This window comes from Python bivittatus, unplaced genomic scaffold (genome assembly GCF_059951505.1).
Source record: "Python bivittatus isolate LINGU-HERP-01145 unplaced genomic scaffold, Pbiv_v1 ctg000020_np1212, whole genome shotgun sequence".
Classification (NCBI taxonomy): domain Eukaryota; kingdom Metazoa; phylum Chordata; class Lepidosauria; order Squamata; family Pythonidae; genus Python; species Python bivittatus.
The window spans coordinates 127,071,012-127,190,326 of record NW_028277030.1 but is presented as its reverse complement, the minus strand read 5'-3'; the positions used below and the strand labels follow the sequence as shown (position 1 = coordinate 127,190,326).

The 119,315-nt window shown below is 37.1% G+C and overlaps 1 protein-coding gene across 6 annotated transcripts; it reads left to right on the top strand.

Annotated features, from left to right (window-relative positions):
- The first annotated feature begins 16,273 nt into the window (after positions 1–16,273).
- PSME4 (proteasome activator subunit 4) lies at positions 16,274–117,710 on the top strand. 6 transcript variants are annotated; one of them, XR_015797630.1, is made up of 49 exons: positions 16,473–16,777; positions 28,840–28,980; positions 29,866–29,982; positions 31,467–31,526; positions 42,460–42,504; positions 45,507–45,656; positions 50,506–50,569; positions 52,247–52,321; positions 53,587–53,709; positions 55,662–55,754; positions 57,973–58,238; positions 59,852–60,038; positions 61,349–61,438; positions 61,816–61,880; positions 62,592–62,742; positions 64,911–65,009; positions 65,284–65,353; positions 66,957–67,024; positions 68,800–69,015; positions 71,318–71,475; positions 75,666–75,761; positions 76,242–76,297; positions 76,937–76,993; positions 77,454–77,509; positions 77,596–77,694; positions 78,538–78,600; positions 78,710–78,805; positions 79,412–79,543; positions 81,241–81,450; positions 82,476–82,612; positions 82,929–82,982; positions 85,203–85,332; positions 86,126–86,207; positions 87,531–87,684; positions 88,022–88,091; positions 89,096–89,221; positions 90,134–90,286; positions 91,310–91,414; positions 92,840–92,931; positions 95,056–95,187; positions 95,365–95,573; positions 95,736–95,821; positions 96,612–96,740; positions 103,902–104,057; positions 109,753–109,915; positions 111,067–111,200; positions 112,099–112,237; positions 115,754–115,863; positions 116,693–117,705. XR_015797630.1 is itself a non-coding variant. In XM_088149349.1 (48 exons), the coding sequence occupies exons 1-47, from the start codon at positions 16,551–16,553 to the stop codon at positions 112,231–112,233; spliced, it is 5,577 nt and encodes a 1,858-aa protein (XP_088005475.1). In that variant the 5' UTR covers positions 16,473–16,550; the 3' UTR covers positions 112,234–112,237; positions 115,754–117,710. The 6 variants fall into 6 exon arrangements, 5 of the variants coding, with proteins under 5 accessions (XP_088005497.1, XP_088005504.1, XP_088005475.1 ...); XM_088149349.1 differs by having other exon boundaries at positions 115,754–117,710; XM_088149340.1 differs by having other exon boundaries at positions 114,383–117,707.
- The last annotated feature ends 1,605 nt before the right edge of the window (positions 117,711–119,315 follow it).

The following is a 119,315-nucleotide window of genomic DNA, read 5'->3' as shown; positions in this document are numbered from 1 at the left end:
GTAGGCCTTGCTGTGTTAAGATCTAAAACATTCATGGGAAAAGTTCTGTTTCTTCTTTCATACCATCAAATCACTAGGACCATGAAGAAGTACACTCTCTCATAGTGCTGTGCTGGGAGTTACCTGTAAACTACACATGTTTTAGCTGTTGTGCATAGGGCTTTGATTGGTGATAAAAAGAGATTTTAGCAAACAAAATTAACAGTAATTTTTAAAAAGTTTCCAGTTGCCTTACAGTATTACTACTCTAAGCAGTATCTCTTGACCCCCAAAATATTTAACTCAAACAAGCGATGATTAGCTTGTTTATTTAGAGGAAACTTAATTTTCATAAAGAACAACCTTCATTTTTATCTTCACTTATACTCAGTGAAACTTGCCTCACTCGGCAAGGATGGAAATTAAAAATGGAACTGTAATGTTTTATTAATCCATTTTAAATTCTTGAGATTAATTAACTTAAGATGCCTCCAATTAATTGGAAAGATTTGAAACTTTTAATAAACTTTATAAAATAGGGCAGCAAGTACAGTTTATAAGAATATTTCCTATGATCTCACTCAAGAAATGCCTTTTCCAAGGGGGCACATATTATAATCAAACAACAATCCTCTAAAAATGAAATATGCCATTTTAAAAATGCTAAATATACAAATGATATATATGCAAATGTATGCACTTTGAAAAATTAAGAAATAATTATAACTTACATTTCTTTAATCAGATTATATGCCCAGCTAAATGAACATCTAGACAATGTTTCAAAGAGGACAAAGTGATATGTTGAGAAGAAACAGAAGGCCTCAGATAAAATTAGAAGCAAAGCAGAACAAATAACTGACATGCAAAGAGTATTTTAGGCATCCTGGTGTCTCAAAGGCACTTAGAAGATTGTGTTTTGCATACTTTACTGAATATCCAACCAATGTCAGGTTTCTTCTTCAAAACTCTCTTCTATCTTCCTGAGTAGAAAATAATACCCTGCAGGAAGCCTCCTACCCTACAGAGCTGAAGTATGGGAGAATGCTCAGAGATGTACTGTATGTTAACAGATCTCACCCAAACCTCCTTGTTCTGTTCAATTTCTGGATGGAGGTCTGTTCTGTATTCTTTAAAGTCTGGTGGGGCTGAAGAGGCAGCAGTCCTCCAAGGAACAGCAAGTGGTGGGGGAAAGCAATTACTTTCAATAATATTCTACAGCAAGAACTGAAATAAATCACCATTAGCATGATTGGCACTTGAAATACTGGGTTTGGGCCAGTTCAGTAGTGGTTTTTGATAGGAAGTCAAAATTCCAGATGCCGATGTAATTTCTGATAATGATAGGGATTTTGTGGCTATTGTGGACCCTTTTCAGTTGGGGTTCAGGCCCGGATATGGGTCAGAAACAGCATTGGTTGCGCTTTTTGATGATCTCTGGCGGGAGCAAGATGGAGGTAGTGTGTCCATCCTTGCTCCACTTGACCTCTTGGCAGCTTTCAATACATTTTGATCATTTACAACTCTTACTGATAAGAGTTCAGTGTTAGGCAGTTGTCAGCAAAAGTTACCAATCATTCAAGTGAACATGTACTGTAGTGCTCAGGAGCAGAACACACAGAAACATACCAGAACCAGCAAGTCTCTTTTCCCAGGCCAGGCCCATACAGGTAGTCTTGAATAGCCTTTAAATTTAGGAGGGCTGCATTGTCAATCTCATGACCAGAACCAATCCAAAGACTGAACTTACCTTTTTACCCTAGGTCAGTTTTTCTCTCTTGCTGGCTGGAGAATTCCGGGAGTTGAAATCCACATATCTTGAAGTTGCTAAGGTTGAGAAACACTGCCCTAGAAGATACCCATATCAGCTTTACTGGCTTACTACACAGGACAGTTACATATAGAAACAAGACATTCCATCTCTAGTTCTAGCCCTTCCTGTTACAGATGGCATGTGGTGCTTTTCTGAAGTTTGATGCTATTCTATAATTTTATTCCCTTTCATCTCTCCATTCTTTCCACTTGGTTTAGTCTTATTCATTTATAAAATTTATAAAGCTGCCTGACTCCATTGCAACTCTGGGCAGCATACAATGTTAAAATAATTCAAAAATACAAACAAAAGAACAGGCATCAACACCCCCCCACACACACAAACTGCCATATAACATAAGAGGGGACCACAACCATTCTAGATTTTGTGGTTTAATTATTTAATTATAAATGAGGTTTTATTATTGGAGCCTATGTATATTTGGTTTTTAAAATATTTTTAAAGCCATTTCAAATGTGTCTAATAGAAATTAAGGGCTTTAAAAATAAATAGGCATAATGTCTCCTTCTTCCTGATTTTAATCCTCCATTTGGGTCATTGGAAAATTCTTATTTTTGACCAAGAAAAGAACTAAAAAATTAGGGGAAAATTGTAAATGCTCTGCTGTAGATTATATCGCCCCAGACTCAACATGAGTTATTTAAAATCGCTTCAGTTGGTACTTTGTAGAATTGTTTCTTAGGAAATGGGGGAATTAATTCTTGCCCTTTTCATCCAATAATGGCAACCATGTGGCTGCCCTGGCCCACATGAAAGAATTTAAGCAACAGGGAAGTGTGTGGGTTGTCCTTGACCTGGGTTTAAATGTGGTGGTTTGCCATCAATTACATCTTCCAGAACTGTGAATCAGTTTAATGCATTTTCAGAAACAACCCACTGTTTCTGCAACAAAGAAGCTGTCATTAACAATTCAGGATTGTGAGATATTTCTTTTTAAGCAGACTTTTCAGTCAAATCTTGCTGAATAGATTCACATCACAACCAAGTTTCATTTAATACATTCATTTCCATTGGACAATGACTCCAAAAGTTGAAAGAGCATGTGCTGTATTTAACTTTGTAGGAACAAAGGAAAATTTCTCCAGGATTTTTTTTTTTCTAAAACTGCCAACACATACACACATACTTTTTAGTGCAAATTCTCCTCCAGCAACTTATAATACATATTTATAAGTAGTATAATAATGAAATGACATGTTTTTTATCTTTTTCAACACATCTACATTTGTGCTTTTGTTTAATTCTTATTGTCCAGGTACATATTAGGCCATCCCTCGCTGGACAGGAGTAGTTATAAGATCATTTCAAATGATTCAGTATGCCAGTCTGAATTCTAATTGTCACTGTAGAGATGTTCCCCAAGACAGCATATTTGCTTCTTTTCATTTCTTCTTTGAATGTGGAAATTACTACTCATGTCTAACGTGCAACTGAATTTATGCATCAAACCAAGACATGGCATATTTAAGAAGACATAATGGCTGGTTCATATTTAATGCTATGCCATAAATTATAATTTATAAACCACAATACAATAAACTAAAAACAAGCAAATCATGTTATGATTTAGTGTTCTCTCAGACCACTTTATATAATCTTGGTTGGTCTCAGGCAAAAAACTTCATTGCCCATTTATTTATTTATTTATTTACATATATTTATATTTCTCTTTTTTTAAATAAATGTTATTTTTTTTTTAAAAAAAGTTAAAATACATAAAAATCAACAAAAAGGAAAAAAAGCCATAGAAAAGAAAGAGTAGCTTCTGACTTTCCTTGGAACAGGTATAAATGTAGAATATGTTCACCTCTTACTCTAGTATCTAAAAGTTTACATAATAAAAATAGTTTTTAATCTAATATTGAAGAAAGTCTTAAAATCAATCTATTTCAATACATATGATTTGTACAAGATATTTCTATAACATCAATAATCAAATCCCAGAATCAAAATTGCATTTTTCTGAGTGTTAAGCAAAAACTCTAAGAGTGGTTTCCAATTAGAAACAAAGCTAGACAGTGCCCTGTCTTTGAGCAAAGTAGTCAGTTTCACCATCTTCGCCAATTCCATTAATTTCAATTCTTCAGCTGTAGGTATTTGTGAGTCCTTCCATTTCTACGCATATAAATGTCTCGCCGCAGTTATCATATAAAGGAATAAATTTCCATGTTGTCTTTCCATTTGTTTATCCATCATACCTAAAAGAAAGGTCTCTGGTTTCAATTGCAGGTCTAATTTCAAAATCTTTTGAATCAAAATACATATCATATTCCAATATTTCTTAGCCTTTTCACAAGTCCACCATAGGTGATAGAATGTACATTGACACTGATTACATTTCCAACAAACATTTGAAATTCTTTTATACATCTTTGACAATTTATCTGGTGTCAAATACCAACAGTACCTCATTTTATAAAAAAATTTTTTTAACATATAATTAAGAGTGAACTTTAAGCCTTTATTCCACATATTTTCCCACTGGTCTAACATTATGTTATATCCAAAGTTTTTTGCCCGTTTAAGCATACAATCTTTAACATAATCATCTTCCAGATTCATCTTTAACAAAAGTTTATACATTTTAGCAATAAGATGTTCATCATTAGTGCACAAAGCATATTCAAACTCAATTTTCTCAGTGGTAAATTCATAACTTCTTTTATCTATTTATGTATATTTATATTTCAAATTTAGTCACTGCCCATCTCACTCAAAGAGCGACTCTGGGCGGTTTACAATAAAAATGAGAATAAATACTAATTAAAATACAATAAAACAGTGTTCTTAAATAAAATGCATTTCAAGGAATAGATGGTAAATGAAAAGTTATTAGTCTATGGGAGCCACTTCAGGGTGCTAATCACCCCCAGGGTTGGTTACCCTTCCTCCCACCCCACCCGAGTTGGCAGAGCCAGGTCTTCATCCCTTTCCGGAAGGCTGGGAGAGTGGGGGGAGAGTGTTCCATAGGGTGGGGGCAATGGCAGAGAAGGCTGTCTTCCTAGGCCCCATCAGTCGACAGTTTACTTGAAATTGAGTTGCAGTATAATTTAAACCAACTGCCCAGCTTTTGCAGGATACCAAAAATAATTAATTGGAGAGGCATGGCTGTCTATCTTTATCCTCTGACTCACTCAAACTATGGGTGGGCCTTTACTAGGGCTCACTGTAACACCCTTCCATCCACATTGTTACAAGGCAATTGTTGTAGTTCCCTGTGGCTCATAATTTCTGCCCATTTGGCACACAAGAGGTAGAATTTATTACCCTTTTTTACCCTTTTGATACTCTCTTTTACCCTTTTGTATGATATTGAGCTCAAATCTTATTTCTCCCCTTTTAGCAGCAATCTATGGTCAATCAGGTATTTTCTATGTTGATTTTCTTTCTGATAAGGTCTATCACACAACATATAATGTTATGAAGTATTTAGCATCAGGGGTCCAGCAAGGGGTCAGTTGTGAGAAATTAGATGAATTGCTGTATACACTTATTTGTTGTTTAGCTCTTTTTTTTCTTTTGCTTTATTTGCTGGCTAAAGTCCATAATAACATTAAATTGGAAAAGTGTTGTCTCAGCTAATTTGAACTTGGAAATGCCAACATGCCTATGGACAGCTCATGTTATTTATTATTATTAATTTTATTTTTTCCATTTTCCTGCTCTTTACCTTTTTACATTTTTTTAAGAATGGGAAGCTGGCATGCTGCAAAGCAAAGCAGAAGTTTTTACCATCATCTTTAGTTTCAAGAATGCCTTTGGACTTAGCCTTCCTAAAAAATAAAATGGATAGCTGCACCCCAATACGTAATTGTGAAATATATCCTGCACATAAAAAGAAAAAAAGATTAAGGAAAGTACAATGTGTTCTTCATAAGAATTGGGAGGGGATAGCAGGTAGCATTCAGAAGGACTGATGCTTTGTAATTGCTTATATAAATATATATGACAGTACATATTTGCTTTGCAATATTTATATTAATATATTATAATTTATCTGTTGTGAATGGGCAAGCCTCTGCCTCCAGTAACTATTTTGCAAGAGCAAAATGATCTAAAAATTCCAGTGTAATAGCCAACCAAGATGTTTCTGTACCCCTCATTTTGTGTGATATCTGAATCCAGAATGCAGCCTATGTTTGGTTATTGAATAAAATGGACTGATTGCCATATGTATTTTGAAGCAAATTCATTCAGATACAGTTTTAATTCTATCTAGCAAGGTGCTTTTGTGATATTAAATATTGCTTTTCTTTCTTGAGGCTAGAGAAAATAACTGGATTTACATAGCATCCTAAATCATAATATGTTTTAGTTCTGGTTTAAAGTGATGTGTGAATACACCCATTGTGGCTTTTAGCAATATGCTTTTATTCAATGAATCATGGTTAAATCTGTTTTAGTGTAAGGTGTGAATACAGCTTAAACTCTTCTGAACACATTGGCTAAGTCAAAAATTTCCTGAACAGAAGAAAGCGTTGAGGATGCTGGTGTTAGCTGATTAAAAACAGCAGGCTGTCGGGTGCAGAAGTGTGTCAGCAGTTTGCAGAGCTGATAACCACAGCAGTGGCAATTCTCTTCAATGGAGCAAGTGCATTTCTTTCAGTTTTAAAACTTGGATCTCTTCATTTGTTCTCCAGCTGAATACCAGGAAATGACAGGTGGTGCTGATACTGTTTTGAATACTATCAGTCAGTATTCCTCCCACTTAACAAGAAAGAAAAAGTTAGTGTTGCAAGCTGTGCAGATAGAATTTTAGGGTCAGGATATTAAAGTACCCATTATATGAGTCAGGAACCGACTGTGCCTTTTTCATGTTCGATGGAACTAAAATGTTGCAAAAACTGAACAGATGGATTTACGCTGATTCATAGCCTATCAAATATTTATTATAGAAGTATTGTCTTTTTCTGGCTCATTTAAAAAAGCACGTCAGGAAGGAGGAAAAATGTTCAATTATTTCCTTTTTTAGAAACAAAAATGCAGTGCTCACATCAATGATAGGCTGTTGAAACAGCCATTTTAATCATTGTGGAAACTCCTCAGTTTTCCTATTCAAAACTCTATAGGTGAAAATCAGCACTCTGAATTGTACAGCAACCAATGCAGCACCTGCAACATTTGTGGTATATGTGAGAAGTGGCTTTTACCCACTAGCATTTGGGCTGTTACATTTTATACAAACTGCAGTTTCTGAGTAGACTTCAAAGGTCACCCATGTAATGTGCACTTTAGTACAGGCAGTCCCTGGGTTAAGAATGTCTGACTTACAGACAACTTGTACTTACAAATGGACTGCCATAAAGCCTTTGAGTTAAATACAATGGTTTGTAATAACAAACACACACACAACTTTGTAACACTCATGAAAACATTGCAGAGTTACAGCAGTTTGTCAGCTCGAGGAAGGAGAATGCCGTCTGCCATTTTATATACTATATACTAAGACAAACATTTGACTAACTGATGCTAAATAAGAACTGAATGTACCTGTTCTGACTTACCTACAAATTTGACTTAAAGACAGACTTAGGAACGGATCTTGTTTGTATCCCAGGGACTGCCTGTAATCTAATAAGGAGGTAATAAGAGTGTGAGTCACTGTAACCAGGGCCCCCTTCTCCAAAGACCACAAATGGCACACCAACCAAACCTGGACAAAGACCCCCATAGCAATATTCTTCGCTTGCCTATCCAGTAGTTGCTGCAAGTCTAGAAGGGCCCCCCTCCACATCCACACATTTGCTTTTTAACTGCTACTCCATCTAGAATAACCACTAGAGCGGGGCGGGGGCGGGGAGAGAAGCTTTTTAGGCAAATAACAATTTGGTTTTGCTGGGATTCCACTTCAGTATGTTTCTCCCAATCTAGATCCTTATAGCCTCTGGACATTGTCAGGACTTAGGGTTAGGGCCAGGACAGTGATGTGGTGAATGAACAATGTATGTTAATCATGGGTAGTTCATGTAGAGCAGATACTTGGAAACTTATGGCTCTCTTGATCATTTTGTATCTCAACGCACTGAGATTCCCTGTTCAGACTCTGGAACTCCTGATAACTTAACCCAACTTTTTAATGAATAACTACAAAAGAATTTCTTTAGTCCTGATGACTAGGCAGCAGAACGGTGTGTATAATTCAGTGATGGTTGTATGATTTTGCCGACATAATGGTGATGAAAATTAACTGCATCACCTCCACAGAGTAGGCATTTAGTGCTTTTGGATAATAGTCCATCTATATAATTTACACTGTCATCTCCCTATTTAATCATTCTCCTGGTCATTTAAAAACTAAGAGAATTTTTGGCTCTGCTCAGTGTGAGGAGGTAATCAGGTGTGATATTTTCAAGCAACCTGGGCATTTTCCCATTCTAGAAAGCCAGGGAGTTTAACAGAATTGGTTACTGAGGTGACAGGAAAATCTTGAAGAACCACTGGAAGGTGCTTTTGACCCATTAGTCTACTGAGATTGCCCATTCCTATAGATGCTCTGAACTGCAGTAAGTCAAAATCGCACCAGAAACTGAGAATCAGATTTGTATTTTCACATATGTCAACCAAGTCAGTAACAGGCATTGGAAATATGTATTGTGGAAAACAATAGATTTTACAGGATCGCATTCAAATGCCCTCTGTGAAAAAAACTACTGAAAGATCTTTTTTTTATTTCACTTGTCATCCAAAGCATTTTTTCATTTCAAACAACAGCAGTTTATGTCATGAAAAAACACTTTTCTAAGTAGAACTGCATCAGGAATTTGAATTTGCTTCTTGCTGTTACTTTACAATAAAACTAGGCTGCAGCTGTTGCCTGATTACTAGGTGATTTTGGAAGAGAATTTCAGTTAATGATATTTAGGAGATAGCTGGAGATAACATCCATCACTATTATCAACAGTTATCGATGTTAAGGGATAATTTTGCTTAGTTTTATAGAATGTATTTTTATTGGTCAATGACCAAAATAAAATTTCTGTCCTTCTGTCTATCATAATATATGCTATACTGGCATTTTACTGAAGAAGTTGGTGTTCCAAATAGGTATCTTTCAAAAGAAGAAATTTCACCCAATTTAGTTACAATGGTTTGGATTCATATATAATCATACTTAGAAAGGAAACACTGAAATCAATGAGACAAATTAATTGGACTAAGGCTATGTTCACACATTGTGCTAAACCATACTGTAATGTGGTTTATTTGATTTTGGATTAGCATGTTATATGAAGCCAGCTATTGTAAACTATGGCTTATGGATTATCACTGGCGGCCCCATGTATGGCCTTCAACCCCATTTTTGTGACTTACAAGAATTCTCCAATATTGTACTATCAACCTCTGGCAACAAATTGTCAAAACACAGCAGCATTATTTTCTGCCTTTTCAAAAATAAATGCCAAGTAAAATAGGTGTGTTAAGCCTGCCATATGTTTAACACATCTATACTTTTTAAAAACATCAAATCCAAAAAATGTAAAAAAAGGGGGGGTATATCCCACTCTTCTGACAGCCATCATGCCTTTTTGGAGGTAAAAAAATGGACTAGATTTCATTTTGCAATTGCAAGTGTTATGTCTATTGAAGGAGAAGGTTCATAAATTAGCATCCCAATCTCTACCTCCATTAGTTGAAAAAGACCCTCATCTGCAACTCTGGAACTGCTGTCAGACATCTGCTTAATTCAGACAATATGCTAAGCAAACTAGAACTATGCTTGCATATCAGCATATATCAAATAAACTACAACAGGAACCAAATCAATACAATATGGAAAACACAGTATGTGATTTTATGTGTTTTAATTCACTGTGATCTTTAATGTTCTTTTGCTCACCCACATTATTAGAAAAAAGCCTTATCTGAAAACACTACATTGCAAATAGCAAGCTGCAAGACTGCCCTTCACAGCTGGCTACCTTACATTCCAGACTGATGTAGACATAAAATCCTATCTTCACAAGGGAAAGATATCTCAGTTCCTCCTCCTATTCAGGGGACAGAAAGTTTAAAACCAAGGCAGAAATTGCTGGGCTGAGGAAAGAGGAAAAATATGATTCTTAGAGTCTCATATTAAAGTTTGGAATTTCCAGGAAAAAGGGATGTCCAGGAAAATTAAAGCAGAGAAACTTTAGCAAAGAGGCTTCAGGTACTGTTACTAGAAGAATAGGTTAACAGATGTAGGAAAGAATTTGCATAGTTATTTCTCTTTATTGTGTCTATTAATAAATACTCTGCTCAAGCTCAGTAACTGTGGGTATTTCAGGTTTTTAAATATATCTCAGATTTTATATGAGGAAATAATTTCTTTTTAGGATCTTTTGAGATTTGGAATAATAATTTTTAAAATCTGCTCCAATCTCTTTGCAATTAGTTTTTTTTTTAATTGTAGCAGGGAAGCACGTTCTTGTGGTCTACTTGGAGCACTGTATTTTCTACTGCACTGTAATTCCCTTTTCAAGTTGCCTTGTCCCCATTATTTGAAGAGATCTGTCTTAACTTTTTTCAACAGGGAATGTTGGCATTTTATCATCTCAAATTTAAAAGAGGTGCTACAGTTTATCTCTTCATTTAAAAAAAAATGAATATTGTGTATCTCTTGCAAGATTGGTCAATCCTCCAAGAAAGATCTGAATCTACCTCACAATGCTACCTCACAATGCTATACAGACCAAAAGTGACACCATAAGAACTGTTTCTCCCTGCTTCCTCCATTTTTTCCGTTTTAATCATCAAAAAGGCAGCAGAAGTCTGAGAACTCTGTCTCTCGTACACAAAGGGTAATGGAGTAGACACCAGTTGAGATGCCACCTAGAAAATAGATGACAGCAAGAGTCACCAAATTGCTACCCAAACAGGATGCAGGGCCAGAATATGAAGACCCAGAGGGCCTCTGGGAGAAGAGTTTTGAGACTCCAACCTTCTACCATACATGTTCAACCAGTTTCCACTATACCCCATAATAAAGATATCAACCAATGAAATGTATTTAAAGTAGTCAAAATGATTTTAATGTGTAATTCATATTTTGCAAAGTCTTGCAAAACTACTCTCTCCAAGCAGATTTACAATTTTCTAGTGAAAGATATGAAAATTCTCTGCCTGTGAAAATTAGCCCATTTGCTTACCATGCAGATAATCTATTTCGGACATCACAAAGGCATATGAAATTAATGAGTAGAAGCATAATAGCAGAGTAAATAGTTCATATCCAGCTATAAGTGACTACAGAGCAGCTCTTAACTGGAAGTTAATAAGACTATAGTAATTGCAAGAACTTGAAGCTGAAAGACTAAGGTACATTCATTTATTTCAATTAATTTCTTCCTTTCTTGTCCTCAAGGCACAGTAATGATTACAATTTATTGCAATATATTTGATTCTTATTTTAGATTAAAAGTGTGGGGAGGAACCTGCTCAAGGCCACATATCATACAGCAAGTTGAGTCTTGGCTTTTCTGAGCACAGTATATTTATAAACAGAATCATCCATAGTGGTGGTCAAATAAGGGCAAATGATGAGAGCAACTTTGTGCCTTTATAACCCCACCTCCATCCCTTTTGTATGATTCCAGTTTGGGAGATTTACAAGGCATCTTATTCATACAATGTGGATGACATTTCTCTAAATTATCACTGAAATTACATTTGTAAGTGATCCAAGAGAAAGAAAGTGTGTTTGTGGACCCTTCTGCTGCTTAAAAAACAATTATTGTGCATCAGACTTGCACACTACTTGGAAGTAAGTCACATTATTCAACAGAACTTATTCCAAAAAATCTTTACACTTTACAGATTAATTAATATATAAATGTAATAGTTTTTGGTTCTTTTGAACAGGATACAAACATCCCAAAGAACAATTTATCTAGACACTGCTGATTCAAATTAAATCTTCTCCCATAACTAAAGGCAAATCTATTTGTTAATGTGAGGTGTAACTATAGAATTACAGTGGGCTAAATCCAAATTAAAATATTCTTAGATTAATTTGGTTAGATTTACATAGCATGCAAAGTTTGGGTTTAACGGTAGGTAATTAAGCCATTTGGTTGATACCTCACAATATGCCATAAACCATTATGCACTAGCTCATGCAATTCAGGGTGCTAGTACTCCCCTTTAAAGTCCTGAATGGCATGGGACCAGGTCATTTGCGGGACCTCTCCTTGTGGATATCTGCCCATCCCACCAGTTTAGATAGATGGGCTGCTCCGGATCCCTTCTCTTAAATGTTGTCTTCTAGTGGGACCTTGGAGGTGTGCCTTCTCTGTAACTGCCCTGACCCTTTTATTGCTGTTTTGTTGTAAGTTACCTAGGATTATTGCATATAAGATAGGCAGCCATATAAGTTTTAAAATAAATAAATAAATAAAAATTTTAACGCCATAATTATATAGTGAACCATAAGCCATCTGGCTGGGTGACTTTGGGCCAGTCACTCTCTCTCAGCTCAACCCATCTCACAGGATTGTTGTGGAGAAAGTAGGAGCCAGGAGTATTAGGTATGTTTGCCGCCTTGAGTTGACTAAAATATATTAAAAAAGGTGGGATAAAAATGTAATAATAGTAGTGTCTGTTAACATTATCATTGTGTCATGCAAATATTGTCATGGGCTAAATGTTTTTTTTTCCTACAGCACAGGTCAAGTGATGGTAGCAATAGAGTTATTTCTGGAAAGGAGATGAAAAAAAATTCTGCTATTGATCTTTGTGTTCACTGGTAAGTGGGGAAGGCAGTTCTTTTTGCTAGGAAGGAAGAAATGTAATTTCTTGGCAGCCCATTTTTAAATCAATGATTTAACAAGTATTCTTCTTTTTCAATAGCCACAGGCAAACTACTGATATTAGCTAATATGGTTTTACCTCTTGGGATGGAGAACAGCCAGCTGCAGAACAAAGGAACAGACAGTCCCCTAGGTATGAACTTTCAAGTTGCGAACTTCCACTGATACAAACAAGATGGACCCGGAAGTCAGAGCTGGAAGTTGGGAGAAGGCGCGCCACAAACTAACCCTTTCCCACCATCTCCTGATTTCCAATTCCAACTTCCGGTCCTGACTTCTCGCATGGCCAGTTCTGTTTGGTGTGTGGTGACTGCAAATTGCAGACTGCAAATGTCTGCAATTAAGCACAAGAGTGCTGATGGGGAGGGGGGTAGAATGAAGAAACAGCAATCTATTATGATTGTCATGAAGATGGAGATATTGAAGAAAACAGAGAGGGGGAGAAGATGGTGAATGTGGCACGTTCCTATTGCATGAAACATTCCACAGTTGGAACGATCATTAAGAACAAAGACAAGATCATGGAACATATCAAAAGTTCAGCACCTATGCAATCCACAATAATAAGCAAGAGGAGAGGAAAAGTGATAGAAGAGATGGAGGTGCTGCTTGGCACGTGGATTGAAGACCAGCATCAGAGGCATGTGCCACTTAGCCTAATGCTGATCCAGGAGAAGGCTAAGAGCTTATTCCATGACTTACAACAGAAGGCTGGTGAAGGTGCTGCTGAAGAGGTGTTTGCTGCAAGCCATGGGTGGTTCCACTGCTTTAAGGCTTGTATGAATCTTCATAATGTGAAAGTCAGTGGCGAGGCAGCAAATGCAGATGAGGCTGCAGCCAAGGAGTTCCTGGAAACCTTCAAGGAGATCATCGAGTAAGATGGTTATTTGCCCCAGCAAATATTCAATGTAGATGAAACGGGGCTTTATTGGAAGAAAATGCCAGACAGAACGTACATCAGCAAGGAGAAGACCATGCCAGGCTTCAAAGCTGTGAAGGATAGGCTAACTGTGCTGCTAGGTGGCAACACTTCTGGTGACCTGAGCTTAAACCACTGCTAGTCTACAACTCTGAAAACCCACTCTGGTTTTTCTACCATTTCATCCCAGAAGTGGAGAGGTACTGCTGTGTGAAAAAGATTGACTTTAAAATTCTGCTTGTGTTGGATAATGCCCCAGCTCATCCACCTTACCTGGATGATTTCCATCCAAATGTGAAGGTTGTGTATCTGACTCCCAACACCACCTCCCTCCTGCAGCCAATGGACCATGGAATGATAGCAACCTTAAAAAATACTATCTTCGGTGCATGTTTAGGCAGGCAGTCCAGGCAACTGAAGCAGACTCCCAGATGACCTTGCACCAGTTTTGGAAGTTGTACAACATCTACAAGGCCATCAAGAACATTGATGCAGACTGGCACAAGATTACCCCTGCGAACATGAACAGGGTGTGGAAACATCTGTGCTCTCAGTTCATTCATGACTCTCGTGGGCTTGAGGTGGCAGAAAGGGAGTCGCAGGCTGTTATCAGCAACTTGGTTCCCCTCAGCAAGGAGCTTCAACTTGACCTGGAGGAGCAGGACTTTCATGAGCTGCTAGCTGCACAGACAGAGGACCTCTCCAGTGAAGACCTCATGGAGTTGGAGGAGCAGCAAAAACAAGAGGAAGAGATTGAACCATTGAAGCGGTTCCAGACCAAGCTGATGCCAGAGGGATTCAGCTTAATTGAGAAAGCGCTATCATGGTTTGAGATGCAGGACCCTAATGTGGACTGCTTCACCAAGGTGTCTGCAGCTGTCCATGATGCAATCCAGTGCTACAGTGTCATTTATGAGAAGACCAACACTCAAAATTCACTGGACTGCTTCTTCAGGAAGGTGGAAAAAAGTGCTGTTTCAGTTACAGAGGACAAGCCTAGGCCATCTCCGCAAGCGCCTACACCATCACCACAAGTGCCTACGCCATCACTGCAAGCACCCATGCCATCACAAGTGCCTACATTGATGCTGCCGCTTATGTAAGGTATGAACTGTGCATATTTTTATGCTTGTTGGACTTGCAAACAAAACGGACTTATGAACAGCCTCTCAGAATGTAAGTAGGGGACTCTCTAATGCAGGAAGAACTGTGGTCTGACTAGACCTTCACCTTCTATTCTAATGGATCACAAACTCTTATTGTCCATACAATTTATAGCATCTATGCAGCATGTTTACCACTTATAAATTCATAGTGCTGAACTTTTGCCTTTATTCTTCTGACAGTAAAAAAAGAACTTTTGAAAACAATAGGATTTCCCATTGTAAGAATGAATCTCAGTGGTCTAACTACTAGAAATGATGTACCACTGTTCTTGCATTTTATGAGTTTTCTAGTGACTAGAAGGAACAGGTGGGGACAGATCATCCTGGAAAAAATCTATCTATACAGTCGCTAACAGTGAACACAAACTTGATGGCACATAATCAGGTGACTGGGTTCCAGTAATAACCAATTCAGTAAACCCAACTAGTAAGATAGCATCTTTTATAAGTCAGTTAGATTCAATGGAAGCAAAAGAAAAAAATATTTATGTTTTATGCTCAGTGTAGTATCGATTGGCTTAGTATGATACTAACTCATGGTTCATCTCTTAATGTGTGGTGTGAACCTGACCAAGTGTCTTATTCAACAAATCATGGTTTAGTATTAATAACTAGTTTGACAGCTTCTAAAACGATATCCTGCTTAAACAGAGTTTACTGAATAAACCTGAATTTGCTAGATTCACAAACCACCTTAAGCAAAAATCAAATCATATTATGGACTAGCACAATGTGTGAATCACACTGCATACTCACAAAGGCTCCTCATCCTACAAGATATGAAGGCTATGCAGCGCTTTAATTCAAAGCGAAAAAGGTGTTTCAAAGCACGTAGGATCTGCCTGCAGCTCCTCAAACCGAATGTGCCTTTTCCGGGGTTTGCGCTGCAGCTGCAGAAGACAGTCCCACGATCTTGGGGAAAGAAGCAGATGCCTTAAAGAACGGCAAGCTGGTGCTACCTGGGCGAGAGAGCCCCCACCCATTTCAAAGCACGTTTCTCCTTTCAAATCCCTACAAGTTACTCTTTCTTTTCTTCATTATCGCTAATCCAGGTTAAACATCCTGCTTGAAGTTTCCCAGTTCCCCATCGGCTGCTCGCATTCCCCCCCCCCCCCCGATTCAATCCACCCTCCTTTCTCTTTCCTTTCCCTGCCTTTCGGGTTCATTAATTTGCCAGCTGCACTCGAAGGAAATTTGGCTGACTCGCTTTTGAAGTGTCACCTCAGGCACCTAATTTTCTCTCGCCTCTCCCTTCGCGAGTCATATCTATAATCTCGGTAGCAGCCAGGTTCTTCCTGCCTGTTATTTTGGCACACGCATTTCCACAGTTGAGAGACGTTTTAAAAAAATCATCCTCGCAGTCGGGGAGGATATGCCGGGACCGCTAGGTCCGTTGGAGTGGGGAGCTCGAGCTCCTTCCTCCCCGACGAGCGCGCTGGAGGGCCGCCGCCGCCGCCACTCAGCTTCAGGCCGGCGGCCGCTTTGGGTTCGCGCCCCCGCCTCTCTCTTCAGCCTCGCGGCTCGTCAGTCTCGCGTTCTCCTTCCAGGGAACTCATCCTCGTCTCCTCCCCCTCCCCCGCAGCGGAAGTGACCTCCGCGTTGCCCGCCTGCTCTGCCAGCAGTGCTGGGCGGCAGCCGCGGGAGACGGCGACAGCAAGGTCGGCGCTAGTTGGTTCGTTCGCTCTGTTGCTTCGTCACCAGGCGCCGCTGTGTGACAGACGCCCGAGGCAGTCGGGTTCGGTGGCCGGGCTGCCAACAGCCGGGCCGAGCCGGCGGGCGACGCAAAGAAGCCGTAGCGGCAGCAGCGGAGCCTTCGGGGCGGCGGGAGGCAGGCGGTTATCCAACAGGGCAGGAAGGAGGCGGCGATGGCCATGGCCGGCGTCGGTGCCGAGCCTCCGCCGCCGCCGCCGCCGCCCCTACCGCCTCCAGCCGTACAGAAGGAGCTGGTGTACAATAAGCTGCTGCCCTACGGCGACAAGCTGGAAGTCGAGGCCGGCTACCTCCTTGCCCAGATCAAACTGAACCTCAGCCGGGCCGTTCAGCTTCAGGAGCTTTGGCCCGGCGGCCTCTTCTGGACGAGAAAGCTTTCCACGTGAGTGTAGCCGGAGATGGGGTGGGACGGGCTGCTTTTTGGGTAGAGACGGACGGGTGATCATAGGACGGAGCCCTTCCCTTCCCTTCCCTTCTGACTCGGAGTGTAATATTCGGTGTTGACACACTCCTTCTGTTACTAAGGCTTGGGGCCAATACTTTCATCAGCCCCGAAAAGTCCAGCCTGGCTGGAAGTCCACCCTTACCCTCCAACCAGCACTTCCCACCCCTCTGAGTCTGGATGTTTGCATCAAAGCAATATTTTCTTTCCTTTTTTCTCCCCTCTTGTCAGTGAGTCTTCCATTCACAGTAAAAATAAAGAGAGGAGGGAAACAGGAATTTAGGACATGTGCATTAAGTAATTAATACTCTGCTAAAAGTAATAAGAAGCTAACAAAAGGTCATGAGCATGTTTTCTTGAGAATATCTCAATTTCTGTTGAAGTAGGTTTAGGATTTAAGACTAAGAATCTGAGGGGACTCTCCTTTGGTAGGCATTTGCCCCTAGAAAGATTTTTGTTCTGTGTGTGTGCTGGTGTGTGAAATATATATTTATTTCTCTTTGGAGATAAATTGTATGAATGTCTTCATTATCATTGTTTTTTAAAAAGAGGGTAATAGAGGTTGGTCTGGTACATATTGAATGATTGTACTGTACAGCTATACCATTCCATCTTTGTCGATGTTCTGTCAGATCTATTTAAATTTTAAACTGCTTTCTCCTGAGAGCTTGGGATGGATAACTTTATTTTTTAAAAAAGAAGTAGTTATAATCCATTCTACAAACAAAAGTGTATTTCACAGACATTTGGAAAACTGTAGTTAAATAATTATAAAAGCAGCTCATATGAGCAACTGAAAAGAAACAGAGCTGTGTGAGTGGCCAAGCCTGGAAACAATAACTTTCTGTTGAAGATGGGTCAAAGGATGCTTGATCCTCCCTTTCCAGAAGCTCTGTTTAGCTTTTGGTTCCTACTGACAACTTATAACTTAAAATAAATATCACCTCGTCCAGAAGATTACTATTTTAAGCAAAAAGGAATAGTACGTGAAACATTGCCTTTGCCGTATTTTCTGATCGCAAAGCTTTACTTCTGTGAATTGAACAAAAATGCAGTTTGTTCCAAATTTAGCATCTAAAGCAGTGGGCAGTATATTTTTAATTAGATCAAAATTGTATAACACCCATATTCTGGAGTTCCTTGTACTAAGAATTACATTTTGCTACTCTCTTTAAGAAGCAAGCTGAGTTCTATGCCACATGTCTTCCCATTGTCTGCATTACTCCAGCTTCTTCAGAGTTTTGTTTGGTGGTGTTTATGCAAGTGACATGATCAACTGGGGGAGGAGTCGTAAGTAGTTGTAAGGTTGCAACTTGGCTCTTGAAATAACCTTTTGACTGGAGCATGTGCTGGAACCTTTTCATGGGAATAAACTGCCATCACTTCAGCGTGTGCAACAACTTGGGTGGGCTAATGTTTTGTCATCTAAAGCCTCATTTGGACTTTAGAAGAAAATGTTTGTGTTAGCTTACAGTATTAATGGTAATAGTTTATTTTACTTTCTAGTATGCAGCTAGTAAATCATACACTACTCATTGTTCCTAAAAATAGTTTATTCTTGTCAAGACTAGGATACGGGTTTTGTTCAGTGACTTCAGAAGATTCATGCTGCTTTTTGAAGCTGAATTATAATATGACAATACTTCTAGGTCCAAAACAGACATTTCATTTCAGTACACAGAACAAATCTAAGAAATTCTGCTATTTGTGGTAGTAGCAAATGTTTTATTTATAAACAATTTACTCAAACTTCTGTAAGGGAAAAAGCAGTTCTTCAAATTAAAAACTTCTTTGTCTTTTGGAGAATGATAAAATACTTTTGACCTGTATCCTTCCTAGGACTATAAAAGAGATTAGTTTATAGTTGTTACCTGCTGTTTATGAAGAAAGTTAACATTATTCCATGATTTATTTATTATTTACTAGGCTTGCATACTGCTCCAGTCATGACTGGCTCTTCCTATAACAGGTTTCTGTACTAAATTAATAAAATATATTTATTTACAAAAGCTAGTACTTAGACAAGCCAATTAATTATCAAGGTAGTAATGTTTATTATGCATCCAAGCAACAACTTGGAAATATAGCCAAACATTTATAATCTATTGAAAGTCCCACTATACTTTTGGGCATCTCGTTATATTTAATCCCCTTCTAATAATTTTTGAATAGTCAAGCCCTTTTATATAAACCAGCGAAATACTTACATTACATTACTGTCTCCAAATTCCGAAGGGCACTAACTCTAGCACGTTGCAATGCTCTTCCCACAGCAGTTTTGGAGGGCCAATACAAAAAAGTCCCATATGAGCTGAGATTGTGCTCCTGTGGACAAGGAGTTATTGAATCTACAGCTCATGTCCTGCTATACAGTACCATCTATAAGGACTCATGGACCCATTTTATAACTCCCTATTTGGTAAAATACCTGGGAAGTTCTGATCTTTTTTATGTACAGTTGTTGCTATCTGATCAGTATGATTCAGTTTCTTTGAACATAGCTAAATTTTGTTACACTGTCTTTAAAATTAGGCAAACTTTGATTGCCCACCGTTAACTGTAATATATTATCATGTTTTATTTAATTTTTAATGCATTTTTATTTGTAATTGTGGTCTGTGACCATAATAAAATATTGATTGATTGATAAATAGAAGAATTGGTGTTATTCATGTTTCATGGGCCTAACCATAAATGGTAGATAGGTTGTGTGTAATAGATTGCCACTTTGGATTTTGTTTAATAGTGCTACAATGATATTTTTCAAAAAAGAAGGAAAATACAGGCATGGACAAAAGACTGAATTTATCTGTGAAACTCATATCATACGATCAAAAGTATAAAGCTGATGTCTTTAACTGAATATGTTCACATATCACACCATATCATTGGTTAATCAAAATTTACTGAATAAACAAAAATTGGCTGGTATTACAAAATGGAAGGGGGAACAATTTGAAACCTCACTGAAAGACCCCTTTTCCCAAGGATTCCTCAGTTAAAAGATAATTATGATAGGTAGGAGCGCCGCTAACCTGTAAGGCACCTTTGTGTGTCACATGGCAGTTGCGGCTTCCCAGTGGTTCATTCTCCCTTTTCTTCTACAGCACATTCACAGACACATGGAGTAGTAACTGGATGAGCTTCTTATCCTACCATTCCCATCATATGGCACCTTTGTTCAGTGTGCAACTTGTATACGTGTTTGTGGCAACCTTGATAATAGGCTGTTCCTAGTTAGGCTAAACTTCCTGATACTTCCTAATTTGTCTAGATGAAAAGATTTTAGCCCTTATACCAAGGGCTTCTGCCCAGGTTTAGGAATACAGAAAGAAAGATTTTATTTTATTTACTTACGTACGTACTTATATTTATTTATTTATCATTTTATTTATTTATTTATTTATCATTTTATTTATTTATTTATTTATTATTAAATTTATATGCCACCCATCTCCTCCATGCTTTGGATCTTCCTGGCCAAAGCCCAGAAATATGAAATTGAAAGAATGTTATGGAAATCCTAAAACATAAGGGATGGCTGTATAACTTTATAGCTTTGCATGTGCGGAAGTTTTAAATGAGAACTAGTCAACCCTGTGACTTGTTGGGTCATCCTTTGAGAGAAAAGTAGTGTTGTCTGATGTGACCAGAATGAATGTTAAATTTTAGGCTGACCATATTTTTTCACCCCAATGCTGGAGGGTCCCGTGATCATCTAAGAAGAGTATAAATCATAAATAGAAAAATAATTGTATAGGCAAACAAACTTCAATAATAAATCAATATTTACTTTCCTAAACAGATAAACCATGGGCAGGCAAAAAAGCAGTGGGAGTGGGAGTCACTTCTGACTTCCTGCTGGCTTCCCCATTGACTTCACTTTTGGGAAACTGGTCGGGAGCATCGGAAATCACAATCACATGACTGCAGGGATGCTGCAACCGCCACAACTTCGTGAATAAAACTGGTGCAAACATTGTGGAAATTTCAGTTCTACAGGAGTAATGGGTCTCAGATTTTTTACATATTCTTTAAGTTAGCGGATTTTAGATACTTTGATTCAAAACTTGTGGTATAATGCATTGTTTGGGCTAACTTGAGAGTACAAACAGATAAACACAATGGGCGTTTTAGCAGTAGATTCCCTTCTGAAACCAATGAAGTCAAATCTCTAGCTATAGCATGGATTTATTTTTGGAAAAATCAAATTGAGGGAAGCCAATAATCTCATACAGAATTCCAAGTAAAGTCAGTACAATCAGCCTAGCTAAACGTATTACCTGACAGAATAAGATCTTGGGTTTCAATAGATATTCAGGGTTCATAGCAGAGAAGATGATTAGGCCCTCTGCTTGAATGCTGATAGATAGGCTCACCTCAATATTGCTTTCTTTTTCTTCCTTCCTTTTGAACACTATCTTCAGTTTTATAGAATAGAAATAATAAGTGCAAATCTTTGGAGTTACTGACTGTTGCTTGGCCCAATCAAGAAAATGCTCATTCTTGGGTATTCTAGATCTGGCAGCAAATCAGAAATTATTGGGTAACTAAATCCATCTTTCTAATAATTTTTCATGGAATGATAAATGTGTAGTCTAGTTTTCAGTTGTGCCATTGTAAAAATAAGATTAGCTGGAAGAGCCTTTCTGGAGAAATGAAAACTGAATTCCGTTTATTTTGACTTTGCAGCATGCCACTTTACCAGATAATTCAGTGATATTCCGTCAGACTAAAAAGTGGGAGTTGGTTACAACTGGGTTCATACAAAATGCTAAACCATAAAGCACACAGTACAACCAAACAGTGTGATTTACAAATCAAATCTGCAGGTCACTTGCTGGTACTTAGATTGTTGAGACTGATAAATCTCTGAGTAAGTGATTTCTGATTTTGGTTTTTACTTTTAATAACAAATGTTTTCTTTTTCCAGTTCTATTTATTATGCTGTTAATCCGCTTTACCAATTTAAAACATCCAGAGCATCTTGGAGGAGGCTGTTGGCATTCTCCCCTCAAGGCACCGATTGGGTCAATGTCTATTGAGTTTTCACAGTGTTGGAATACTGAATTGCTTGTTTCTTTATAACTCATCACTTAACATATATACTGATTATTTTTAGTGTTTTAACAGAGAATTATGCATGAAATACTAAAAAATGAGCAGAACTATTTGTTATTACACAGTCAGTGCTAGAGAAAGGCTGAGAAAGGCTGAAAACATAGTTTTCCTGATATTTATTGGTATTCCAATAAAAATATAGACTCTTTAGAAATGTGTCTACACAGCAGATACATATAGATACTTTGTTACTTGAAAAAAGGAGATGAAATACAGCTTATTTGGTTATTAACAATAACTATTGTCCTTTAGGGTTTGATGTGACTGCATAAACATCAATCTTGGAAAATATTCTTAATACTCAGTATTCTTGGACAATTGCATATAATAAAGATGAACATATTTCTGACAGATCAAATTCTTGTTTAAAAGCAACTAATACCATGCCTGTCATTATAATAATCAAGGTGTGTACAACAAGAAGGGATTTGTTTCTCACGGCATCTTGGTTACTTTCTAGTCCATTGCTCTCTCAGCAATGGTAGAAAAAGGATAGGGTATGCTGGAGAAGTTAATATTCTGTATAAATCTTGAATGTGTCACTGTAAGTGACTTTGTTTACAAGAAAGATTCTTAGAGTTACATTGATAAATATAAAATTACTCACATGGTTGCCTTACTAAGATGTTTTGAACTTGAGTAGATGTAGCGTGACATTTCTTCTCCAGTAACCATCTGGTTCTATCTCACTGTGTTTACAGCAAGATGTGTTTTCATTCTAATAGGAGTTATGTACTAATGCTGTCACAACGTGCTGAAGCAGTGCCCAAAAATTTGATTTGGCTTTTGAAAAGTCCTGTGACTGTAGAAGATAACCATATTGACACTTCATAGTATGTTGTAATTGTATTTTAATTGTCATTCTGTTATTTATTAAATTTTTATTTATGTTTCTAAGATGAAGTAATGGAATTATTGAATTTTCAGTGTTTGAAAAAATAGATTTACTAGATTACCTGAATACCAATTTCAGTTTCCAATGTCAATTTGTGGTCAGATATTTGAAATTTTGCAATGTAAGATTTATGAACTCTGTGTTATGATGATAAAAGCCTTGACTGGTACGCAGGCAGTAGAGAACAGCCTGCGGTCAGCAAAGATGAAGCACTTGTTACAATTAGCTGGGCAAGGTGAAGTCATGATGCATAGCAAGGAGTTATAAGGCCAAGAAAATGGCTTTGTCTGGGTATTTGAATGTTAGGGCCTCGGAATATAGGAGCAGATTAATGAGAGCTCTAAAATGAGCTCTAATCCATAGCAAGCAGAGTTCTTAAAACCAATTCTTACAGGACATGCAACTTTTACTTCAGTTGCTGGCTGCATTGAGAATGGAAATGATAAAGTATTGTCTCATTCTCTGCTTCTGAGGCTAATGATAGCATTTGGTGCTATAGAGATCTCCCATATGGCTTTCCTGACCTGAGCTGTTCTTAATTTCCAATACTGTAGTAAAGCATCAGAGTCAAAATTCATGATGCTTTTAATAGTTGTTTAAAATCTAAGATAAGGTTGCACTTGTCTTCCTTATTTCAGTGTAGATACTACAAATGTTGCAGCTACTTCTTAAGGTTATTTATTATTATATAGTACTTTACAATATGAATGAGGGTAAAATGATAGATTAATTTGTGTGTCCCCTATGATAAAACTAATAAGATCCTCCTTGGTAGTACTGAGTGTACCAACTTATCAATTTAACAACAAATAGTTACCCTATCCTGTTCTTTATATCCTTTGTGCACAGAGTCAGAGCCTTGTTAATAGTTGGTTCCACAGCTGGTTTATCCATGCAGAGCAGGATTGAGTTCTTGTAGGGCTGATAGAATGCTACATGAAGCTTTGGGGTGCCCTGTCCCCAAGAGGCAGGACAAGATATGCATGGCCTGGCTTAAAGAGTGTGTGCAGTCAGGAAGCATGGCTGGGTTTGGAGAAAAAGAGACTAGAGGAGGGAATCCCAGTTCTTGGCAACCTATACGTAAGTAGGAGAAGTTGGTGACCTGACCCACCTGACCCCCCCCGACCCCCGAAAAAAATTTCTGATGTCCCCTGGCCAAAGTCAGATCATTGTAGGAACTCAGTCTCACTTTGCCTGGTCAAACTAGCAGCCACACAGTTAGGCTTCTTCTCCTTACAACTGCCAGGTTTCTCCCAAGCTGGAAGAGAGTAGCCCGCCCAGATGGGCTATAAAACTTGAAAGGAAACCACAGGCCAGCAAGGCATCTGGTAGTTCCAGCACTTCTGCAAGACCAGGTCCTGTGGACTTTCTGCTTAGCCATTCTCTATCCAGATCGTATACCACCCTACTATCACACCCAGGCCTCACTGTTGCTGCTTGTCTTTAGCCCAGCTCTACAACATTCCTAGATCCCTTGTCCTGTGGCCCTGCAACCTGTATGACCTCCTGTTTCCCTCATGGACCAGCCACTTCCAGAATCTCCCTGCTATGAGATCATCTATTCCGCTCAGAGATAACCTTTAACCCTATTCCCAAGCCCTACTGCTGACCTTGAATCTGGCTTTACAATGGCCCTGCCAGCTTGCCTCCAGCTCTGCAACCTGCATAGCCCCCTGCTAACTTTGATCTGGCTTTGTGACCCCAATTGGCTCATGACCCTCATAGATTCTTAACCAACAATTAGAAAACCCTTGCTGTAGTATATAACAAAGGTGAAGACTTCCTTGGGAAGGGAGGTAAACGCTCAAGTCCTGGTTACTATATGGACACATCCATGTAGTGTTCTTGGCAACATACGGAAATAGTTTACTGTTGCCTCCTTCAAGCATATTATAAATCACTTTAGATATCTCTTGATTATTAATTCTCACGCACATAGGCTAAATTGGCAGTACTTAAGGGCAGAGAATCTGTCTAAATAGAAAAATACATTTAAGGTATCTTTATTTTTAGTTACTTTCTAAATAATTTTTTAAAAAGACTTAATGTATCACAACACATTCTCCTTGGTGGTTAACAATTCTTGTTGGAATAAGAATTCCCTTAAGTTAAAAACAAACATAGCTAGGAATAGGAACTGATGTGCAATGCTTCATGAATGTTGAAATTGTATTTAGAAACTACTCAGTCTTGCTCCTCCCATTCACTTTTTGATGTGACAAAATGAAAAACAAGAAATCATTCTGCCTGACGGGAACAGCAATTTGACAGCATATTTGAATGCTGACTTTCCTGTTCAACGCTCTCGTATAAGGGTTCACTGCTTGTTTAATATGATGATCCCTGAAGGAAAATATTTGCTGGAGAGCATGCATATAAGAGCATTTTATCAACACATAAATACTAAGAAAGTAAAAGCTGAGCCAAATAACAGGTCTAGCATATATGAACTGCAAATAACAAGTATTAAAAACAAAGAAAAGGATGTTTCAAATAGCAGTTCTGTTCCATTATCATTTCTGGAATTAATGCTTCTAATCCCTCTATATTTTGGTGGAGGTCATAATTGTCTCCACAGATATACAAAAATGAACACATTAATCAGACTTGCTTGTTGAAATAGCATGTTTCTTATGCTAAAAGGGTCAGTTGTATTTCATTTTCTTCCTCTGTTGTATGTTTAATTCCAATCATGCTTTAATGAATAAAATATATAAACGGTGGCAAAGATTTTTTGATGAGAACCCCATAAAATATTAATTAGACACACAAATATTCTGATATTAGAAAACATTGCAGATGAATGCAGAGCCAGCTTTTGTTGTCTCATGGATCACAGTTGTGATTTGCAAACCTAAGTGGTACAAGAATATTTGCTGCTTTACAAATTTGCTGACAATAAAAAGTTGGTTTCCCATTTTCTGACTTTTAAAAAATGTCCTTCAAAATGAATTCACATATTTAGGATAAGCTCTAAGCTGTTAACGCATGTTTTGAAATAGTTAATTTCCAGTGAATATAACAGTTCAATTAAATTTTTTAGACAAGAATGCTCAGTGCATATAATAACTGCTTAATCATTATTCATTATCTAGGATTTTTCAATACGTTCTCTTTTGCCTTAGATGACTGGGGGAAAAGCCACCTTTTCTGTGGTAGCACCCTCAAAGGTTCATTTGGTGTCCTTTCTTTCTGTCACTTGATGAAGATCTTATTTGCTTGGTCCTATTGCATGAGCCACTGAAGCAATGAGCATGAGCATGAAACTGAGCAAACTCAGGGAGGCAGTGAAGGACAGGAAGGCCTGGCACGATATGGTTCATGGGGTCACAAAGAGTCGGACACGACTTAATGACTCAACAACAACAACAACAATACATTACCATATACCTCCCAATTGATAGGATGTGGACAACAGTATTTTGTTTTCAAGGTAGTTTCTAAACTGGAGATCTTAGGTTGCATAGAATAGTGTGACCATCCTTGGAGCAAATGTAGGCTTCTGTTTTGTTTGGGGAATACTGACCAAAATGTGCTGAAACTGATTGGTATTATATCCTTACCATTAGCAAGGAGAACTGCCTGTGGCATGGGTATTCCCAAAGCTGGTAACCAGTCCACACCTTTCTATTTTACTAAAGAGTGGTGTGTGAAAGCCTTCATTGACAAAGCCAAAATGGATGGTGGAGGTTCAATATCTGTGAGTCCCTCTGGTGATGACGATGACACATGAAATAATGCATTTGGAATGTAAGAGGAGTATATGATAATAATAATGAATTAATGAATGAAATGAAAGAAAAAAATAGGTGTATCATGTGCCTGTGAAACTTAAAGAAAGAGGAAAGATGTAATAGACCTGGATGAAGGTAGCCTAATCTTGAGGAATGGGATTGATTAATACATTCAGGGAAGTTAAATACATGATAGAATGTATGACTTGGTGTCATCAAGATTGCTGTGGCTGCATATGGAAGTAGGAGTTCATAAGCTGGTGATAGTAGGCTGTTATTATTTATTGAATGGTGATACTGAAAGAACCAGGGATGAGTTGTTGGAAATACTATGCAGTATTCTGAATTAATGCATTGCAGGGTTTGGGAGTTTGGTTTTGGTTTTGATTAAGTGACATGCATGGATAAATAGGAGTGAGACAAGAAAGTACAGAAAATGACTGGGCTATTGAGAGACTCAAGTATGAATGAATGGTGATCATCTGCTTAGAAAAAGTCTGTTCATTTTAAGTATATGACTTAAGTGTGTGTATCCATGAGTACAAATGGAAAAGGAATTAATCAAAAATGTGACTGAATGATTATGTATAATAACAGAGAATGAATGAAAAATCATGTAAGAGGTTCTGGTTGTTATTTATTTATTTAGGGGGGAACATGCTTTGGTAGTGTCAGGAGTGGATTTGGGGAAGAAAATGGACAAGGAAGAAATGGAAAGAACTGAAAGGAACTAGAGTGAAAGAACTATTACAAGACAAGGAAGTATGATTCCTGTGTGAGAAAGTATTAGAAGAGACACCATTTCCCAACAGAATGAACTTCTTTTGTGTATATTGCATGTATTGTTAGTTTTGCTATTGCTGCATATTCTCCAAGTTTAAGTTCCCAATCAGTTATTGTCAGGATTGTCTTTCTTCCAGTGTTGAGCAAAGTTTATTCTCGCTGCTGTAAGCATATATTTGATTAAATTATGATGCCAATTTTTTTCTAAGATTATACCTAATAAGAACAATTGTGGTTTCATTTCAAATTTAAATTTCAAGATTTTATGTATTATTCTATGTTTGTCTTTCCAGTACTTTTGAGTTCTTTTACATGTCCACCATATGTGATAAAATGTTCCTTCTGTTTCATGGCATTTCCAACATTTATTACTGTATGATTTGTCCATCTTAGATATTATTGATGGAGTTCTATGCCGTCTGTAAAACATTTTGTTCCAATTTTCCTTTAAGTTATAACATAGTATGAATTTTATAGATTTAGTCCATATTTTTTCCCATTGTTGTATTGCAATTGTTTCTTTGAAATTTAGCATCCATTTTGTCATACAGTTTTTTGTTTGTTCTGTCTCTGTATCATATCTAAGTAAGAGTTTATATATATCCCCTAATAGGTGTTACTGATTCTGCTGATAGATGGTATTGTTTAATTGCTCATGAAGCAGAGATGTTACATGGGCATACCAAGGCATGCCCATCACTACCCACACCACTGAATTCTGGATCAGTTAAAGTTTCTGGGTGGTCACCAAGGAACGCCCCATGTGGAACATGTTGCAGTAATCAAGCTGTGAGGTGACCAAGGCCTGAGTAACTCTCTGAAGGCCTCCCCAATCTAGGAAAGGGCATAACTAGTGCACCAGATGGTTTTTATTAGCTCTTCAAGGTAGTCCAGATCAGGAAACCAAAACCAAGAATACTAATACTGGTGGTGGTGTGTCCTGGGTGTGGGTGCAGCTGTGGTGTGGGTGCAGCTGGTGTGGGTAGTGGTGGTGTGCAGCTGGTGTGGGTCTTCCGGGTTGTGTGGCCGTGTTCTTGAAGTTTTGTTCCTAACGTTTCGCCAGCAACTGTGACCGGCATCTTCAGAGTGCAAGAGCACAGACAGGAGCATGAATAGTACGATGTTCAGAGGAATAATGAATGACAAAATAAACTAGATATAGCTATATTTTCCTCTTTTCTCCTTTTTAATTCTTTTGCCTTACTATTTCTTATCCTTTTTCTGTAGTTTGCATATTGCATAACCCCAAAGGGAATACACTAATAGGTCTGTATATAGATATGTATGCATGTTGTCTTGACCTGAATTCATTATGAATTATTTTATTACTCCCAGTGTTTGTTTTTTCTGCTTTGCTATTTATTTTGATTATATTAACTTTTTTATTTTTTGCATTATATGCACTACCATGGGGACAATAATAAAAATAAATATCTTACCTACAGTATTTTAAATTTTCTTTCTTGCAGGTATCTCCGGCTCTATGGGAGAAAGTTTAGTAAAGAAGATCATGTTCTTTTCATCAAGCTGTTGTATGAACTAGTAACTATTCCAAAATTGGAGATCAGCATGATGCAAGGTTTTGCTCGACTTTTAATAAACTTGCTGAAGTAAGTTTTGCTTTACTTCATTCTTCTATATCAGTAATGATCCATGGCTGAAGATATGGATAATTAGCGTTAACTAAGTGACAAAAACAAATGTCAGGTTTGGTTGATATTTTGTTTCTGACCTCATGATGTTCTTACAAAGGCAATCAGAACTAGCTAAAACCTAGCCAGGCTAAAGCAGTAAGTATCCTTGCTTTTCTCCTAAATTTAGGAAAAGATTAGAGACTTAGTCATAGCTGTACAGCCTTGCAATTTCAAAAGGCATTTAAAACCAACTGCTGTATACCTCTAATTTTTACACTTACAATCCTTAGATATATATCCACATGGTATTTCTGTTTCCCAAAATTACACTGATTTAGGAAGTAAGTGTAGAAAAGGGTTTTGCTAAGCAAGAATCTAGATCAATGAACATGTAAGTGCCAGTTTTGATATAACATTGATGATATCTCAACCAGAAATGATGGAGATGGACTGTTGCGGTTTTCTAGCTTTACATTTATCCTTCTTTTTCCCTGTTAGTTATCCAACAATCTAGATGGTAATTAACTTGTTTGAAAGTTTGATTAACAGGTAATTCTGATTAAAATCTGGTTTAGCTGACACCATTGTAAGAGTTAGATCTGGATCTACAATTTTAAACAGTTATTCAGAGAGGCTTTCTTAAAATATTTTAGGTTGTCAGCTTACTGACAACCTAAAATATTCTAAGAAAGCTTCTCCGTGTAACTGTTTAATTCTCTGTGTAACTATGTAAATCTTCTGTGTAGAAGAGCTGATGTCATAATTTGTTTTTTTTGTTCATACCCTTTGAAGGTTATGAAATGGGATGTCAGTAATGATTCAACTTCAATTTCTGTATGTATGTGTATTTTTTTAACTTAGAAAAAAAGAACTTCTGTCAAGGGATGATTTAGAATTGCCCTGGAGACCACTTTATGAAATGCTGGAACGTATATTGTATTCTAAGACAGAACATCTTGGATTAAATTGGTTTCCAAAGTAAGTTTTTAAAGGTTTTGTTTTATCTTCACAGTATCTTCAAACTATTCTTAGGTTGAATTGTGTTGCTTGTAATGTACACGTTTTCTTTCACTGATCTGAATCCAAAATAAATTTTAAATAATTTCATTTTTCTTTTATTGCAGGCTTTCACTTCTCTTCTGTTTTTTTTTTTTTCATTTGCTCTTTGTGGCTCACAAATAAGCAACATGGTTATATTTCATTAGGTATACTCTAGCTAGTAAAAAAATTTTGGTAGTGCTCTCGGATCTGAGCTACAAAAATCCAAGCAGCCATTAAATGGTAGCAAAAACCTAAAGAAAGCTCTTTGTGGATTTTTATAGTCCAGACCTGATAGCCCTATTTTCGGAAAATATTATTCAATGTTTATAAGATGTGAATGAAAACTGACCATTCACAAATAGAAAAGTACATAAGCCCTATGCAAACACTTTGTAGGTTCACCGGAGGGTCTAATGTGATAGGGAATGTGGGTATGTAAGTATTATCACAGCAAATAAAAACCTCTTTTGTGCTTTTTACTCAGCGTGGATAGGTCATAGATTTGAGGAATGAGAATCTTGGGAGTTGGGAATGAATTTGCCCATATCCTTCCCTGCTTTTAGCCCTGCCTGCACAAAACTATATCCACTTTTGGAAACTAGCACTTGTAGTAGAGAGGAGGCATATCTTAGATGCGCTTTGCATGTGTGATGACCATGTTTTAATCCATTGCATCTTTAGGTAACAGCATTATGGATTGTAAGGCTAGAAAAGTCCTTTACTCTAAGCCCTAGATAGCTGACGCCAGTCAAAGCAGATGTTACTGATTTAGGTTTATCTGATTTAAAATGTAACATTGCTTCTATCTACCTCTATGAGGAAAATTCCTTTCTCAACTTTGAATGGCAGGGATTTATCTCAATAGTAATTCTGCTCCTAGAATATTTAGCTGGTCAATGTAAGGTGCAGTGTTTCAAACAAATACATTTCTAGCCTTGCTACTGCTTGCAATCTTTTAAACAGAGATGCTAATAATTGCATCTTGAACTTATTTTGCAAGGCATGTGCTTACTTCCAAGTTATGTTCTAAGTTAATAGTTCAGGCTTCAGTCGGGCAAACTGAATTAAGAAGTGCTTACAAAATTTTCTGCACTTAGTCTACCTTTGAACAACAGATTACCAGATAAAAAACTGAAAAGAGACCGAAAAAACAGCAATAAGTCTCAAAGCAACATTTCCATTTTTAAGGCAGGCTAGTTTAGAAATTAAATGGTGCAGTGCGACCTTTTCTCTCATGGTGTTCTGACAACATTGCTTACATTTTATATTTCACTTCGGGTGAATTTGGAAGAATGAATTAAAAATAAAAGGAATATGAATAATATCACTGATTTTTTTGTGGCTTTAAAATTATTTTGTTTAAAATGCTACAATTGCCTTTTTCATTATTTTGTTTTAAAATCTTTTTTCTTTATGTTCAGTTCATGTCGACCAGGCTTGTCTTCACCTAAAACATTTGTGCTTAATGTTTTACATAGGTGGTAAGGACAATTATTTTGCTTTTATTTAGCTCTGGCCTATGTGTTTTCTTTGTGCATGGCCTGTTCAGTTGTAACATTTGTCACGTACATGTAACTTCCTGCATATAAAACTGAAAATCCAATGTTAACATTACACCACAATTTATGGGAATGTCGCACTGTATTTAAACTTAATTACAATAAAATATATTTTGTGTGAAGTGGCTGAAAATTATAGATATTTGCTAATGTCTGTTAACAAATAAATTATAGTTAAGGTGCCTAAAATAAATTATACTTTATTTTAGGCATAATTTGCACAAAGTTTTAGAAATGCATGAATATAGTTTAATACATAGGTTGGTAGAATGACTAAAGATATAAGAGAAGAAAGAGTTATTTGAATTTAAAGTTAGTTTATACTTGCAGTGCATTTGTGTTAACAAGTATAATATATGCTAACTTCAATAGGATGTACATACTAGTAAGTATTTTTAGGATTGCAGCCTTAAAATATAATTATTTGCCATTGTACAACAGATTCTTGGTGTGAAAAAAATTAATAGTTTAGACAAGTGCTCACTCACTGCATTCACTCAGCTTGCTTAACCTAGTCAGCCACTAACTTAGTCATATCTTCTTACCACTGAAATGTGTATACCATAATCACATCACCTGAATCAGGGATTCAGGGATTATGACCACTGCCTGGTATTCAGGAGAGTATTGGCAAGGCTTCACTACATCAGTGGCTTCTTCACTATTCAGCAGGCAGTACTGGACATGGCTTGGGTGCTGTAGTCGATCACTTTTTGAAGCTTGGCAGCAGGTTTTGTAATGGAGTGCCTTGCATTTTCAGCCGAGTACACTCCCCCCACCCCACCATCTTTCCTTGGAAGATTAAGTAGGCGGGTCTTGAACACAGCCCCTTGATTAATTAGGTTTTTGGAGCTGCACAATGATAGACTTGGGGAAAAATAGTGGGATTTACAATTCCCATAGGAAAGCAACATGGCTTATTTATCATATACAGGTAGTCCTCACTTAATGACTGCCCTGTTTAGCAACCGTTCGAAGTTACACCTCTGAAAAAGTAACTTTATGACCAGTCCTCGCACTTACAATCATTGCAGTGTCCATGTGGTCACATGATCAAAACTTAGGCACTTCACAACCAGCGGGTATTTATGACCATCACAGCATCTGCAGTCATGTGATTGCCATTTGCATTCTTCACAGCCAACTTCCAACAAGCAGAGTCAATGGAGAAGCCGGCAGTGAAATTGCAAGTCATGGTCATGTGATGTCTCACTTAACAACCCATGGTGACTCACTTAATGACCACAGCAGAAGTCAGATCGTAAATCCGTCATGGTCACATGATGTCTTGCTTAACAACCGCATCCCTTAGTGATGGAGTTGCTGGTCCCAATTGTGGTTGTTAAGTGAAGACTACCTGTAATCTCTCAGGATTGCTTCAGATGCTTTTTAAGCAGTGTGGAAACTATTGCATTCTGATCCTGTATTGTGCCACTTTGGGCCATTTGTGAAGGAATACTGTCTGGTGCAAGAGTGGGTGATATGATTCTTTCTCATATTTCTCTCACCTTTTTCAGTTGGAAATGATGCTGAGATATGAAGAAACTATGTCATCTCTTTGCCATCTCACACATTTATTTCTTAAATAATGTAGCTGTGATATGGCAAAAAACATTTGAATTGTAGACTAGTAATATGGATTGCAGATCAAAATTGTTATCAATATATGGTAGATGGGAAATTCTGGGTTAGGAGTGAAACAAAACCACTAGAAGCTTTGTCTGAGATAAGAGCTAAAATGAGCAATTCACAAATAATATAACAATTATGGTTTTCTTGAAAACTTCTAGAGATATCTTAAAATTTAAGCTCAAAACTTCAGCCAAACCTTACCATTTTTTTTCAAGAAAAGATCCAAATTATTTTTCCAGAATTACTTATTTTCATTCTTAATAAGAAACAAGCCTATAGAATTAACTTATGATAAAACCACTATTATTGCAAGTCCTTCTTCTTACTCTTCCTTTCCAGAAGCCTGGGTGAAGTAAACAAATGTTGTCACTAGGGTTTGGGTTGAGCAAAGATTTTTAAAAATAATTTTGTTGTTTTAATATACAAAAATTAAGGGAAGGAAGAGATAGAAAATGAAAATAAAAAGCAAAAGCATGTTACAATACATATTTTTAGAGCCAGTTTGGTGTAGTGGTTAAGGCACCAGGCTAGAAACCAGGAAACTCTGAGTTCTAGTCCCACCTTAGGCACAAAGCCAGCTGGGTGATCTTGGGCCAGTCACTCTCTCTCAGCCCTAGGAAGGAGGAAATGACAAACCACTTCTGATATCTTGCCAAGAAAACTGCAGGAACTCTTCCAGGCAATCGCCAGGAGTCAACAATGACTCGAAGGCACAAAAAATCCCAAAACAAAGTAGATTTTTTTTTAGAAATACCATTAAACCTTGATTGCATGGAATACTACGTAACATTATATATAACAATATTATATCAATATATTACAATAATATTATATTGATAAAGAGCCAGTTTAGAACTAGAGGATAAACACGTATACTGTAATCAGCCCAAGATTGTAAACCCAGAGTGACATTGTCTTTCTATCATTAAAAAAAAATACATTTTTTTTGCTACATCCCATGCTTGGTAAATCCATAATTTTTCATATAGTGATAAACTCCAAATTTCAGGTATATAATTCAATTTCACATCTTAAATCATATTGTTTTTCCAAAGACCATATTAACAAACACATGGATATCAAACCAAAACAGGAGGATAGTGGGACAAACCCATATCCTATGCATTAATTTCCCTGCATTATTTTACATTTCCAGCTTAATGTAGTTAGTTGGCAGCCAGTCATTTTAACTCATTCTTCACAATATCCAATAAACATGAACAAAATCTTTTGGTGAATTAATCTTATTTTAAAGTCCTAGAAAGCATAATATTCTTTACAACCTTAACCATTGATATAATATGGGGTATTCTAAGTCTTTATTTCAAACCTTTTGCAAAAAACTTGTTTAAAAGAAAAAAGTAGATTTGAAATGATCTAGAACATATAACTGGACTGAATTGTGAAATTAAAAGATGTCTTAATTGAATATGCTGCTACACTGTAATTTTAGACAATCCAAATTCCTCTTGCAGCAACTCATGTGATTTAAAAACTTGATTAGCAATTGATATAAATTGTTAACATCTCTATTATTTCATGAATTCTGAACGAAAATAATTACCTGCAGTTTTCTAATGAGGAGTATAATTTTGGCCTTCAGGAAAGTTGCAAATACCTCACTTTTCCCCCAGGCACTGGGGCCAGGATGTTAATGGAGTTCTGTATGGATGTAGGTGTGTCAGTAATGTCAGTAATTAGATTTTTCAGGAGCCTCAATTTAGGGTCTTTTTTTCTTTAATTGATTTTTAATTTGGATCATGTTTTTATTTATACTTACCGCCCAGAGTTCCACTGATAGATGAGTGGCTATATAAGTTTGTTAAATAAATAAATAATAAATAAATAAATAAATGTAATTTATTAAGTAAACAAGGGTCAACTCATTTATTTTATTTGTTTCAATTTATATAGCCTCCCATCTCAACCTTGGTGCTCTGGGCTGCAAATGACAGTTTAAAAAAAATCACAATAAATACAAATTGGCAACTATGATAAAAACTATCATAGCCATCCCATGGGCTCTGTCATATACAGTATTCTGACTCCAATATTTCTGTCCCAACATCTTCCAGATATGCCTTGTGATATTCAGTAAGTACCTGTCAAGATAATAGAGGTGTCACATAACACCTCTCTGATTGTGTCCATGGTGGTTTTTGGCCTTGGTCACTAGGATTCCATAAAAAAATAAAACTCAAAACATATGTCCAGTGATAAAGCTGAACACTAGGAAAGTTAAACTCTCTGTCACATGATTGCCAAAATTTGGATTAAAAAATTAAGGGGTTTGTCTTTCTCATATGAACTTTCTTATTCATTTGTCAATCTGTTTAAAATAACGGTACTAACATGGGAAGACCTCTAAGTACATATACCGCCTTTGAAGTAATATTTTTATAAATTTTATCTTTCTGCATAAACTTATTGGGATTTTTACCTATATGTATTTTAAGTATATATTTTAATTATATAACTATATGTTAAATAAAGATATTTAACTATAAAACTATAGATTTGAGAATAAAAAATGATATGTTTACACTGACAAATAAAGACGTTTTTGGGAGAATTGCACTAAGATATTTAAAAGAATTCAAACACCAAGTAAAAGCCCAATTTTTACAAATTTCCATAGATACATTAGTGCCTATAGAAAATGTATGATACCTGCATCAGCTAATTAAGTAACCTAATAATTTACCAAACTCTTATACTATAGCAGTAAATTTTGGCATAGTTATCAATAATACATAACTTTTATAATGACTTTTATGTCCAGAATGTCCTTTGATTGCTTGATAAGATAGGCCATTGATTCCAATATCAAACAAAATATAAAAGAATATTCTTGAAAAGTTCCACATGATGTAGAAATAATTTCTTTTAATACCTGGTTGAAAGATAAATACCACATTTTAATCCAGTTACTTAAAAAAAAAAAAAGGAAATTTGGTCAGAAGTTGTACCAAAAATTTCCAATTACTATATCAAAGGCCTTTACTTGTCCAACATAAACACCACCGCAGTTTTAAATTTTTGTGAATATATATTTACAATAAGAATACAGGTAAACCTCGCTTACCAAAGTTGATGGTTCAAAGTTACGATGGTGCTGAAAAAAATAACTTTACCACCAATGACTGCATTTGTGACCTTCACAGCGTCCCTCAGTCATGTGATCATCATTACAGGCAGTACACTGTGCTTGACCTGTTGTTTTTCTCCCCCCCCCCCGCAGAGCAGAGAGATTGGAGAGGAAGGGATTACAAGAGAGTAAGCAGGCATACAGTGGGGAATACACTGGGCTGTTTGTGTAGCGCATTTGCAGCTACCAGTGCCATCGCATTCCTTTCTATGTGTATTCCCCACTGTGTACTTGCTTACTGTTTTGTAATCCCTTCCTCACCAATGAATGTAATTTTTTTTTTTACTCAAAAGAGCATCATTATAAGCCTCCAGCAATATTGCAACCGTAAGCGCAAAAAAAGCAAATATATGTTTCATACCACTCAATAGGATAGCTGTAGTACTGTGGACTTTTCCTGTTTTCATAGATTTAATAATAACTGTTATTTCCTGAAGAGATAAACATACAGCTAGAAAAACCTCTTGATTATGTATAATCTTTGGAAGAATTATGTTATTTAATAAATGATTAATCTCATCTCATTGATCTTTGACTCACTATGACAAAGTGTGAAAATAAAAAATTGAGATTTTATTAGTTTACAATAATTATATATTTTACTTGGAGCTTCCTTGATAATATGAATAATATTTTGTTGCTGTTTCAGTTGAGAGGTCAGTAATTTACCAGCTCTTTCCTCTCATTTCCACTATCTTTGCTTTATATGATTCAATAAATATTCTGTATCCAGTACATAGAGTGAATTAAGTTCCAATATAGCAGATACAGTGGGGCAAAAAAGTATTTAGTCAGCCACCAATTGTGCAGGTTCTCCCGCTTAAAAAGATGAGAGAGGCCTGTAATTTTCATCATAGGTATACCTCAACTATGAGAGACAAAATGAGAAAAAAAATCCAGAAAATCACATTGTCTGATTTTTAAAGAATTTATTTGCAAATCATGGTGGAAAATAAGTATTTGGTCACCTACAAACAAGCAAGATGTCTGGCTCTCACAGACCTGTAACTACTTCTTTAAGAGGCTCCTCTGTCCTCCACTTGTTACCTGTAGTAATGGCACCTGTTTGACCTTGTTATCAGTATAAAAGACACCTGTCCACAACCTCAAACAGTCACACTCCAAACTCCACTATGGCCAAGACCAAAGAGCTGTTGAAGGACACCAGAAACAAAATTGTAGACCTGCACCAGGCTGGGAAGACTGAATCTGCAATAGGCAATAGCAGCTTGGTGTGAAGAAATCAACTGTGGGAGCAATAATTAGAAAATGGAAGACATACAAGGCCACTGATAATCTCCCTTGATCTGGGGCTCCATGCAAGATCTCACCCTGTGGGGTCAAAATGATCACAAGAATGGTGAGCAAAAATCCCAGAACCACACAGGGGGACCTAGTGAATGACCTGCAGAGAGCTGGGACCAAAGTAACAAAGGCTACCATCAGTAACACACTATGCTGCCAGGGACTCAAATCCTGCAGTGCCAGACTTGTCCCCCTGCTTAAGCCAGTACATGTCTGGGCCCGTCTGAAGTTTGCTAGAGAGCATTTGGATGATCCAGAAGAGGATTGGGAGAATGTCATATGGTCAGATGAAACCAAAGTAGAATGTTTTGGTCTAAACTCAACTTGTTGTGTTTGGAGGAGAGAGAATGCTGAGTTGCATCCAAAGAACACCATACCTACTGTGAAGCATGGGGGTGGAAACATCATGCTTTGGGGCTGTTTTTCTGCAAAGGGACCAGGACGACTGATCCGTGTAAAGGAAAGAATGAAGAAAATAAGTATTTGATCACCTATAAACAAGCAAGATGTGTGGCTCTCACAGACCTGTAACTACTTCTTTAAATGGCCATGTATCGTGAGATTTTGAGTGAATACCTCCTTCCATCAGCAAGGGCATTGAAGATGAAACGTGGCTGGGTCTTTCAGCATGACAATGATCCCAAACATACCGCCCGGGCAATGAAGGAGTGGCTTCGTAAGAAGCATTTCAAGGTCCTGGAGTGGCCTAGCCAGTCTCCAGATCTCAATCCCATGGAAAACCTTTGGAGGGAGTTGAAAGTCCGTGTTGCCCAGCGACAGCCCTAAAACATCACTGCTCTAGAGGAGATCTGCATGGAGGAATGGGCCAAAATACCAGCAACAGTGTGTGAAAACCCTGTGAAGACTTACAGAAAACGTTTGACCTCTGTCATTGCCAACAAACGATATATAACAAAGTATTGAGATGAACTTTTGATATTGACCAAATACTTATTTTCCACCATGATTTGCAAGTAAATTCTTTAAAAATCAGACAGTGTGATTTTCTGGATTGTTTTCCCCATTTTGTCTCTCATAGTTGAGGTATACCTATGATGAAAATTACAGGCCTCTCTCATCTTTTTAAGTGGGAGAACTTGCACAATTGGTGGCTGACTAAATACTTTTTTGCCCCACTGTATACTGTAAAAGTTTTATATAGTTCTGGTGTAGGTTGTCTTCCATACATACTCAAAAGGTTTCTTTATTGTCCAAATTTTGTTGTTTAGATTTTTTACTTTTATTCCATGAAGTGTATGCAGTAATACCACCAGCTAAATATGAAAGATATTCAAGCCACCTATGTATAATGTTTAAATGGTCCTAGATGGTAATTAGCAAATTTGAAAAGTATTTGATCAGCTGTATTGCAATAATGAAAGCCACTTTGGAGTACTAGTTAAGGCACCAGGCTAGAAACAAGGAGACTCTGAGTTCTAGTCCCGCCTTAGGCACAAAGCTAGCTGGGTGACCTTGGGCCAGTCACTCTCTCTCAGCCCTAGGAAGTAGGCAGTGGCAAACCACTTCTGAAATCTTGCCAAGAAAACTGCAGGGACCAGTCCAGGCAGTCACTAGGAGTCAACACTGACACAAAGGTACCGCCCCCTGCCCCCAAATTGCAATAATCTTCTTCTGGATCATTTATTTCTTGTTAATTGAAGTTAAACCCCTTTTCCAGGCCCTCAATTTCTGCCTCCTATTTCCCACTGTGAGCTGGAGCAGAAAGGTGAGAGGCAAAACAGTGTGGATTTCCTTTTCTCCTGGAAAAGTAGGCTTGGAATAAGCATCTGGCAGAGTTACAACAAGCTCTTGCTGTTTTGATTTCTGACCTTTTAGATAGTATGGTTTGGTGCTTTTGCCTCCCTACTGTCTACAGGCTTAGAGTAAAACATAAAAAGAGGAAATTTCCTCTTCTTGTACTCTGTTTTTGCAATGTTCCATGACTTCAAAGGCAGGACTGCCTCTTGATGTATCACATATTTATGATTTTTTAAAAAATGTGACAGTAAGAGTTTCCATCTATATCTTTTGTTTAGCTTCTTGCTTCTACACTTTTGCCTCTTAGGTGATTCAACTCCCAGAATCTATTTTCAAGTTGTAAGTCTGAAGAATGCTATTGAATTTCCATCTTAGCCAAAGTTATGTTTCTTTTTCAGACAACCTAGGCTGAAAATGGCTTGTATGCTAGACAGAATGTAATACTGCTGGAAGCTTCACTGTCCTGAGTGCAGTGCAATAAAGATTTGAATATTAATGCTTATTGTGGCAGGAGAATATTACTTATTTTTGTACTGTTATTTAACTCTAGTAGGTCATAGGTGTCATTCAGGACTAAAACTGCATTTTTAAAGTAAAGAAGGAAATAGCATGCTTATGATTTTTGAAAATAAAGAACAATCTTCTTCAGTATGTCAGTATTCCTGCTTAAAAACCTTAGAGAAGTGAGTTCATGAAGATTTTTAAAAAATTCAACAAAGAATATTTTTGTATTGTCGAAGGCTTTCACGGCCGGCGTATGATGGCTGGTGTGGGTCTTCCGGGCTGTGTGGCCGTGGTCTTGAAGTTTTGTTTCCTAACGTTTCGCCAGCACCTGTGACCGGCATCTTCAGAGTGCAGGAGCACAGACAGGAGCAGTTCTCTCTGTGCCCAGGGTGATGTGACCCTTCAAGCAGCCACTCAGTAACTCAACCCCCCCACACACACCCCCAATCCCCCCTTCCCCTCCCCCTCAGATCTCTATAAATACCAACAGAAGGGTCACATCACCCTGGGCACAGAGAGAACTGCTCCTGTCTGTGCTCCTGCACTCTGAAGATGCCGGTCACAGGTGCTGGCGAAACGTTAGGAAACAAAACTTCAAGAACACGGCCACACAGCCCGGAAGACCCACACCAGCCAAAGAATATCTTTATTTATTGTTTTTCTTATTTTTAAACATTTCTACTGATGCTATTCTAGTTTAATAATTAAAAAATAAATTCAATATCAGAAGCTAATAGAGGTGAATATGTGTAGCTCAGGGTTGAACTGTGGAGTCCTTGGGGTTCTCTGAGCTTGGTTCTTTTCTTGCAAACGTTTGCAAGGAAAGAACCAAGCTCAGAGAACCCCAAGGACTCCACAATATCAGAAGCTCCCAAATAACTCTGAAACATAGTAAGATTAAACGAGAAAGCAGTAGCAACTATTAGACGCAGCCAGAGAGAGAAGAGTATCTAAGGAAAAATACTTTTTTAAATGATAGCTGTGGCGGTACTGTCTACATCAACACAGTGAACTTTATTTATGAAGATAGAAACCTATCTTAATTATCTTATGAAATGGGCAGGTTAATAAAGGAAGAATGTGTTCTTAAGATACTTTGATCCTAAACCATTTAGAACTTTAAAAGTCAGATTGAGATACTTGCTGATAAAGGGGATGGTGGTGGTTTGTTTAGTATTGACTAATGTAATGTGATCTAGGGAACATGTCTTGTGAATGATACCACTTTAGCTGAAGATTTCACATAGATGAAGGTGTCACCTTTGCAGAGGTAGACCTATGGTTAACACACTGAAGTAATATAACCATAATTTTTCAGAAGCATGAATTGCTTTGGCAAAGTCATTCTTACCTTAAGATTTATGCTACTGACACCTCAAAAGACTTGATGGGAGACACTTTGAACTACACATACCATTTTAATATCCTGGACAAATTTATACTCAAGCTGGTTGGGTGACTTTGGGCCAGTCCCTCTCTCTCAGCCCAACTCACCTCACAGGGTTGTTGTTGTGGGGAAAATAGGAGGAGGGAGGAGTACTAGGTTTGTTCACTGCCTTGAGTTATTTATAAAAATAATATAGGCGGGATAAAAAATAATAATGTGATGTGCAACACCATATAGTATAATTGAGTTGTCATGTCTGAATTAGGGAGTAAAAAAACCTATTGCTACTAGGATATTAATAACCCTATACCCCAAATTTCTAGACTTATTTTTCTGATTGGTTTCATGTAGGATGTTAGAATTCATAGAAAACAAAACAAAGCAATGTGGAACTCTGTAGCAAAACTGTTTTGTGGAAAAGTGGGATTAGTTCCCCAATACTCTTTTTTGAAACATATGCATCAGATGAGGCCAGAATCATGTAGACTATTTACCTCAACGTAGGTAGCCAGTCCAGAAGACTGTTTGCCAAACTGCTAAGAAGTTTCAGTGGCAAAAATGCACCAGAAAACAGCTTGAAATAAGTCTAGATAATCCGTATTATAGAGCATTTGGAAATAAGCCACTGCTTGAGCGCCCTTGAATGCTCTTGTCAATAAATACAGCAGTTGTCCAGGGATAGTTCCTTTGTACATAGTAAGGTATACCTTTTGAAAACATGTGGCATCTCAAAACATTTATACTAACGGGAAAAAACTGGCAAGTAGGTTTGCAGGTGTGATGCAGTTTACTCAATTATATTTCTAAACTTTATTATTATGTGACTTTTTGTTTTTAAAAACTGAAACACACTCTGTTGAGTATTTGGGATATAAGGAAAAACATGATCCTATATGTGGCCCAAGCAGTACTCTAGGAGAAATAGAAGCAAAGTAAAAAATCAGGCAAATCAATCGTAATACTTGTAACTAAATCTGTATCATTAAGTAAAATTAACTGCTGCATGTACATAGACAATGTATCATTGAATCAATATCATCTTAGACTTTGCATAATTATGTAACTATATTTTTATAAGGTAGAATACTATAATTTTTTTTCATTTTTTGCTCTCCTTTTAGCTCAGTAGAAAGTGTTTTGAAAACCCTTGTGAAAAATTGTCGACTGTAAGTACCTTAGCCATTTTCAATCTTTTATGTACTTTTTAAAGTCTTAGATATTGAGATACCCTTGTATGTATATGTAGCTTTCCTCTTGGTCCTTTATGAAGTTGAAAAAGCTATATGTGTTCATAGGGCTTTGTTGCCAGTAACAGGAATCCTCTGATTAGTTCTACCTTTTTTCCACTTCAGCAGTGAAGTATGTGATCATTTGTGTCAAGCAAATACGTTGGTTATAATGCCATCAAAGTTTATCTAAAATTGTTTGGAATCTCCCATTACTGAAAATTGCCCCTACTTTATGTATGAGGGACAAGCAGTAGCTGTATAAAATGACTATTTGGCTCTTACATTTCCATGATTATATTTCAAGATATAATATCTTAATATATAATATTTATAATTATAATTATATAATTATAATATATTATAATATATTATATAATTATGTGGAGCCCACCAGCATTGAGTCCCTGATTATCAGAGCCTGGATATGATGAAGGGACATGTCATCTGGATGGAGGATCACTATATGCCTTGCTATTTGCTCTATAGCAGTGATGGCAAACCTTTTGGGCTTGGTGTGTCAAAAATTCGGAAAATGCCTAACTTGACTCTGCTGGCATGTCACCCCCACCTGAACAAAAGAGAAACAATTCTTTACATATTCATTTATTTAAAAAAAATACAGTCCAATCATGTATGATGCTATGTATTATACTGTATAAAGAAACATCAAATAATTACAAAAATGAAATGCGAGTAAAACAAACTCAGTTTCTTTGGTAACTCAAACAGGGAGACTAGTTGTTGTCGGGTATTGGTGAATGCTGGTGTGTCAGCTGTGACACCCGTGTCATAGGTTAGCCATCACTGCTCTATAGTGTACTGGAGTCTGGGAAGAGACCTCGAGGTCAACTGCTCAAGTGCTACAAAGATGCTGTGAAAGAAACCCTATGCCACTTGACATCCAGCCAAGAGAAGTAGATGCTGCAGCTGCTGACAGAACCCGCTGGCAAGCCTGTGCTATGAAGCCTCCACTGGCTTTGAAGACAGGCACCGCCAAAAACTGATAGAAAACCATGAGCGGTGTCCCAGAACAACACTCAAAGTTATTACAACAATGGACTTCCAGTGCCCCCATTGTGCTAGACTCTGTGCTTCCAGACTGGGACTGCAGAGCCACCTCCATGTCCGCAGATGAATTGCACAACAGCATGTCTTCTTCAAACCTGAAGGACTCCCATATTATTTCAAGATATCTCTTGCATTATTTTAAAATGTTTTAAAATCTGCAGGATTGCAAAATTACAATGCATATAACTTAAATAATGATGCCTGTGTTAGATCATCTTTAGATGAGAGTCTTTCAGTGATTTCAGTGCTTTTATTTGAACTGGACAAATTCTAACTCCGGGCAATTACCTTGAGATTCTATTAACTTTGTAGCTGGATTGCAAGTTCTTTCAGAGGATTGTGCAAAAGGCAATGAGAAAGTTTCTTTTAAGAAATTAGAGTTCAGAGATATGCAATGCTTAAGATTTGATTTTGAAAAACTGCTCAGAGGGTTAGGAGCATGAGTGTAAGACATATTGTGACTCATTAAAATAGTAACAGGCCTGTTTGAATCAAGTCCAAAGTATTGCAGAGTCTTGAACTCTTAAGTTTAACAGCTTGTCCCAAATAAAGAGAATTCTGTCAGTTTGGTTTCTGTATTTTGGAGACAGTGTAGTATGGTATAATGGTTCAGATGGTTATAGTGGTTGAAGTGTTGTCCTGCTTCAAATACCTTTTCAATCTTGGAGCTTCCTGGATTGCTTTGAGCTACTTTCTGTAAGTCCAAGCTCTCAGAGCTTTTATAAATATACAGTAACATGAAAGGAAACTGTATTGTGCATTGTCTTGCGCTCCCAATGGAAAGATAGCATATAAAAGTAGTAATAAAATAATTGTTTGAGCATTGTAATATATCTGGCATATTATCAGTAGAATAAACACTAATCTGAAATTGTCACTAACAATTAGCCCCTTCATTAATCTTTTATAGTTAGAGGGGAAAATGTGAACAAGATCAAGATAAAGAGAGTGAATTCTCTGTCTTCTCCCATTTTTATTGATCCCATTAAAGATAGTCACATTTGCTAATGGGGAAGTGGAGTTGCATCCAGTAGCCATGATCTCTTTATGTTCAGTGTAGATAAGAAGGGGGACCCTACTAGTCTTTGATGTACTGCTGTCAAGTTCCTTAAAATGGACTTTTGTGAAGGAGCCTGATGTACATATACTGATAATTACATAGGGTCCTTTTTGTGAGTGCTGGGCCAGTGGGGAGGGATAACTGAGGTGTTCTTTCAGTGTATGAGAGGCTTCATCCACAACTTCCAAGTATAATCAAAACATAAAACCTTTCTTCCTATGTTAGTGGCTTTCTCCAGTTGTTTGCCACAGTTTCTGTTCTTCATGGCATACTATCCCTGTTCACATAAATGCCATTTAGTTATTTTGGCTAACCATTTATTTATGTCTATCCTTCATGCTTTTGTCTAATACTTTTCAAAAACATTGGCACTAGCACTCGTTATCATTTCTTGTAACAGAGAATTTCATACATTTAATTATTGCTGAAATGTTATTACTTGAATATTTAACAGAATGTTTTCCCTACAGTCACCTGAGTATTAAAATTTGCTAAATGGATCCTTGTCTGTTTCCCAGTTGGGATTACTGCATTTTGAGAAAATATGGGAGAGGATCTTCTTGGATATAGAATTCTAATTAAGAAATGCCCTACTGCATGAGATAAAGCTGGCAACTACAGTGATTTTATTTCCATGCTGTGAAAATCTAGCTATTCAAATCTTTGGTCTCAGAAACATGTTTAGTTTGTACTTTTGTATTTTTATGATTTTATTCATGTTTTTAATGGATTATATTTCAGAAGTATTGATAGGACAGATTATAAATAAATAAGTAGTACATGTTGATGCAAAAATCCCTCTTCTTGTTAGTTATTTCCCAGAAAATGCCACAGCAGAGATGTTAGATGAATGGCGGCCATTAATGTGCCCTTTTGATGTTACCATGCAAAAAGCTATCACTTATTTTGAATTGTTTCTGCCTACCACTCTTCCTCCAGATTTCCACCACAAAGGTTTTAGGTGAGTTGATCTTACTACTTTGCAGCATTTTCGTATAATGATCTATTTCATATAAAGCTGATGTTTGTGAATTTGAGCTTAACTAACACATGTAATAACTACCATTGTACTGCCTTGATACTTCTATTTTGAATGCTAAATTTTAAGGGGTAACATCTTTCTAGTTCGCCTAAAAGTTCAGAATTCAGCAGTCATATAACTGATAGTGGTTTTTTTTTCATTTAAAATTATTTATTGAATGAAAAGCAGTATCATTCTACCAAATCATTGCTTAGTTCAGTTCTTGATACAGTTCTGGTGCTAGAAATTCTGAAATGTTATTAGTTTGATGTACCAACCATAATAAATATTTGAGTCTGAAACAAAATTATATTGAAGTTCTGAGCCTTAACAGACTAGTCCTCTCAGTGTTTTACCTTTGGTTCAAGCTCCTGGACCTCTCTCCAGGTGAGGTGAGGCTGCTCATTTGCCAGAATCTCAAGAAGAGGGAAATGCTCATTACACCAATAATGCCTTGTCTTTTACAAAAATCAAAGTAAGCTTGAAATGCCTTCTAAGCTTAAATGGCCTTTTGGAATGCTTTGCACGAGTGTGCAGCAGTCTGCCTAATTAAGTTCCCGTCGCTGACATGGTTGAATAAGTTTGGCATCTTTGGCACACTCAGTGTAATGTGTAGCTTGTCAGTAATATTAAACTTCAAAGATTTAAAAAATAATATGGTGAATTCAGGTTTTTTAAATCTCCTTGTGACGTCCACATTCGGCCAAGGCTTCCTGCTGGTAGTTCACATATCCATACAGACACCCCAACAAACACTTTGTTTTAGTAAGCAGTTAAGTAGAAGGTGAGAATAACTAAGATAGTTTAATTTCCCATAAGAAAATGTCTCTGTAGGAGCTGGATTCCTTTTTTCAGAATGGAAAGGAAGAAGTAGGAGAACTTTGATGGAGCAGGCATAATGACTGGCATCTAATATGGATCTAGACAGCAGTGGCTTTTGAAAATGGGTTATTTTAATGAAGAGTAATGTTGGCTGGTTGTCCTAAATTAGACTGGATGGTATATCATGTTGGATGACACACTGCTGAAGACTTGTTGGCTTGAGTGCAAGTCCAGAGAAGATTGCTAAAGAAAGTAATTGGGTGAGATTCAGAAGAAGACTCACTGAAGACAAGAAGAGGAGGCTGTGCTGTGGGCCTGCTACTCAATGCAGATGAATGTCCAAGAAGTGTAGGTAGATGAAAGAGGTCATGTTCTGCCAACCAGAGTCAAGAACAGTAGCCTGTGCCAGTCTGCGACAGAAAGAATACTGCCATGTCTTTAAAGTAGGATATAAGTCTGGTGTTAGAAACAGCCTGGTGAGATTAACATAACTTGAAAATGCAGCTAGAGGAAATTTAGGCTGCAATCTTGAGTACAGAAAAATTATGTTGCAATGCCTTCTTAATCTCAAGCCATTCCAATGAGTTGGAGCAGAGATGATCTTGCCTTGTCTACTAATAAATAATCTTTGCTAACTTGCTAAAGAATATGGTGAAATCAAAAGTAGCTTGACTACTTTGATGTGTTTTCTAAATAAATGGAAAAAAGTCCCAAAGAGGTGATTTTGGCACTGCGTTATTCACCAAATACTGGGAACTTACAAAAGCCCCCGTGACACTCCTTTTGTTACTAAAGCATGCTTACAGAAACTGGACTGGACTATATGAGAAGTGCCCAAGAAACTTTGGGCTTAGAATTTCTCAGACACTAGCAATATGTCAAATACTGTGGGACCTATTGCTTATTATGGGAAGTGGGAATTTTAAAAAGGCAAGCTCAACAATAAGGATTTCCAGCCCCTTTGGGCTGCTAAGTACATTTTAAATCTTAAAAAAGTAAACTGGGATCTGGGCTACTCAACAAATTTCTTTAGAAGTACATAGCCAATAATGAAAAGTGATGATCCACCTCCCTTTCTCTGTGTGCAGTTTGCATATATGTGTGCACTTAATGTCTCTAAGTATTCTCTTTTTGGGTTTTCCCCCTGACATTGTCCTGTTGATACGGCCTCTTTCTTTAGTTTTGCACTTCTCTCTAGATTTGTTTTCTTCTCTGCACATTATCTTTTCTAAATCCTATTTCATATTTTTCTACTGCCTCTGCTAGTCCCCATGCACTTTGCTGCTATATTCTTTATCGCCTTTCCCAGGTCCCATGCAATTTCCCCACTTCTTAAGGTTCCTTAGCTTACTTGGTGTCATAGACCATTCTTCTATCTTGCTATCTTGCCCTCCCCTCCCCCACCCCCAGTTCCTTGATGGATGTGCATGCTGTATGAAGAAGCCCCAACCACTAACATACTTTTTTTTGCTTTGGAATGTTTCTGGATCTGTTTGAGAGCATGAATAATTGAAGATTGGGAGAAGAGGAGGTTTAAAAAAAAAAAAGTTTGAAGGGGTTGCCTACTTAATAAGTGCACTGCATTGCCAGTCTCCTTTCAAAATATTATTAATATTTATAGACACTCTTTGAATTTCAGTCATGATTTCAGGACTAAGTGGTATCTTTCATACCTAAAACTTACTTTCCTTTGGCTTTCAAATTCTTACAGAAAATTAGACAGGAATTAAATTACTGAAAGGTGGCATGTGAATGGAGTAGATATATACTAGAGGAAGCTCCTCACAATGTACAGAGGTTTCCACCCCAAGTCCAACAGCCAGAGACTGTACACCAGCCAGAAAGAGGGCAGGCGGGGTCTGGTGAGTGTCAGAGCCACTGTCCTGGATGAAACCCAGAGCATCCAGGAGTACATCAGTAAGATGGCACCCAAAGATGAAATGCTGAGAGAATGCCTGAAACAGCAGCAGACATGGGAGGAAGTGCCATGGCAAGACAAGTCCCTGCATGGGATGTACCATCGACAGATAGCTGAGGTGGCTGACATTGGGAAATCCTACCAGTGGCTGGAGAGGGCTGGACTAAAAGACAGCACGGAGGTACTGATCATAGCAGCACAAGAACAGGCACTAAGCACCAGATTCATAGAAGCAAGATCCAAGGTGCAGACTGTGCAGAGAGGTCTCAGAAGCAGTCCAACACATAGTTGCAAGGTGTAAGATGCAGGCAGGAACAGCATACACTGAACAGGACAACCAAGTAGCTGAATTGTGTACAGGAACATCTGCACAATGTATGGACTAGACCCTGCCAAGTCCAGATGGGAGATTCCACAAAAGTCGTTGAGAATAACTGGGCTAAGATCCTCCGGGACTTCCAGATCCAGACAGACAGGCAGGTACTGGCCAATCAACCAGACATCGTGGTAGTAGACAAGGACCAGAAGACAGCAGTGGTGATAGATGTAGCAGTGCCAAGTGACAGCAACATCAGGAAGAAGGAGCATGAGAAGCTGGAGAAGTACCAGGGCCTGAAGGAAGAACTAGAGAGGATGTGGAAAGTAAAGGTCAAAGTGGTCTCAGTGGTGGTAGGAGCACTTGGAGCTCTGACTCCTAAGCTGGGAGAGTGGCTCCAACTCTCTGTCCAAAAGACTGCAATGCTAGTAAAAGCTAAGATACTGCACAGAACCCTCAAACTCCCAGGCCTCTGGTAAAGAACCCAAGATTGAGAAGGACGCATACCACCCATAGGGGTGAGAGGGGAATTTTTACATGTATCCTGCTTTTTGTCTGTGGAGGTTTTAACAGTATTCTTCTAAAAGAAGGTTGAAATCACATGCAGAGCCTTTGCAGAGATTTGGTCTTTCCATAGGAACAATAATCTTTAATAGCAAAGTCTGTCTTCATAATTAATCGACAGGGAATAGAGAAAAGGCAACATTTTGTGCCTCCAACTCCCCCCCCCAATCTCCCCCTCCATCTCTACATTTCTGGCTGCCCTGCACCCTGCCCTGCATTCAAAACCACACAGCTCTGGGGCTGCTTGCCATGCCCTGGGAAGCTGCAGCTGCCCCAGCCCAATCCCAGCTGCGGTCGCCCTTGCCGCCCTACGCTCCGCCGCTGTTAGCTGACCTTTGCCGTCTTCTTGCTCTAAAACCCCCCTTTGCCAAAAAGCTACTGGGAGGGGTTGGGCTGGGCTTCTGCTTTGTGCTGCCAAAACCAAAAAAAGCCAGCAGCCCCGCCCCGCCCAGGAGCTTTTTGCAAAGAGGTGTTTTGGCACACGGCTGCTCAGGTGCTGCTCCTGGTGTTTGTTTTTTGGTGGTGTGCTAAAAAGCTTTAGCTCTGGAGGGCTAAGGCTGGCCTGGTTGCCCTCTCTTCCTGAGAAGGGAGACCGGTCTACCTGCGGAAAATGGAAGGGAGAGACTTGAAGGGGGCTGCAAGGGCCCAGTTTTCCTGTCTGTCTCAGCCAGAGGACACTCCCACGAGCAAACCGGTCTACCTATGGTGGAAGGGGAAAAAAAAAAAGGAGAAGAAGGGAAGAAGGGGGTGCTGCTTTTTTTTTTTTTTTTTTGGCAGTGTGAAGCAAAAGCCCAGCCCAGGAGCTTTTTGCCAAGGGGCTTTTTTATAGTTTATAAAAACTATAAAAAAGGAAGTCTGTGCTGTAAAGATTATTTCAATAATTATTTCATTTCTCAAAATCTACAGCCAGCAATATGAATGGAGGCTTGTCAGGTGGAAGGAAGACTGCTCTGTATGGCCTGAAGTGGGCTAATTTTGAACATTCTTTTTTTGCCCTATGCCTAATAAAAATCACTAATACTGGGTTTATTGAGATAAGATATATGTCACACGCACACACATACACCGGTTTTGAAATCTATAATGTACTAAGTATGTATTATTCGATATTGGGAACAAATTGTTTTAATGTATTAAAAATGTTTTGGTGGGATTTCATTGTCTTGCAGGCTCTGGTTTGATGAATTCCTAGGCCTTTGGGTTTCAGTTCAAAATCTTCCACAATGGGAAGGGGTAAGTATAGTGTCCCACCTACCTCCCCACCTCCTGTTACTACAGAGATGGTATATAGATAATTGGACTAGAAATAACAGTGCCTTGAAAGATTGTCATAATTTTAAAGTTTTTACTCTTTTACGAGTTGAACAATTATAGTTTTTGGATATTATTTGTCATGCTGTGTGGGGTTGTTTGTTTGTTTTGAATGCTAGTGTTTCTTTAGGCTGAAAATCCAAGCCTGAACTCATGTAATTGCTATAACTTCTAAAACTCTCAAATCGCATCAATGTATATGATATCTCTATGCATATTGTGCAGATACAATATGATTTACCATTAGCATTACAGTGGTAATGATAAATAATATATTCAGCTATCTAAATGTAAATCCCACAAATGGGCTGAAAGTAACAGAATGAAATGTAATTAAGATTTAATGTGATGTATAAATCCAGATAGTGAACAAGTTTAACCAGAACTAGCGAGCCAGTTTCTAACTGTGGTTTATAGCTAGCTTCGTTACTGCTAGAGGAGAAATACTATTCTGCGATAACTAGCCCTGGAAAGAGACGAGTGATGGAACTGCACAAAAAAGAACCTATGCCTAAAATATTTTTGAAATTCTGAAATATTACGACAGTGCTGTATATCCACTGCTCTTTATAACCAACATTTGCTACCCAGCTCACTGTCTGTGAAAATTGTAACATGTATCAGAAATATTCTTTCTCAAGATCTTTCTCCATTTGTTGAGGAGGTTAGGTCTATGTAAACCTTGGCCTTGCTGAACCTGTTTTTTCCTCTGAATAATGGGACAGCCGTGCAGCATAAAACTCTAATCAGGGCCTAATTGAAACTTATCTACTGCAAATGTGTAGCTAACCTTATTAAAACATCTGATGGAAATCTGGTTAGTAGAAGTCATTGTTATTATTTTCTGGTTGTTTTCTAGTTTCTGTGAGAAATCTGTGGCATTCCTGATGTTGCAGCATAATAGCTCCCCACAGCTTCAGTCGGGATTCAGCAACACCTGGAAGGCCACAGGTTCATCATCTCCGCTATATTACCTCAGTCCCAGGATCTACTACTTTACCTCCTAACAAACCAAAAGCCCCTCTCAGTCCTGTTTCTGCATCTCAGTATCATAATTATTCCTTTTCTAAACATTCTGTATGCTTATATTTCTCTTCTTGTTAACTCACTTTCTACCTGTTATGCTTTTCAATATCTCTGGGTAATTATCTGGTTTTTTTGGCTCCATTTCTTCTCTGCAGGAAACCAGTTTTCTCTGCCAATTTTATGGGAATGTCTGTTGTTCTTCAGACACCCGCTTTACTTTTTTGAGCCTGAATGTGGACAAAGTGCTGTTTCCTGCAGGCAGTTCTGTGAATATGAAATACCTCCTCAATTAACAGTACTGTTTACTTGTGAAACTTTAGTGTCAGTTCTGTGCATCTATTCAGTGTTCAAACACCCCTCACAACTTTTGTTGCTATTAAAGTAATTTTCTTCTGGTCACTGATTTGCAACTTTTCAGCTGCTTTATGATTCCATGTTGCATGATGCTGAATATTCCAAAATGTGATCCTACTTCTTGAGGAAGCTACAGAAAAGAGCAGAAATAAACCTTAACACTGTGCTGAATGTCTGTGTTGTATCATGAAAATGTGGTCTGTGCTTTTTTCTTTCTAGCATTTAGTCAACCTTTTTGCACGTTTGGCAACTGATAACATAGGCTACATCAACTGGGATCCCTATATTCCAAAGGTAATATTTAATATGAAAATAATAAAAATACTAACATGAAGATCTGCCAAGTGCTTTCTCTGCTGATAAAACATGCAGTTTTAATACAAAAGAGATACATGTTCTATGTTAATTATTTTAGTTCTGAAGATAAAACTTGTGTACCCTGTCCTAAGCATATTTATTACTTTTAAAAGCATTTATCTTGTCAACATAGTTGGAAAGCTGTAATGTATCAATTTTTGTGATTGATCTTGAACTTTTTATTGGAAGGGCAGAATATTTTTTATTCTCTCTCTCTTTCTCCCCCCCCTTCATATTAAACTTCTCTCTTTTTAAAAGTCTAAACTATATTTTAAAGATTTTTGTTGATGTAAAAGAAAAAATGTGAGTAAGAGTGTTATTTCTACTGTTCTATTCCTTTTAAAGTATGGTAAACAACATTACCATACTGGGGTCTTAAATTATAAACTACTATCATGATATTTGCTGGGATTCCTGTTTCCAAATGTAAAGTATAAAACTTTTGAAGACTTATATGATTCCCAATTGCAGGAATGTGATAGTAATAGGGAAAACAGTGATCTGCTATTTTTATAGATTTTAGCAGCCACAGCAACTGTCGTATTTTATAATTTAACTTCTGTGAACTGAAGCCAATTCAAGCCTTAATTACAATATTTTGTTGCACAGTTTTAAAATTCATTTGGGCTATGATTAGCTATTGCCAGGCTTCTCTGTATGGCCAGTAACACTGAGAGCTGAGTCATCAGATTTAGTGCTCAGAGCAGAATTCGGTTTTGCAGTACTTGATACTTTATTCATTTAAAAGAAAATATCTAGTGGGGTGATTGTATTTCTTTAGCAAGTTATGTAGATGCTTTCCAGATGCTTCTGGCATGCATGGATGCATGCCGACATCTATCCTCCCTCCCTCCCTCTCTCTCTCGAGCTTTAATCAATTTGTCAAGATATGGAAGTGTCTGCTGTGCAATAGGAAATGTGCATTAACAGAGAAAGATCTCAGTATAGATTACTAAACAGGAATTGCAGTTTTCTACCATATGAAATTATTCCAAGAATTTAATTTGGAAAATGTCCCAAAAGTTCTGTGCCAACAGCAATGCCATCCCCTTTAATCAAGCTTTTGTTTGCAAATAGAGTATTTTGGAGGCTAGGTTTTGAACTTAGAATGTCTTGATAGTCTGATTACATTTTATAACAAAATTCAAATATTATTCTTGACACAGTTTTGTTATTTAATTCTCAAATGTCTTTTACTGCAGATATTTACTAGAATACTGCGTAGCTTGAATCTTCCAGTGGGAAGCAATCAAGTGTTGGTTCCACGATTCCTAACAAATGCTTATGACATAGGGCATGCAGTTATGTGGATCACAGCTATGATGGTACTATCTTTTTTCTTTTTCATAAGGATCTTTAAGAGGCTGTATGGTTATGTAGACATGTAAATAAGTCAAGTTTTAAATTAATTACTACTTTAACATCAGATTCATGAAAATAACCAAGAGCTAAGATGGCTAGTTTCTTAAAGAAATCTGTGTTCAGACAGAATTATTGTCTTTGGAACTATCTTGGTATACAAAATAGCAGTAACTGCTTTATACAAAGCATATGTCCTCAGGTATGGCTAGGACAGTTCATAAAAAACACCCAAGAGAATTGATGGAATGTCTCTGTCCCTTGCAATATTCAAAAGGGAGCATTATAAGAAATGGTCAGCACACCTTTAATCACATCTTGGCTATAATTTAGTAGAATGTGCTGGGCAGATAAATTGTTTATTCTGACCAAATAACACGTTGGTCAAATAACATTATCAGATAACTAAATTCTAGCTTCTCAGCTAGGTGATTATTGTTCTCTACTGTAGATAATTGTGAGACCACAACTTGTATCCCCTTATGTGCATATGTACAGTATTTAAAACATACAGGTAGTCCTCACTTACCGACCATTCATTCAGTGACCAAAGTTACAACAGTGCTGAAAAAAAAAACTTTACAGCCCATTTATGACCTTGTCTGACACACACACACTCATACACACATACACACCCCAGAGCGAAGAGATTGGAGAGGAAGAGATTTCAAGAGAGTAAGCTGTTTGCTGTTCTACACATCGAAAGCAATGTGATCATGCCGGCAGCAGGAAAGGGTCAGGCAAAGGAGAGATTGCCTACAGAAATCACTTGCTTTTTTTCTCACCCCCTGCCCCTAGAGTGGAGAGATTGGAGGCGACAAGTTTTCAAGAGAGTAAGCTGTTTGCATAGTGTGCCTGTGTCTCTCAGCCCTGAGGTGCTGGTGCAATTGCATTGTTTTCTATGTGTACAAGACAGTAAGCTGGCAGACAAGAATTCCAAGGGTGGGGGAGTAGTTAGGAGGCCAACAAAAGCCAAAGGTGTGAAACTGAGTAGTCTTGTCTCTTTTGGGCCAGAAAGCACAGTCATGGTCACATGATTTCCCACTTAGCAACTGCTTTGCTTAGTGGCAGAGTTGCCAGTCCCAATTAGGGTCATTTAGTGAGGACTACCTGTAATGGCGATCATGTGACTGAGGGATGCTGTGAAGGTTGTAAATACAGGCATTGGTCTTAAAAGTTATTTTTTCAGCACTGTTGTAACTTTGAACGGTTGCTGAACAAGGTAGTCAGTAAGAAAGGTCTACGTTGCGTTTATTGTACAAGTTTTTTCCTACAGTGAGAACAGGACCACCAATGCACCCAAGCAATAAAAAAAAGAAGGAGGAGGGATACTTAATCAGAGAAGCCATCAGTATTTATAATCCTTCTCTCATATTCCTGCCTCTTTAAATTTTGTTTATCTGAACTTTCTATATGACTTGTGCTTCAAAAACTGGAGAAGAGAGATTTCTCTTCCCGAAGGAACTGATGTAAGAAGACTTTCTAGCCTGTGAGTAGGAGAGAAGTATACTCTTCAGACTACCTGTCTCAATTGTAGGGAAAATATCTTCACAGTAATTCTAATGTCCCATTTAGAGAATCTGTGAATTGTCAGCAGACATTAAAGTGGTATATTTTAAATAATGTCAATGAAAGAGAACAACCACTTATTTCTAGGAATGGATTAAGAGGAAAAATTATATGCATTGTATATTGTAGGGGTTCTGATACCTTGTGATAGCTATTCCATGATTAACTTAAATTCCAGCTTTGCCTTTCTGGAGGTAGAACATCCATCATTCACATATATGCATATGTTGGAATGTGGAGGCCATAACTTTGATATCTGAAAAAGGTGGGCATGCTGAAACTGAATTTAAAATTACATTACGGACTTGGAGTTGTATCAAATAGCTTTGTTATTTCTGTGTTTGGACAGGGTGGACCAAGCAAGCTTGTACAAAAACATTTGGCTGGGTTATTCAAAAGTATTGCATCTTTCTACCATCCCTCAAATAATGGCCGTTGGTTGGTAAGGATATATCTGTTTTTTCTTTTAATCTTGACACACAACTTTAAATATTGTGTTGATGTAGAATTTTGACAGTATCCATTTTCTTCAGCCGCTAATTTCAACAAAACAATGCTGAATATGATTTTAAAACATATTTTAAGAGCAGCAGCAACTCCTCCTCCTCCTTCATAGTGCCATCAATATACATAATGCTTATAGGAAACAGAGTTAATCCATTTGTTTTTCTAGAGACGTCATGATCTAAAAACAGATGCAGGACTACAGTAAAGAAGCTGGTACAATTAGGGCAAGAATATGCACCTATTTTTATAAAATTAAATAGGGTCCTACATACTCTTCAGAAAAGATGACTATTGAAGAGGCCCTGGAAGGGAAAAAGAGGTGTCATCACAATAGTATTCTGGCAGAATTTCCAGATACGAGCAATAGCAAGGATGAAAGGACCAAAAAAGCCAGAAATTTAATTTAAAAAGTAAATTACAGACTTGACTTTAAAAATATAACTGTCAAAATCAGTGTTCCATTCTACTACTGCCCCCTGAGTAATGGATTATTTATTTATTTATTTATTTGTTATTAAATTTATATGCCGCCCATCTCCCCCACAGGGTGACTCTGGGCGGCTTACAATTAAAAACCAAGACAATAAAAACAATAAAAATATAAATACCCCCCAAATAAAATCACAAATAACAACTCTATAAAAGCCAGTATACAATTCAAGAAGATGGGGGAAGCAGTATCAATCATCCCACCAGCCAGTTCCAGCAATGCAAGCTAATAATAATGGCTGGATGAGAATATATAAGACGTATTATGTGAAAGGTTAGTGATGACAAAATACAGTTCTTTACTGAGCCTGAAGCATCAGTATTAGCAGTACTGAACAGTACTAATGAGGATTTCCTTTCAATATAGCTCGAAACTATGTATGAACCAAACATAGTAAAGTTCCATAGGTAATGGGAGATTGAAGGGAATTACCTTATGGCTTCTTTCTGGTGGTAGTGACTGCATTAAGAGCTGAATAACATTATGCCTGATCCAAAGTTATTTAATTTCAAAACCAGTACAATGTCCAATTAAGTGAATTTTGCAGTTGGTGATAAACTAATCAATGAAGTTGTTAAACGAATAAAAATTAGATGAGTTAAATCTATTTTCTTTCTACAGAAATCACCTTGGAATTTATATTTATAAATAGTAGTAAGGTACAAGGAACCAAACAAATAAGGCTAGTATTTTCATGAGATGCATCATTCATTAAAGTTCAAGACACAAGAGTAGTCCCTACGTTAGAAGTTGTCATGCTGTTTCAGCTGCTGACGTCATGTAGGCTCAGAGAGATTATCTGTGGACGAAGTGCATGTGTTGCTCTGCTTCTAAATAGGAAGTAGAACTGCCTTGGTGCTTGATACCAATCTAACTGCTTGCCATAATGCCAAGATATTGAAGTATTGAATTGAAGTAGGGATTATGTAAGATAAAAGCTACTTCAAGATGCAACAAAGCATCAGCTCTGCCTTTGCTCCTATTGAGAAGCACCACTGCCTGCCAGCTGCAGTTTGCCCATCTCTTATTCATCCTAATGAGCTTTTCCACTAAATCCCATTGTTTTTCAGTGGAAAACAGTTCAACACTATGCATCTCCCATCTGTTGTGTTAGATTGGATTAGACTTCTGTATCCTGGTATCCTTCAGTTGTACTTAGACTAGAACTATTAGAATCCTGGAACATGGTAGCTGGAGCTGAATGCCCGCTTAGCATCCATTCAGAATTGCTGTGGCTTCAGCAGAGGAATTTTATTTAGTGAATGAGTTTTGGGGGACGGACAATGAGTATCATGGGGCTGAGGAAGTAAGAGAAGGCCAGCTGCTTTTCCCAAGAGATGGGGTGGAGGAAGCACTATCTGCCACAATAGCACCAGGAAGTGAATGGAAGAATATTGTTACTCTGCAGTGATACCAGGGGAATAGTACTGCACTCAAAACCTCCCTGACATCAAATCCCAACTCTGTACTGAAGGTTCTGGTCCATCTCTCATTCTGCCCAATACATAAAGTATCTTTCAAAACAGACAGACATAGTTGACTGCTGATTAGAGGGTCTAGATTTACTTTTTCTTAATGCCCAGAATGTAGAGGTCAAAATAGCTTTGGCTCTTTTCCTTGCTTCTAATTAACTGAAATGGATTTTGTTGCCTTTCTCTGGTAGAATAAGCTAATGAAGCTACTTCAGCGTCTACCCAGTAGTATAGTCAGAAGACTGCATCGTGAGCGCTATAAGAAGATGAGCTGGCTAACTCCTGTGCCTGATAGCCATAAGCTTACTGACCAGGACATAACAGAATTTGTAGAATGCATTATACAACCTGTCTTGCTGGCAATGTTTAGCAAAACTGGAAGTCTAGAGGCAGCCCAAGCTCTGCAGAATCTTGCACTAATGCGTCCTGAGTTGGTAATCCCACCAGTACTTGAAAAGTGAGTACTATCTGGAAGCCCGAAAAAGAAATTTAGTATCTAATTTTTAGATAACCAAGAAAAGTTATTCTAAATCAGCATTTTCCCAGTGTATGGACTTTAGCTTCCAAAATTGTTAGCGATGGCCATATTGGCTGGGGAATTCTGGGAGTTGAAGTCCCCGTACCTCAAAGTTCTCCAGTTTGGGAAACACTGTTTTAAATCATTGTGGGGTTTTTTGGAAAATTTAAAGCTCAGGTTGACTAGAGAATCTAGAGTTACTGGTTTTTTTTCATGTTTACCTTTTCAGATGTATGCTATATTATCCTTTTCCTTGCTTTAGTTTACGTTGCAATCCTGCATCACTTATTTTATGAGTTTATTTTTTAAAAATGTTCATGCTGCCATTTCTGTTAAAACACAATTTAAAACCTTTAACAACAAGATTAAAGTTTAGCTACAAATTCCCTCACTTTGAAACTTCCACCTTTCCATTTTTACTGGCTTAAACAAGAGCAAATATCATTTAAGAGGTGCAAAAAGTGTGGCTTTGCCAGCATCTCTTCTCTGCGCCCTAGAGTTCCTCAGGAATGTATAGGGTCAAACATTTTGGACTCTTTTTGAAGTTGACATGTTAAATTAAAAATGGGTTTCTTCAGCCTTGCAGATCCTTAAACACCCATTTTTTATCTTAAAACTCCTGAAATTCCTTCCCCAAATGCTCCCTTTTTTTAGAATGGAGCCTTCCACATGTCCCACAAAGCCTGTTGTAGTCCTTGAGTAAACAGAAGTTAAAGGTATCTACAGTGTAATTTAATTTTGTTGCTATTTAATGTTGCATTGTAGATGTAGTAGAAAATGTATTTGAAATCCACTCTCTATTGTTTTTTTTATTTCCTAAAGTTGAGTCATCAAAACATACATCTAGTTAGAATTTCTGCAAGCAGAGTGCTGTAATGTTAATGCCTTTTTTTTAATTCAGAGTGCCAAAATATTTAAGAGTGTGCGTGATGCCGTAGTCTTGAAACAGACTCTGTTGTTTACCTGTCCATCTCCCTATTCATGCTTTGTGCAATATGAATATATCTTGTTCTGAATCTGCCAGAATTCTGTAGGTTCTAGTACAAGAGCCTCCCCTGTGTTATCTACTAAAGAAAACACTGCCATAATGCTGTGAAGAACAGATTTTGATTATTCTGGGTATGGACCAAGAGGAGGTAATACATAATACAGAAGCAGTATGTAACCATAGAATCATTTTAACAAAGCCTGAAAACCCAATTACAATTTTAGGAGCTTCCAAGAACATATTATATATCCACATAAGAAGGCTGACCTCAAGTGGACAATCTTTTTTGGCCTGAAAACCATACTTTCTGTCCGGCCTGAGGGCTGTAGGAATGTTGCTGGTAATATTAAGCAAGCATCCATTTTTTCTTTAAATTTCCTCCCAGGAAAAAAAATAGAGTGGTGTTTCTGGTGGGTTTAGGGCACCCATTTTACCCTGTAAATCTGGGAAAGTTAGAAAAAAGGTCTGGAGTGGCCTGAGCATTGCCTATGTCTGGCTTATCTTATTAGCAATTGCAAGTAAGACACTATAAATGATACAAGTCTTTTGTTTTTTTCTTTCATAGAACATATCCTGCATTAGAGACATTAACAGAACCTCATCAGCTCACAGCTACGTTAAGTTGTGTAATTGGTGTAGCTCGTAGCCTGGTATCTGGGGGCAAGTCATTTCCTGAAGGTCCAACACACATGTTGCCTCTGTTGATGAGGGCATTGCCTGGTGTGGATCCAAATGACTTTAGCAAATGCATGGTGAGTGTAATAATTTCACACGGTGTTATGTTGCAATCAGATCTATCTTAAGACTACAGATTTCCACAGGTTTCTTGCTTCTATATTTCAGCTTCTTCCTTATTGTATACTGTCTGCACATCTGTTTGGCTACCACTGTTTCTTCCTCCTTTTGATTGCATGGGTAGAGCATACAGCAGAAGGAGCAAATAAGACAAAGGCTGACTGCAGTCTTTTCCAGCTTATGCGTTTTATGCTAAATCACAGTTTAAAATGAGATTCCTCAACATAATTTACATCTCCCTTGGCACCACCTGGATTCAGTGCTACCCCTGAAGTTTAAAATAATTTTTAAACTATGACATGCTACACAGTAAAGTATCATTTTTATTTTCAGTAATAATTGTGGACCTTATATGAGGCCAAAAGACATTCCAATACAATCAAACATGTTTCATGGCTAAAAATTCAGCGTTTTGAAGCATGCTCAGCTGCCAGAATAAAAGAAAATAGTAAGCTGACAGTAACAGAGAATTTACTGGGAGTTTAGAGAAGATGATGGCAAGCATCTGTGTGAGCCTCTAGTGGCTTGTAGGGATTGATGTTTCCCCCCCCCCCCCCCGTGGTGTGAATGTGTTTTGCCTTTCAGAGTGTTAGCATGTTTAGCTGTGGTGTCTTTTGCCTGGTGAGCTGTTCATTGGATTTAAGCTTTGTTAAGGTGGATTCATGGTTAGCAGTTAGAATACAAATCCCATCTCCATTGTGGGGAGATGGGTGGGGACAAGTTTACTAAATAAAATAAATAAATAAATCTCTTGTTTTGTTTTTGGTTCTTGCCCAGGTCAGTTTGCTTATAGATAGGAATAAACAGTGGAACATAAAACCATAGTTTCAGAACTGTTTAGACATCACCTTTGCTCTATATCTGTGGTTATTAGATAGGGTTTTTTTTTAAACACTGCCAATTTGCTTTCTGGGAAATGAGTATTTATAACAAGCTATGCCGGCCATGACAACTGTTTTATGAGTGGGGAATCTCCTTCCAACAGCTGTCAATTGATGAAAACATCACATTTTCTCAAAATTCTACTCACCTAAAGTGCCTGGTAACCTCTGCTTTAGTGTATATGGAAATATGAATAGTAGAAACTAACTTCAGTTTTGTACTAGGTGTAGTCTGGGTACCTGAGATGTGGGAATATCAGTTTTCCCCACCTATAGATACAGATTTGCCATACAGCGTTTCAGACATTTGAACTGACTGTTCCTTTTTAAATTAAAATATATACTTACTGCACACTGAAACTTTTTTTTTTTGCATACTTTATTAGATCACATTCCAGTTTATTGCAACGTTTTCTACTCTCGTGCCTTTAGTGGATTGTTCATCAGTACTACAAGAGAGAAATGATCTCACAGAGGTATAAGTTTTAAAAGTTTAGCAAATAACTTTTAGTATAGATATGAGAATATAGAACGTAAAAGAACATTAAAATCATATATTTTGCTGCTTGTTATTTGTAACTACAAAATTAAGGTTTTCAGTAGGAAAAAAACAAATTATATGGTCTAAATTTACAAACAATTTTGTTTTGTTTATTTATGTTCCCTTGATTTTAACTTTTTATTTATGTTCCCTTGATTTTGATCTTGGTATTTTGAATATTTGTAGAAACTGAGATTTGTATGTTTTTGTGTAATACAAGGATTGTGTCAAGAATTAACTAAATTTTGGAAATTACATCTTAATTTATAGGCAGTAGAAAAACTTTTTTTTCCTTGTGTTTTGAAATTGTAGGTGGAGAGAGAACTGTGCTCTGCTACTGCTGAATTTGAAGATTTTGTACTGCAGTTTATGGACAGGCAAGTAGTAATGGGAAACAGCATGCTGGTGATGTGACAACCCTATGCAATGCTTTGGACACTGCAAGTCTGTGTTTCATAGTCATCTATGTTTCTAGTTTGAAGCTATTCTGAGGGAAAATGTTAAGCGTAAGAGTCAGAAAATGACAGAGAGCTGGATAAGTAGTTTGGCTGATAGCTTTCAAGAAGCAAAGTTTATAGGGGGCAGTATTTTTGGATAGGGTATCTAGTGATTGTCATGTGGCTGTTGTTGTTTTTTAGCCAAATACAACTACTTTTCCTCCTTCTCACTTTTGTGATATAGAAGACCACATTTGAGATGTTTGTACATCTTAAGGGTGAAGAAATTTCTCTCCTCTCTTTATGCAGTTCTATAATTTGATTGTTTTGTTTTGGTTCCTTGATTTTTTGATAATCAATTGAAACACTAATTGTCAGTCTGTCAAATAAATTAATAGCCCACAAACTTTTTTTTTATTAGGCTGCAAGCTCCTATGCTTATGGGTTAGTAGAGTAGAGAAAATAAAAGAAAATGAAAAATTTATCTCTGGTCTTCCGGAGTTAGTTGCCAGAAATGACTGTGAGAATATATTATGCAAATTTTATAGCATAACATTAAAAATAACATTCTACTTCAGCCCATACAAACAACAGAAAAGCTTGCAGTGATCTTTTTACTAATTCTGTTACTTGATTTTTTTTCCTATATAGATGTTTTGGACTCATAGAAAGCAGCACATTGGAACAAACAAGAGAAGAGACTGAAACAGAAAAGATGACTCATTTAGAGAGCTTAGTGGAACTAGGCCTATCTTCTACATTCAGCACAATCCTTACACAGTGCTCAAAAGAGATATTTAAGGTATTTTTCATCAAGGGGAATGATTACAGAAATCATATTATTTTCTTAATTTTTATAGGACCAAAGCTTCTGAAACTTTTAATTTTTTCATGTTGTTTTGAGTTTGAACAAAGAAATATAGTTGTTTGAACTGCATTTGTGGTGTAAAAAAATAAATAATGCACAGTGAAAATAAGTATAGTGACCTGGGATTTGAAGAACATTTTCAGTAATACACAAAGACTTGGGTATGCCTAATGGACTTCTTTATTTTATTTTGTTTAGAATGTCCCTAAGCCAACATTAATTGATCTTGAAAAATTCAGTAAGGTTAATATTTGGATGAGAGGCTGTCAGGAGATCTCAAGGTTATAGGCTAGACTGGGAAGTAAAAAAAGAACAGATTCTGGAAGAAGACAGTAGCAAACAATTTCCATTTTTTTTTTTGCAAGAAAATAATCCAGCTATGCCTATATAGTTACCAAACTCAGTAAAAGGACTCCTCACCTTTATTTTGCTTAAAATAACATGCCATGTCACAATCTCTGAATTCTCCCAGGATTAGTACAGAGTTGGAAAATAGCATAGCTGAGTTGGTACTAAGGCCAAAATCTCCTGCAGAACACTAAGTTATGCACGTAGCTTTTTAGGTTTAGGCAGTTGTTTTTTGCAATCAGTACTAGATCTTCTGACTTTTGTAATGGAAAATCTGTATCTGGACTGGTGGTAGAACTTTTTTTCTGCTATGCTTGCATTGTATACGGAGGGTTTTATTTTTGTTTTTTGGGGGAGGAACATTCAACTAGCTTAGTCCTCACCAGCATTTTGATACTGCAGCCCAGATACAGATATCTTGCTGGGATAAGAAAATGCCAACTTACTAGTCACTGATCCAGAATATATTAAAAAATTATACTGTAGTATAAAATAGACCCTAATGTTGTAGTGCTTAGGGGTAGCTGCACTCTTAGAGGACCCTGTGGTTTACAGGTGGTCCTTGTTCAGCAACCACACATTCAGCAAACATTTGAAGTTATGATGGTGCTGAATGAGGAGACTTATGACCAGTCCTTGTCATTGTGGCTGTTGCAGTGTCCCTGCAGCCAAGTGATTGCCATTTGCGACCTTCACTGCCAGCTTCCAACAAGCAAAGTTAATGGGTAGCCAGCAGGAGGTTGCAAATGCGATCATGTGACATCACGCCTAACAACTGTGCAGGATTCACCTAATGATGGCAGCTGGAACTGCTGTTGTAAGTGCAGTGTCCCTGCAGTCACATGACATCTTGCTTTACAACCGCATCACTTAGCGACGGAGTTCACGGTCCCAATTACCATCCTTAACCGAGGACTACCTGTATCAAGATTAATGTATGTTAACTTATCAAAATACATGGCAAATTAGCAAAGTTTAGTAGTAATATTTTTCTGTTTTCCCATAAGCTTAGCTTGGATGTACTTTTTAAACAGTTGATTAAAATGTAACTGACTTCTGTGTTCTGCTATAGAAAAGAACACAGTTCAGAGCCAATCCTTTTTCATCTTAGCTTGTCCATTAATGCAGTAATACAGTGTGCTGCATAATATTTTGAAAGATGGATGTGAGGAAGGGATAGGACAGACTCAGCCTGAATCCAGCCAAAGAGATGCTTAGTAGGCGTCTTTAAACTGTTGCCACACACCTGAATGATTCATAGGTCACAAACTAGATCATTTGCTTATATCTTGGGTATAATGAATGGTATCAAAGGCTGCTGAGAAATCTAGCAGGATCAAATTGGACCTGGATAACCTCACAAGCCTCTGTCACTTCCCCAGCCTGCATCCAGCATTCAGCTCTGAATAAATATGAATGATTTTATCCTCCAGATGTTTTGCAAATTCATCATAGCAGCCTCATAACTGATCTTCCACCTCATTCTTCCCTACAAGGTCCAGGTCACCTTAAACAAGGCTGCTGAGATGACTATCCACAGATAAATACAGAAGAGCAATGACGTTTCACTGCTCTTATCCCCATGATGTAAGCTCAAAGTGAGCTCATACCAACCTTTGGTCATATTCATGCTTCATAGTTTGCCAGCATTGTTCCAGGTGTTTCTTTTGCTGTTTTAGTATACCAAAGAGTTCCTTCTGATCAGCAGATCTGTTTGGTCTTGTACACATTATCCCTTTTGTTTTTTTGTTTAGGTTGCTTTGGAGAAGGTTTTCAATTTTGCTGTTTCAAATATTTTTGAGACAAGAGTGGCTGGTCGAATGGTGGCTGATATGTGCCGAGCTGCTGTGAAAGTAAGACTGTTTCTTCTCCTCCCCTTCTTTTCAGTTAAGATCTAACAATAACAACTCTGTTTTGTTGAAACTAGAATGTTTTGCCAATTCATCAGCGCTCTCCCCCTCCCATACAGACCTAAGATAGAATATTCTTTATCTAGTCCTTAGTACTTTTTTCTTTGCAGAATCAAGGCCATTTAGTAGAAGAGGTAAGTTCTGAATTTTTGCTGTGGAATGCTCATTATTTTGTCAGAATATCTTAATGTACATTTGGTTCTTTCTGACATTTCAGTGCTGTCCTGAGAAGTCTTTGAAGCTTTTTGTACCCCATTGCTGCAGTGTTATAACACATCTTACTCTCAGTAAGTTTCAATAATCTAATGTTGTAACTTGTTTATATGTGTAAGTGTATATTGCCTGTTGAAGATTTGAAGTATTTTGTTTGTAATTGTGTGTAAAAAGTTCTGTTCTGGAGAAGGAATATTTGGGAGATTCTAGAACTTACTGCTCTTCCTTCAGACCACACCAACCCAGCTTTTCTACCAAGGGCCAGAAGTTTTCTGGAAGTAAAACTTCTAGAACCGGAAGTCGTTTCTAGCATTCTGAGCATGTACTTCCAACAGCTAGAGAGAGTATATACAACATTCTGTCCTCTGATTTTATTCTCAAGAGATGGAGACTAGTTGAAGCCACCTAGTAAACTTCCATGGCTCAGTATGTGTTTGAACCTGAATCTCCCTGGTCCTTTCACCATGGCTAACTACTATATCACAGTAACTTTGATGGGTTAGCATGAGAGAAAAGATTGGCATGGGATCATCCAGTTACTGATTCAGTTATTCAGTAGTGTCCCTAATCCCAACTCTCTCTATTATATTACACTAATATAATGCATCAGTAGAATAGACATGATAGACTATAGCTGAAGGCACAAAGTGTATCCATGTCTCTTGAAGTTAGGAGAATATTAGAGATGTAAGGTCCTGAATGCTGATTTGGAAACAATCATAGGTGGGTTCAATGCTGGTAGGCTTCCTTCATTAGAAACTTGAAGCAGTATCTTCGCAGAAGGGAACTCTGCTGCTTGAACAGTTTACCTTTTCTTCACAATTGGAAACATTTAATATACTGTAAGAAATTAATGGGTAAAATAGCCCCTATTCTCTGATTTAAAAAATTCTCTTTCTCTCCTGTGTCACATGTTGGAGAAGAACAGGAGAGAACCTGTGATCCATCTATGAGGCCTGAAGTATATCTTATGTCTATAGTTTGAAAGATAATCTGCAATATAAAAAAAAATAAGCCATTCACATGTCTATTAGTTGAAACAAATACATAATGTTCACTTCACATGTTAATTTGAAGGCCTAAACTGCTGTGTGTGGATGGCACAAAGACATCTGTAAACATATACAAGCAACCACATATTTCATCTAAGCTCCTTTTATGTCTTTTGCTTAAATAATAAGATTTCTCAGAAATCAAAATGGGAAACAGCTGAAGGTAGAAAAGGATGTTAGTTATTCAAGAACATTTAACTTGGTTTTTAGGAATATGCTAATTTGGGAAGGGAAACATATCTTCTGAATGATGAGTTGGTGGAAATTTCTTATATAATTATTAGGCAGCCAATTATATAAGACAGCATTCAAACAACTCTGGAGGTAACTTATTTAACTTCTTTTAAGAAAATGAATTAAACAATGTAGAAATAGGTGTAAGAAAGAATTAGAACAGAGATATTTTATATATTTTTCATCCTATAACAGAATAGAGGAATCACATGAGCCTGTGATATGTTATATGTTTATATAATTTTTGTACTTTCTAGTTGAGTCATAATAAATTTTATAACAATGGTTTTGTCAAGATAGCTTAAGTAAGAATCTTCAGAATTGTAAATATGTCATTACCAATACATGCTGCAGGATAGTAACATCGGGGCTTAATATATTTCATATCTAGATGATGATGTCTTGCATGATGAAGAGTTAGATAAAGAACTCCTCTGGAATCTTCAGCTTTTATCAGAGGTATTTATGAGAAATGCTAGCTTTAATTTTCGATGTATTTTGTTCATGTTTTGGTTTCAATACAAAATAACAAACAGAAGTTTCCTTACGAGGTGTATACTTAAAGCAAAAACTATCTAACTAGACCTGTGTGCTAGACTGCATTATTATATGGTCTGCAAAACTCCTATGGACAAGAACAGTGAGTTTTTAAATCTGATTTGGGAGAGGAAATATAAGAACTTGCAGCTCTAAAGCTGTCAGTGAATAATAGCAGGTGGAATTTTGTTCTCAAGTGTGTATGTGTGCCCCTACTTGGGAATTAATTCATAGGATCATAATGTTGGAATGGACCTTGGAGTTCTTCTCCAGAGTCCAATCCCCTGTCCAGGTATTTGAATTCATTCAAAGCAGCTAGGTGTTCTCTCATCACTTCCTTGCTTATTTTGACCTGTGTTTCTCTTCTGCCCCCCATGGTTTGGCTTTTGACAGGTTGAACCACTTTTTCCTTTTGTGAAATACAAAAATAGAAATTAAACAATTCAGACATTTCCCTATTTCCCATCACCATCTTGCCATCTGCAGCCAGCAGATGAACTGCTTCCTTGACTTTCCCTTATTCTGGACATATCCAAAGAACACTTCTTTGTTATTTTTGGCATTTATTGCAAGCCTGAGCATATTCTGACCCTTAGCCTTCCTGATCTTATCCTTATTAATATGGGCTGGTCCCTGATATTCTACTTTTGTTATATGCCCCTCTTTCCATTTTTTAAACTTAAGCTTTTGTTTCTCAGCTTATCAGATAGCTCTTTGTATAGCCACACTAGTTTCATCAGGTATCTCCTATTTTTCTTTCTCTTTGATAGGTCGGGTTTGGTAGGTTGAGTTTGGGCCTTAATTATCCAGAATTTCCTAACCCTCCCTCCCTAGCTCCCAATACCTCGCAGAGCTTTCAGTATTGAAAGATACTCAGAAAATTTAGAACCCTCTGTGTTTAAATCATCTTTTATGGTAAAGGCCTTTCATTTTCCATTTCATTTCCTTCGGCCAATTATGACATTTTTCTTTTAGAAATGTGTTTCAGTCATGGAGCTGTTCAATTACAGGTAGTCCTCGCTTAACAACCACAATTGGTACTGGCAACTCTGTCACTAAGTGATGCGGTCATTAAGTGAGACATGTGACTGTGACTTGCAAATTTACTATCAGCTTCTCCATTGACTCTGCTTGTTGAAAGCCGGCTGTGAAACTCGCAAATGATGATCACATGACTATGGGATGCTGCGACAGTGATAAATTCCTACTGGTTGTGAAGTGTCCGAATCTTGATTATATGACTGTGGGGATGCTGCAACAGTTGTAAGTGCAAGGACCCATCATAAAGTTACTTTTTCAGCGCTGTCATAACTTTGAACAGTCACTAAATAGGGCAGTTGTTAAGCAAAGATTACCTGTATTACCAATTTCAAGGTCATGTTCCACTGTTGGTATCTTTGACAGTTAGGGATGATTTCAAGGTTGGATGGGGAGATAAGTAGAGGGTTTCAAGAAGATTGGATTTGTCTGAAGTGCAGTGCCAGCACAAACTGTAAGTCAAGGGTGAGTAAAATTAAAAGAGTAGGCAAACTGCTGAAATGCATGTCTATTCTTAAGGAAAAGAAGACCATCCTATTGGAAGGCCAACCTGGTAGGTTGCAGGATTAAAAGGAAAAAATGGATCAAATGTCTCTTCTGAACTATACATTCACATGAATTCTGTTGGGGTTTATTTCTGATGTTTTGACTTTTGCTAGATCACTCGTGTGGATGGGAAGAAGTTGCTGCCATACAGGGAGCAGCTTTTGAAGATTCTACAACGAACCCTCCATTTAACCTGTAAGCAGGGTTACATTCTGTCTTGTAACCTACTGCACCATCTTCTTCGTTCTACTACACTTATCTACCCCACAGAATACTGCAGTGTGCCAGGTGGTTTTGACCAGCCTCTTTCTGAATACTTTCCTATCAAGGCAAGGATTTTAACTTACTTAGGACTAGAGAATTTGACTGCATTTTTAAAAATAAAAGTACTAAACAATTACTCTGTTGCATTTCCTTGAAGATTTTTCCAGCTCAATAGCTATGGAAAGTGTAAGTGAAAGATGCTATAAGAGTAAACATGTGTAATGTCAATTTTATCATCAATGTATTATTTTATATCTTTATTTGGATGGTAGTACAGATCATCTTGAAGGGATGGGTCATGAAAACCAAAATTAAATACATCGTAGTTAGTAGTTAAACAACTACAGGCTGGTTCAAATGACAGGAAATTATTAAGTATGCATTTTTTCTAGTAACATTCCCTATCCTACAGTGTATAAAATTGAAATATTCCTTATTTCATACACTAGGTAGTACTTTCCCATTTCATTTTAAAAAGATATTTTTAAACATATTACAGGATAAATTAGTCTATGCAGTAAACCTGTTAATTCTGTAGCATGTGTATCAACGTAGTCAGGTTGATACACAGCTACAGCTACACAAATACAATTAAAGAATACCAAGCTAAAGATATATGCATATATTTTATATTTTTATAGTTTAAAATATGAAATACTAAAGGGCAGGGATGATATTAAGTATGCAATAAAAAGTAATTTTTAAATGTAATTGCATTGTTCTTAGTTTTATTTGGAAGTGCAAATAAAGGAATTTTCCTATATGTCCAGACAGTGGCAATGCCAAGCAGCAAGATATAACTAAATAATTATAATGATGATATCTCAGACTGCTTAGAATGAAAGTTGAGAACTGAGAGTCTCACTTTATCTCTTGAAAAGAAATTACATAAATTTTCCATTTGCCTGCTTGTTTATATTTATGACTGTCTTAAAGGAGCAAATTATCAAGTAGTAATCTGATTATTGGCATGAGAGGGATGAACATATACTGAAGGAAACTGTTTTCATTGGGAAGAATTCAGTAGATACCATCAGTACACACAATTTAAAAAATCCAAATAATCCATATTGTGCATCATGAAAAATGGATTTTGCCAAATGTTATTGTTACTCAAGAATGAATATGCTAATTTTACATAATGTACTATGGTTTTGCTAGCCATGTGAGTAGAGAAAAGAAATACTCAGGATACTGGCTGCTGAAGAAATTGACATATTCCTTTTTATGGAACAGATTGCCCAAAGCAGGAGATTTTTTCCTTTTTTTAATCAAAGTCTAAGCTGACTTTTCCCCAGAAGAGAAGAGCAGATTAGGAAACATGAATTTAAGATCCTGTTTGCATATCATTTTGGATAACCTCCTTAAAATTGGCTCAGGAAGTACCATCCATCAAATTTTATGGTTGCTATTTATAGCTACCCTTCATGTGGCATACTTAAGAACTTTGTTACTCTGATGACTGTTCCAGGCAGAATTGAAAGTGCTGACCTTGGCCTCAAAAGCAATGAATGGCATGCATCCAGTGTGTGTTTAACACATGAGTCTCTACCCACTCCATCTGAGTTCATGTGCCTTCTTTTGCTTAATGAATTTGAAGAGGGCTTTTCTCTGGGGGTCCCTCTATCATGAAACTCTTTCTGTCCTGTAAGAAGGTAGTGCCTTTGTGTAATTATATCATTGGAACTTCTCCAGCTTTACTAAAAAAAAAAAAAAAGAAGTTTGATTTGATAAAATCATCTTTTGCTTTTTATACTATTGTGTTAGCAACCTGAGTTAAATTGGGGAAAAAAGTAATGTAATTTTTTTAAAAAACCATCAGTTTAGCTCTTTTTAAAAGAAAGCCTGAGAGTAACTAATGACCTGAACATCTGTATGTATGTATGTACTATTTTTATCCTGCCTTTTATTTTTTTTATTTTTATTTTTATTTATATATATATATATATATATAGAGAGAGAGAGAGAGAGAGAGAGAGAGAGAGAGATCAACTCAAAGTGGCAAACATATCTAATACTCCTGCCTCCTATTTTCCCCACAACAACAACCCTGTGAGGTGGATTGGGTTGAGAGAGAATGACTGGTCCAAAGTCGCCCAGCCGGCTTTCATATATACATATTCTTTCTTTGGCAAGATGTTTTCAATGAGTTTTTTTACCCCAAAATTGCTCCAGGCCAACTTTCCAGTTATCAAAAGTAGGGTACTATTAACTAAGTATTAATAATCTTTTAATTCATCTCTTGCCAAGTCAAGTGTTCAAGGTCCTTTTGTCTGGAATAAGAATTTCATTGTTAAATGTTACAACTTGTGATAGTTTTCTAATTTTGCTAAAGGCAAAATGCACACCCTTGTGTTGTTTTTACAGGACTGGGGTAAACCTGGTGATCTACAGAAACTTAATATTCAGTGGCATGTTCCTTCAGCCGAAGAAACTGCTTTTTCCTTTGAATTGTTGGATTCTTTTCTCCAGCCAGAGCTTGACAAACTAGAGCGCTATGCAGATGGAGTTCTTGAAATGTCCAGGTTAGACAGATCCGTTACTGACTGGATTTTTTTTTTCAAGTTTAACTAAGCTAATACAATTAAATCCCAGAATAAACCAAGGAGATTTACTCAAGTTTGGATGAGTTAGATTTACTCAGAGTAAATTGCTAGCTGCTCTGTGGAGCTGATGATGAGCTCACTAACTGCCAAAAGGCATTATATTCAACAGCTTGGTAACTTTTCAGCTACTCCAGGATTATCATCCCCATGTTACAAATGGGGAGGCAGGGATACATTATGTGTCTGTTTGTTTATTTAGAATATTTGTATATCAATAACTCATGGTGATTTTCAGAAATATTTGTTTTATTTTATGTTTTATTTTTATTATTTTCTGATTTAGATGCTACTCCAATAATATTGACTTGGAGTGGCTAACAATAAATCCACAACAGAGTAAAGAAATAGAAAAAGTTAAAACTTATATTCTGTGTGAGCTGCTGAAACTTATTTTGATTGTGGTTGCATAGATATATGTTTAATAACAATATAAATAATAAGTAATAACTAACTATATAATGCACAATTATACAATTCAGAAAACAAAAATGCAATTCAAACAACCTTTAACACACACACAGACACCCCCCCCCCCAAAAAAACAATTAAACACAATAAGTGGTTCATGATGACCTTGGACAGATTGTGCCTGAGTGGCCTTTCCCAGTTCTCCAATCCAGAGGAACTGCTTGGCCCATTGAGGAACTCCAGGAGATGAAAGGAATCAGGAGACATCTAGAGTGTCACTGGTGGAAGGGAAAGAGTAAATCAGACTGAACAGAGATAACAACTCATGTTTGAACCTACACTGTGGCAATAAAAGTCATGAAACATTAATATTTCTTCACTCTTACTGCACCCTCAGATGGCTGGCCAGAGAATCTTTTTAAAATTACCAAGTTCTGTTAGCCAAAGGATGAGCCAGAATAATATTTCTTAGGTTACTATAAGGAATTTTCTAGGCATCTGAAGGATTGCTTAGATTTGCTTATCCTGATAAGATGGCTGAAACTGCATTTTCAGTCCTGAAGAAGTGGACAAGATTCTCTGTGAGGTTGTATTCTGGATCCATGCCATTCCTGGTTGATGAAAACTTTCAGGAAGGTGACTAGGATTTGGGTCAGGATGGTATTAGATACATTCTTGAGAGAGGGGTTGATCCCTACTGCCTTGAAGGACATAGTGGTCTAGCCCCTCCTCAGAAAACTGTTGCTTGATCTAGAAATTGTGGATAATTATTGGACAATCTTCAACCATCTTTCTTTTTGAGGAAAGGGTTTTGGGAAGGTGGTGGAGCTGAATTGCAGAGAGCCTGGGAAAAATACATGATGTGGACCCATTCCTGTCTGTGTTCAGGCCTGAGCATAGTACTGAGACTGCACTGATTGCATTTGTGGGTAACCTCTGACAAGACCAAGTTAGGGAGAGTATAACCCTCCTGGTATTGCTTGATCTCTCAGCAGCCTTCAATACCACTGAACATGGCATCCTAATGGTTCCTGTTGGTGGTGCTTTGGGGGAGATATTAAGTCTTGTGTTCCTTCGTTGTATGGCACCACAAGGCTCAATCCCCCTCCACTCGAATTTGACATCTACTAAAGCCATTGAATGAGGTCAGATATCAACATGGGGTCAGAGCCTGAGTATATTTGGGATTGCCTATTCCCAATTCTTTCTGTCTGTCCATTTAGATATGGTAGTGCATGCTCTCTCCATATTCCTTCCCTCAGGGAATATCAACAGAGATCATGGAAATGAGCCTTCTGAATTGCTGCCCTTCTGTGGAAGAGCATTCCCATGTAAATCCAAATTGTTCTTACTCTATTGGTTTTTAGGAAGACCATTAAAATTTGCTGTTCCAGCAGGCTGGGGGGTTGGGATCTTTTAATGTTGTTCCTTGGAGCATTTGTCTAATGTAACTGATGTTCCCAGTGTTTATATACATAGGTGTACTTTAATTTTTGTTATAATTATTATTTTTTAATCTTATTTATAGATATTAGTTACAGTGGGGCAAAAAAGTATTTAGTCAGCCACCAATTGTGCAAGTTCTCCCACTTAAAAAGATGAGAGGCCTGTAATTTTCATCATAGGTATACCTCAACTATGAGAGACAAAATGGGGAAAAAAATCCAGAAAATCACATTGTCTGATTTTTAAAGAATTTATTTGCAAATCATGGTGGAAAATAAGTATTTGGTCAATATCAAAAATTCATCTTGATACTTTGTTATATATCCTTTGTTGGCAATGACAGAGGTCAAACGTTTTCTGTAAGTCTTCACAAGGTTTTCACACACTGTTGCTGGTATTTTGGCCCATTCCTCCATGCAGATCTCCTCTAGAGCAGTGATGTTTTGGGGCTGTCGCTGGGCAACACGGACTTTCAACTCCCTCCAAAGGTTTTCCATGGGGTTGAGATCTGGAGACTGGCTAGGCCACTGCAAGACCTTGAAATGCTTCTTACGAAGCCACTCCTTCGTTGCCCAGGCGGTGTGTTTGGGATCATTGTCATGCTGAAAGACCCAGCCACGTTTCATCTTCAATGTCCTTGCTGATGGAAGGAGGTGTTCACTCAAAATCTCACGATACATGGCCCCATTCATTCTTTCCTTTACACGGATCAGTCGTCCTGGTCCCTTTGCAGAAAAACAGCCCCAAAGCATGATGTTTCCACCCCCATGCTTCACAGTAGGTATGGTGTTCTTTGGATGCAACTCAGCATTCTCTCTCCTCCAAACACGACGAGTTGAGTTTAGACCAAAACATTCTACTATGGTTTCATCTGACCATATGACATTGGTCCCAATCCTCTTCTGGATCATCCAAATGCTCTCTAGCAAACTTCAGACGGGCCCAGACATGTACTGGCTTAAGCAGGGGGACACATCTAGCACTGCAGGATTTGAGTCCCTGGCGGCGTAGTGTGTTACTGATGGTAGCCTTTGTTACTTTGGTCCCAGCTCTCTGCAGGTCATTCACTAGGTCCCCCCATGTGGTTCTGGGATTTTTGTTCACCATTCTTGTGATCATTTTGACCCCACGGGGTGAGATCTTGCGTGGAGCCCCAGATCGAGGGAGATTATCAGTGGTCTTGTATGTCTTCCATTTTCTAATTATTGCTCCCACAGTTGATTTCTTCACACCAAGCTGCTTGCCTATTGCATATTGCATATTGCATATTCAGTCTTCCCAGCCTGGTGCAGGTCTACAATTTTGTTTCTGGGTGTCCTTCAACAGCTCTTTGGTCTCAGCCACAGTGGAGTTTGGAGTGTGACTGTTTGAGGTTGTGGACAGGTGTCTTTTATACTGATAACAAGGTCAAACAGGTGCCATTACTACAGGTAACGAGTGGAGGACAGAGGAGCCTCTTAAAGAAGTAGTTACAGGTCTGTGAGAGCCAGACATCTTGCTTGTTTGTAGGTGACCAAATACTTATTTTCCACCATGATTTGCAAATAAATTCTTTAAAAATCAGACAGTGTGATTTTCTGGATTTTTTTTTCTCATTTTGTCTCTCATAGTTGAGGTATACCTATGATGAAAATTACAGGCCTCTCTCATCTTTTTAAGTGGGAGAACTTGCACAATTGGTGGCTGACTAAATACTTTTTTGCCCCACTGTATATACGCTGCTTAGAATCTCCAGTGGTGACAGCATATAAACCAGACAGACACATAGACAAACAGATGTTTGTTATCCAGTGTAATCAATCCAACAAATAGGTTAGATTGTTTAATAATACAGGTAGTCCCCAGGTTAAGAATGCTTGGTTTACAGACGACCCATAGTTAAGAACGGAGCCTGTTGTAGCAAAATTCGAGTTAACTACACAATGGTTCGAGTTAATTACATAATACTATTTATACAGTATTATACAATAATACTGTTCCAGCTTACATACAAGACCCTGGGAATGGAACTCGTTCTTAAACTGGGGACTACCAGTACACTTGCTGGTAAATGTGTATTATGTGGCCATGTAATGGTTTGGCTTTTGAAGTAGTGGCTTGCCTGAGCCTTCAGGGCTGATCAGAAAATTAAGCATGATGGTTTAATAGCATTACCTAATCTTGTTGTGGAGGTCAGATCTCAAAGCTCTTTGAGCACTTTTTAAATAGAGAAGTGAAAAATACTTCACCTAAACATATTTAACATTTACTTTCAGAGATGATGTTCAACAGGGTCTTACTATAGTACACAATTGCCTTATTGGATCGGGAAACATGCTGCCACCTCTGAAAGGAGACAAAGTGCCTCACATGTAAGTAAACTTTGCTTTATGTAGATGATAAATAGAATCATTTAGATAAAAACTTCAGAGACTGTTGTGTGCCTCACTCAGGATTCTTAAAATATGTGCTGAGAATTATTCATCTGAAATTGTACATAATGAAAACATAGAAAACACTTTCCAATCCTATCCTATGGCCTTGATATTGCTTGATTGTCTCCCATCCAAGTACTAATCAAGTCCAGCCCTATTTAGTTTTCAAGGCCAGACAACATCACTAGGTGCTAGCATCTACACAGATGTAATATTTAGTACAATAGTAATCAAGAATTATACAACTTCCCTATTATTTGACTTCTGTCTTCATTTTCCTTCAAAACCAATTTAAATGATAGAAAATCATAACTCTTAGTCTTAGAAATTGTAACAGTAATTACTGTTTTATGAAATTAAATTCACAGCATCAAGAGCTCTTGTTTAAAGAATATGTATGTATTATATACTGTACAGGGTTCCAAGTCTAGTGTCATTAGAAGAGATCAAACTTTATACTGGTGTTGAATATGGTAAGTTAACACTATCGCATAAATGGTAGAAGAAATTTGCTGTTACTTAGTGCACGATATTACTGATCTCTTATTGAAAGAAAGTAATTAACTTATTTATTTTTTCTGTGAATCTTAAGGAAAATATTATTATTATTATTATTATTATTATTATTATTATTATTATTATTTAATAACTTTGTTGAATTTAATATTGTATGCTGCCAGACTCTCAACAATTCTGGGCAGCTTACAACAATCAAAGACATTACAATAAAATCAATAAAAGATAAAGATAAAAGATGGCAAGTATGACTCTGTGTGTGTGTGTGTGGGTGTGTATATTAAACAATTAAGTATTATTAGATATTTTGTATGTTTTACAGTCTAGAACTGGGAAAAGCTTAGAAGCTTATTTTGACCTATCTAACCTGAAATGAAGTTTTTGGTTATATACAAGCCTTATGGGAGCATGCATATCTTAAGTATGCAATTATATGTGTGTATTGTACATACAGATCTTTTCACATACTCACATAGCTTTGCTGGAGATAAACTTTTTCCTTTGTTTTTATTTTGATGTTTCTGTACCTGTCCTTGCAACACATAGTAATTTAGAATATAAACATTATAGATAATGAATGGTCTTACCTTGCTTAGATTTGTCAAGAGAGAATTACAGGGAAAGAATCTGCAAAGTCACAAGAAAACTCCTACGTAAGTGTGTTTTTAGTCATTCTGTTTGCTCTTATTTTCACTGCATTTGTACAGTAGTTCAAAAGGTTTATAATTTGCACTTAAAATCCAGATGGCAAATCAGACAGAAAACAAACTACTCCTCTCTTCTTCAGTTTAAATAAATGAACGGTGTTTGATTTTGATGTCTTGAGGTTGCATGAGTTTGTTTTTTTAATGGATCTCAGGTCACAGTTGGCAAGGTTAATGTGGAGCAATGGATGGAGCTTTCTGGTGTCTCTTTCATTTTTGGAGTGGGGGATTGGAAAATTTTATTTGATGGGTGAAAACTGAAGAATGTTCTTTTTTTCTATTAAAAAAATGGTAGGAAAGTGTATTGCTGTTCCTTGGCAGCTTGCCATCAATATGGCAAGGGTCCTATAACTACGAACAATTACTTTATATTGCTTTATTTAATTGAATTTTCTCTTTATTGTGATAGATTTTGTACTTGACAACTCGGAGGATGATACTAAGTCTTTGTTCCTAATCATTAAGGTATAGTTGCCATTTCTAATGTGTTTTCTAACACATTAAGTTGGATGGATGGCTTTTTCTATATAACTCAACTTCTTGTTCTACAGATCATTGGGGACCTCTTACATTTCCAAGGTTCCCACAAGCATGAGTTTGATTCACGGTGGAAAAGTTTTAACTTGGTGAAGAAATCAATGGAGAATAGGGTTAGTATTTAATATAAGCAATTTATCTACATAAGTAAAGACTTTGAGGAATCTAGAGGGAGGTAATTTTCATAGCTGAAAAAAGGAATCACAAGTAGCACTAAAAGTAAAAAAATGATTGGCATTTAGTCAAAATCAAACTTTACACTGTTTTTGAAAAGGAGTGTTTTAATTTTAATGGAAGGTTCTTATTCATACAATTTTAGAAGAACAGTACTCAGTTTAAAAGAGATGAATCACATTCCTATTTGCTTACAAGACATTTGAGGGCGTGAGAAGGAGTGGGGGAGGCATAAAGAACTAGGTAACGGTGCCCCCAGCTCTTTTCAAGGAACTATCTTTGAGAGGAATGTTGCAACTTGGAGATCTGCCATTTGGGACAGATTTCCAATAAGCCTCTTAGTAAAATCAAAATGAGTCAACATCAGTACTATTTTGCATGTTGTTTCCCATTTTTCAACATGTCTCAATTAGAATTTCCTTTTGATAAATGCCCCACATCCTTAAGCATTACATTACTGAAAGGGGTGAAGCATTGGGCCATAATCCATTTAAAGTTGATTAATCTGTGAAAAAGATAGCAAGTGTACTGCATGCAAATATGTGAGTATTTGACTTATTTCAGATCTATAATAATTATCCTCAAACTCAGAAGCAGTTTGTCAGTTTTGTTTTATGAATAAAGAAAACTTAAGTTCCACAATTGGTTTTCTTCATTATTAACCAATAGTAGATACTCATGAGGAAAAACAGAAATATAAGGCAGGAATTGGGTAGTTTTTCAATATGTATAAATTTATTTCCACATTCATTCTGATTTTTAACTGATTTGCCTATTTTCAGCTTCAAGGCAAGAAACAGCATATTAGAGCACTGCTCATTGACAGAGTCATGTTACAGCATGAGGTAATGTTTTTCTACCACTGCATGTGAATCTGTAGTATCTACAACTTGCATTTATAAAGTGAATAGATGCACAATGAAAAAAAAATCTAATTTGCCCATTTCTCTTTAGCTAAGAACTCTCACTGTTGAAGGCTGTGAATATAAAAAAGTACATCAAAACTTGATCAGGGACCTTCTTCGTTTGTCTACAAGTTCATATGGCCAGGTAAGCATATGCCACCTCTCATTTTATGCAAGCAGAATACTAATGGCAGGAGTTTTGAAGTAGGTATTTGCAAGGAATGGAGTGCTATTCCACTGTTAGTTTGAAATTTCTGTGAGAACTCTTTCTGTGCTAGACTTAATCTTCAGGATGTTATCCTGTGCATCTTTATTTTAAGGGCTTGTAACATTTCCTGAATGGCATTTGCTAATGCCATAGAGCCTCATGATACCTTGTCTATGTGATTACTTTGAGTCTATGCAGCAGCTACTGCCACTCAGTGGATGACAAGAGGGGTGGGAGGGGCTTATGTGTAGACATAAGACTATACTGGATTGAATAGTTCAGAAAAAGCTGGGTAAGGGGGTCTGTGGCCCAGCCAATACAGTTCTAATCTGCAGCAGCAACACACACTTTTTGATTTATTTTCTACTCAGCAGAGGTGGGTTTCTACTCACGGAAACAAGCTGATAAAATTCTTTTGTAGAAAAATATATACATAGATGTTGCTTTATATTATTTTTGTTCAGAACCAATCACTATGTAAATTCAGGCTTATTTGTCCTTTGTTCAGCTTTTGTACAAATTTCTGTGGTGTTTTTGCCATAGGTCAGGAACAAAGCTCAACAAGCCTTCTTCACAGCGTTGGGGACTTACAACTTCTGTTGCCGGGACATCATTCCTTTGGTTTTGGAGTTTTTGAGGCCAGATGGGTACAGTGTCACCCAGCAACAGTTTAAAGTAAGGAATGTATTAATTTTCCTTACAGTAGGTTCTGTCAGTGCCATGGAGGGGGGATTTGGAGGTGCAGTCTCCAGCCAAAGAGACTATTTTGTTGCCCCTTAGGATCCCAGAATGAAATTGCCAAAATTCAGTGTTGAAATGACTTCTTTTTGGTATTGTAATAATTATGCCTCTCAAAATAAGAATGGAAATGGGATCAGGAGGTCTGTGGATGGCAATCTCCCTCCCACTGTGTGAAACAATGTTGCTTGAATCCAGCCATTTTGCAGTCATGATTTTGGTGGCATGATTTCAGGTTGTTTTTCAGAGTTTGGGTGGAAATAGGAATGGGGTTTATTTTCTAGAAACCTCCCGGCACCCTTACAACAGGAAAAAAGTTTGAAAAAATTAAGTCCCTCCCCTTCCAGTGCCATCACCGCACCACCAGAAAGTCCCCTGCAGTTCTCTGTTTGGTCAGGGAACATGTTGTCACTGCTGATCCAGGAGAAGTTGACTTAAATACACTTATAAAATTGTGGAGATGTAACTTAGAATGTTATACATTATGTTACATATAAGTAACAGAATATAGTGAATGAGGATAACATGAAAAACAAATATTATTAACTTCAATATATATGAGACTTGCTTCCTTCTCAATCTCTTGATGGGTTTTTAAGGTTGTAAGAGTGTAAATTTTAATGATACTTTTTATACAGTATGGGGGAAGGGGTGATTTTTTTTATTGACACATTCTCAGTTGAAACCCTGAGTTTGGACAGCTTTATGAAGCAAAATAAGCTTTTCTAGCTTTCAGGATTTATTATTCTATTTATTTTTGCTTATTAATGTGATTCATATGGCATCCATCTCACCATGGTGATTCTGGGAGACTAACAGCATTTAAAATCATAATACTAATAACACAAAACCACAATACATATAATGACAACCATGGTGAAAACCCCAATCTGCTGCAAATCAAACAGTGTCATGGGCCTCAACTAACAATCTGATCCCCATGCCTGGGAACACATCAACATCTTCATAACATTCTGTGAGATCTTACAAAATTATTGTGATCTTGTAAAAATTGGCAACATGTGAGATTTTAGCAGTTAAAAAGAAACATACTATTGGGGGAAGGGAAGCCGCAGACACTGTTGCTGGAGCTAATAAATGTTCTGGCAGATACAGGTATTGTATTGAAAATCCCTATTCTAAAACACCATAAAATAGACTTGCTTTTGTTGTTAAGTATTAAGTCAGTAGGATGGGGACAAGGGAAGACACTCTTGCTTACTCGTTTAAACAGTGTAGTAACTGAAATGTTTGGACATTGTATGTTTATTCTTTACTTTATAGTGTATCCTGACTTTTTGTATTACTTAGAAGCTTGTACGTTTAAGAAATGTGAAATTACAAGTATTTCCTGCCTTTTCATTATTTTATTTAGGAAGAAGTGTATAATCCTATTAAAAAGCAATAAAGCTTAATGGGATGATATTCAACAGCATTTTTGCAGCCTCTGTGTACATTATTGAGAGAAATAGTTATATAATGGATTGCTTTTAAGATATAGTATGTGAAACCCTTAGGTTGTAGGCATTATAATTATACTATTATAAACAAAGAGAGGATTGACTACTGTAATTTTCTAGAGCAGTAATTCTGACCGTAAGTTAATAATTCTATCCAAAATTTATTTTCCATAGGGTGCCTTGTATTGCCTTCTTGGAAATCATAGTGGAGTATGTCTGGCAAATCTTCATGATTGGGACTGCATTGTCCAAACCTGGCCTGCAATTGTCTCTTCTGGACTTAGCAAAGCAATGTCTCTGGAAAAGCCATCCATAGTTAGACTCTTTGATGACCTTGCAGAGAAAATCCATCGGCAGTATGAGACAATAGGACTGGATTTTACTGTAAGTGTGAAATAATTACATTGCTTACAATTGTTTAGGAATGGGGCCTGGTTACTTGAGGGACTGCGTGTCTCCCATTAGTATCTGCCTTGCCAGTTTGATTTGGCAGGGTTGGTGCACTCTGGCCATGATGGCATAAATATGTTACCTAAATTTGGCCGGTGGCCTGGGATCTAGCACTAGGGTATATATGTCTTGTGCAGGAAAGTGGGGAAGTAGGTGCCAATGCCAGTATGTTTGGATTAATGGCAGTGGTGCATTAGGTCTTACTTGAGATGTTATACTAGCAGTGTGATTATAAACTAGAATGTAAAAATTTCAGTTAAGAAACTGGGGGTACAATAATTTCCACATACTAGGAAATAATGTAAGTTTAAAATTATATGCCAGTATTAATAGCAGTTGCCTTTCATAAATGATCTGGTTTGGCCTCATACAGTTTGTATCATTTCTGAATTACTGTGTTACCAGAATAATATATGAAGAAGGCCAAATTCAGATGTGGCAAAAAGTATTGGTGCCCCTCCACTTTTTCCCAAAGAATCCCAATTTACCGTGAAATAAGTTGAAACTGACACAAGTAAATGGCATCCACCATTTTTTTATCCCATAGTTCATAGAGCAGGCATTTTGCTTTTGATGTATGACTTAACATTCTTGTATATGATAGAACAAATGAAAATGGCATGGGCGTAATTATTGGTACTCCTTAGACATTAAAATACATTGATTTTGGTGATCTCTCAAGCAGACAATTTATTTCAGTTATATCACAGGTGCCTTCAGTATCATAATCAGTCACTCAGCAAACTGGGATTTTGGGGGGAAAATGGAGGGGTACTGATACTTTTGACTGCATCTATATTTTGGAATATTAAGCCCAGAATAACAAAAGTAAAATTATGAACATATAATTTTGGTATGCTGTTCTGTGATGCTTTTGAATTTACAAAATGTTGTATCTTTCCCTGGGAATATTCACTTGTTCTGTCAGAATTTTTACATATGTCTCTCAACTTCTCCAGGTTCCAGAGACGTGTATTGAAGTTGCTGTCCTTATGCAGAAGTCAGTGGGTCAGAACAGTGAATGTACAAGCCTTAGTTCAGAAGAGATTCAGCTAGGAATTCAGCGACAGAAAGAAAGGAATGCTGAGTCCTCTCAGTAAGTGCAAAGACTCTCTAACAAAACTGAAATCCATCATTTGTAAAAATAAGGTTTTTTTAAAACTTTACTTTGAATCAGAAAAAAAATCTGGTTATTGCCTTTTTGTCTAACATGACTGTTAAAATGAAAGCTGATTATAAGCATATTGAAACAAATTTTGTTCGTTTGAAATGCTGCGTATATAGCCCTTTTTAGAGAAGCTGTCTGCTGATTGCTATAAAGAATTGCATTCTGTATACACTGGCCCAACCCAGGTGATGTCCTGTCTTTTCTTGAGATATTTTAATACATAAATGTTCCTTTTCATTTTCAGAAATTATGAAAATTTAGTAAATAAGCTGCTAGATTGTGTGAATCAAAGAAATCTGTAAGTATGAGGATATCTTTCTCAAAATGTGTTTCATGTTTTTTTTTCAGCGCTGTGGGTTGGGCAGCCTTAGAGATTGGTAGTCACAGCTCAGCTTTCTGACTGCAAGAAGCTTTCCAGTGATGAGATGACATCACTGGAACAGACAGGACCAATTTTTATGAACTTTGTGGGGAAAGAATATACCAGTGAGAATAAGAGCAGAGAGCATCTTGGAGGCAAACCATTTTTCCCTTTAAAACCCCAGCCAAGCCCTGAAAAATAAGTTGTATTGTACTGCTTATATTCTGCTGTAAAATGGTGGATTTCTGCAGTGTGATTTTGTGCTGGGGAGGGGGAGCATTGTTAAAGATGGACAAGGAAGTGATTTGACTCCCAGAGCCCTCCTTTTCCTATGATCACTTTTGAGAGCAAAAACAAAACAAAAAATGTGCTGCAAGTATAGTGCCATTTTATCACTGAATTTTGGGTGCTTAGAGCAGCTCCCAGACATGAACTGGCCACCTCAGGATCATATCATATCCCATTCCCCACCCAGTTTAGTGAAAATTCGGTGCTAAATTTAAGGATCATGCCTTCCAGATTTTAGTTTGTATAATTAGGAATCAAAGACATAGCAAGAATCCCAGGGAGGATTCCAGAGGAGAAAGGCAACTGAGAACCTGCTCCTGCTGGATCACCATTCTTCTCTTGTCAGTTATCAGTGGCTCTGTGAGAATGAATTCTGAATGTCATTTTTACTTAAAAAGTATTATTATCTGGTCAGAGAAAAAAACAACAACAAAAACTTTTCTGAAGGACTGGAAACCTTATATGGACTTTTTGCTGAAACCAGAAAGAAATGAAATGATTTATGGATTTGAAGATTAACAAAGACATGGATTAAATGAGGGGCTGAAGGGACTTGTACAACATCTGAGAGGGAGGAGGGATAATAAGATTGTAATTATCTGTTGAAAAGAAGGTCAGAAGTAATTTATATATTCTTTTAGTTTCTTTTTCTCTTTTTTTACCCTTCCTTCCTTCCTTCCTTCCTTCCTTCCTTCCTTCCTTCCTTCCTTCCTTCCTTCCTTCCTTCCTTCCTCTCTCTTTTGGTTTGTCTTTTATTTTGCAAAAAATTAATATATATATATATATATTTTAAAAATATTATTTATTATCATTTAGTAATTATTGTTCCAATAAACTGCATTGGTAGCCTTTGTATCATGAGAAGTGGTATTTATATTCTGAAAGAGAGAAATAAATAATTGTAATATTCAACCCTTACTTGGTCTTTTTCTATGACAGCTGAATTGTGAGATACTTTACCTTATCTATCTCAATCTGGTGCCCCTCAAATGTACAAGTCCCATAATTTCTAGTCAACAGCAACACCATTTTCACTAATAGTAAATAGTTATAAGTAGCTTGTGTTTAAGCAAGATGAAACTGCTGGAAATTATCTGAAGATGGAATATATACAGCTCTTGGCTTTTAATATTTATCTTTTAACAAGTCTGTATGATGTAGGATCTTAAGTTATTTGAAGTGGTAGCAACTTATGATGTTCTAAACTGATGCCATGGTCTTTTATGAAACCAGGGCTTATCAGAGTGGCTTTTCCACTACAATTTACTTTCCCTAGAATCCAAACAGATATCTGAAAATAAATACAAAAAAATGTTGTGCTGGTGGTGTTGAATTACACTTGGTTATGCATGTCAATACAGAAATTCCTTCTATAAAATGGTTGGAAGTTTGGTTTTGGTTTTGTTGTTTTGATAGGCTCTTGAAACATTAAGCATACTTCTGTAGGTTATTTCTGTGATTAAAAATGAGATGCGGAAAGATTCAAACATAAACCTTCCATGGAAGAAAGTAGCAAGCAGCTTACATTTGGGGGAATATCCTTTAATTGGCCTTTGTATCCTAGCCTTTTTCTATGGAAAATTGTTGATTGCTCTAGTGGTTTTGATTTCTTGCTGTTTTTCTTTTTTTCTTTTTCCTCAGTGAGATTTATTTTTAAATGCCTGACTTTTCTATAACTTAAATTAAATTAGAAATGTATTTATGCACACTGAAGGACATCATTTTAAAATTAAATCTTGTTTTAGAAATAATTCAGTTGTCTAAATAATAGTTGAACAAATTGTGAGCCTGCATTGAATAGTACATGATTATATAAATTGCTCCTGTAACTTGGTTTGATTTTCCCCCTTCCTTTTTTCTTCCTTCCAGCCCTTGGAAGTTTGAGCACATTGGCATTGGTTTTCTCTCCCTACTCTTAAGGGATGACAGAGTGCTACCTGTGAGAGCCATAAATTTTTTTGTGGAATGTCTCAATCATGATGCCTTGGTGGTTCGTAAGGTAAAAGGTTAACTGGTTTAGTTATGGTAAAACCTGTTTGCAGATATTGATCCCATTATTCATTCCTTAGGGTGGATTCACATGTGCTTTCTTCACATGTCAAAGTGGTATTTGCTTTTGATCTTATGAATGAGTTTCAATGCAATTTCAACGAGTTTGAATTCAATTCAATGCTTCCAGAGTACCATTTTCTTTCTAAGTAGACTGCCTGAGATGTGCAGGCTGGCAGAGTTGCCCAGTTCACACAGGGAAAGTCTTCACTGAAATACTACCCATTATGCTAGTGCAATGTCATACTATTTGTCTACATAGCTTGCTATCTATGATAGACATTAGTTTTCTAATCTTAGGCAAAAGACTGGTTTACCATCAGCTACGTAATCCTGCAGCTTTCCATACGTGCAATGAATAGGCTTTACCTATTTACCAAGCTGAAAACCCTTCCTTAAAGGACTTTTAATCCATCTATTAATATCTAAGGCAACCTACTTTAAAACTTTTAACATATTTAATTCCACATATTTAGAAATATTTTTAAGAATATAAAGACTTAAATGCTTAATATATAAATATCTGTAGAGAACCTAACTCTTTACATTGTTGTAACCTAAAGAACCTAAAGGAAGTAAAAAACATGTATCCCAATTAATTTTATATCCTGAGTACTTGCCAAATTGTTGAACCTCACATATAAAGGTTTTTTTGGAGGAAAATGATGAGAAGAGTAGGCCACTATATTTCTCCTTTCAATTATTTTAAATTAAAATGAGCCAGTTCTCTTTTTTCTGTGTAGATGGCAATCTCTGCTGTGGCTGGCATCCTCAAGCAGTTGAAAAGACCCCACAAAAAGGTGCTCATCTGTCCTTTCCAAATCAGTAAGTGCACTAAAGAAAAACAGCTACCATTCTGTACTGAAATTTTTAAATTAGTTTGTGTTAAGGGCAAAATATGTACTATGTATCTGTTAACTTGCAGTCTTCTGCATTCTATCATGGTCTGTCCCCAGATTCTTCTGCCTGATGTTTCAACTGTGCGATTTCTTTTTTAACTGGTCACCATGTCCACTGCAAGTTTAGTTGATTTTCATAGTTAATAACATTCAATCTTCCGTTGGCCCCAAAATACCGAAGTGCTGCATCTTGAAGTATAGTATATCAATAGAAGAGAATAGTGTATCTATGTAATTGCAGAGAGGTATTAAATAGTGGAGTCCTTGGTGCTTTCTGAGCTTCGTTGTTTGCTTGCAGAGGTTTCAGTACCCAATTAGGTAACATCATCAGTGCGAATGAGTGTGGGTTTGCTCCCTGTTTATATACAGTACCTTGCCCTGCCAGTTTTGATGGGGGTGTGGTTTTCTTCTTGGTAGTTCCTGGATTAGGGCCTTGTTTTCTGTTTGATTGTTTGTCTGGTGTTAATCCCTGCTTATCTGGGTGTTGGCTGCTGGAGTTTTACACAATTGAAAGCTAATATATAATTAGAAAAGATATACAAACAAGAAGGAAGAGAAAAAGAAAGAGAATTGTAAATTGTTTATTGTAGCCTGCTGTACCTCATGTCTTAAGTAATTTGCTAAGCATTCATGTGTGAATCTCCAGTTCAGATGTTGTGTGACAGAATTGTTAAAGGATTAATCCACTGCTTGTCAGATAACTGACTTTCAAGGTCCTGCAATCTATTTTCTAAACTGATAACATATTTTTATAATTTTAGTTCTGGAAAATAAAATGCTGATGAAAATAAAAGCTAAGAACTTTTTATATGACTGAAATCATTCTTTGATTGTTGTCCTTGCCTAGAGAAATGGCTACTACAATTTTTCTTACTAATTATCTGCTAAAATCAGAGCTTCCCCAGCTTTCTAAGATGTTTATCCAATTTGAGGGGATGGTAGGGAGGACAAACTAGCTTAGAGCAGCTAACTGGTAGGAAAATTGCTATTTTAATGTGTGTTTTATAATGGTACTTATTTTAGTTTTAAGAATATTGGTTAACATATTTGGTTCATAGTGCAGCTGTACTAGTTATGTTGCTATTTGAAACAGATGCTTCATGATTTTTGTTTTTAGAAAATATAATGATTCAGAGTTGTGTGATTTACTGGGGGAAATGCTGGCAGTTCTAGGTACTGAATGAAAATTGAAATATCAGCAGCTACTGATAAATTTAAGAAGAAATGCATTTTTCTTTTTTACAAACAGGTGGAGCCCCACGGCCTTCTAATATCCAGGCAGGTGACAGATCTGACAACCAATGGCTGCATTATGAGAGTGCTAATTTACCAAAGACTAGAGAAACTTGGGAGGCCTGCCATTTTGTGGAAAAAACACATTGGGGATACTACACGTGGCCTCAGTAAGTGCTGGCTTCTCTCTTTCTGCCCTCTTCCATAAATGAAAAGTAGTGGAGTTTCCATCCAATTACCTTACTGATATAATCTCTGTCCTGCTTATGCTTGGTTTGCTAGAGCAGTCAGTTATTCCTTCCATATATTAAATCCTTTAGTGTTTGTAATTCTGGTAATATAAAGGTTAGAAAGATGTGAGTCTAAGTTTGTACTTGCTCTTGCACAATTCTAAATACAGAATTGTGACTCTGAAACAGTGAACTAGGAAGTGGTATAATTACTTTTTATTTTTGCCATTCAATATTGTTTTAAGTTGTCTCACTTTTTTCCTCTTACAATTTCTAGAAATATGGAAATCTATGCTTCTGCAGAAGAGCAACCAAAACTTGGGAGGAGTAGAAAGGAACTTTCAGAGGTGATGTTATATTTTAAAACTCTGCTGGCAATCTATCTTGGTCTAATTCAATTTGAGCATATACTTTTTTTCTTTCATTTTATAACAGTGGTTAATATGAGAGGGCCTTAGATTATTCAAAGTTATCTGAATTCCACAGTTATTGTAATTCAAATACAAATATTAATAATTTGTTAATAGAATCAGTTATGTGCTTGGATTGCACAGCCCCACTGCGTATATCAAAATGCAATATAGAGAAATTCTTATATGAGTCATCACAAATGTATGTTCTGACTCTTTATCATATTACCTCAGATATAGTGATATTTTCTTTTTGAATGGAGTCTGTTCACACATTCAACAGACAGTTAGAAAGTGTTCAGTAACAATGTTTGGAGAAATCATGTGATGATCTTGAATACCTGTGTCAGGACTCTACATTAGGAAAAATGAAATTGCTTTTTGTTCTTTAAGAGAAGAGTTAAAGATATTAAGCACTGGTATGATATTAAATCATTTATCCATTTACCACAGCAGTGATTTCTTTGAAGCAGGTGTCTTCCAGTTACCTGAATTCCCAAGCCAGGAATTGTACTTGTTATCTTTTATATATGGAAAGCTTTTGATTTGTCCTGAGCAAAACCTTTCTCCAAGGTTTTTTTTGGATATGTGTGTTCAGTTTAGCATAATATCACACTAAATTCTGTAGCATGTTGATAAGTTACTTGTCAGAGCAGAAATTCTTTGAATTAGGTATAAGAAGATGTGGTATGACAATACTCATTCATTCAATTTTAGCTTTCTATAGAAAATGGTAGCATGAGGAGTTCTAAGGCTGAGAATTGAAGAACACTTTGTTCTTGCCAAGAATGTGCCAGTTACACATTTTTTCAGGTCTTCTGATCTGAAGATTAAAGTATCTCATTGTTTAGACCATATATTAAGTAGATTTTTTCCCAATGCAGATATGCTAAGCAATACTTTTTTAGTTCTGTTACACTGTTGTTTATTTTACTTTACAGGCGGAGCAAGTCATTTATGATCATTTTTCTGATCCTAATTTTGTTGAGCAGTTAATCAAGTTTCTTTCTTTAGAAGACCGAAAAGGAAAAGATAAATTTAATCCTCGTAGATTTTGCCTCTTCAAGGTAATTCATTAAGTAATATTTTGCTTGCTTCTCTAGAAAACATGTTGAGCCATGTGTGAAGCTCTTCAGCAAAATAACTATGCAGTTAAGCCTTTGTGATTGTGATCACATATATTACTCTGATTCTGAAGTTCATCAAAGTTTCATCAACCATAATTTATGAAATTGGAAATAAAAATTCTGGCTCAAGTGCTCTTCTTTACATATTGTTCTTTCTGGCTGGTATATAGCCAGTGTTTTCCATTATGTCAGGACTGGGGAAATTTAATTTAATGGCAGATAAGACAGGATAATAAGAAAGTGTGGTGAAGTGCCACGCTATTGGAACCAATCCATCATTTTCGGTGCATTGCCTTCTATAAGACCTTCATAAGAAGAAAGCCATTTAGAATGGTTGTAAAACTGTAACATAAAAAGTACCTTCTCACATATAACATACACTCACACTTATTTGTTAACTTACACCACACTCCATTTAGTTTGTGTTAAGGCAGTGGGATTTCTGATACAGTTTCATTGCCTTATAAATTTTCTCACAGCGTAATAATCTAATTTTCAAACTTGTGTGGAATTGTGAAGATGTGGTTTCAAGGACTATAATTCAGGAACAATAGCAAAATGCACCACTTATATCCAAAACTGTAATTTTCTTAATCGTGGTTTGCATATCATTTAATTTTGAAAATGATAGCCCAATTAGTGTTTATAGTAAATTGTATTACAAAGGAATAAAATATATGCATAACACTTGTGGCTTGGAAAAATTCCTTCCCTTCTAGGTATTGTTGATATTCAGCATTTTTAAAACATATTTTATCATTTTAGAACAATTGAATTAGGTGTGTATAAGTCCTTTTTGTAAAGGTAATAAGTATTCAGGCTTAAAGTCAAATGTGTATCTTATTTCACTAGGGTCTATTTAGAAACTTTGATGATACCTTCTTGCCTGTATTGAAACCACACTTAGAACGTCTTGCTGAAGATTCCCATGAAAGTCCGCAACGCTGTGTAGCTGAAATTATAGCTGGTTTGATAAGAGGGTCTAAACACTGGACATTTGAAAAGGTAGAGTACATATCTAGGAATTTTGCAAATATATATGATTCAAATCTCTGAAGAAAAGTATAAGGTTTTCCTTTGTCTGGTTACAGATTGGTTTTGGGGATATTCTAAATAAATAAATACATCATATTCATATATATATAGAGAGAGAGGCAGAGACAGAGAGAGACAGAGAGAGAGAGAAAGAGAGAATAATTAGGAGCCAGTTCGGTGTAGAGATAGAATAGAACAGAACAGAACAGAACAGAACAGAACAGAATAGCTTTATTGGCCAAGTATGTATACATACAAGGAATTTGACTTCGGTGCAAAGAGCTCTCAGTGTGTTTGCATAGCATCAAAAATGAGAAGAATAAATAATAATAATAATAATAATAATAACAACAACAACAACAATAATAACATTATACTAAAAAACTGTGCAGTCAGAAGAGGAGAATTAGAGGAAGGTAGTACTGTGGCTATTAACCAACATATATTAATTTTAAAAAAGGAAAAGCTATTATCTAACATATATATATAATATAATATAACATACATATCTAACATATCTAACATATAAGACACCAGGTTAGAAACTGGGAGACTGTGAGTTCTAATCCTGCCTTAGGCACAAAGCCAGTTGAGAGACCTTGGGCCAGTCATGTTGTCTCAACCCTAGGAAGCAAGCAATGGCAATGGCACTTTTGAAATCTTGTCAAGAAAGCTGCAAGGACTTATCCAGGCAGTTGCCAGGAGTCAAGACTGATTCAAAGGCACACGCACACACACGAATAATTTGTTTGAAATTAGGGATGTTTAAACATGGAATAGATATTTCTGTCTTGCTCTCTGAACTATTAATGCAGTCTGTGCTAAGACCTCAGTATGTGGGGGGTTTTGGTTCCTCTAAAACTAAGCTGCATGAGCTCAGGCAGAAATAGTTTGCCTATGTATGTTCCACCCTTGGAACAAAACAAAATCCTTTGTTGATGGAATTGCGGGTGTCATGTATTAGCAAATCATTTTTCTCATCATTATGTGCAGGTGGAGAACCTCTGGACAGTTCTCTGTCCACTTCTTAGAACAGCTTTATCCAATATTACAGTAGAGACTTACAATGACTGGGGGACATGTATAGCGACATCATGTGTAAGTCTTGTATATTATTTTTCACTCTGTCATATTATGAAAGCATTCTCTATTTATTTTTGTATTTTAATTGTACTTTCTATGTAATATAATAAAGTTTTTATTAAAAAATAAAGTATTTAAAAAAATGAAAGCATTCTCTACTCTTCTGATTACAAAGTCCTTACTTGTGTGTTATTTCAAGCATATTTGAAGGAAAACAAAGGTGGTCTTATCACAGCATTTCTTCTTAAGTTTCATAAAAATGCTTCTTTATCTTGCCAGTGAGTCTTACATTTACTATCCCTTAATTTTCACTTGCCATGGTTTGTGGGCAAGGCTTGCATTTTGGTGATATCTCTTTTTCTGTTGGTAAACAGATCACATGACTTGTCACGTGATCAAGAGATTGCTGCTATTCATTGTTGGACACTGGCTTCTTCTGTGACTATGGGGAAAATAGCCTATACTGAAAGAAAATTATAGCTTTTGACTATTTGTTCTAATTTTAGTTTTTATTTAGAAAGAAGAGTGGAAATTCTTTTACAATGACTTGTTACATAGTTCTATACATGCATACTCAGAACACAGATCCTAAAAAGGGTATGTGAGATTGCAATCTGGCTTTGCAAATCTAACATGGACCTTTACTATGGAGTAAACTCCTTTGCACTTGGTGAAACTCCAGGGTAGATATGCATAAGATTTGGCTTTTAAAAGGACTGTATCTGAAGTTTGGCATAGTCAGAAACATAACTAAACCTTGCTAAAATTGAACACTTTAAGATACCAGTCTTGACCTATAAGGCCATTCATGACTTGGCACCTGGATACTTGCAAGACCACCTTCTAATCGGTCAGTTTCACCCTGACCAAACTGCTGCAAACCCCACACTTTTGGGAGTTTTGGGGGCTGAGGCAAGGAGGTACTGCTTTTCTGTTGCAGCACCAACACTGGGGAACAACCTCACCATGGAGATCAGATTGACTCCCTCTTTTCTGGTCTTTCGAAAGCTCTTGAAGACCAAGCTGTTTCAGAGAGCTTTCCGTGATTTAATCTGATGTTGCCATCCTTTTGTTTCATCCTCCTCTTCCTCCATTGTATTGTTGTTGTGGGTTATATTGTATTTTTTTTTGTATGTAAGCTGCAGAGAGTTGTTTTGATTGCAGTGGTATACAAATATGTTTACCAAATAAACAAATGCATAATCTAATGTTCTAATACTGCAGAGGTATTATGATTTCTATACTATTTTGAAGAAATCTTTTTTGGATTCGTCTGTTGGGGGAATTCGTTGAAAAAAGCATAGTTATATTGATAAAATGCACTGTGTAATACAGCATAAATGTTTGGTGCTGAATTGCTTCTCAGCAACTTATGTTAAGATTTCTGTTGCCAGGAACTGATTTTGCCCCTTTTTCCTTTAAAAAAAAATGTAAATACAGGAGAGCAGAGATCCCAGGAAATTGCACTGGTTGTTTGAATTGTTGTTGGAGTCTCCACTGAATGGTGAAGGAGGATCATTTGTTGATGCATGGTAAGGAGAAAAAGCTTTACTCATTTATTAGCCAAAGCATGGATGAAAATAGAACTTGGGTTGTACAGAACATTTATTTGTCCTTGCTTTGGTATTAATCATATGATAACCATCAGAATAGCACTTTGTGAGTTGGGTAGCTATACACATAGTTTAAATAAAACAAATATATAAGTAATCATATCACAGTTACACTATTTAGGTGGCTATGGAAAAAAGGCTTAAATCTTACTGATTTGCTTAACAGTGTTGGAAGCAAGAATTGTTAAGTTGAGGTCCCTGGTCCTCAAATCTTTATATTTGTGTGAGGGTATCTCCTGGTCACCCTCTGACTATAGTTCCTAAAAAATCAGTGAAGCAGGAAATATACAAAAATGTGTAAACTAGTTTAAAAGACAAAGAATCCCCATGCACAGGTCAAAGAAAAAGAAATCTGAAAAGCTGTCACCACTTCTTTATGTGGGATAGGTCTCCATTCACTTTGCATCACTGTCCTCCCAAAAAATAAGTGAGGCCTCTTTTGGGCAACCTATAGATATCATGCAGGAATTTCATCCAATATTCTCTGCTACTTAGCCTTTACTGAACTTCAGAAAAAAAAGATAGCTTCCCTTTTCCTCCTATTTCTCCTGCTGCATCTGAGAGCAAGCAAGAATGTTTCCTCTTCTTTCCCCACAACACTGTTCAAAATTTCTGGGTCCCTTCTGCAGCAGAGTAGCTTGAAGAAGGGCACTAACTTCCCCTGCCCCAATATAGACCACAAATGCAGACCAGAGATGCAGGCATTTGTACATAAGAGAGAAAGAGGGAGTGTGGGTGACTCTCTGTGTATGGCTTATATAACCCTGCTCTCTCCAGTTTTGTTCTTGGGCTGAAAAGTTAGCCCTACAGACCTTAGGTAGAGGGAATATGGAATGGCCTTGAAGGACAGGAGAAAGAGATGCTATCAAGGCAATGGTCAGATAAGCAGGGCTTGAGCCAGGGGCAAGAAATTAATTTGAGAAAACATCTCAGACAAGCCCTTCCCTAGTTCACATGAACATAAAGAGAGGGATGAGGAAGACATTCAGATTTACAAGGTTCTGTTATTATAGCTGTTACAATAACACTAGTCCTGATCTATATGGCATTGGCATTGGATTCTTGGTCTGGTCTACCTTGTAGGACTGATACCTTATCAGCAAATACAGAGCTGGTATAACAACTGTACTATGAGAGGTGGGTTTTAGTGAAAGTAAATTTTGGGGTGAACATGTGGATTTTTTTTTTTTTTTAAATTGCCAGCAGCATATGACAATTATGCTAGTGGCATTTTAATACAGATAATGATAATGATAATATGCCACCCACCTCCCAATGATTCTGGACAGTTTCAGATAAAAAACGTTTTTAAAAAAGAGAAGAAATACAACTCTTTGTCAAGAATGACAAAAAACAAAATAAATAAACCCACATAGTTCAAAGGGAGGCTTCACTCACCCTTGCCAAAGGCCTGGGCAAAGAGCCAGGTTTTCAAGGCCCTTTGAAATATCAGCAGTGTGGGGGCTGTCCAGATCTTGGAGGAAACTTCATTCCATTTCTGTTACTTTTGTGAAGTTAAATTATCTCTGCTGAGGCTTGTGTGAGTAGATGACATAGATCAAGTATCTCAATGGCTTGACTTGTAAAGTAAATAGCGTCTCTATGAACAAGCACTGTTGAGAATGGTAATTTTCTCAGAAAGCCAGGATAGATATTTAAACATTCCAGTAACTGAATCCATCAGGAGATAGAGGTTTCTTCTCTTAACGGTACAGTAGAATGACAAGCAGAGCTCTCCTGTGCGTTTACACATATATGTATATGGACAAATTATAATGCTGTGTACATGATTCATACCAATGCAGCTTGGAAACCAAAATTAAGTAGTTCATTTGCTCATTGTAAGTGCTTATATGACCAACTTTTAAAAAACACATGTGGTAGTTGCTAATTAGCCCACTCTCCACTAGCTAAACATAAAATGACTGTCTTTTGTAAACAAGAACAGTGTAAGACATTTGGTTTTTGCCTTATCTTTGCAGAAGATGGAAGTGCACTTTTATATCATCACTTCACTCACTTTTTCTTCTTTTTACCTTCTAGTCGTCTGTATGTATTGCAAGGGGGCCTTGCACAACAAGAATGGCGAGTGCCAGAACTGCTGCACAGATTGCTGAAATACCTAGAGCCTAAGCTCACCCAAGTTTATAAAAACGTCAGAGAGAGGATAGGAAGGTTAGTATTAAGGCTATACTATGTCATATGTCCTTCAACCCTTAGATATTCCAGGACGTTGTCATTTTGTTTCTATATATTCCACAAATAAGGGAAAGGAAAAGTTATTTGATTAGTTTGAATTCAGTCTTTAAGGCATGAAGCTAAATTAAAAGTGTGTTCTTGTGTTTTATGCAGTGTTTTGACATACATCTTCATGATAGACATTTCTTTACCAAATACTGCTCTAACAAAGTCTCCCCATGTCCATGACTTCACTTCTCGAATACTTGAAAAACTTAAACCCCTTATGGAAGTGGATGAAGAAATTCAGAATCATGTTATGGAAGAAAATGGAGTTGGAGAGGAAGATGAACGAACTCAGGGCATTAAACTACTGAAAACTAGTAGGTGCTTGTATTAAATGTGCAAGAACCAAATTAAATGTTCACTTGTATTAGTTGCATACCTGTGATGCCATTTAAAGGAATGCTAATTAGAAGAGATGAAGTTATGTTTTGTTCTGTCTTTGAATTGAGAAGTTTGCTTGTCTTTCTTTTACTTGACAGTTCTGAAGTGGTTGATGGCAAGTGCAGGGAGAGCCTTTTCTACAGCTGTTACAGAACAGCTTCAGCTTTTGCCATTGTTTTTCAAGGTATGTAGTTTGATATACAGATTGGTCTGTTTAGGTGAGAGGGGTGATTTCCCAGTAACATTTAACATTTTGACAAGATGTGGATGAGACTACATTTAAATAAACAGGGTGTACCAAAAGTCAGGCCCCACAGACAACTTATTATATAGATTACTTTAAATGTTTGAATTGGTTACCATTTCTTTAAAACACTTCCTTACTTGTTTGATGCATAACCTTTGAGCAGACTGCAGGGAAATCTTTTAAAGGTTGCTGCTTCAGGATGCAGTCTGCCAGCTGTTAGTCCTGCTCATATCTTGCTTTAGTTACAGGGCTATGTAAAAAAGTTGTTTATTAGGGAAGTTTCAAAACATCCTACTTTGGTCCCAGACCATCTCCAGGACATGGTGAAAAACAGAATATTTTATAATATGTCTCTGAAATAAGTGTTTTGCTCATACCTATTATTATTATCCTTGCCTCTTAAATCTCTTCTCATGTAATTATGAGTTTCAAGATTTTGATTGGATATTTTCATATTGACAGATACCTGTGCTAATTAACTATTTAGAATATTTGCAGTTAAAAACATTTTAGCTATATTTTAATGACACAATAGTTTGAATTGCTTTCTGCTAATTGCACGCACTATATATTTTAAGCCGTCCCAGTATAGTACTTCTATATTAATTACACTAGTTTTCTTAGAGAGGTTAAGATTGCACTTTCCCAATGTGCCTTGCATTTGTTCAGTTTTAAGGATCAAGACTACACTAACTGTTGCTAACCTGTCCTCTACTTGTTTCCACAGATTGCACCTGTAGAAAATGATCATAGCTATGATGAACTGAAGAGAGATGCTAAGATGTGCTTATCATTAATGTCTCAGGGATTGTTATATCCCCAACAAGTGCCTTTGGTACTTCAGGTGCTAAAACAAGTATGTGACGCTTTTTAAACTGATGATTTTTAAACGGCATAATTACAAATCTTTAAGGACAACATTCTAATCTTGTGTTAGTACTGTCTTGATACCAGTGCTGAAAGACTGATAGCAAATATATTTGACCTGAATACATGGGGTCCCAACAAAAATTTACATTTTTATTAACACAATGCTGATTATAATAGAATATATGTATAGGGAGGATATATCTATGGCATATATCCTCTGGGTTTTAGTGCATTTCAGCTGGCTATTCTTGTAGAGACCGTCTGTAGCTCAACTCACCTTATCTGCCTTCATAGGATCCCTGTGATAATGAAATTGCAACTCCATGAATAGATTTGGACATTTTCACATTAGTAACCCAAAGTGAAATTACTAACTTTTTGTGACAGGAATGAAAATAAAATCACTTAGTTGAATAATAATAAAGGAGAAACACGGCACTGTTGGAATGTCAAATCTCTGTTTTGGGAAATGGATTGAGCTCAGCTGTTCTTAGCAAATTATTTCAGTTATTTTATTTTAGAAATATGTAAGGCTGTCTAACCCTACAATGAATGTGGTCAGTTACAGTGAAAGCAGTCATACAATATAATTTAAAAAGTACTCAGATGACAGAAGAAAAACAATCAAACACATAGGAGCCACCTCCCACTCTAACCAAAGGCCTGGAGAAAGAGCCTGCTTTTCAGAGCCCTTTGGAACACAGCTAGGATAGCAGCCAGATGTATCTTAGTGGGGGGATGGTATTCCAGAGGACATGTGCTACAACAGAGAAGGTATGCTTCTTAGGTTCCATCAGATGACATTGCTTAATGGATGAGACCTGAAGCATGCCAATTCTTCCTGAACATAGAGGCTAGATAAAAGCTACGGAAGACACATGGTCCTTTAGATAATCAGGCCCTAGGCCAGGAATGAGCATGAAACTGAGCAAACTCAGGGAGGCAGTGAAGGACAGGAAGGCCTGGTGCAATATGGTTCATGGGGTCACGAAGAGTCGGACACAACTTAACGACTGAACAACAACAACAATGCCAGGAAGGGCTTTATAGGTAATAACCAGCACCTTGAATTACACAGAAGCCTACTGGTAACCAGAACAGCTTATGGAGGAAAGGTGTTATATTGGCCTGATGAGATATGACCATAATGGTCTATGCCACTGCATTCTGGACTGGCTGCAACTTCCAAGTGGGTTTCAAGGGCTTCCCCTGTAGAATGTGTTGCAGTAGTCCATGTGCAAGGTAACCAAAGCATAAGTGACTGTCTGAAGTGCCTCCAAATCTAGGCAAAGGTGCAGTTGGTGCATAAGATAGATTTGTGTGAAGGCCTCTAGCCAAGCTGCTAGCTGCTCCTCAGGCAGGAGCTGTGAGTCCCAAAAGACCACCAAATTCCCCACCAGTTCCAAAGTGGAAAATGCAATTCCATTCAGGACTAAAGGTTAAACATCCCCAGCCTGGGAGGGGGGGGGGGCAAAACCCCACAGACACTTAGTCATATCAGGGCTGAGTTTAAGTCTGTTCCTTCCTATCCATTCCCTCACAGCCACCAGACACTCAGACAAGACCTTGACAACGTTGCCTGGTCAAGCTTGGTTTGAAATGTATAATTGGTATCATCCACATATTGATACCTGATCCCAAATTGGTGGATGATCTACCTGGCAGCTTCATGTAGATTTTATTTATTTATTTATTTGATCAATCCCCGCCCATCTCCCCCCAATGGGAGGAGATATTATTAGACAGAAGAGGATAGAGTATAGAGCCCTGAAGTACACCACACATCAGGGATTTTGGACTTGATTTCTCCCCTCCTGACTATGGAGATAGAACCATCACAACATTATGCCTCCCAATTCCAGTCCCCACAGGCAGGTCAGAAGGATGCTGTGTTCAATAGTATCAAAAGCCACTGAGAGACCAAGAAGAACCAGGCAGTTGCACTTCCCCCATTCTTGCTTTGCTAAAGTTTTCAACAAGTGCAACCAGTACTTCTGGGTGAGGTTCTATGGTGGACTAGACATCCCTGAAGGAGCGGAACAGCAACCAGTGGTGATTTATGGCCAGCAAAGTCATTCTGGATAAAGGAGAGACTGAGGAATCACCCACCTGCACCCTGGACTGCTGATCCTCATGAGGAGACTGCAGGATGGAAGTCTTGTGGTTTTCTCATGAGTAGAGTGGCGGGCGTTAGCAGAGAAAGAGCTTGCTCACATGTGCAAGCACAGTCTTTTAAAGGACACTGAGTTTCGACCAACCCTCACTTTCTTAATCACTTCAGGAAATAATCAATTTACAGTTGAAAAGAGGTCTTTGAAAACAGTAGGACAAAGAAAACTTGTCAGTGAGTTAACCTTCCTTCTAGATTATAAAAAGTGAAGCAAAGAGAAAAATAATATTTTTAAAAGACTTTAAAATAACAGCAAAGAGCTTAATCAACATTTTGTCTAAGAAAGTTATAAACGGATAAAGGGGACTGTATACATCTGAAAGATAAATATTTAGGCAAAAGTGCTTTTGGCATTACTTGGAATTCATTAAATAAACAGACTACACTTTCCTGGGAATGATGATTGTTTGACAACAAGTGGAAAAGATAATTGGTGGAAGTTACAAAATAAGGAGGTAAGTGTAATATGAGACAAATTGTGTCATCTAAACTACGGAAAGACAGATTGGACTAAAGCCTTAAGGGTATAGAGAAAGTGAAAAAGGAAACAAAAAGAGAAGTCTGCTTTTTACCTTCATCTTTGTAATTGACTTACTTTTACTTTTGGATTATAAATTAAAAGATGGCGACCACCAGAAAAGCTGCAAAGCAAGGTGAGGGAAGGAGAGACTCATTAGAGCAACTGACGGAAAAAGGAATTACCCCAGAAATATTACAAAAAATGTTTGAAGAAATGGGAAAGCAGGTATCTAAATCTGTCAAAAGTGAGCTGATTGATTTTGAAAGAAAAATGGAAGAAAGGTTCATAAAGATGAAAGAAGAGATGAAAGAAGAAGTTATAAAAAAAATTGAAGAATCTATAGGGCATCTTATGGGAGAAATTAAATTAATGACAAGGTGGAAATTTTAGAAAGTAAAACAAATAAAAATTGAGAGATGGAAAAGGACTTAGACAATTTGGCATTATTGGAATTGAGAGAAAAAGAATTCAGCCTGAGATTTAGAGCAGTTCCAGAGGATCCTGGAGAAGACACTAGAGAAAAGATTGTTCCATCTCTAACAATTTCTTTGGAATGGGATGAAGATGACATGGAGGCAGAAATTAACAAAGTCTATAGAATCAAGACACAATTTGCAAAACTAAGAAATATACCAAGGGATATTCTTGTGCACTTTGTCAGAAAGAAGACCAGAGATCAGGTTTTGCAGCAGCATTTCACTACTACACTGAAGAGTAATAACGCAGATGTGATTGTACTTAAATTTCAATTAGAAATCTGTGCAAACAAAATGAGTACTTCTTTTTGACTGACAAGTTCAAACAGACAAAGATACCATTTCGATGGGATAAATTGGAAGGAGTGATCTTCACTTTTAAACAACAGAGGCTCAAACTGAATTCAGTCCAAAAAGCAAGATAATTTCTAGAAAAGTTTAAAGGGGAACTGGAAGAAATGCAGATGGAAATGACAAAGGGCCCCAGCACTCTGCACCCTAAACAGCTACAAGAAGAAACTGAGGAAACTACCACTCTAGGCATTACAGATATTGACTTTTCTAAGTTTTTGGCATAAATATAGATTTTAAATGCCTAACGTGGAATATAAATGGAGCAAATGCTCCTCAAAAAAAGAAGAAAATTATTTCATTATTTAAAAAAAATTGAAACAAGATGTAGTTTGTCTTTTAAGAAATACATGTTAGAAAAAGGGATATAAAATATTTGATCTGCAAAAAATTGGTTTAAGAATTTATTTCAGCAGGAGTTAAAAAGAGAAATGGAGTTGTTTTGTATATAAAACCTCAACTGCAGCTAGAACTGATATTGATTGATGATTATGGGAGATATGTGGGGGTGGAAGCTACTTTGCATGAGGCCAAGACTTTGATAGTGGGAATTTATACTCAAAATGAGGATAAAATATCCTTTTACAAAGGACTTGGACAAACTAATGGACTTAGCATATGAAAATTGGTATTTAATGGGAGATTGGAATTGAGTAATTTGTCCCCAAAAGGACAGGACCTCTGAGAAAGTTATTAAAAAACAAGGTAAATTAGCAAAAAGTTTTTTTTGACATGATGGACAATCCAGAGCTTATAGATGCATGGAGATACAAAAATGGTGATGCAAAAGAATACACTTATTCTTCTGAAAGACACAGATCTTTTTCAAGAATTGATATGTGTTGGATACAAGTAGTCCCCAGTTTAAGAACAAGTTCTGTTCCCAAGGTCTGTCCTTAAGTCAAATTTGTATGTAAGCCAGAACAGTATTATTGTATAATACTGTATAAATAGTATAGTGTAATGAACTCGAACCATTGTGTATTTAACTCAAATCGAATTTTGCTACAATAGGCTCTGTTCTTAACTATGGGTCATCTATAACCCAGGCATTCTTAATCCGGGGACTACCTGTATCTAAGAATTTGGCTACTAGTGGAGATACTGAGATAAAGTGGAGACACTGCGAAAGGCTTTTTCAGACCACAATCCAGTGACTTTAGTATTTAAAAGGAAAACCAGTTCTTTCAGATGGAGGATAAATGAAACATTGCTGCAGAAAGAAACGGTAATGGAAGATTGTAAAACGAAGTTAAAAGATTTTTTTTGTTTCATAGTAATTTTATTAAAAATTATAATTACAACAATAAAAACTAATACAAACTAAAAAAAATAAAAGAAAAAAGGTGCAGAAAAGAAAAAGGAAATAGGAAAAAAGGAAAAAGGAAAAAGAAAGAAAATAAGACTATAGTACAGAAAAAGAAAAGAAACATATAAAGAAATTACTTCCCCATCATCACAAGTATAAACAATTTTAGTAACTTTTCACCTTCTCTTTCAATACAACAAATGTTCTCTTCTTCCCATATCCCATCTCTTATCTATAAAGATGGCCTGATGAGGGCTCGCATTGTTGGAATTGGCTGGTGGGGTAATTGATTCTGGCCCCCCCATCATCTTGAATTTTATAGTCTTTTTAGGTATATAGTCTTTTTATATAGTATTATTTTTTAGCTAATTTAATATGGATATTTATATTTTTACTGTTTTTAATGTTTGATCTTAATTGTGAGCCACCCAGAATCACCCTGTAGGGGAGATGGGCAGCATATAAATTTAATAAATAAACAAACAAACAAATCCTTAGAAACCTTGTCATTTCAGTTCTGATAAGCAATAATCCATTAAGGGTTACCAGACATAACAACATATCTATTTTAACCTCAATCAAATAAATCAACTTTATATTCCTTCCTTTTACTTTTAACAATCTTGATCTTTAGTCCATTCAAATAATGTCCTAGAACTTGATTTCTTTTCATTTTTTCTTTATCCCTTCACAGAAAATTCTTCAAAGCTTTAACAAACCTCTTTTGTAAATCCAAAATAGGAAAATTATCCAGGTCACACTCTTGGTTTGCTATTTATATATTTTTATTTATTTTATTTATTTATTTGTCAAAATTATATGGCAAGTGACTCTGAGCAGCGTACAAAAAAGCTAAAACAGTTAATAGATACCTAAACCAATAACATTATTATTAAAAAAACATATAAATGTATTTATAACTGCTGTCAAAAAGAACTGGAAGCTCCTTTGTAATCTTTTCTTATCTTTTTCTATTTTCTTTCTTATTCATTATTCTTTTTTATTTTCTTTGTTTCTTTTCTAATATTTGTATTGTTTTTATCTTGTTAAAAATTATTCAATAAAAATTATATAAAAAAATAACTAAGTGTGACCAGTACTGTCTCTGTGCTATGTCCAGGCTTGAAACCTGACTGAAAGGAGTCCAGATAATCAGTTTCCTCCACGACCCTCTGTAGTCACAGCCCCACCACCTTTTAAAAAGGTTGGAGATGGGATGAAAATTGTCCAGTACAGTTTAGTCCAGTGAAGGCTTCTTGAGGACAAGGTATACTGCTACCTCCTTCAAGTCAGTGGAGACCACTCTCTCCCTCAGTGAAACCAAGATTACAACAGAGACCCAACTATCACCACCAACCAGGAAGGACAGGGATCTAATAAACAGGTGGTTGGGTTAGTAAACCTGAGGATCCTTTCTATCCCCTCCTTGCTTATTAACCGCTCATTCAGTGACTGTTCAAATTTATGATGCCGCTGAAAAAGGAAAAGTGCTGAAAAAGATTTATGGCCAGTTGCGCCCATTGCAGCATTTCCACAGTCACGTGATGATTCGGGCACTTGGCAACTGTGACACATTTATGATGGTTGCAGTGTCCTGCAGTCCCATGATTGCCATTTGCAACCTTCACAGCTGGCTTCCAACAAGCAAAGTCAGTGGGGAAGCTGGCAGGAAGTCATAGGTCATGGTCACATGACATCACACTTAACTACCATGGGTGATTCACTTTACAACTGCAGCTGGAACTGATATTGTATGTCAGCATGGTCATGTGATGTTTTACTTTACAACTGCATCGCTTAGTGGTGGAGTTGCTGGTCCCAATTGCAGTGGGTAAGTGTGGACTACCTGTATAAGCAGTCTTTCTCAGTAAGTTCATCCCTGCCAAAGGAGGAGTGAAATGTGTTGAAAGACATGAAAGTAAATTTATTCATAATTTAAATGACTAGGAGGAATATATCAGTCTCTTTCTTATGCTGTAGCAGGCTAAAGATTGACATATCATAGAACAGAGGTGTGTAACTTTGTTCATGCTGAAGGTCACACTTAGCCTTTAAGCGAGAAGGGAAAGCAAGTAGAGGAGATGGAGATTAGCAGTAACCTGGGGAGATGAAAAGTTGGTGAAAAATTGGTTGGAATTTCAAGCACATTAACTACAAAATATTTAAAAATCAACTAGTAAAACTCTTATTATAGATGTATTCTGAAATGTAAATCTGGAGAGTTTTCTCCATATATGATCAACAGTTTCATTTAGGCTTTATCCTAGTTTATTTTTCTAATTTGTGTTGTTCTATTATTTTGGCCTTTTTTCTTTTTACAGATAGCAAAGAGTAATTCCTGGCATGCTAGATATACTGTGCTAACCTACCTCCAGACTATGGTATTTTATAATCTTTTTACCTTCTTAAACAATGAAGAAGCTGTGAACAACATCAGATGGCTGGTTATAAAACTACTAGAAGATGAACAGCTTGAGGTGAACACATTCTTGTGCTTCCATTTTTTTGACAAAATGTGCAAAATCTATTTGTGGAAAGAATGTGGAACCATAGCTTTGGGCATGATCTAGTCCAAATGTACATGCCCTTGGTGAGCAAATTAAACATAGTCCATGGCAATTTGTTATCATTCCTATATTTTCTTATTATTGCTCTTCCTAAATTCATCACAGTTTTACCTAGTAAGTTGTCCATGGGTCAGTAAAAGTTTTCCACTACTGCACTGTACATTTATTCCTCAGTGATCCATTAGATTTCCAATTTGTAATAAGTACAGTTTTTGCTAGTACTAAGACTTAAATGAAATATATGTTTAAATCTTCCCCAGTGGGAATTGAAAACAGTAGGACTGAAGATGCTTAACACTGAATATATCATACTCTTTTGTTCTGATTTATTTTGTTTTACATTAGTGCCAAATGTATTTCTTAATTATCATTTAGTTAGCTGAAATAACATTGTTTATGACATTCCACCTGCTGATATCAGATGATAAAAATGTTGTATGAAATAGGTATTGGAGACATAACAATTTTCTCAATGCAATCGCTTTAGAAGGGGTCCAGTCAACTTTTCTAAGGATTCTACTTCTTGTACCCAGATGTATAGACAATTCCTTATGAAGATTAGAAACAGACTTGATCTCATTAGAGGCCTGAATCTGATTTTGCCATCCTGAAATATTGGTTATATTTCAAGCTAACCTTCTTTGAAATTCCTTAGCTGCCTTGAGCTTGCAAGATAATTTAATTTCTTCATGGCTAATTGAAGTAAGGTCTAATCAAAGACTCTGGATTTTCCACTCAATATCTAATCTCAACCAGCAATGAGAAAGTTCTGTTGGAAATAAATAATGCAGTCTGGACCCAGTCTTACAAAAGGACCAAAGCTTTATTTTTTAAACAAGATTTTGCTGCAGCCAAATATCTTACCAGCATTTGCTGCCCAACATACAGTAGAAGAGCCCATATAATAGTCAGACTCAAGATCTTACTTACTTTCAACTCTGCTGGAAGGGAGTTTCAGTGGCACACCAATGGATGACCTTCTGTGCACTTGTCCCTTAGAGGAAATTGACTCAATAACACAGGTCCTTCTGTGTCACCCCTTATCAAGTTAATGTAAAAGTTTTATTTTATGTTGTTATTTTATTATTTTTCCATATCTTTTTATCCTGTTTTACAATTGTGTTTAATTTTGGTCACTAAATAATAATAACTCTACTACTACTGACAAAGCAGTAAAATCTATAAATGTAGGGCCATATCATTATACTTGATAGGAAGACCTTGGAAACAATTTGTTTCCCAAGTGTCAGGTATTTGAAAAAAAAATCAAATTTGTAAGTAATCTTAAAACTTGAAACATTCAATTCCTATTCCAGTGCTAAATAGCCAGGAGTGCTACTGAATCTATCTTTCTGTTACACATTCATTTAAAAAGTCATCCAGTAATGTAGAACAATTCACTCTTTTAAATTTTACAGGTAGTCCTTGCTTAATGACCATTTTTTCAGCTACCATTCAGAGTTATGATGGTGCTGAATTAATGGTAGTTACAACCAGTCCTTGAAGTTATGGCCGTTGCAGCGGCCCCACAATCACATGATCAAAATTTGGGTGCTTGGCAGCCTACCCGCACTTATAACCACAGGGGTGTTTCAACTCCCACACCCGCCTATCACCCCCCCTCCCACATCTCTACTCTTTTGGCCACCCTGCACTCCACTGCCTACCCATGCCACCCCTGCCACCGCTGCCCCCAGGTGACCTTTATCATTTTCCTCCTCCTGCTGGCCCAGGATCCAGGCAATGGGTGAGGGCACAGCCCTGGGATATGCCTAACAAGCGTGACAGGGCGTCAGAGCCTCGTCTGCCAAGGAAAGCTTGCCCAGGCCGGCCGGCGAGGATGCAGCAGAATGGAGCTGGTGGAGGAGCTAGGGTGGTGGTGTAGGCAGAGATGCCCTGTCTCTGCCAGCACAAGGAGTGATAGCCTGTAGACCATGGATAGCTCAGCAGGACAGGATGGCGAGGTGCGGCGTGCAGCATGCGCCGTCACCAGGAGAGTCCGTGACAGTTCCCTGGGCAAAGGTTGTGGTTGTGCAGGATGCACTGTGTGGGGTAGTAGCAGAACTAGAGGAAGCAGAGGGATGAGGGCTTCCCAGAGATGCAATGCACACACTGCAACTTGCATTGGAAGTGCTCCTGGAGAACTGGCCCTTCTTGAGGCTTGCAGGAGGAAGGCTGGGCTGAGTGAGCAGAGGGCCTGTGGGTAGGGTTAGTCTGTACTGGGCTCGCCTCCACCCCTTGCTGAAGCCTGAAGACCAGTTCTCCAGGAGCACTTCCAACAGAGCACATGCTGCATGCTGGGAAGCCCTTGTCCCTCTGCTTCCTCCACTTTGCTGCCATCCTGAACAGCGCCTCCCATAGAACCTCCACCTTTGCTCAGGGAGCTGTCTGGTCCCGCTGCACTCTCAACAGTCTGCAGGCATTTGCTCCTTGTGGCAGTGGAAGACAGGACTCCTCTGCCAACTCTGCCCCACTGCCTTCTCCCTGGCTGGGCCTGGCAAGTCAAACTGCTGCTCACTTGCTATGTTATCTGGACCTTAGAACCCATACCAAATTTGTAAAAGCTGTGATAAAACAATTTCTACATTTTCCCTCATTAAAAAAAAGTTATGAAGTTATAAGAACTCCTATGCTATAGTCCCTGGTTGGGTTTCCATGTACTGTAGTTTGCAGGACTTCTCCAAGATGGCAGCTTACTTCTGTACCCTGATCCTTTATGTGAGCATGGATATATATGGCAAAATACATTCTTATTTATTAATTTATATGGCCACCCATCTCACAGAAGTGGCTCTGAGTGGCAAACAGAGATTAAAAACCCAACTGTTGAAAACAAAAACCCATGACATGAAGTAAATGACACATTTCACTTCTAAAATCCCATCCACAACAGAGCTTGCCTAACCTCCTGGCCTGAACGCCTGGAGAAACAGGCAGGTCTTCAGAGCCTTATGAGAGGCTAATAGGGTCAGGGGCATCTGGATCTCTGGGAGGATGCTGTTCCACAAGGCAGGTGCTGCCACAGAGAAGCCATGACGCCTGGGTCCACAAGATAATACTGTTTAATAGAATTTGCTAGATCTGGTGGGGCAAGCAGAAACAGTCAGAAAAAGGCAGTCCCACAAGTAACCTGGCCTGATGCCATGCATGGCTTTATAGATGAGAACCAGCACCTTGAATTGCAGCTGGAAGCCTACTGGGAGCCAGTGCTGCTTGCACAGCAGCAGTGTTATGAAGGTGTAATGAGAAATGGCAAAAACTGCCCATGCCACTTCATTCTGGATCAGCTGCAGCTTCCAAATGCTCTTCAACGGCAGCCCCGTGTAGAGTGCACTACAGTTATCCATACAGGAAGTAAGTAAAGCATGAATCACCATGAGCAATTCCTCCTGATCCAGAAATGGACACAATTGATGCACAAGGCAAATCTGCACAAAGGCCCAACCAGCCGTGGCTGCCACGTCTTCAAGCAGGTGCATGAGCTTAAGTCCAGAGGACACCCAAATTATGCACCGATTCTGGCTGAGGAAGTGAACTCCCAGGCAGAGTTATAAATGGAAAATCTCCAGACCCCGAAGGCCTTAAAATCCAGTTGCTCAGTCTTGCCAGGGTTGAGCCGAAGCCTGTTCTCCCACATCCAGACCCTTACAGTCTCCAGGGAAAGGATCTCAGCAGCATTGCTTGGTTGGCCCAGGGTGTATATATACAACTGGATATCATCAGCGTACTTGCCCAGGGACTTCATGTAGTTGTTAAAAAGGAGTGGCAAGAGAGTAGAAATTTGGGGCACCCCACAAAGCAGGGGCCTGGGTCTTGACATCTTGCCTCCTACCAGCATTGACCGGAACCAGCCTATCCCCTATAACGTGCTTCCCACTCCCAATCCCCTAAACCAGGCCAGAAGGAAACCATGATCGATGGTATTGAAGGCCACTGAGAGATCAAGGAGGGCCAGAATGGATGCTCTACCCACATTCTGAGCCCACTAGAGGTCATCCTCAAGTGCCTATCAATGTCATCTCAGTATTGTAACCAGGCCTAAAACCTGACTGAAAACGATCCAGATAATCCGCTTCTTCCAAGGGCCATCTTGAAGGCCAACCATCTTCCCTGAAAAGGGGAAAATTCTAGTCTGGTATTTAGGGAAGAGTGTAGCACTGTCAGGGAAGGAACTCAAGGAATTGGCCTTCCTTAAGTTAGAAGATATAATATGATTTGCAAAAACATACCAAATTTAATCTACATTATCTGTTTCTCCAAAGGACTCATTTTATGTTGCTTCTTCAGCATTTCAGTATCCAAGTGCTAGTGAGATCTAGGAGAGTTCTTGAGATCAGAATTTTAAGTGTACTTTACTTTATCAAGATATTGTAACTTATTCCATTGCTTGGGAATATATGAAAGAAATGGTTTAGAAGCACAGGCAGTTGCAGTCAGGTTGTGCTAGCTCATCACTTCATATCTGAAGTCTGCCTTAGTCAACCTTTGGGTACATGATAAAGCCAAGCTGTTTGGACAATGTCCCAATAACTAAGAATCAGAAATGTGTAGTCCCAGTTAATAACTGTCTTATTGCCTTTCTTTGAAATATACATCTCTTTTAGTGCTCTGCTTGGCAAATTATAAAATTATATCCTTGAACTTAAATTCCAGAGAACCAAAAATAAAGCTGTAAGCCTTATGATAAATTACAAGAAGTTAACTGGCTCTTGAAATCCACTTCTTATCACGTATTATTCATATATATGAAAATTGTAATATTAAGTAGTTACAAGGATCCTGAAATGAAGAAGGTTGTACAGCTTATTAACATATTTTTGATGCAGCTAAAAGTTGAAGTGCTAATGAATTCCAGGATTGACAGTGGAATAAATGGTTACCACAGAATTACTTTATTATATTTTCCATAATAGTACTGTGTTCTCTAATGCCATTTTGATGCCATAATAATAATCATATTCAGTGGGAATAAATGCCAGCGCCCAACAAAATTTCTGTGATCTTAAGCTATTATAGGATCTATTCGAAAGATATCACAGTGCTATAAATACTGGTTGATAAGTTACACTCAAACCACTGTTTGCTCATTCTTTTGAGTGCATGAGGTACAGCTGGCCATGCTGGAACTTTGCCCTGTGTGTCTGCCCAGCATCTCAAATCCAGACCTTGTCACATTAAATGCTAAGATCCTAACAAAATACCTTTTTGTATTTACTGGAACTTAAATAAAACTCTCCTTGTGATTCTGGGCCTACAATCCTGAAGAAAACATGAAGAGAAACTCCAGTCAGACCTTACTGCTTAATACAGTGAACACTGACTCTGCAGAACAGGTGTACACAAAGAGTGCAGGTGACAGTGCCAGGGTTCATCACCCTCATCCTCTTTCACAGATCAGTCCTCACACATTTAGAGTACATTTCTCAACCTCAAGCAAAGATGTGAGGACTTCAACTCCCAGAATTCCCTAGCAGCCCAGCTGCTGGCTGGGGAATTCTGGGAATTGAAGTCCACACATCTTAAAAGTTGCTGAGGTTGAGAAGCGTTGAGTTAGAGGATAGTGCAAAGAGTTATTGCAATAACTGATGGTGTTATTTGATCCTAGGTGAGAGAAATGGCTGCTACCACTTTGAGTGGTTTGCTCCAATGCCATTTCCTGGTGATTGATGACCCTATGCAGACTCATTTTGAGCAGCTCTGTAAAAGGAGACTCCCAAAGAAAAGAAAACGAGACCTCAGTACTGTAGTGGATACCATTCCCCCTGCAGGTAAGGAGAGGCTCCCTCTGGAAGGTGTAAATCATGCTGGTTACATTGTCAGAGTGGTCTTCACTCCAATTTCTGATTATTTATTTCCCACTTTTCTACTCATAAAGTATTCAACATTTGAAAAGTGTCTGTTCTCACAAAGGTGAAGTCAGCCAGCAATTTCTGACAATCAGTGCAGTCTGGAGCACAGGAAAGGGAGACCTGCATTAGGGATTGTCATTGGAAACTACAATCTGAAGCTCCCTAAAAATAATGGAAACTCAGAATGACAATTGACATGACTGAGCTGCATTGGATTTAGTGCAAGTCACAGAAGAGTGGATTCTGCAAGGGAACGAAATGAGTCATGTGGCAGAAATAGGATATTGCTCTTACTTGGCAACAGTTCTGAGAATGCAGCACATCTGCATTGGATTGGATTACAGTAATTTTAAATACACAATTCTAACCTTTGCTTTAGAAATTAAGCAATAGAATCATTCTTTTCATCCTAGTGCAACTGCTATGTTGTAGGAATCTCATACTAGAAAGGCACTGACAAGTGGTTCTTTCGGTGATGGTTTACATTTAGAATATTATATTCTGTATTAGTTCTGCAATATGATATATTAATCTCCTGTTCTGCAGTGTAGGATTGCAAGCCTGAGAAATAGAATTCTCAGGAAAGGTGATTTGTGTTACACAGTGCAGCAACTCACTTCCAACAATGAGTACCAATAGGGGCTGAGGAACTCTGTGAGCCAATCGTATTATGAGGTTAAAAATTCTCTTACCGTTATTTTAGATAATAAAGTAAAATATGATTATAGCTTATATCCAAATTAATGTTCAGTGGAAGTGTCCCTTTAATGGAGTACTTACTTTTAGGGCACATCTGTAAGAAAACAATGGAAAAAACAAATGTTAATGATTCCCCTCCTTGCATGCATCCCTTTATACTCCCAAAAATCTGTTCAATAAGATTTAGAGAAAACTTTGTACAAGTGTGTGGATGACAGTGGTTTAAAGGGCTTCAGAAAGAAAGAGAACTGGTAAAAATCCACTCTTCCCATATCCTTTTTCTATAGATAGAAAGAGCTTGTCTGTTATTTGTGCAGTTGGAATTGAAGATTCCCATGCTGTTCCATGGGAAAATTACTTTTTTCTTGCAGATTTAGTTCAACGCCATGCTGGTGTGCTCGGACTTAGTGCATGTATTTTGTCCAGTCCGTATGATGTACCCACATGGATGCCTCAACTTTTGATGGATCTTAGTGCGCATCTGAATGATCCTCAGCCTATTGAGGTATGATTCATCTTCTCAGTTGTTGGAATCCTTAAACTGCAGCTTGGCCTCTTAAGTGGCTTCCTTTTTGAGAACAAGCCTTTCAGTCTGGTGTACAGAAAATTGTTGTTATAAGGATTGGTTCTTTGGGTTGTTTTGTTTTATTGTCTAGGTTTTAACTGAATGTTCTTGGTAATAAATATCAATAGAAGAGAATAATATAGAAGATAATAAATATCAAAACAGAGAAGAACAAAAAGAACAAACAAAAAACAAAAAGATAATAAATATCAAAACAGATTATTCAGTAGTAATTCTTTAAGTGGCTTTTTTGCTTTTTAGCTAGTTAACAAAGGTAACCATTTATAGAACCAATTTGGTCTGATTCTGACAATACTTTCTTAGTTTTATTTTATTCAAAAAGAAAAAAGAGTGAAGAATAAGAATAATCCTCTCAGATAAAATAATACATTATTTATATACTAAACAAAAACTTGTTGTCTATATACATTAATGTTTTGTACAATTAAACTTGTAACATTAAAGAATTCACTGAATAGGAAAAAAAAGAAATATATAAGCTAGTAAACACCATTCTTATATTACTGTGGTCTATAAATAATACTTCTTTTCAAGGTTAGGGTAACAGTAGCAAACATATTTCAAACATAATATTTTGAAATTAATTATTGGGAGTCTCCCAGGAGTCTAGAACATTTGAACAAGATTCTGAATAATGCATCTACACTTTCAAAACCTGGACCAGTTTCAGGGGCAAAAATACTGAAAAGAGTCAAGGTCTAGTTCTTGCTGTTTTACTAGTCCATAGCAGACTCCTTAAGGAAAGCCTTAAGACCAAGACAGATTATAGTTGTTTTAAAGACATTGCCTAGATCTCTCTCTGTTTTTCCCCATGCAGATGACAGTAAAAAAAACATTGTCCAATTTCCGGAGAACCCACCATGATAACTGGCAGGAGCACAAGCAACAATTCACTGATGACCAGCTACTTGTCCTTACTGATCTCTTGGTATCACCATGCTATTATGCATAATAGGGTGAGACTGTGTTGTAAAATCTGTACCCTTGGGCTATCTTGGAATGATCTTCTTGATATCCAGCTTGGCATAGCAAAAAGTCACCTTTCAAACAGTGCCTTGTAATTTTTAGACACATTAAATCAAACCAATACGGTCTGGCCTTTTCCTTCCTTCATATAGGAATCTCTTTAGAAATCTTGCTTAAAAATATAAAATTAGAATTTATTACCCTTTTAGCTTAAATTGGAAGAAAATAATCAAATACAGATAGGGAATATATTGAATATGGCATCAAAGACATTGAGACATAAATTTTGCTAGTTTTCATTATCTTGAAATCAGTTTACATTTATCTTGGATTATCTTTATCTTACATAATGATAAAACAGGGTTCATACCTTATTTACAATTTATGTGAGACTAGTATGGACAATATTTTGACAGCACAGGATGGTGTTTGCATATGGTAGTAAACAGGCCGTGACCTTGGCATAATGAAGAACAACTGCAGTGGATTTGACTGGCAAGCTGGTTCACTTGTTATTCCCTTAATGCAGAAGTTCTCACATTGTCAGTTGCAATCCCACAGGGGTCTCAAGCAACATGGAAGGGGGTCACATTTTTTTAAAGGCCAATAAGGCTTGCATAGGTAAATTGGGGGGGAAAGGCAAAACCTGAGGATCTAGTCATCTGTCAAAATAATGCATCAATCAAAAGAGTTTTATTTAACTCATTGTTTTAACTCATGAGGGAGGTTGAACAAATTCATTTATCATTCAAGGGCTCATGGTGTTGCAGAGTTTGAGAATCCTTGCCTTAAAGAATTGCCATGTGTAAAATATTTTCACTGATCTGGAATCCCAGAGGAGGAAAGAGAAAAGAGCCTCTTATGGGGTCAGAAACTGGAGAGTGCTTGCTTTCATGATCTTTGAATTGAATAGAGGAGACCTGCTTGTCATTGTACAGAATTGGTTTATAATCATGCTAAGTTATTGTTTATTGTTTTAGTAAATACATCACAATTAGCTTGGTTTGTACAATACATTAAACCATATGCCATACTTTATTTATTATTTATTTTCAAGGCTTATAGGTTGTTAATCAGTCAATCAGCCACAAGCATAAAACTCCTGAAATCTGTAATTTGGGTAAAACAAATACATAATAGTCAAAAATTAAAACCACAAACATACAGTAGAAACAATTATGTGCCCAAGGAATCAAACATTCCAAAGAACACTATTAAAATAGTTGCTCATTCAGAGGGATCGTTATAATAACCCTACCCCCAAAGCTTGGTAAAAATACCCAAAACTTCACCAACTTTCTGAAGAACAGGAGAGATTGGTAGTCTTCCTTGGCAGTTGGGAAGCAAAATAATGTATATTATTTTGGTGACAGATTTCCATTCCAGAGTCTATGCTTAGGAGAGGCAGAATGCCCTTGCTCTTGCTAAACATAGATCTGCTTTTGTGATTGTCAAATTATCCCTCTCTTTCAGGGACTCAGAAAAATAAGGGACTGCTTCATTTCTGCAAAAATAAAGGAAACTCAAAACTTAACTTTTTGTATATAGAATCCTTTTGGATTTGGTAACTCATAGACTTAGGATTGGAATCCTTTTTAAAAATGCATATAGTATGTCTCTTAGAAAAGACTAGATTTCTGTTCTACTGAAGAGAAAGGCTATGGCGTAGTGAAGGTCTCTGTGTGAATAGAATAATTGTAATTTTTCATACATCCATGCAAGTATCTTGTACTTAAAATAAATCCTACCTTTTCTTATGGAATGGCTAATATCACAATTTCTCTTTTTCCCCACCTTATATTCTCCAGACTTAAATTATCTCTTATATAAATGGATTGTTTGATGGTATAAGATGAATAACTGGGCACCCAACCATATAAGATTATGCATGCCCAACTCTTCATAGTACACTTGGGTATAAGTGTAGGTAGAAGTATCATCCCAATTTTTAAAAAGATTTCTACCTTTTTTTTCAGCTCACATGCAAAACCAAGCTATGCAGTGCTTTGTGCTCAGTTCCTTTTCAAATGTTAGCTTCTAAATATATACTGTTAATCCTTATAAGTTTGTGGCCAGATTTTCAATAAGATCCTTCACCCAGGTACTGAACTTTTAACCTTTCTCTGGTTTTATAGGTGGAAACTTCCATTTTTCCAGTTTAGTAGAGCCCATGGACAATAACAGATCTTTACAGTTGTTTTATTTCATACAGTGGAGAATATGTACATATGTTAATAGTGAGTGGCTAAAGATTTTTAAAATAAAAGGTTCTGTATTGATACTCCCATCAATACTTTCCTCATTCACTCCATCTCTCCATGCTGGAACAGATATTTAAGCTGCATTAAAACACAGAAGTACTGTATCTGTCCCCTCCAAATTCCTTTTTGGTCTGCAACTCTGGTGGCTATTGACTCACTACTTCACAACATTTTCAATATGTGTTACATAAATGTAAAAGATTGTATAAATTGTAGAGGCATTGCATTGGCAAAGTACTGTACAGTTTGCAAAAGTTTTACATAATCCATTTGTGAGATTATCTTGTAAAGAATCACATTTTTCAGTGTTAAAATACTGCTTTAGCTTTTGTATCTAATTGAAATGCCAATTTCTTCTGGTTTTTAATATCCCTGATTCCCATTAATGAGGTTATTTAGTCTTAGGTTTGATTTTCTTTTATCATTAATGAATGAATTGATTTTTTACCAGTATTTTTTCTCTTGCTACCATCCTAAGTAATGGTATATTTTAACATATGGTAAATAATAGAATGCAAAACTATCTCCCATTTTAGAAAACAAAAGCAACACAGACTTGAAAAAATATATTCACTCTGTATTTTTTCTTTGTGAAAACAGGAATATAATACACTTTTAAATCATCTGCCTGCTGGGAAAGTAAACATGGCAGGGTTACCTGGACAGTATGTCCTGAGAGTCAACAAAGAAATAATATGTATAGGGTAGTGCCAAATGCCTCCTCTTACTTTCAGTTGTGTACTAGTTTAAAGTTGAATAAATGAATTGTTTGTAAAATCTGTGTGTGCATGCCATGTTTATCATTCAGAGTGTCCTCTCAAGTAAATGCTTTCATTTAGGACAGGAGCTAACAATAGGAGCTAACATACCTAACAAGGATATTTGGGATCTAATTAGTCTCTTGAATACAAATGATGGTTTGTTTGCTTTTAGTTCTGAAAGTGCATGGGGGAAGTAGCCCCAGCACTTGAAAAGTTGTATTGGTACCCTTCATAAAAGCATTTCAATCTAGAGAGGTTTGAAAACTGTGGCATAACTTATGATGTTAAAAAACATGATTTGAATTATTCACATTTTACAAATCATGTCAGCTTTAAGTTTAGAATTAAAATGCACACATGTAATTATATTTACTTTTAAAACGAGGTACAATTTTTTCAGGAGACAAAGGTGCACAGATTGTTGCTGTTATTTTCCCCCTGTGCTTAGCACACAAATTTGATTTTGCTAATTTGGTTCTCTTAGGAAAAAGAAGAGTAGGATGGCTTCCAATCACAAAAGGGAGATTGAATTGTGCTGATTCTTGTTGCCAAGGAGATCTTTCTAGCTCAGTTCATCCTCTTCCCTTCCGGAAGGCAAGCCTTAGTTCTAATTATTTTATTTTGTTTATGCCCTGCGCAAAAATAATCAAAAGAGCTGGGAAGGAAATGTGCACACCAGTCTTGTTATTTCTCATCTTACTTTTGTAAAAATGTTATATTTATTCATGGTCTGGTAAACTCCTGTTTGAATTACTGCAGTCCCTCATATCTGAAAGTAATTTGGAAATTTTAGTTGGCATGATAGCCAGAATCTTGACTCACAATGCTCACTTGAATATCTCACAAATTTAAAAAAGCTTTACTGGTTGTCATTTTGCTTTGGGAACCAATTCAAAATGCTGAAGCTTATTTTTCAAATACGTGGTATTAAAATAGAGTAAGAAACTAAATGGGTGACACTGTTGCCATTACTGTATAAAGAAAAACCATTCTTGGAGGATTGAACATCACAAGGCTGCTTGCATCTTCTTCCAAGAGGCACTTCACTGAGGTCACTTCAGGATTGCCCTAGTGAGAAAAAATATTAACTCTGGAGAGGTAGTTTTCATGTTTCGTTTACAGGACAAAATGGTATAGCCCCTCCTGAAGTGCAATAAGAAGGCAACCTTGACTCTAGTTTTGGGAAATTGATTTACTATGATTATAGACAAAGAATGGCTGGTGGTGGAATGCATATTGATCCTGTTAGACAGTATGTGCAAGGGGAAGTATAGTGAGATTAGTAGGCAGGCAGCTACCAGGGAAGGTAAGCCATTTGATGGCTGTCCCCTCTCATCCCAAGGAGTACAGACATCCTCTTTATTAGTTGTGTGTTGTAATTTTGTTGACAATATTTTGATATATTGGCCCCATTTTATTCCAGAACAAGCAGCAGAGCCAGAAGTTGGAGAAGTTTAGGAACAAAAGTGATATCTGAGAAGATTACAGAGGGGTTAAAGCCTAATTGTTTATTTTTTTCTGTGGGTTACGTTAAACAAAGTTAACTATTACTATTTTTAATTAAGTTAAAGGAAATCTTTAATTCAGAATCTGTGCTGAAAAAAATGGCCAGATTTTGAAGTGTTCCCATGTCCAAGTCAGATCAGCTAGTGGGGTCATACTTGGACACCATTCAGTGTATACTCTGTCCTCCATAATAATACCTATTTGTTTCCTATAGCATATGCCTTCTCTAGTATAACCTCCAAACTATGGCATTTTGTATATACTTTGTTTTGAAATGTTCTATAAACTTTGTTCTGAACCATATACTTGACTTTGAGCAGTCAGCATTTTCATGTTCTGCACTTGTGTTTTAATAAATTTTATCTCTGCTATTTAGTCAATTTCTTGCCTAAAATAAACTGTACAAGGTTAACTGATATATTTTAGAAGAACATACGTACATAGAAAAAATATTTGCTTTTCCAGGAGAAGGAGCCAGCATGTCCTGCTGGACCTGCTCCTGCTTTTGCATTAAGAGTGTGATAATGAGCTGAGTATTTCTGACACAAAGTTTTTCCTTCCTCTCTCCCATTTTTCCAAGCGTAGCAGCTTGAGGACGGTAAAGGGGTTTGTGCATGGTAGAGGTAGTGCTATTGCTAAGACCTGCTCTGTTTTTAAGAACTGGCCCTGTTAACACAGATCATAATTTCAAGACCTGGAATAAAGGTGTACAACTTCCCTTGGCTTGGGGATTGCACCAGGATCTGCACTTCATCTGTCATGAAGTTCACAGGGGTTTTCTGAGAAAGTTGCTAATCTAATTACCAAAGAAGCAAACAGTCTAGACCAGTGTTTCTTAAACTTCTTTGCTCTCAGGACCCCTTCCCACTTTTAAAAATTATGAAGGACCCCAAAAGAACTTGTGTGGGTTCTACTTATCAATACTTACCATATTAAAAAATAAAATTGATGCATTCATAGAATATTTATTTATTGAATCATGTAAAGTAACAATATAAAACCGTTAGATATTAATATAAATAAAATATTTTTCATGAAAAAGCCCTATATTTTTTGACAAATAAAAGATGATGATGAAAAGAGTGACATTGTTTTAAATTTTTGCAAATATCTTCAATATCTGGCAAATGTCTTGGGGGACCCGCAGGGGTCCTCGGACCGCACTTTAAGAAACACTGCTCTGGACCAAGGACAGATAACATTTAGATGTACTGAGTCTAAACAAAGGGTTACCAGATGTTATAATACCAGGAAAAAAGTGGGCAAATAACTTTGCTATTTCGTGGTAGTTTCCTTCTGAAATTCAACAGTGGAATTTTTGTGGACCATATTCCTGAAGATTGTAGGTTGTACACCTCTTTCGTTAGATGTAGCATAACACTAGATAGTCTCCTTTTTGCCCTTCCCCTAATGACTATAGCATGTTGCATTCAACTTATTGAATAATACCAAGACATGCCAAGATCTGTCCTTATTTGACTCACTATTGAAAAAGAGAAAACAATTTGCAGAGGTGTTAAAAATTCTTCCATTCAAATGTGCATACAGAAAATTTTATTGGAGCTCTTCATCTAGGATGCAATATAATATGTTGCTTATTTAAAATAATCCTCAGCCTCCCTTTTTTCTATAGCAGTGTATATTATTCTGCTTAAGCCAAAATATATGCAAGCCCTGCAGCATTTGATGGGCTTTTATGCTAATTATGCTGGGGGGGTTGGGTTTTTGTCTTCAATTCCTACCCTAAGAGCTCTACCAACTCCATCTGCGGGTAGTAATGCGAGTAATAACGTTAGCTTTCATAGATTCCATTCCTTTTTTTTAAAGATACATTTTCCCTTGATATGTGGAATCTATGTAGATATTTGAAGGTATTAGGAGAAAAGGCTTAACTGTCCCTCATAAGATTTCACAAATCTTCCACCCTCTTTTCTGACCATTATCTTTATTTCTACAGCAGCACAAATAATTGTATATTTGTGATTTTCAGTGAAACTGTATATGGTTGGGAAACCAATGTCTGAGTGAGAAACAACGTATATAGCTGTTGCTAAGACACAAAAACGCAAATCGTGTGAGTCACTCAAACTTAAAAAAAAAAAAGGCTATACAAAACTATCCTGATAACTGGGTTAATTGGTAATCTGCCTATGCATAAAAGGATATGAATCAAGATTTAACATCTCCCTCCTTCTTTAAAAAAAATCAGCTGCCCATCATTCCAGAAATTTTATCTCTGACCAAAATGTTTTCAGCTGTCTGAAATGGTAGCTGCAGTACAATCTGTAAGCAAGAAAGCGCATGAGAGACTATTTGGAAATATTTCATAAATTTTTCTGTCCTCCCCATCCCTATCTGAATGGCAACAGCAGCTGGATCAACACTACAATAGGAGTAAAAAAAGTTAATTCACAGCTCATGTGTATTCATGACTAGGGAACAAAAGGGAAGGTTAATTTGCTACTGCTGCCCAGATGAATATGTATATTCCAACATGATGGAAACCTCTCTGATGCTTCTCTACAACCCAGCTCTGTTGA

Excerpts from the sequence above, each read along its gene's own strand:
- PSME4 (XM_088149349.1), top strand. The coding sequence starts at position 16,551 with ATGGCCATGGCCGGCGTCGGTGCCGAGCCTCCGCCGCCGCCGCCGCCG. Across the intron at positions 86,208-87,530 it reads CATCTGTCCTTTCCAAATCA|GTGGAGCCCCACGGCCTTCT; the intron begins GTAAGTGCACTA and ends TTTTACAAACAG. Across the intron at positions 90,287-91,309 it reads AACACTGGACATTTGAAAAG|GTGGAGAACCTCTGGACAGT; the intron begins GTAGAGTACATA and ends CATTATGTGCAG.